The sequence below is a fragment of the Pyrgilauda ruficollis genome, unplaced genomic scaffold, assembly GCF_017590135.1.
Source record: "Pyrgilauda ruficollis isolate IOZ18807 unplaced genomic scaffold, ASM1759013v1 scaffold72, whole genome shotgun sequence".
Lineage (NCBI taxonomy): Eukaryota > Metazoa > Chordata > Aves > Passeriformes > Passeridae > Pyrgilauda > Pyrgilauda ruficollis.
In genome coordinates, this window is record NW_024529044.1 from 1,959,753 (window position 1) to 2,100,081 (window position 140,329).

At 46.0% G+C, this 140,329-nt stretch overlaps 3 protein-coding genes across 8 annotated transcripts; all 3 read left to right on the forward strand.

Moving 5' to 3' along the window:
* Positions 1-11,211: 11,211 nt before the first annotated feature.
* On the forward strand, positions 11,212-48,802 carry ABCA5 (ATP binding cassette subfamily A member 5). The gene is made up of 40 exons (XM_041485677.1): positions 11,212-11,324; positions 11,871-12,010; positions 13,151-13,263; positions 15,382-15,434; positions 17,235-17,392; positions 19,687-19,694; positions 19,844-20,073; positions 21,203-21,344; positions 22,130-22,318; positions 22,557-22,704; positions 24,175-24,343; positions 25,308-25,366; positions 25,822-25,932; positions 26,927-27,102; positions 27,476-27,595; positions 28,361-28,499; positions 28,616-28,706; positions 29,336-29,475; positions 30,961-31,080; positions 33,051-33,252; positions 33,491-33,660; positions 34,719-34,852; positions 35,745-35,882; positions 36,483-36,596; positions 36,830-37,000; positions 38,470-38,583; positions 38,839-38,976; positions 39,781-39,855; positions 40,361-40,452; positions 40,846-40,972; positions 41,047-41,164; positions 41,263-41,354; positions 41,535-41,710; positions 42,266-42,341; positions 42,420-42,514; positions 43,289-43,408; positions 43,579-43,728; positions 44,626-44,705; positions 44,915-44,970; positions 45,831-48,802. Exons 3-40 carry the CDS (start codon positions 13,159-13,161, stop codon positions 45,936-45,938), a joined length of 4,704 nt encoding a protein of 1,567 aa, XP_041341611.1. The 5' UTR covers positions 11,212-11,324; positions 11,871-12,010; positions 13,151-13,158; the 3' UTR covers positions 45,939-48,802.
* A 2,059-nt stretch (positions 48,803-50,861) lies between these two features.
* On the forward strand, positions 50,862-83,366 carry LOC121363451 (ATP-binding cassette sub-family A member 9-like). Its single transcript, XM_041485807.1, has 39 exons — positions 50,862-50,967; positions 53,961-54,073; positions 55,773-55,983; positions 56,202-56,360; positions 56,891-56,991; positions 57,554-57,777; positions 58,615-58,753; positions 59,190-59,375; positions 59,922-60,054; positions 60,449-60,614; positions 61,283-61,341; positions 62,291-62,401; positions 62,812-62,987; positions 63,300-63,419; positions 64,464-64,602; positions 65,167-65,257; positions 65,817-65,956; positions 66,413-66,532; positions 67,347-67,506; positions 67,751-67,917; positions 68,700-68,827; positions 69,440-69,577; positions 70,424-70,537; positions 71,054-71,224; positions 71,381-71,494; positions 71,688-71,795; positions 72,362-72,430; positions 72,980-73,071; positions 74,801-74,921; positions 76,276-76,390; positions 76,760-76,851; positions 77,759-77,922; positions 78,983-79,058; positions 79,552-79,646; positions 80,889-81,008; positions 82,416-82,556; positions 82,725-82,804; positions 82,897-82,952; positions 83,079-83,366. Exons 1-39 carry the CDS (start codon positions 50,949-50,951, stop codon positions 83,166-83,168), a joined length of 4,818 nt encoding a protein of 1,605 aa, XP_041341741.1. The 5' UTR covers positions 50,862-50,948; the 3' UTR covers positions 83,169-83,366.
* Positions 83,367-85,058: 1,692 nt separating this feature from the next.
* Positions 85,059-111,843, forward strand: LOC121363435 (ATP-binding cassette sub-family A member 9-like). 6 transcript variants are annotated; one of them, XM_041485766.1, is made up of 39 exons: positions 85,068-85,441; positions 87,479-87,588; positions 88,034-88,250; positions 88,673-88,831; positions 89,052-89,152; positions 89,377-89,603; positions 90,057-90,195; positions 90,558-90,743; positions 91,702-91,849; positions 92,314-92,485; positions 93,113-93,168; positions 93,558-93,668; positions 94,092-94,267; positions 94,555-94,674; positions 95,326-95,464; positions 95,574-95,664; positions 95,965-96,104; positions 96,663-96,782; positions 97,347-97,542; positions 99,358-99,524; positions 100,234-100,361; positions 100,716-100,853; positions 101,353-101,466; positions 101,808-101,969; positions 102,322-102,432; positions 103,066-103,200; positions 104,280-104,348; positions 104,724-104,815; positions 105,250-105,370; positions 105,688-105,805; positions 106,287-106,378; positions 107,357-107,529; positions 108,064-108,139; positions 108,393-108,487; positions 109,823-109,942; positions 110,105-110,245; positions 110,482-110,561; positions 110,641-110,696; positions 111,241-111,843. In XM_041485766.1, exons 2-39 carry the CDS (start codon positions 87,487-87,489, stop codon positions 111,337-111,339), a joined length of 4,887 nt encoding a protein of 1,628 aa, XP_041341700.1. In that variant the 5' UTR covers positions 85,068-85,441; positions 87,479-87,486; the 3' UTR covers positions 111,340-111,843. The 6 variants fall into 6 exon arrangements, 5 of the variants coding, with proteins under 5 accessions (XP_041341704.1, XP_041341702.1, XP_041341700.1 ...); XM_041485767.1 differs by lacking the exon at positions 88,034-88,250 and having other exon boundaries at positions 85,069-85,441; positions 111,241-111,840; XM_041485769.1 differs by lacking the exons at positions 85,068-85,441; positions 87,479-87,588; positions 88,034-88,250 and having other exon boundaries at positions 88,703-88,827; positions 111,241-111,834.
* Positions 111,844-140,329: the final 28,486 nt, after the last annotated feature.

The following is a 140,329-nucleotide window of genomic DNA, read 5'->3' on the forward strand; positions in this document are numbered from 1 at the left end:
TGTAACACTTTCTGGGTTTGCTTTGCTGCAGTAATGGACCCAAATGCATCCTTGGGGCAGCTGGGAGCACTTAGAGCAGCCCTCAGCCCCAGCCCTTTTGTGTCTGTGTGTTCTCAGGGTCACATCCCGAGCTCCAGGCTCTCTGTGCACTGCCCTGAGCCTGCTCAGCCCTGCAGGGACAGCTGAGTGCTCCATCTTTTGGGGTCAGATCCATCAGCCCCCGTGGCTTTAACATTTGCAGGTCACTCACCAGGCATTGTTTGAATGCCCAGTGACTCCATCCCAAAGCCAGGAGCAATAAAGGGAATCCAAACTCTGCCCAGTCACCCACGGCCCAGCCCTGGCACCAGGCTGAGTGCAGTTCCAGGGGGGTTTAAATGACCCCATCAAGGCTCCCCTGGAGTCAAGACGTCTTTAAATCCCACTCAGGAGCCCCCAGCCATCCTGCCCCTATTTGGGGAGGGATTTCCCTCCTTCCCATGCAGGAACGGTGAGGCAGGAGCCCAGGGAGCTGGAGCTGTGGCACTGCTGGGTGGCACTGCTGGGTGGCACTGTGTGGGTCAATGGTGGGTGGCGCTGCTGGCTGACACTGCTGGGTGACACTGCATGGGTCACTGCTGGGTGGCACTGCTGGGTGGCACTGCGTGGGTCACTGCTGGGTGACACTGCGTGGGTGGCACTGCTGGGGCAGGGATTTATTCAAAGGATCTCCTCCATGGATCCACCTTGGGCAGCACAAGAGCCCAGCCAGGGCTGCACCCAAGATGAACCAAAATGGTCCCAAAATGCACGAGCGCTCACGGGGTCTCTCCCTGGGATCAGCTCTGCTCCATTTGCAGATTGCAGTTCATTGTCCAATTCCAGCTTTAGCCCATCCAGTCCCATCCTGCTTGTTTTTCTCTCTTCAATTCACATTCTTTATGCTCTTGGGCCTGGAGTTTGTACCAGTTGTCCTCAAGCTGGAAATGTTTTGTCTGCCTACCTGTGAGGAGAACTTGCTAACACTTAATATGAAGCTCAGAGTTACACACTAAAGCAGCACAGAATCTGAAAAATATGAAAGCTAAAACTGAAGGCATCATTTCCCCCACTGCAAAGATGTTCTAAAACATGGTGGAATGAGGCTGAGCAGCTCCAGTGCTAAACAGGGACAGGTGGCACCTCTGTCTGAAGGGATCTTTATTGGGATGGCAGCAGGAAACCTCTCTTTCTTTAACTGACATGGATATCTGGAGTCTGCTGCAGTGCAGAGCCAGCCAGGAGCATTTTTAAAGCAGGAAATCATATTTAATAATCCAACCAGGAAAACCACTGAGAAGGAACAGCTGGAGGTAGGCAAGTGGCTGCAGGACCAGGGGATGGTGCCACACACAACAGTGGTGCTGACAAAAAATACTCATTTTCTGTCACATCCCCATCAGGGAGAGGTCGCATTTTCCCCCCTCAAACTCTGCTGATTTAAAATAGGCATTTGGCTTCTTTTTTCTGCAATCATGAGGTATTACTCATGGCCAGAGTGAATCTATGTTTGTACCCATCTGGGTGTAATTATGGCATTCTTATATGCATTGCACACAATGTATATATTGTGCACTGAACTGCTGCCACAGCTCTTGTTGAGACTCTTGATGCTTCACTTTAAAGCTTGTTTTGTTTTGGTTTTTTTTTTTTCCCAGAGGTTTTTAACTTCCCGTAAAAATCTATTCTGGGCTGGGACTCCTTGTGCCAAGTCTTAGGCCAAGACTGAAATCTCTTTTATGAAATTTTATTGTGAGCCAGCCTGGATGTTGTTCCAGAAGGGGGGTGAGGGCGTGGAGTAAAACCCATGTCCTGCATGGTGTGAGCAAACCTGACTCCTAAAGAACTGAATTTTGCATAATCACTTATAGGGGCGTAAAATGCTGCAATTCTCAGCTGGGTTTTAAGCCCTTTCCTTTAAATCCAGGGATAAATTGTACTTGTTAATCATGCCCTGAGTCTGAATATCAGGATATTTTTGGTGTCCAGGAGCTGGTGGCTTTGACAGTGGCCAAGGACCCTTTGCAGTTTGGTGCAGCTGCAGCCTTGGAGCAATAAACTGGAGGAATTTGGGTTTTATACAGTTTATTTCAGCCTCTTTCCAGCTCCCAGAAAAAGGGAGGCCTCTAAATGAGGTGCTCTGAATTCCTGCTGAAGGGGTTCCCTGGCAAAGAATCTGGGCTGTAGAGGATGCAAATGCATTGTCTTTGTGCTTACCCACAGGTTTATTGATGCAAACACATCGCTGCCAGTAAATGTGGAGAAGATCTCCTCAGCCAGTGCCTGAGCCAGCTGTGTGCACAAGAAAAAGAGATCTAAACAGTCACAAGATACAGGCAAGAACAGGGCTTGAGTTGGTTCATAAGTCCAAAGGAAAATGTAAAATAGTTTGGGTTTCTCTGCATTTGAATCCCAGCAATTTCTGTGATGGGCCTCTGGCTCCCAAAGGGCTCTGGAAAAGCTTTGCTAAAAAAAGAAGCTGTGAAAGAGCAGCTGCAGTTTACCTGCAGCTTCTGCACTACTGCACAAAACCATTCCAGCATTCCTGGGCTTCTGAAAGGGCTGGGAAGAGCAGTTGGAGCAGGCATGCTCTTCTCATACAGAGGGGATGGAAGGGCCACATCCACCAGTCTGAAATCCCAGGGTAATGTTCCATTTCTGGCCATTTATTTGTTGCCTCCATACTGAACTTGTTCTACCCTCTTGCACAGCACAAAACCTCCCAGATTTAACTTCAAGAACCAGAGCCTGCCCTGCTGGAGGCACCTCCCTCCTGCTCTGCTCCACATCCAGCACAGAAGGTTTTCCACAGCATGAGCAGGGGTGCACCAAAGATTTTGGGAATGGTCCTTTGTGATTTTAATGCCTTTAGGTTTTTTTCTTTTTCCTCTTTACTTTCAAAAGGCTGAGTCACAGAAAGGAAGGAGAGGAAGGAAAGAAAGGAAAGAAAGGAAAGGAAGGAAAGGAAGGAAAGGAAGGAAAGAAAGGAAATTCAGCCAGTCATGTTTCCTTTCTGGATGAATTAATGCATTCCCTCTGCAGTGCACTGAACTGTGCTTCCCTGATATCCTGTTTGCTGAGCTCCTGAGGTGAGCACCTGGGCACAACTTTCAATTTCAATGAAATACCCCTGGAAGGAGATCCTTTAAAGAGAAAGGGCCCAATTCTAGCCGTGCTGCTGTTGTAATGCACAGAGTCCATCAGCCCAGAGTGATGAGAACTGGAAACATTTCCCTCTGCTCCAGCATGACCAACCCCAACTGCCTCAGCCTTCTTGCACCTGGAGCCACTGGAAGTTGCCATCATTTGGTGCCACTGCCTTGTGGAATTGTTTAGATCCCTGTTCCACTTAAAGAGATTAAATTCTCCTCTTTGTCTTTAAATCCTTTTGCTTGGAAGTGTAACCTGGACAGGTTTGTGGTGCAAATACAACACCCACCTGCACCTCAGCACAGACTCCTTTTGGTCTGGAACAAATTCCACCACCTTTGGCTCTTTGTATCCACAAACAGAGACGATGTTTGAGGCAACTGAGCACACAGGGCTGCTGTAAAAATTAATTAGGTGCTGGTTTGAAGGTGCTTTGAAGATGAAAAGCAGCGCAGTGCTTTAGCTTTAATGGCTCTCTGGAGGTTCTCTCCCCCCGCTGCTGGCTGGGTTGGACTCTTCAGGTGCTGGTTCTGTTTGGTGTTTCCCTGGCTGTAGCAGCACGCAGTGCCAGGGGGGCCTCACCCACCTGCCAGGAACATTTTAGGGGATGTTTTCCTCCCAAATGGCACAGCCAGGTGTTTTGGAGCACCCACCTCCTGTGCTTTGTGCAGACCCCTCACATTTTTTTGCTATGAATTGTCCTGGGGGGTTGTAGCTGTGAACCTCTTCAGGAGGAGCTGTTGGGCTAAAATACCCTGAATTCTGAGGAGTTACAAACTTTACAAGCAGAGCATCAAATCACAGATTCATAGAGTGGTTTGGGTTCGATGTTGCCTTTCTCCAATCTGGAAATGAAACTTGATTAATAATTTTTGTAAGGAGGTAACAAAAGAGCAGATCTTTAATGACAGCCTTCAGGAGCAATTATGGAAAGCTGTCCACAAAGCCCACCCCTACAGGGATGAGTACACATATCTAGGTTTTAGGAAATTAGCATGATTGTTAAAAAGCACCAATGAGGAGAACAAGGGGTGATGCAATTCCCCCCACGTCAGGCCACTTCTCTAGAGCCTTCCCAGATCTTCTGGATCTCCAAGAGTTGTTCTCAGCCTTGGTTCCCAAGAACCAAGACAGCACTGGGGCCTTGTGCCCCCTGGAGCTTGGAGCTTTGGAATTTATTTTCTCTTTCTGCCTCAGGAAAGGCCATGGAAAAGTACTGAAAACAAGCCACTAATACAATAGGCTACAGAGCTACAAATATATGTGTGAAAAATACAGAGAATATAGAAAAAAAGAAAAAAAGGCAAAAGCCAAACCAACATCAGGAGGGAACACTGGAGACCCTCTCGTTCCAACTTCCACTAGTCCAGGAAGAAGTAGAACATGAATATGAGCAGTTAAACTTTTGAAGTATAAACAGAGACCACAACAAAGTGACCAGAAGAATTCAGCCCCAGACAGGCTTTTATTGTGTTTAATGCTTGGGGGATGAAGATAAAAAGTTTTGAGGGGTTTTTTTATTGAAGTTGTAGTTATGTTACTGTATTTACTCAGTATTCTGTTGGCAGTTATTTAATTAGAGTCCTTTGAGCTAATACTCTTGGTTAAGGTGGAAACTAAGAAAAAAAAAAGTTTATATGAGATTTGTACCTTGGGAAGGCTGGCCTAAAACAGAGGCTGGACAGAGCTACAGAATAAAGCAGGGATTTATTCAAAGGATCTCCTCAATGGATCCACCTTGGGCAGCACAAGAGCCCAGCCAGGGCTGCACCCAAGATGAACCCAAATGGTCCCAAAATGCACGAGCGCTCACGGGGTCTCTCCCTGGGATCAGCTCTGCTCCATGTGCACATTGCAGTTCATTGTCCAATTCCAGCTTTAGCCCATCCAGTCCCATCCTGCTTGTTTTTCTCTCTCCAGCCCACGTTGTTTGTGCTCTTGGGCTGAGATTTGGATCATTTGTCCTTGGTGCCCAGCTGGAGCAGGAATTGTTTTGTCTCCCTGCTCTGTGCACAGAGCTCACCATCCCCTGATGTGAACCCAGACCCACACACTAAAGCAGCACAGAATCTGAAAAATAGAAAACCTGAACCTGAGGCATCACAGTGGGGCTTGGGCCTAACGAGGGCCCTGGGACTAGGCTGGGGCTTCAGTCCTGAATATTCCCAGCCATTGCTGTGGGTGAAGGAGGGGATGCAAATGCTTCTGCATGGCTGAGACCTTCTCGTGCAAACAGTGCTTTTCACTTAATCCTGTGCTGTGAGATCCTTTTCTTCTTTCCAGATGAGGACACTGTGTCCTCATCTCCATTTTCCAAGATAAAAATGTGGAGTCCATGCTGTGCTTACAGAGCTGAAAAACAGAAAAGCTAAACCCGAGGCATCACAGTGGGGCTTGGGCCTTACGAGGGCCCTGGGACCAGGCTGGGGCTTCAGTCCTGAATATTCCCAGCCATTGCTGTGGGTGAAGGAGGGGATGCAAATGCTTCTGCATGGCTGAGACCTTCTCGTGCAAACAGTGCTTTTCACTTAATCCTGTGCTGTGAGATCCTTTTCTTCTTTCCAGATGAGGACACTGTGTCCTCATCTCCATTTTCCAAGATAAAAATGTGGAGTCCATGCTGTGCTTACAGAGCTTGGTCACTGCCGTGCTGATCCTCATGCACAAACCAACCCCAACAAGGAATTCCCAAGCCCTGCAGGGATCTGAGCAGTGAATCTGTGCTGGAGCAGGAGCTGCTGGGTGTTTTCCTGAGCATGGATAAGCAGGATTCAGGATTCCTGCTCAGCTCAGCCTCTCCTAGCAGCTCACAGGAGGCACTTAGAACATCAGAGCACGTGGGGTTGTGCTCAGACTGTGCTCCCAGTGATGGGAAGAGGATGATGAGCAAACAGCTCTGTGGGGTTGATCACATCCCAAAGGCAGCAAAAGGGACTCAGACCCATCCAGAAGTGACAGGGATTCCAGAGGGGGAATAACTCCGTGGGAAGCATCACAGGAACCAGCACCCTCTGTAAATGGCAGGAATTCAGTGTTGGTATTCAGGGCAGTATTTTCAATGCTTCAATTACATTTTGGGGAATGGAATAAAATCCTGCTGACCTTGTGGATGCAGGCAGGAGCTGGGAGCAGTGGATGGAGCGAGGCAGCTCCTGCCCAACCTGAAACCTCCCAGCACATATTTCCAGCCCCTTTCCTCTGCTCCCCACCAAGGCTGTGCTGGGAGGTGGAAGGGGGGTCTCCCTGGGGGCTGCAGAAAGGAGGGGGTGTCTCTGGAAGGGGGGTTCTTCTAGAAGATGTGGTCCTCAGGAGGAGAGAATCCTTGGAGAGAGGTCACTTGGAGGAGGGGGTTACCTGGAGGATGGGGGTCCCTGGGAGGGGGATCTCTCAGAGAATGGAATCCCCAGGAGAGGGGGCTCTTCAAGAGAGGCGGTCACACAGAAAATGGGATCCCCAGGAAGAGAGAATCCTTGGAACAGAGGTCACTTGGAGGAAGGGGTCACCCAAGGGATGGGGTAGGGGTCCTCAGGAGAGGTAATCACTGGAGAATGGGGTCCCCATGAGGAGAGAATCCTTGGAAGAGGGGATCCCTTGGAGGAGGGGTTACCTGCAGGATGAGGCCCTGGAGAAGTGTCCCTGCGAGGGAAGGGGTCCCGAGCCCTCGGGAGGGAAGGAAAGGGGATCTCTGGATCGGGGATGTCCCGGGAGGGGAGGAAGGTCAGCAGCAGGGAGGGGCCGGCACTGCGGACTGGCCCGGGGGCGGGCGGGCGGCGGTACCGGGTGGACTGAGGGGTACCGGGGATACTGGGGAATACCGGGGCTCTCCGGCACCGCTGCCGAGGGGCGGTCCCGGGCCGGGGGGCGGTGGCAGCAGCCGGGCCCGGCCCCTCCGGCTCGGGTGGGACGGGAAGGGGAAGGAGCGGAGAGGAAGAGGAGGAGTTGGGCTGCACCTGGTGCGCGTCATTACTCGCGGGTGCCGATGGCTGGGGCAGCCGAGCCGGCGGGGCTGCGCGCAGAACGGTGAGAAAACCGCATTTCCAGGGCTTTAGAGCGGGGGAAAAGGGAGATGTGGAAAGCAGGAGTGTCCTTCCTCTGAGACACGCGGGGTACCCGCGGCTGGGGCGCGGCGGGGATGCAGGAGAATGCTGGGGATGCTCAGGGATGCTCAGGGGTGCTGGAGATGCTCAGGAATGCTCAGGGGTGCTGGAGATGCTCAGGAATGCTCAGGGATGCAGGAGGATGCTCAGGGATGCGGGAGGATGCTCGGAGTGATGGAGATGCTCAGAGGATGCTCAGGGATGCTGGAGGATGCTCAGGGGTGCCGGGGATGCTCGGAGGATGCTCAGGGATGCAGGAGGATGCTCAGGGGTGCCGGGGATGCTCGGAGGATGCTCAGGGATGCAGGAGGATGCTCAGGGGTGCCGGGGATGCTCGGAAGTGATGGAGATGCTCAGAGGATGCTCAGGGATGCTGGAGGATGCTCAGGGGTGCCGGGGATGCTCGGAGGATGCTCAGGGATGCAGGAGGATGCTCAGGGGTGCCGGGGATGCTCGGAGGATGCTCAGGGATGCAGGGAGGATGCTCGGGGATGCTGAGGGGTGCTAGGGATGCTCAGAGGATGCTGCGGGATTCTCGGTGATGCTCAGGGATGCTCAGGGTTGCTGGGGGTGCTCAGAGTGCTCAGGGATGCAGGAGGATGCTGAGGATGCTGCGGGAGCCGTGCGAGGACAGCCCGACCCGGCTCTGCTCCGTGTCATTCCTTGTCCCCGCAGGGGAACAGGGATGAGTCTGGAAGGAAGGGATTTGCAGCCCTGAGCAGGGTAGGGGTTTCCCTTAGGGGCTGATACAGAAGAAAATTCAGATCAGGGAGAAAATTCAGAAAAGGGAGAAAATTCAGCCCATTTTTAAAATTGCCACATAAAGCATTTATGTTATTACACGTTGTTACAGTCACAATTTCAATAATGTAAAGAGCACAGCAGAGTTTTGCTGAAGGACCACCTCGGCTGCTGTTTTCTAGCAGCAAGATCAATAATCTCATTTTCTTGCCTTTCCACGGGATTGCTCACTGATGAGTTGGTTTTGCCTCGAGCCACAGCTCATTTAGCTGTGGCTGACACCCCTCTTATTTGGTTTTCTTTGGGTTTTTGGGTTTTTTGCGGTTTTTTTTGGCTTGAGAGACAAGGCAAACGTGCTGTGCAGCACTAAGTCACCATGTGACCTTTAAGTCGGTTGTCAGGTTGGTGCCTGGGGAAGGGAGGGGAGGCTTCCCGAGGATCAGCTGAGCATTATTTAAGAAGCACTGGCATCTCTGATGGGGAATTAAAGCCCAAACCCAGCCATTCCCTTGAGATGGCTTTGACTGAGATGGCCACAAGCGTTCTTGTGTCACCCGCTTCCCATAGCAGCACAAATCGCAAGGCAGTGCCTGAACTGAGCAGGATTCTCACAGGCTGACACTATCTTCATTTTGTCTGCTATTAATCAACTAAAATGCCTTGGCAGCTTTTTCTGCTCGGCCTCTGTGTTCCTTTCTTTCATCTGGAGTTTCAAAGAGGATTGTGGTTGGGTTTTTTTCTCCCCTAAATATAATTTTTCACCCTTCAGCAGGAGAATGCTGGGGATGCTCAGGGATGCTCAGGGGTGCTGGAGATGCTCAGGAATGCTCAGGGATGCAGGAGAATGCTCAGGGATGCAGGAGGATGCTCAGGGATGCGGGAGGATGCTCGGAGTGATGGAGATGCTCAGAGGATGCTCAGGGATGCTGGAGGATGCTCAGGGGTGCCGGGGATGCTCGGAGGATGCTCAGGGATGCAGGGAGGATGCTCGGGGATGCTGAGGGGTGCTAGGGATGCTCAGAGGATGCTGCGGGATTCTCGGTGATGCTCAGGGATGCTCAGGGTTGCTGGGGGTGCTCAGAGTGCTCAGGGATGCAGGAGGATGCTGAGGATGCTGCGGGAGCCGTGCGAGGACAGCCCGACCCGGCTCTGCTCCGTGTCATTCCTTGTCCCCGCAGGGGAACAGGGATGAGTCTGGAAGGAAGGGATTTGCAGCCCTGAGCAGGGTAGGGGTTTCCCTTAGGGGCTGATACAGAAGAAAATTCAGATCAGGGAGAAAATTCAGAAAAGGGAGAAAATTCAGCCCATTTTTAAAATTGCCACATAAAGCATTTATGTTATTACACGTTGTTACAGTCACAATTTCAATAATGTAAAGAGCACAGCAGAGTTTTGCTGAAGGACCACCTCGGCTGCTGTTTTCTAGCAGCAAGATCAATAATCTCATTTTCTTGCCTTTCCACGGGATTGCTCACTGATGAGTTGGTTTTGCCTCGAGCCACAGCTCATTTAGCTGTGGCTGACACCCCTCTTATTTGGTTTTCTTTGGGTTTTTGGGTTTTTTGCGGTTTTTTTTGGCTTGAGAGACAAGGCAAACGTGCTGTGCAGCACTAAGTCACCATGTGACCTTTAAGTCGGTTGTCAGGTTGGTGCCTGGGGAAGGGAGGGGAGGCTTCCCGAGGATCAGCTGAGCATTATTTAAGAAGCACTGGCATCTCTGATGGGGAATTAAAGCCCAAACCCAGCCATTCCCTTGAGATGGCTTTGACTGAGATGGCCACAAGCGTTCTTGTGTCACCCGCTTCCCATAGCAGCACAAATCGCAAGGCAGTGCCTGAACTGAGCAGGATTCTCACAGGCTGACACTATCTTCATTTTGTCTGCTATTAATCAACTAAAATGCCTTGGCAGCTTTTTCTGCTCGGCCTCTGTGTTCCTTTCTTTCATCTGGAGTTTCAAAGAGGATTGTGGTTGGGTTTTTTTCTCCCCTAAATATAATTTTTCACCCTTCACGTGATGTTTCTTCAGTGTCCTTCATCGCTCTGTAGCCTACATGGAGGTGGCAGGTGTAATATGAAAAATTAATTAACATTCTTCAAATGACCCTTCCTCCAACCTGGCTGACGTAAATGAAAGCATGGCAGAGTTCCAATGGAGATGTGGGAGTATTTTGGGTTTTAGAAGTGGATAGAAAATAATTAGAGAAAAACAGTAACTGGCACTGATGATTGAATCTTGTTAAGTCATCTTTGCCACTTTGAGGATTTAATTAAAATATTATTTATCATTATTATTATTAATAATATTATAATTAATATAATAATTATAATTTAATTAAAATATTGTGGCTGAGGGAAGGGGTTGCTGGGTTAGACCCTTGTGTTGAGGAGAGACCTTGATGGAGTTTTATTCCTGGGAGTGCTCTTGGAATGTGCAAACAGTGGCACTTGCAGGGCATGCTGTGAGCACAGGGAGAAGCACAATGATTTTCATGACCTGTAAGCAAGAACTGCTGCTTTTGATTATTTTTCAAATACTCTGCTGTCACTAGGAAAGGTTTTTTGCCTGAAAATATCCAGAGGAGTTGTGCTCATTTTTCCTGCAGGGCTTGGTTACTATCCTAGCTTGGTGTTGAAGCATTTTGTAGTTGGATTTTTTTTTTTTAAAGCAAAGTATTTTTATATTTTTAATTTTTGAAGTAGTCTCAGTGTGAGGGCAGCACTCCAGGCTGGAGGTGGGATTCCTTCCCAGAAATTCTCTTGTAATGATTGTATCCTACATCCCTTGTGGGGTCACTGCTCCGTGGAGGACCCAGAGCCAGCCTGGGAGTGGGAATTTGGTTCCTTTTAGCCCCTTTTCCCCTCCTCTCACTCCTCCCATGCTCAGACAGGCTCTGTGTATAAAATATTTGTGTATTTATAGTGATGTTGATATCTGAAGAACTTCCTGTGTCCCGTTCCTGAGGTGATGTCTGTGCTCCAAAAAAAGATTTCCCCGTTAAAATCCAGCCAGGGAAGGAAATTTGAGCCATGTGGTGTCTGACAGATAACTGGGAACCCAGAGCTCTGCACAGGCACCAGCAGCATCAGCCTCCTTCTGGAAGGAGTTCTGGGAGCTGGAAAGCTGGAATATGGATAAATTCCACATTCTCCACTGTGTTTTGGCTGAAGGGTTGAGGAATTACTCAGTTTCTTGTTGGAGTTCTGGATGCTGAGGATTTAAGACTTTGTGTGCTGCCAGGCACTGACTCCCAAGAGAACACTGCACTGACCTGAGGCCATGGAGAAGCTTCCAAAATGGAATGATGGAACGGATATTGTGGGTGTGGAGTTTGGATAGAAATGTGTGATATCACAGAGTGGAAAACTCAGAGTTTAAAGGTTTAGAATATAGTAATATATATAAAGCAAGTTGGAGGTTTTAGGGTGTAAGCTGGTCCTTTTTGTTGTCCTTCTTCTTCTCCTTCTTCTCCATGGGTTTGGATGGTTTTGTGTAATTGGATAAAAATCCACATTGCAGGGCATGGGGGGTTGGTTGGTGGGTTAAAAGTGAAAATAATTTAGATGTCATTTCTTAATTGGACAGTTTATCCTTAAAAGGCCCTGTAGAGAAAGATAGTTATAGCCATTTTGTGTCTTGTTAGTGAAATACTGCAGAACTCACCCCTTGTGAGACTGTAATATAGATAAGAAATAATAAACATCTGAGTCTGAACACAAAATACCATTTGAGAGCTTCAGTCCTGACCTTGACAGAGGCAGAAGAGAAGCCAGAACCCAGCAGTTTCTCACTGCTGTTGCTGGAGGTGGGCTTGGTGGCACCTGTCCCCTCTGAGCAGCTCCTGGTCTTGTCTCACCCTCCCAGGTGAAATGTCCCAACGTTCCCAGCTGAGGAAGAGGGAGATGGAGACTGAGCCCTGACTGCCAACCCCAGGCAGCAAAAAGGGTGGCAAAACCCAGGAGAGAGGAACCTTTGCAGCCCCCCAACCTTCCATCCCTCCTCAGGTACGTGCAGGCATTGCCTGGAAGAACATTTCCCATTTAATTCCATTTGTTATTTTCATTTCTTTTTCCTCTCCCAAGGCCACATGCAGCACTGCTGGCTGGGGTGATGAAAAGGTTAAAAAGGGCTGAAGGAGGAATGAGTGGTGCTGGCTGTGCTCCAGCAGGGAAGGGGGTTACTCACACCCAATTGCACAGCGCGCCCCGGGGCAGCTGGCTGCTCTCCCTGCTCTGCCTGCCTCTGCTCCTGCCAGCAGCCTGGAATTGTGCTCCACAGGGGTGGTTGGGACTGGGATCCACGAGGGGAAAAATGGAAATAGGCCTGGCTTAAGTTAGGGCTAGTGAGTTGGGCTAGAGCTGCTCTGGGGTGGAGGGTGGCTCCAAGGCATCCTGGGGCATCTTCAGCCCAAATTCCCAGATGGATTCCTAATTTCTCTCATTCCCAGTTGCTGTCATTCCCAATTTCTCTCATTCCTAATTCCCAGTTTCTCTCATTCCCAGTTGCTAGTGTCTCTCATTCCTAATTGCCAGTTTCTCTCATTCCCGATTTCTCTCATTCCCAATTCCCAGTTTCTCTCATTTCCAATTGTCAGTCTCTCTCATCCCTCATCTCTCTCATTCCCAATCTCTCCTATTCCCAGTTTCTCCCATTCCCAATTGCTCTCATTCCCAGTTTCTCTCATTCCCAATTGTCAGTCTCTCCCATTCCCAATTGTCAGTCTCATTGTCAGTCTCTCTCATCCCTCATCTCTCTCATTCCCAATCTCTCCTATTCCCAGTTTCTCCCATTCCCAATTGCTCTCATTCCCAGTTTCTCTCATTCCCAGTTTCTCTCTTTCCCAGTTTCTCCCATTCCCAGTTTCTCCCATTCCCAGTTCCCAGTTTCTCCCATTCCCAGTCTCTCCCGTTCCCAGTTTCTCTCATTCCCAGTTTCTCCCATTCCCAATTTCTCCCAGTCTCTCCCATTCCCAGTTTCTCTGTGACATGGATCAGAAAACACTAAAACACGAAGAACTGAAAGTGAAACCTTTCTGTGACAATCCCAAAACAAAACGCGCTGAACGCTGCAACTGCCCGGCCTCAGCTTGGCAAATTATTTTGTCATTTAATAAAAAATTTGTATTTTTTTTCTTCTTCAAGCAGCCCTGAAAATGGCCCCAGGTGCTCCGAGAGAGGCAGGGGTGTGGAGGCAAACCCGAGCTCTGCTCTTCAAGAATTGTCTGATCAAGTGCAGGACCAAGAAAAGCAGCGTCCAGGTGAGGGGCCTGGGCTTACAGAGCGCCCAAAGCTCAGCAAAGAGCTTTATTTAAAATGAAAAGAAATAAAGAAATGAAGCCCATGAGGCTTTATGGGCTGCTCTCAGTTTTGGGGTGAAGTAGGCTTTTATAGAAGGAGTTTTGTGATGCTTTGTTTAAAAAATATTCAAATGTGTAAGCCTTTAGATAAAACCCCTGAATATTAAATTATATCTCTTTATAAATATATATGTATTATATATTCACCACTTGGGACTTAAATAACTCCCAAATCACAGCAAAACTCAGTTTTATTTTAAACGTCATGAGGCTTTATGGTCTGCTCTGAATTTTGGGGTGAAGTAGGCTTTTATAGAAGGAGTTTTATGATGCTTTGTTTAAAAAATATTCTAATGTTTAAGGCTTTAGATAAAAACTCTGAATATTAAGTTATGTCTATTTATTGATATATATATATTATATATTCACCACTTGGGACTTAAATAACTCCAAAACCACAGAAAAACTCAGTTTTAAACTTCATGAGGCTTTATGGTCTGCTCTGAATTCTGGGGTGAAATAGGCTTTTTTAGGAGTTTTGTCAGCCTTTGTTAAAAAAATATTCTAATGTGTAAGGCTTTATCTAGATAAAAACCCTGAATATTAAATTATATATATAAAAATATAATATTTATAATTATGCATATTGTATGGCATAGTAATTGTATATAATAACACATTATAGTTATATATTATATTAATATATATGCATGTATTATATAATTATATTATTATTAATATGTAATATATAGTATTTAATAAATAAAATTATCTAATAAATATACCATTGCATTACAATTAAATGTACAATAAAATAAATAATTTGCTATTTCATAGATACAATTATTTAATAAATATGCAATTACATATTATAAATATAATATTTATAATTATATATATTTATAAATACATTATTATACTATATATTATGTAATAATATTGTATTATTGTATAATATTTGTATTATATTAATTATATAGAAATATATTTTTATATTTATAAATATATCTATTTAAGAGAGTATATTAATGAATATATTTGTAAATTATATCAGCTAGTATATACTATATATCAGTTAGTCATTAATATTCTAATTATGTTTAAATACTGTATCAATTAATGCATTAGTAAATTATATTAGTATAGTCTTTAATATTATATATATGCTGTAGTGCATATTATACATATTGATCATATCAAATATATATATTTAAATATATATTATATAATACATCTAAAATGTAATATATGGATTTTATATATTTAAAATGTATATATAATATGTTTTAAAATATATAAATATATATATTTATTATATATATATTTAAATATACTTGAATATTTCCAGCTCAGTGCCCTTTAAAAGCTTCCACAGCTGTTGCCACGCTGAGAAGTGAGCTCAGCCCTCCCCAAAAGATTTATTTCTCTTTTTTTAAAATATTTATTTCTCTCTTTTTAAAAGATTTCTTTCTCTTTTCTCCTGCCTGTGGAGGATTTGATGATTTCAGATGAATTTTGAGGAAGAGGAGACCTTGCAGAGCTTGGCTGGGCTCCTTCAGTGGCTCCCAGCTTTTCTTTTGAGCAGGAAATATTCGGAGGTTTTTTGAAATATTCCATTTTTTTGGCACAGAAGGTGCTTTTCTCACTATTTTTCCTGTTCTGCTGATCCCGATGAGTACATAATGAGTTTTTTGAACTTTTGAAGCATTGAATTTTGATATAATCCATATTTTTTTAGTGCAGAAGGTGTTTTCCCAAAGTTTCTCCTGTTCTGGCTGATCCTGATGAGAATATAATGATTTTTTTGACCCTTTGAGATACTTAATTTTAAAATATTCCATTTTTTTGGTGCAGAAGGTGCTTTTCCCTCTGTTTTTCCATTTCTGGCTGATCCTGATGAGTATATAATGAGGTTTTTTGACCCTTTCATATACTGAATTTTGAAATATTTAATTTTTTCCATCCAGGAGATGCTTTCCCTGTGGTTTCTCTTGTCCTGGCTGATCCTAATGAGTTTATAATTAATTTTTTTGACCCTTTGAGATATGGAATTATAAACTATTCCATTTTTTTGTACAGGAGTTGCTTTTCCCCCTGTTTTTCCTCTTCTGGCTGATCCTGATGAGCATGATGCACCCTCACAGGAAATATGATGACTTTTTTGAAATATTCCAATTTTTTGGTGCAGGAAGTGCTTTTCCCTCTGTTTTTCCATTCCTGGCTGATCCTCATGAGTACATAAAGAGCTTTTTTGACCCTTTCAGATATTTAATTTTGAAATAGTTCCATATTTTTTTTGTCCAAGAGCTGCCTTCCCTGTGGTTTCTCTTGTTCTGGCTGATCCTGATGAGCATGATGCACCCTCACAGGAAATATGAATAATCTTTTTGAAATATTCCAATTTTTGGTGCAAGAAATGCTTTTTCCTATGTTTTTCCATTCTGGCTGATGCTGATGAGTATATAATGGGTATTTCTGAACCTTTGAAACACTGAGTTTTGAAATATTCCATTTTTTTGATGCACAAGGTGCTTTTCCCACTGTTTTTCCCACTCTGGCTGATCCTAATGAGCATACAATGAATTTTTTTGACCCTTTGATATATGGAATTATAAAATATTCTTTTTTTTTTTGATGCAGGAGCTGCTTTTCCCTATGTTTTTCCTTTTCTGGCTGATCCTGATGAGTACATAATGAGCTTTTGTCAATATTTGAAATACCAAATTTTAAAATATTCCTTTTTTTTGATGCAGGAGCTGCTTTTCCCTATGTTTTTCCTTTTCTGGCTGATCCTGATGAGTACATAATGAGCTTTTGTCAATATTTGAAATACCAAATTTCAAAATATTCCATTTTTTTTTGGTACAGGAGGTGCTTTCCCCCGTTTTTCCATTTCTGGCTGATCCTGATGAGTACATAATGAGCTTTTGTCAATATTTGAAATACCAAATTTTAAAATATTCCTTTTTTTTTGCACAGGAGGTGCTTTTCCCCTGTTTTTCCATTTCTGGCTGATCCTGATGAGTATGTAATGAGGTTTTTTGACCCTTTGAGATACTGAATTATAAAATATTCCATTTTTTTTTGGTACAGGAGGTGCTTTCCCCCGTTTTTCCATTTCTGGCTGATCCTGATGAGCACATAATGAATTTTTTTGACCCTTTGAAATACCAAATTATAAAATATTCCATTTTTTTTTGGCACAGGAGGCGCTTTCCCCCGTTTTTCCATTTCTGGCTGATCCTGATGAGCACATAATGAATTTTTTTGACCCTTTGAAATACCAAATTATAAAATATTCCATTTTTTTTTGGCACAGGAGGCGCTTTCCCCCGTTTTTCCATTTCTGGCTGATCCTGATGAGTATATAATGAGGTTTTTTGACCCTTTCATATACTGAATTTTGAAATATTTAATTTTTTTTCCATCCAGGAGGTGCTTTCCCTGTGGTTTCCCCTATTCTGGCTGATCCTGATGAGCACATAATGAATTTTTTTGACCCTTTGAAATACCAAATTTTAAAATATTCCATTTTTTTTTGGTACAGGAGGTGCTTTCCCCCGTTTTTCCATTTCTGGCTGATCCTGATGAGTATGTAATGAGGTTTTTTGACCCTTTTAGATACTGAGTTATAAAATATTCCATTTTTTTTCATCCAGGAGGTGTTTTTCCCACTACTTCTCCTGTTCTCTTGATCCTGATAATTATGTGATTAATTTTTTTGACCCTTTGAAATACCAGATTTTAAAATATTCCTTTCTTTTGCACAGGAGGTGCTTTTCCCCCTGTTTTTCCATTTCTGGCTGATCCTGATGAGTATATAATGAGGTTTTTTGACCCTTTCATATACTGAATTTTGAAATATTTAATTTTTTTTCCATCCAGGAGGTGCTTTCCCTGTGGTTTCCCCTATTCTGGCTGATCCTGATGAGCATGATGCACCCTCACAGGAAATATGACGAGGTGCCCAACATGGACCTGGGCCCCCTGGACCCCTCGGTGCTGCTGAATTTTGTCATCGGCTACACCCCCCCCACGGCCCTGGCTCGGGAAATCATGAAGAAAGTGGCTTTTGACAACTTTGAGGATGGTATTGAGACCTTAAATCTTCCATTTCCCCCCTCTTATCTCCTGCTGGAGCTTGATTTTGAAGGGGGAGGTCGCTGGTGCTGTTAATAGGAAAAATCCTTTATATTTCAGAGGAGGGACTGTGGAGCTGTTGTGGATTTTTGTTGATTTTAAGGGTTTTTATCGTTGGTTTTGGTTTATTTTTCTGGTTTGATGCGGGTTTTTGGATGGGTTTAGGGTTTTTTTCTTGGTAACAGGGTTTTTTGGTTGGGGTGGGTTTTGCTGGTTTTTGTGTTGGTTTTTTTGGTTGGGTTTTTTTTTCTGTTTTAGGGGTGTTTTTGGTTGTTTTAGGGGTTTTTTGCTGGTACTGGCGGTTATTTTGCTGGTCATAGGTTTTTTTTGCTGGATTGGTGACTTTTTGCTGATTTGGGGGGTGGTGGTTTTTGTCTGTTTTAAGATTTTTTTTGCTGGTCTTAGAGTTTTTTTGCTGGTTTTGGGCCCCCCAGAGCCCTGGCTTGGGAAATCATGAAGAAAGTGGCTTTTGACAACTTTGAGGATGGTATTCTGACCTGAAATCTTTGGTTTTCCCCTCCTGTCTCATGCTGTGACTTGTGTTTGAAGGGGAGCTCAGTGGTGCTGTTAATAGGAAAAATCTGAATTTTTCAGAGGAGGGAATGTGAAGGAGTTTGGGTTTTTTTGCTGGTTTACGTTTTTTTGTTGGTTTTAGGTTTTATTGTTGGTTTTGGGGTTTTCATGTTGGTTTGAGCATAGTTTGTTGGTCTTAGAATTTTTTTTGCTGGGTTTAGGGATTTTTTTCTTGCTGGTTTTAGGGACTCTTGCTGGTTTTAAGGGTTTTTTTTGTTGGTTTTGGTGGGTTTTTTGTTGGTTTTGGGTCTTTTTGCTGACTTTGGGGTTTTTCTTTTGCTTGTTTAGGGGGCTTTACGTTGGCTTTATGGAGTTTTTTTTTTTTTGTTGGTTTTGGTGGGTTTTTTGTTGGTTTTGGGTCTTTTTGCTGGCTTTGGGGTTTTCTTTTGCTTGTTTATGGGGCTTTACATTGGCTTTATGGAGTTTTTTTTTTTTGTTGGTTTTGGGCATTTTTTCTTGGTTTTAGGGTTTTTTAATTAGTTTTTGGGGGTTTTTTTTGGGCTGGTTTTTTGGTTCTTTTGTTGGTTTTGTGAGTTTTTTTGTTCAATTTGGGGGTTATTTTGTTGGGTTTGGGGATTTTTTTTCTGGTTTTGGGGTTTTTTCCTGGCAAAAAATATTCTGGCACTGCCATTTCAAAGTGATTCCCGTTCCTGAGGCAGCCACAATAAAAAAAAATCAGCTCTGGGGCTGATTGGTGCCTCCCCTGTGAGATCCTGGGGTAACCTCAGGGGAAATTTTGGTTATTTTCCATTCTGGTGTCACGATCAAAACAATATTTTTAATTTATTTCAATCCCTGATTCTCCTTAACACTTTTTCTTTTGAAAAACTAAAACTCAACTTTTTATTTTGAAAGCAATATTCCTTTTTTTTATTCTGTGAAAATCCCACAAAATCCCATCCTCACCCCAAGGAAGGGCTGCTTAATCTGCCTGTCAGTCTTGGGAGATGCTGTGCCAAATCCCAGCTGGGATCTGATGAGAGGGCAGAAGTTTTGGGGTGAGTTTGGCCATACTTTGTCCAGACTGTTTTGTTCAGGTACCACTGGGAAAATCCCATAAAATCCCATCCTCACCCCAAAAATTACACATCCAGGGGCTGCCTGGGCTCCTTAATCTGCCTGTCAGTCCTGGGAGATGCTGTGTCTCAAATCTCAGCTGGGATCTGATGAGAAGGCAGAAGTTTCCCTGTGGATTTGGCCATGTTTTGTCCAGGTGCCACTGGGAAAATCCCATGAAATCCCACAAAATCTCATCCTCACTCCAAGAAAGGGCACATCCAGGGTTTGCCTGCTAATCCTTAATCAATCTGTTTATCCTGGGAGATGCTGTGTCTCAAATCTCAGCTGGGATCTGATGAGAAGGCAGAAGTTTTGGGGGGGGTTTGACAATGTTTTGTCCAGGATTTCCCCAATCCTGTTGGGTTGGATTATGAGGATTTTTGTCTCCATTTGCATCCCAGAGGTGCTGAACATCCAGCACAACCCTCCTCAGAACACAAATGCTCACCCCAAAATGCCATTCCAAGCAGGGGCTGCAGAATTTGCCTTATTTTGCTGCCACTATTGCTCTGCAATTTTTCCCAATTTCCCTCCCCTCACCCTGCTCATGGTGGCAGCAAATTCCATCTTTTTAAGTGACAGAAATTCCACATTTTCTCATTTTATCCCCAGGCATTCAGGTGTTTTCCAGTCTTGCTTTTGGCCTGGAATTTGGGGTCAGGAAGGTTTTGGGCTCTCCACATCTCCCCCTGCCAACACGGGTGGAGTGGTTGGGATGGGGCTGAAAAATCAGCAAAAATGTCAAAATAACTTCTCCTCTTCCTTGCAGCTGAAGACAAATCATTCTGTTTGGGAACAGCTGGATCTGACCAGAGCCATGGTTATGGGAGAGGCTGCAGTGGTGGAAATTGATAATTTCCCTCGTGCAATCATTTTAATTTACCTGGTGATTGCATTCTCCCCCTTTGGGTATTATTTGGCAATTCACATCGTGGCAGAAAAGGAGAGGAAGCTGAAGGAGTTCTTGAAAATTTTGGGACTTCATGACACTGCCTTCTGGTATGTGAGTGTTTGGTATAACCTGCTCCTTATAAAAGAAAAAAAAAAAAAAAAGAAAATATATGTAAAGAAATATTTTAAAATATATTTCTAGTTAATCTCTTCCATCCCACCCTCCAGTTCTTAATTTTTTTTCAGTCTTTAAGTGAAAACAATCAAAAATTAAAATATTCTCTACAATCAGAGACACACTTGCAGTACCATGAAAATATGAATATTTTAATAAGTAATCCTGCTGCATTTATTCATGTAAAGCTACACCATATTAGAGGGATTAAACCTCATTAAGTGTGAGGTTTTATGGAGGTTTTTAAGCATTTTTGGCTCGCTACCTCCTTTCCTAGAAGCTCAACAGGTAACCTGCAGCCTGGCACATAATTAAATTAATCCAGCTCTATAATTTGAACGTGGCAGAGCAGTCTCAGCAACAGGTTTTCAGTTGTTTCCTCACCCTGATGAAAATTGGCCTGGGCAATAGAATATTTCATATTTCTCTGAAATGATGTGTTAATTTGAAATCATTGGTAGCTGAGGGGATAAAAACAGGTTTTGCTTTGCCCTTTCTGGCAGGGTTTTCACATCTGCACTGAAACAGCCACCTGGAGTGGTTGGAATGGTTTTTTTCTAGTTGTTTCAGAGGAAATGTGTCATTTTTTGCTACCTGGACACAATCCACCCCTGTTTGCTGAGGTCAGAGTTGTTCCCAGACTCACAGCTCTGTTTTTCAACAGAGCAGGATTTTATTACCCTGCCCAGCAGCCTGTATTAAATTTTAAACAGAAGTCCTTGAATTATTGAAACCTACGACTCTGTTACCCTCTTTTGCCTATACCAGGAAATTAATGATGCAAAAAATAAATGAATCACCTGACTGTGCATCTTTAGCTGCCCTGGGTCTCGCTGTGTGCTGAGAACAACCCCAGGATGTTCACAACAGCTCTTTTATTCATGTTCTGTGTACAAACAGCTCTTTTATTCAGGTTTTATTGCACACTTGGCCTTTGGTGCAGTGAGACATAGAGTTAGAAATTAACTTGAGGTAGAAGTCTGTGTGGACTATTAAAGAGTGCTGGGTTTTGCTGTTTGTGTGGCTGGGAATTAATTCATTTTTCTGTTTTTTTCTCCCTAGGCTGTCCTGGGTGCTGCTCTACGTGAGCCTGATTTTTGTCATGTCCATCCTGATGGCTGTGATTGCCACAGCCTCGTCCCTGTTCCCCCAGAGCAGTGCCTTTGTCATATTCCTCCTTTTCTTCCTCTATGGAGTCTCCTCTGTGAGTATTCCTGGTCCTGAGCAACTCGGCCACCCCATCCCTGGTGCTTGGATTCTTTTATTCCCTTCCCACCTGATTTGTTCCCTCTGCCAAAATATTTGTTGTTTCTGTAGGGTTGAGCAGTGCTGGGAATCTGAGCTGTCCCAGCCCTTCCCGGGGTTTTCTCCTGGTTTTAAGATGTTGTACAGGTGTCACCCATCACCATGAAAAATGCTTTTCCCTCCTGAAATAATCTGAGTTTATAATCATCAGGTTTTGAGTTTTAAACCCTCCACAGAACCATTCTGCAGTTCAGATCCTCTTCAAAACATTTCCTGTTAATACAGAGCTTAATGCTAAGAACTTAATAAACTGACAGAGAATGATAAAAAATACATGATGAATATATTTATGTATCCAGTTGCTTGTCTGAGTTGATAAGAGGAATGGTTGGAGTCGATCTTGAAATACTTTTCCAGCTGAAAATTATTCCATGAATCTGTGCTGCAGTGACTATACCAGGAAAATTCTGTTATAAATTATATGATTGTCAGAGGCAGCTATGGTATTTTCCCTTAGTTTTTCTATACAATTATTATTATTATTATTATTATTATTATTATTATTATTATTACTATTATTATTATTATTATTACTATTACTACTATTACTATGGTATTTTCCCTTAGTTTTGCCCCACAATTTCTATATTATTCCTATTATTACTATTATTATTACTACTATTATTATTACTGCCATTATTATTACTACAGTGCTTTCCTCTCTGTTTTTCCCTCTGCCCCCAGGTTTTCTTTGCCCTGATGCTGACCCCTCTGTTTAAGAAGTCCAAGCACGTGGGGATAGTGGAGTTCCTGGCAACTCTGGTTTTTGGCTTTGTGGGCCTCAACATCGTCCTGCTGGAGGATTTCCCCAAATCCTTCGTGTGGATCCTCAGCCCTTTGTGTCAGTGCAGCTTCTTGATTGGTGTTGCCCAGGTAAGTCCCCACCTGCCCTTGATGGGGGTTTAAAATAGATATTTTATTTTTAATTTTAAAAAAATGCTTTTATTTTCATAGCAGTTTAATATCCAGCACCATAAAGGAGCTGTTATTCTTTGTGTCCATTGTGATCTCAGTCACTTTATCATTATTTTTGGTTTTTTGCCAAGTTTTGGGGGTTTTTTTTTGCACTGTGCTGTTTTGCCTTTTTGGTATGTGACATCTTTCCCTGCAGGTCATGCACCTGGAGGATTATGAGGATGGGGCAACGTTTGCAAACATCAATGCTGGTCCTTACCCTCTCTGTATCTCTCTGATTCTCTTGGTGCTGGACAGCATCTTTTACCTGCTTGTAGCTGTCTACCTTGACCAGGTGATCCCAGGTAAATTCCTGACAGACACTGGGCACTGGGAGGATCATCCTGAAATCCTGAGCCCCCCAGGCTGCTGGCATCTCCTCCTAACCCTAACCTTAACCCTAACCCTAACCTCAACCCTAAATTCTCTGGAGAAAGGAGGTGCTGCTGTTTCCACATTGAATTTTGCATTTCTGGCTGAAATAATTTATATTCTGTTAAAACTGTGAGGTATGGGGAGGGGTTTTGGCCTGGCCTTAAAAAGCTCAATTTTCCCCTCTTTCTAGAGGAAAAACTTCCTTGCTGAGTTAACTGCAACCTCAGCCTTTCCAATTTCCTCGTGGAGGGCTGGAAATCAAAGACTGCTCTTCATCTTTTAGATCTCTCCCTGTGGCAGAAGAAGTTGAGACTAAAACACAGAATAAAGTTGTTAATCTTGGGATTAAGAGCTGGTTAAGCCCCTCAGCTCTGTTCACCTCCAGCCCCTCTCTTTTCTCCCTGCCACTTTTAAGTCACTGCTCATTCAGCACTGGGGATTTCTCTGGACTAGAAGGAAATTTGCACATTTATTTAAATACTCAGCAAAAGTGAAACCTGCCAGCCGTGGGGATGGGGAATCATGGCTTAAAGGGAAATTTGGCTGATGGAATTCCTCAGGAGCAGGTGGAGGCTGGCTATGGCAGGAGCTGAAAGCCCAGAGCTGAGGTTTATATCATATTATAATATAATATATAATATTTGTGGTTGCTGCTGAAAGCCCAAAGCTGGGGAGTATAATTAATATAATATAATACAATATAATTATAATATAATATATATAATAAATATAATATTATATAAATATATAATAAATATAAAAAATTAATAACATAACACTATGCAATATATCTATACAATATAGCTATGTAATATAGCTATATAATATTACTATATGATTATATGATATTGTATTGTATTATATATGATATTATATAGTATAATCTAATACAATATGATATAGTATAATTAATAATATAATGTAATAATATATAATATTTATACATACATATTTATATAAAAATATATATAATTTAATTACAATTTATAAATATTTATATAATATATAATGTATATTACATTTATAATATATTTGTAATATATAATTACATAATATATTCTAATATATGATATTATATATATTATATATAATATATATTCTATATAATATATAGTATATATGTAGTATAATAAAAATAAATATATATACATTGAAATACATATACTTTAATTATGGTTTATAAATATTTATATACAATATTTATAATATTTTATAATATATTCCTAATAGATAATTACATAATATAATTATACGATACTATATAATGTATTATAATATATTACGTGATGTGTATAATATAATATAATATAATATAATATAATATAATATATAATATAATATAATATAATATAATATAATAGTGGTTGCTGCTCAGGAGTTGCCTTCTGTCCTGTCCCCAGGGGAGTTTGGCCTGCGCCGCACGCCCTTTTTCTTCATGAAGCCCTCCTTCTGGTCAAAGCACAGCAAGAACTACAAGGAGCTGTACGAGAGCAGCATCAACGGCAGCTTGAGCTTCAGTGAGATTGTGGAGCCTGTGCCTTCAGAATTCCAGGGCAAGGAAGCCATCAGGTACAGCCCCTGCCCTGCCTGCGGGATTTTAGTGCTTCACTCCTGGCTCTGCACTGCTCACACAGCACGTGGATTGCAGCAAAACCAGCAAACCCCCATCCTCAGGGCTGTGGAGCCAAGGATGAATCACTTAAGGAGAGGGGTTTGTTGTTGTAATCTTAGACATGGATGAGATACACGCTGATTTTTTAAGTAGTGAAAGGTATTTTTGTTATCTACAGGGTCAGGAGTCCAGTTTTAATGCTGATGTTCCCCTGAGAACATGAAGGCTGTTGTTGCATTATTCACCCACCCAGGACTCTTCCCACATCATCCCTCCACCAGCTCCAGCATTTTCACTTGCCATCTTTCCATGTGCAAATTTTATTTGCTTTTATTCTCATTTTTTTCCCAATACTCACCCTCCATAATCCACTCACCATCCTCATTTTCAGGGTGATGAGGCCTCCAAAATCATTCCTTGATTTGGTGCCTCTAGATAAACTGTCTGTTCTTTTCATTTGGAAAAACAGCTGGGCTGGAAAGAAGGTTTTTACCTCTCCTGAAAAGAGAAATATCTGTTTTCTTTTACCTGATTTTGACCAAGAGCTGTCAGGAATCACATCTTTGGAGTCCATTCTGCTGTCACCTCTTTTCCATGCCGTGTTTGTGGAGTCTCCTGTTGCATTGTACAACTGCTGGGGAGTAGCTGTTCCCTTTCCTAGCTTGGGAAGCCTCTAGAGCACTGCTCCACCATGTGAAAGAGACTCAGATTTGAAATAATGCAGTTTATCATCACAGGAGATACCTTAGAAGGTGACCAAGAAAAGTCTCTCCTGTCTCTTGACTTGCCTCAATGGGTTTTTAACACATCTGGTGCCACTTGGGTCTGGTTGGCTTGTTGTGATTGTTGCTGAGTGTTGGTGACTGAAAGTGCCATGTAAAGGTGCTGAAATAGTTCGTGCCATGATGTGTCTTCTTTCAGAATCAGCTGTGTTCAGAAAACATTCATGAAAAAGGGGGAAACCGTGGAGGCACTCAGAAGTAAGAACATTTCAGCTTTTTAGCTGCTGTTGGGATGCAGAGGAGCAGGAGCTGAGTTGCTGAGTGATTTTTGGGTTTCAGTTCAGGCTGGTTTTGGTTTCTTTTGGAGGGGTGGGGCCCTGGAGCACCAATGCCAGCCGTGCTTGTGTGTGTCCTCTCTCACACAGTGGTGTCTAAACCAAAAATGAGCCCTTCATCCCTAAGGAAAGCCTGCTGGCATCACCCCAATTCCCACTGCCCATGTAGTGATGTCATCTCCCCTCCCTGATGTTGTCACCTCCTTTCCCTGGGTGGTTTGAGATGTGGCCACCCCACGGTGGCTGTGGGAGCGTGCCAGGCCAGTCCTGTGCCCAGACAGGGTGTGAATGTGAGCACTGGGATTGAGCCTGGGGCAGGAGCTGGCTCAGGGGCCAGGAGCCCACCCTGACCCCTCCTCTCGCTGTGCCCTGGAGCAGATTTGTCCTTTGACATCTACGAGGGGCAGATCACGGCGCTGCTGGGCCACAGCGGCACCGGGAAGACGACGCTGATGAACATCCTCTGCGGGCTGTGCCCTCCCACTGATGGTGAGTGCCACCCTGGGGCTGCTCTGCTTCACAACCAGGCCTCAACCTGGGTGGTTGTTCTGGTTATGCACCAGAATTTCTTTGGATAAAGTCTGAAAGAGCAATTCCTGTCCAGGCAGGGCTGTAAAACCCTCTCTGCTGATTGCTGCTTCCAGTGGAGAGTTTCCAGCTGTGTAGTTGGAAAAGCCAGGTGTCTGCTAAGGAAGGCAAGAGCTTTCCTTGAAATGGAAAATGTAAACCCCCTCCCTCGAAATTTTAATTTTGAAATTAGGGGGCTCTCAGGCAAAGATATGGGAGTAGGAATAACAGTTATTTATTAGGAAAATTAAAAATACAAATGCAATAGTACAAAAAAAAGAAAACAAACCACTGACAGATCAGAATAGGAGCTGACCCCCTGTGTGTCAGGGTGGTGGCACAGTCCCATCCCACGGTGGCTCAGCCCTCCTGCAGTGCCAGCTGTGCTTCTGCTGGAGCAGGGATCCTGCACAAGGCTGGAGTTTTCCTCTGGAGCTCCAGGGCTGCTGGAGATGGGCCTGCTCTCCCTCTGGGAATGCAGGGCAGGAGAAAGCTGCTCCTCTGGGAATGCAGTGGGCAAAGGCTGCTGTGCTGTTCCAGGCTCAGATTGTATCCAGGTAGGAATGCTTGGCTCCTCCCCTGGGCGGAGCATCTCCCAGTGGGATGATGGAATTTGATCAGCCATGCAGGGACACTCATGAAGAGAAAAGAAGATATGAACAACAGATAATTAATAGTTACTGGCCCATGAACAGCAGAGATCTCCTGGAGGGAGGATGGGTTGTGAAGAGATAAAGGAACCTGCCCAGTGAACAGCAGAGAACTGTCCCAGCTCTGACAGATGGGGATGGAACACACACCCCAGCTACACCTTTCAACCTGAAATACCAGCCCATGGCAGGGGGTTGGAATGAGATGAGCTTTAAGGTCCACTCCAGCTCAAACCCTTGCATGATTTTGTGTTCATTTCTTTTAGGGTTCGTGTCAGTCTACGGGCACAGGGTGTCTGAGATCGACGAGATGCTGGAGGTGCGGCAGATCGCGGGGGTGTGCCCCCAGGCCGACATCCACTTTGACATCTTAACTGTGGAGGAGAACCTCTCCATCTTTGCTGCCATCAAGGGCATCCCTCAGAACAATTTGATACAAGAGGTAACTCACCTGGCCAGAGGTGTTGTCTTACATGTATGTTTTTAACCTGTAGGTCAAAATATCCTTGCAGGGTTTTCCTTTTGGAGGGAAATATTCCTGTGTGGTTCAGTGGACAAAGAGGTACAGGCAGATATTTAGACAAGGATAAACCTTCAATTTTTTTCTAAGATTAAAATGCCCATGAAATGTTTTAAATCTGGCATTTAGGTCCAGTTATAGACACCATTAAACTTTGTGTGCAGGTTGTGCAGTTCAGATACAGAACACACTGGGAACCAGCAGCAGTTAATGTGAATGTTAATTGTTAACAATCTGGTTTAAAAAAATTATAGGTGTTTTTTTAAAACAAAAATGTATTTCTTGTGTTTTCAAGGTGCAGAAGGTGTTGCTGGATTTGGAGATGCAGCCCATCAGGGACAATCAAGCCAAAAAATTAAGTGGGGGGCAGAAGAGGAGGCTGTCAGTGGGAGTTGCTGTTCTTGGGAACCCCAAGGTGAGAGGGATGGAATTATTCTGAGCTCAGTGTTGCTGATCCATGGAAGGCTTGGTCTCTCTTGTCAAAAGCAACTAATGTGCAAAATGCAGAAATTTTTCCTTTGAGCACCTTTTTTTCTTCGTTTATAGTTTAATTACAATCATTTCAATCTCTCAGCCTTTGTGCTTGAGGCTCAGGTAATTGCAGCAGCCTTGGGTTTGATCTCTTTGGCAAATAAATAGTGTGGCAAGTTTTGTGTGTAATTTCTGGCAGGTAGCATTTATCCCCCAGCAGTGAAATTGTTGGATGCTTTCGTTCCAAAGCCATCCAGGAGCGGGAGCAGGAGCAGGAGCAGAGCCAGAGATCTTTTGTGTTGCAGCTCTGTAATTTGTGGCCTGTGAGGACGGGGACTGCTTTGAGATCTGTGGTTAAAAATGGTGTGTGTGACACTTCCTGGGGGTTTCAAAGCAGGTGTGTGCATTTAACCACCCCTCAGCAGAAAGAGTGAACCCATGGCTAAGTTGTGATTCTACTACATAATTCTATTGGAAGCAGAATACAGCAGGCTGTGGCATTAATTTGTCACAGGATTTTTCCATTTGTCACAAGGGAGATGGATGTATTCAAAGCACAGTGACAAAAGCTGCCTTGTTAGTCTGGGATGTTTCCTATTTTACAGGAATTAACTGGCTGGTTTCAAACAAACCCCTCTGGGTGTGCTGGGGAGGGGTTACTGAGCTCGGGGGCCGTGGCTTTGAGCAGCCCTGGTGGTTTTACCCCCAGGTTTTGCTGCTGGACGAGCCCACAGCGGGGATGGATCCCTGCTCCCGCCACATCGTCTGGAACCTGCTGAGGAGCAGGAAAGCCAACCGTGTGACTGTGTTCAGCACCCACTTCATGGACGAGGCTGACATCCTGGCTGGTGAGCCCTGCCCCAGCCCAGCTTCAACCCCAGCCCTGGGATACCATTGGTGTGCAACCCAGAGCGAGGTTTGGGAGGAAATTGTCCATTTTGAGCTTCCTGACTTTCCGTTCCAGATCGTAAAGCTGTGATTTCCCAAGGGATGCTGAAATGCCTTGGCTCTTCTCTCTTCCTCAAGAGCAAGTGGGGCATTGGCTACCGCCTGAGGTAATTCTGTGTCCAGTTTTGTGCCTCTTAGGGCCATCATGCATCTCTTTTACTATTTTCTGTTGGAATCTCTGAGAAAGCATCCCTCAGAAAGATCCTTTTGTCCTTGAATTGATGCCTTGAGAAGGCTGAACTGGAGCAGAGGCTGGACAGAGCTACAGAATAAAGCAGGGATTGATTCAAAGGATCTCCTCCATGGATCCACCTTGGGCAGCACAAGAGCCCAGCCAGGGCTGCACCCAAGATGAACCAAAATGGTCCCAAAATGCACGAGCGCTCACGGGGTCTCTCCCTGGGATCAGCTCTGCTCCATGTGCACATTGCAGTTCATTGTCCAGTTCCAGCTTTAGCCCACCCAGTCCCATCCTGCTTGTTCTTTTCTCTCCAGCCCACGTTGTTTGTGCTCGTGGGCTGAGATTTGGATCATTTGTCCTTGGTGCCCAGCTGGAGCAGGAATTGTTTTGTCTCCCTGCTCTGTGCAGAGAGCTCACTATCCTCTGATACAAAGCTCAGAACTGCACACTAAAGCAGCACAGAATCTGAAACATAGAAAAGCTAAATCAGAATGGTACAACTGAAGTGTCAGGAGCAGCCCAAGCTCTAAACCCCAGTTCCTGCTGTTTTTTCAGCATGCACATCGATGCCTATTGCAACACAGAGGCCACCACGTCTCTGATCAGGCAGCACATCCCTGCAGCCAGCCTGATCCAGCAGAACCACGAGCAGCTCGTGTACACCCTCCCTCTCAAGGACGTGGACAAGTTTGCAGGTATTTGTGGGGTTCTGAGTTGCAGGGATCAGTGATTGCAGCTGGGGGTGTTTATTAAGCATGGCTTTAGGCTGATGTTCTTGATAAAGTGTCAATTCTGCCTTGATGTTTTTATATTTACTATTATTTGGTGGGGAGTCAGGGAGGGTTTTCTCAGGTGAGTGAAGGTTTTGTCACCTCTTCCAGTGAGGTGTGAGGGTTGTGGGTGCCCAACAGCAAGGGCTGGGGAGATGCCTCTGTGGTGAGGAGTCCCTTCCACCTGAGCATCCCCTGGTCCTGCAGAATCACCATCCTCTTGCAGAGGGTCCAAAGAGCAGGGCTGACCTGTAGCAGGATGCAGGAAATCCCCAAATACTTCAAAAATCCTACAAAAGTCCTACAAAAACCTACAAACTCTTCTGAATTGCAAAGAGCATCATGTGACTGCCTTGAAGTTCCATGGAGAGAGGGAGCAGGGAGCAGAGGGGAGGATTTCACTAGATGGCAGCAATTATCTGAGCAGTCCTGGGCAGGGCTCCTTGCTCTCCTCCCAGAAATAAATGGAATAAATTCTGTGTGGGAAGCCAAGGGAGCATCAATCTTGATGGGAACATGTAGCCGATATTCCATAAAGGTTTTTTTTCCCTTTTGCATTGGGGTTAATGATTTATGAGCTTTGCAAAAAGGCTGAGATTGAATCAATTCCCCCAGACTATTTTAGGGAGAAGCCGAGGTTGGGAACATACCTTATCAGCTGGGGCAGGAAACCAGGAGGGGTGAGGAGTATTGTCAAATATCCAAGTGCTCCTCCCATTTTATACATTTAAATTTCCCTTCAGCTTCACCTTGGCTCTGAATCTCCTTTTTTTTTAAGTCCTGATTTCATAGGATTGACAAAAACCCAGTAACATCTTTCACCTCAGGGTGCTGTGAAGTTCTCCCACTCTGAATCTCATGTTGGTCTTCAAGCTCTGTGCCCTGTCCAGCATCTCCTGCCTGGTTAACCTGCCCTTAAACACCTGGGAATTCTTTTATATTTGTGTATATATATATACACACACATTTTTATATATTTATTGATATGAAATGACTGTTTATTACTTATTTTTATAGATACAAAACGACTCAGTGGTTTCATTTGTAAGATCCTTTGTGCCTGGGCAGGGATTTAGGTAGGATGAGCTGTAGTGGATATGATTTTTCCAGGAGAGCTCACCTTGAACCTGCCCTGAGGAAACTTTGAGCCCAGCAGCTTCAGGATGCTGAGACAGTTTTTAGAAGCAGCACAACTTCAGCAAAACCACATTTCCTGACCACAGAGGCTGAAATTTCATGCTAAAAGGAGCCTGTTCCACCTTGATTCTCAAACCATGACCTTCTGGTTTATTTGCCATTCCCACATTCCTGATTTTCCCACCAAGCAGGAGGTTTAGGGTGGTATGTGATGTGCCTGAAGTGCTCTTGGCAGGTGCTGGAGCAGAGTTTCAGAGCTGCCTCTGTCCCTAGGTTTGTTCTCTGACCTGGACACCCATTCCCACCTGGGGGTCATCACCTATGGCGTGTCCATGACCACGCTGGAGGACGTTTACCTGAAGCTGGAGGTGGAGGCAGAGATTGATCAAGCAGGTGGGAAGGAGCAGGGCTGTCCCCTTGGCTCCCCTCAGTTCCTGTGGGATTGTCACTGCCAGAAGGAGGGAAAAAGAAAAAACATCCCTCACAGGGTGCTCCTCCAGCATCTGGGCATCCTTTGGTTCTCACAATGTTCCAGGCTGTTGAAACATTCAAATACAATACTCAATATTCAATATTGTACATTCAATATTCAGTTCAAAACACTGCTTAAACTCATAAAGGAGAAAGTAAAGAAGCAGGTAACTTCTGCTTTAAAACTTTTATTTTGTTTTATATATATTACTATATTTTAATATATATATATTACTGTATATATATTTTTATATATATACTATATATATATTACATATATATTACTATATTTTAAAAACCCACACTCTAAGGTTTTTACTCTGTGATATCACAGACTTCTAATTAAACTACGCACTCATAATCTCAGTGCTATTAATTAATTTTAGAAGCCTTCTCCATGGCCTCAGCTCAAATGCAGTGCTCTCCTGGGGGTCAGAGTCTCTCAGCACAGAAAGTTTAAAATTCTCAGTAACCAGGGTTCCAGCACAGGAAAAGGCAGAGAATTGGCTGGGGAGTGATTCTGGGAGCATCCAGGGAAAAACTTTTTACTGATTAATTTTTCATCTAGCCAGCTCACATCTGACTGCTTGGCTTTACAGTTTACTTGCTTTTTAAAATGCCCTTTATTTTCCTAATAGAGTTTGCTTTCAAGAAATTATAAATGTGTAGGGTAAAATTAATTTTCAACCTTTTGTGTGAACAGTAGCTGCACTTAGGGCTGAAACAGCTCAGCTTGTCTCACTTTAAATTAACTTTCAGTCCAAATGAAAAGTTGGGACTGCTTAATATTACTCCAGAATGAGTCAGTTGTTTTTTTAATGTCAGTTTTGAATGGTTTGAGCTGTTCTAATTGTTCTGGAGCTTTCTGTGTGATCCAGAATTATTAGTATGAGTAAATATATGTACTCTGTAACTGGAATGGAAATTGCTCCCTAATTATACTGACTGCACAGAGTTTCTGTGTAAGTTTAAGAGGATTTAACAGCTGGATCTGCAGGTGCACACACAGGCCAAGGGATGGAACTGGGGCAAATCTGCACCTTTTGGTGGCAAAATTATGAATCATCAAATCCCAAGGGGATTTTTTGACTGGGGCTGCATGGGGCTGCCCAGGGAGGTGCTGGAGCCTCTGCAGTCTCTGTCCCTGGAGGTGTTGGTGGGGTGGATGTGGCCCCTGGTGCCAGGGTCTGCTTGGTCACAGGCTGGACCCAAGGATCTCAAAGGTCTTTCCCAGCCTTGTTGGTTCTGGGGTTTAAACCACCAGGGTTTTCCAAGGAAATGCTCCTTTATTTCTGCTGTGTCAGCTTGAAGTGTCTGCCATGGGTGTGGTTGGGCTGGAGCAGGGTCACTGACCTTGGGGTTAAATTCAGGGATTGGGATGGGATTGGGTTGGGATGGCTTGGAATGGGGATGGGATTGGGGTTCAGTGGGATGGGGAGGGATGGGATTGGGATGGCTGGAATGGAATGGGGATGGGATAGGATTAGGATTGGGATTGGGATGGGGATGGAGATGGGATTGGGATGGCTGGAATGGAATGGGGATGGGATTGGGATGGCTGGAATAGAATGGGGATGGGATAGGATTGGGATTGGGATGGCTGGAATGGGATGGGATGGGGATGGGATAGGATTGGGATGGAATGGGATTGGGATTGGGATAGGGATAGGATTGGGATGGGGATGGGGAGGGATGGGATGGGAGGGATGGGATTGAGATTGGGATAGGATTGGGATGGAATGGGATGGAAATTGGGTTGGGATGGGGTTGGGCGAGGTGACTTCTACAACAGGAAGAGCACGGAGTCTCTGGCCCCTGGCTCCCCCTCCTGTCCCATTTCCACCCCAGCAGTCAGGGCATCACCTCCCTGGGTTTTCCCTGCCCTGTTTCAGATTACAGCGTGTTCCACTCACAGCAAGCACAGGAGGAGATGGACACCAAGTCCCTGGATGACATGGAGCAGAGCCTGCTGATGCTCTCTGAGGCCAAGGCACCAGCCATGAGCAACTCAGCCCTGTGGAAGAAGCAGGTTTCCACCATAGCCAAAGTGCACTTCCTCAGCCTGAAACGGGAGAACAAATGTGTCAGAGTTATGTGAGTATTGGGGTCCTCCTTTGTGTGGGAGTCCCAAAACCTGGCTGAATGGCACCAGGGAAAGCACATCCTGTCCTTCATTTTTCCTCATTTAAAAAACAGCAAGTGTGAAGCTGTAATTTCTGTCAATAAATGGTTTTTTGGGGGGTGAGGGAGATGGTTTTTTTAATAGCTTGCACATAAAACTGGGTTGACTTTAACTGAATTGTAACAAACCCCAAACTTTTATTTCTTTCAGGTTGTTGCTTTTCCTCATTTTCCTTGTAGTTCAGATTTTGTTGTTTTTCATACACCACATCATCAAAAATGCTGTAGCTGCTATCAAACTCTCCCCAGATTTGTACTTGCTGAAGCCTGGAGAGAACTATCACAAGTACAGGAGTCGGCTCCTGCTGCAGAACTCCACAGGTGGGGCAGCAGATCCTGTCTCCACCTCTCCTTCTCCCAGGTTTTGGGGTTGAGAATGACCTTTTTTCTTGGTATTAACCCAGATGAAGAGTTTCCAAGTGCCCAGGGGTGGTAAATTGTCAGTTTGTGCCATGGGGTTTGATTTGGAGATCCTCCTCCCAGCTCTATGACCTTGTTCTTGCTGTGTCAGAAGATGATTCAAGTGAAAGAAGTGGCCAGAAACACTGAGATAAATCAACATGGAAATCCTGCTGGAAAACATCAGGGGAAATCCATTTTTGTTTCGACTGAGGATGTTTTAAAAGTGCCCAGCAGGAACCCAGGCAGTAGAAACCAGCACTTGCTTGAGCTGTGCATTGATAATTCTGTGTAAAATACTCCAGGCTGCTGAAGAGGAGGGATTTAAAAGTCAGGGAGATGTGGTACTCAGGGATATGGCTTAGGGGTGGGAAGTGGCTCGATTTCAGAATTCACAGAATCACCAGGTTGGAAAAGACCTCAAAGACCATGGAGTCCAACCCAGCCCCAACCCCTCAGCTGAACCCTGGCCCCCAGTGCCACATCCAGGCTTTGTTAAACACACCAGGGATGGGGACTGCACCACCTCCCCGGGCAGCCATTCCAGAACTTTATCCCCCTTTCTGTGAAACACTTTTTCCTGATATCCAGCCTGTATTTCCCTTGGTGCAGCTGGAGGCTGTGTGCTCTGGTTGTGTCAGTGCTGCTGGAGAAAGAGCCCAGCCCAGCTGAGCACAGGCACCTTTCAGGAGCTGTGCAGGGTGATGAGGGCACCCCTGAGTCTCCTTTTCTCCAGGGGAGCACCCCCAGCTCCCTCAGTGGCTCCCCACAGGGTTTGTGTTCCCAGCCCCTCTCCAGCCTCCTTGCCCTTGTCTGGACCTGCTCCAGCCCCTCCATGTCCCTCCTAAACTGGGGGGCCCAGAACTGGACACAGCACTCGAGGTGTGCCCTCACCAGTGCTGAGCACAGGGGAAAATTGATTTGATGATCCTGAAGGTCTCTTCCAGTTTAAATGATTCCGTGTTGTTTTCTGTCCCCAGAGTCGGATATCAGTGATATTGTGCACTCCCTGGGGAGCATGAACATCCTCTGGGAGATGTTCAATGACAGTGATTATGTCTCAGTGGCCCCTCACAGTGCAGCTCTGAACGTGTTTGCCCTCCAGTCCAGGCAGGTAAGGCACACACTGGCTGGGCTGTGCCCAAAGAGCAGCTGCTGGGGCTGCTTTGGGAAATTCTCACCTGAAAAGCAGCTCTGGAGTCATGGAATCAAATAAAAGCCTATAATATTGCTTATACAAGAGGCTGCAAAGAGGAGAGAATGGAAATATTAGCAAAATACATGTTCTTCCGTAATTATAATTAAATCATTATAATGATATAATTATATAATTACAATAAGCCAATCAAACTTTGATCCCCTTTTCTTCCCCACAAGGACACAGAAAGTCAGGAGAAATATTCTACTTCACAAGACATCTGGCAGAGGAATGTTTTATGATTTTTTTTAAATTTATACTGACTGAATTACAATTTGACAGAAATATAATTCCATGGTGCTCTCATGTGTAAAGAAAAATCAGTTTCTTGGGCTGTACGTGTTCACAGTAACAGGAATATCTGAACTTTGGGATCATATTTAATCCCCAGCAAGGGAACTGCTTCACAGTGTGCCAGCTCTGGCTCTTGTCCCCATTTTTACTCCCTGACACTGCTGCCAGCAGAGTGACAGTGCAGCTCCTGCACATCTTTGCCTGTCTGGTTTTAAACCCATGAGCAGGATCATCCCAGAGCAGCTCCTCGTGTGTTTTGTTTCCCAGACTGTAATTGTCTGGAGTGCCATTTGTCACTGCTCTGTGAAACATGCTGGGAATTTATTCCCAGGAGTTCCTTCTCTGAGGCAGGACTGATTTCCTGAATGAGACAGTGTGTGAGAAGCACCCTGAGCAGCCCAGAGCTTCCTGCAAAGCACTTGATTATGCAAAGATTTATCCCAATGCTCAGGTTTAATTAAGGAGAGCCCTCTCAGAGCAGAGGGATTAATGCAGCACGTATTTTTCTTCCTAGAATTATGTTTTCAACATCATATTCAACAGCACCATGGTGCATTCCCTGCCAGTTCTGATGAACATTGTCAGCAACCTCCTCCTGCGCAGTTTGAATGTGACTGAGAGCATCCAGATCTGGAGCAACCCCTTGATTCAGGTGAGCAGCTCCCAAAAAATCACCCTGGAACCCTGGAGAGAGGGCAAAGCATCCCTGGGGAGAAGGGGGAGTGCAGGAGCACCGCACAAACCAAGAGAAAAGCTGGCTGGGGCTGCCTGCAGGGTTTAGGGGGTGTGGAAGGTGCTGGCACTTTGCTCTGCAGGGGCTTGGAAAGAGGATGATGTGAAGGAATTAAAGGTTCAGTGAGGCTTGGAGCACCCCAGTCTGGTAGAAGGAGCTGGGATGGGATGACCCCTGTGGTTCTTTCCAACCCAAACCATTCCATGGTCCTGTGAATTAATTCATTATGAGTTTTTTGGAGGTTGCCTGCAGTTCTTGGTCTGTGCAGAGCTGGAGAGGCCTTTGGGAGAGGAGAGAACCTTCTGCAGGAGATAAATGCTCTGAAAAGTTCTTTAGTTATTATTTATTCCTCATCTAAATACTCCCAAAACTTCCACAAGTGTTTTTCCTCCTGCTGCAGCTCAGGTGATCTTGACATCTACAGACTTTCCATTTTAGCATTCACAGCCGTGTTCCAACTCCTAATGTAGCATTTTTTGGTCACATTCTGGCATTGAATAAATCTGATCTCTACCCCAGGATCTTCCAGACACAATTTTCAGGCTGGAGATCTATTTTGAAGCCGTGTTACTGGGGATCATCATCACTGGGATGCCACCCTACTTCGCCATGGACAACGCAGAAAACCACAAGGTAACACCCAGGTGTCCGTGCAGAGAGGCACAGGGACTTAAAAATCCTGGGATTTCCTCTTTGGAAAGAGCCAAAGAGGGGTTTAAAACGATGCCAAAGCTGGAGCAGATTTGGGAGAAGCTTTTCTGTGCCAAGCCAAGCTTGGCAATAATGGCAGAACACAGGAGGGGATTCACAAAACATTAATTGTAATTAACACCTGATTAACTCTGTGTTCTCTTCCCCTGCTGCAGATCAAGGCTTACACCCAGCTGAAGATTGCAGGGCTCTATCCCTCAGCTTACTGGACTGGCCAGGCTGTGGTGGACCTGCCTCTGTTCTTCTTCATACTCATCCTGATGATTGGCAGCCTCTTTGCCTTCCACTACGGCGTTTATTTCTACGTGGGCAAGTTCCTGGCTGTGGTGAGTCTGGGCCGGGCTGACAGCAGGGCTGCCTTCTTTTCTACAAGGCTTTTATTTCCCTTACCTGATCCAGTTGAATTTCCCCCATGGATGCACAGGAAAGCGCTGCTGGAGCAAAGACAGAAAGTTTTTCGTGGGGAAAATGGCTCCAAGTTGGAAGTTTCATTCATAAATAAAATAAAATAAAATCAAGCAGGTTTGGGTTGGACACAGGAAGAACTGCTTCACAGAAAGGGTGGTTGGGACTGGAAGGGGATTTTAACCACCGGGGTTTCCAAGGAAATGCTCATTTATTTCTGCTGTGTCAGCTTTAAATATCTGCCATGGGTGTGGTTGGGCTGGATCAGGGTCACTGACCTTGGGGTTAAATTGAGGGATGGGATTGAGAAGGGGCTGCCTGTGGATGTGACAGCCTGGTCAGAGAGAAAGAAAGCTAAATGAGTTTTCCCAGAATCGACCTGAGAAGCTTTAGAGAGCTAAAAATAAACAATGATAACCAAATATTAAAAAAAGCCTACAAGTAGTGTTTTTGTAATAATCTGTTTTTCTCATAAGATTGTTTACAAATGGGTGCCTTGTTAATTAAGCTATCAAGTGAAATGTATTAATTAAATGACCAGTCAAGTCCACCTGTAGCAAACTAAGCTATAAAAGAAGAGAGGATGAAATAAACAGAATTTTTACCCCTTTGCCTTCTGATCCACCTCTGTGTCACCTCTGACCCAGCAGTAACAGCTGCCCAGGGAGTGCTGGAGTCTCTGTCCCTGGAGGGCTCTGCTTGGTCACAGGCTGGACTCACATCTCAAAGCTCTTTTCCAGCCTTGTTGATCCTTAAACCTGCAGGATTTCCCCAGGAAATGCTCCTTTCTTCCTGCTGCCTCAGCCTGTTTGTGCTCTGTGCTGTGATGGCAGCTGCTGCTGATGGCAAGGGCACAGTGACTTTGGGCAGAGCCCATCTCTGCAGAGAGCTGCAGATGGGATTAAGTGCAGGACACCACCAGGCTTCATGTCTTTGATATTCAGAGCAGGCCTCCCTGTGATCCTGGCTGGAATTGAGAGGAATCAGCTTTTCCCAGCTGCTTTTCCAGAGTTAATCAGGTTTGGGATGTGACTGCAGGGCTGCTTTTCTACCCTTGTTTGAATTGCTACAAAAATGCCATGGTGGAGTTCTTACTATTTGGCAGAATCTTGAGGTCAGCATTTATGGGAGCCTGTGTTACAAAAAAAAAACCAATAAAAATGGGAAAGAGTTTAAAGGAAGCTGAAGTGGAGGGGAGTTTTTGCCTCTCCACACATTCTTTAATTTATGTCTTTAATACAATATCTATGCACCAAGGCAGCAAAATACATCAGATAAAGTGACAAAGATAAATCCAGAGTTCTGTATCACACTGAGGTAATTCCAGTTGATCCTTATGCATAAAAATTCCTGCTGCACATTCCCTGAGGAGCCTTTCCTGTCTCTGCAGATTTTTTGCCTGATTGGTTACGTCCCCTCAGTCGTGCTCTTCACCTACGTGGTCTCCTTCACCTTCAAAAAAGTCCAGAACACGAAGGAATTTTGGTCATTTATATTTTCAGTGGTGAGTGACTTGGCCTGGAGCTGGGATAAGTGGGAAGATTGGTGATTTCCAAAGCCACAGCAAAAAATCCCAGTTATTTTGTGGAGCTGTGTGTCCCTATTGCACAGAAAATGGGAATTTTTTACCAATGTCTCACTCACTGCCATATCCTGAGTGATAAAAGCTTTAAGAAAAAATACCTTAAATTAATTAACTTATGCTTAGAGAGTCTGAAGTGGATGAAAATGGACATTTTCCCCCTTTTCTTTGGTACAGACAGCCCTGCTCTGCACAGTTGTCACTGAAGTGTCCTTTTTCCTGGACCATTACCTGGTAACCACCATCCTGCATTATGTCTTCTCCATCTTCATTCCTATTTATCCCCTTATTGGCTGCCTGATTTGTTTTATAAAGGTAAGGGGACTGCAGGGCTCCTTTCCAGAGCCCTTGGAGGTGGCTGGGGTTGTGTTGGTGTCTTTGGGTTGTCCTCTGTAGCCACTTAACACGTGAAGATGGAGAAAAATCACCTTTTTCCTATTAAGTGAAATGGTTTGGTTTTGAAATGGGGAAAGCAGCAAGTTTTCCATGAAATTTCCTTTCTCTGAGTGGAGGGAGCCTACAAGAAAGATGGAGAGGCACTTTAAACAAGGGGTGGAGTGACAGGACAAGGGGGAATGGCTCCAAGCTGACAGAGAGCAGAGTTAGATGGGATTTTGGAAAGAAATTCCTCCCTGTGAGGGTGCCCAGAGCAGCTGTGGCTGCCCCTGGATCCCTGGCAGTGCCCAAGGCCAGGCTGGACAGGGCTGGGAGCAGCAGGGGATGGAATGAGAGGGGCTTTGAGGTCCCAAATCATTCCATGGTTCTGTGATATTCCAAGGAAAATCAGGTGAGCAAACCCAGGGATGGGATGAGGGTTAATTGGGAGGGGTTTTGAGGTCTCAAACCATTCCATGGTTCTGTGATATTCCAAGGAAAATCAGATGTTCCTCAGTGAGCAAAGCCAGGGATGGGATGAGGGTTGATTGGGAGTGGGTGCTTGAAAGCAGGAGCAGCCCCAGGCTTTGGATGGAGCTGTTGGGTTGTTTTCTTTTGGAGAGTCTCTGCAGAGCTCAGGAAGTGCTTGAGCACCAGAGCCTGGATGAGATGAAAGCAGAGTGCAGGAAATGGAGTCTCTGTAGATGGTTCTTTACCTGACCATGCCTTTCCCTGAATTCCCAGGTCTCATGGAAAGGCCAGAGTGACAGTGGGGGATTCCACGACCCCTGGGACCGGCTGCTGGTGGCAGTTCTGGCTGTGAGCATGGCTTTGCACTCTCTGTTTTTATAGAGGGAAAATTCCCAATCTGCTGCAGGGAATTGTGGTTCCTGCTGGGATCCCCTTCTGTCCATCATCTTTATCAGTAAAGATTTGCTCTGATGCTGAGCCTGCAGCACAAGCAGAGCCAGGAAAGCTGCTGTGCCCACCAGCTCAACATCTGCTGTCCCCATAGCCTGATTAACACTGCCAGTGTTAATTCTGATTGTTATGGGAATCCCTGCTGATGGAGCAAGAGCTCCAGAGCAAGGACAGCCCCTTCTCTGCACAAAAACCCCAAATAATTGCTTTTAAATCCAAACCCCTTTGGTTGTGCCTCCTCAGACCCGCTGAGCAGCATGCAATGATATATTTAATATTCTTGGCAACACCAACACTTGTGTGGTGGGGCAGGGCTGGAGCTTCTTGTCCCTCATCACTCTGGTGGGGTCACCCCAGGGTGCCCAGCCTGCCTGGTGACCAGGGTGGTTTCTGTCTGCCTCAGCCCTACCTGCAGTGTGTGGTGTGGCTGTTGCTGCTGCGCTGCTTCGAGCTGAAGAACGGGGGCAGGACGGTGAGAGAAGATCCCTTCTTCAGGTGAGACTCCTGGATGGTTTTTATCCCAGACACTGTCCAAAGAAACTGGTTTTGAAGGTGTTGGTGCTGGTTAAACTGGGGTGTGCAGTGGGAGGAATAAAATCTCTTTCATTACATCCCATCAGAAATTGTCACTGAAGTGCAGAAATGGGGGGTTTATTTCCTCTCAAGTTACATCACTGCAAAATCAGGAATTTTGTAAGGATTCCCTATGTAAAAACAAGGGAATTACCATTCCCAGTGCACAGCCAGGGAGGCTGTACCCCCACAGAGAGCTCAGCAGGGAGGTGACACAGTGGCAGTCCCTGAGCTCCTCCTGCTCTGGGAAATGCCTTTGAGCCAGCCTCAGCTGAGAGCTGAGCAGGGGCCTGGTGCTGCTTTCCTCCCTTTTAGGAAATGTTTTACCAAAGCCAAGCCCTGGAAGTTCCCAGATGTGCCTCACGAGGAGAACGAGGACGAGGATGTGAAGGCAGAGAGGCTGAGAGTCAAAGAGATCCTGAGCAGCCCCAGGAGCGAGGAGGTAAAACCCAGACCCCCCATTTGGGGCTCCCCAGAGCTGCTGGGATCTGCAGCCACCTCCCTCTTCCCTGCCAGATGCCAGCAATCCTGGTCAGCAGCCTGCACAAAGAGTTTGATGAAAGGAAGGAATTTCTTCTGGGGAGAAAAATAAAGAAAGTGGCAACCAAACATGTTTCCCTCTGTGTGAAGAAAGGTTGGAGTTCAGTTGCTTGCTGTTGTTTCATTTATAAAAACAACTCTTGGAACCATTTATCTGATCTCGTGGGCAATGTTTGTGTTGTCCCTTTTTAGGAGAAATCCTGGGTTTGTTGGGACCCAATGGAGCTGGGAAAAGCACATTAATTAATATGCTTGTTGGAGAGATTGAGCCAACCAGTGGGCAGGTATGTTCCATGCTACAGTTACACAAAAAATCAAACCACATTTCAATTTTATTGTTATTATTGCAAGCACTTCTGAGGGCATTTTGCTAAAACCATGCAAATGTTTTCTGCTAAAACCATGCAGAAAGAGTTTGGAAATTTGTAATATTCTGAATTAAGGTCTGGGCATTTTCCTCACAGGTTCTGATGGGAGATGATTCCTTGGGGCTGAGCAGTGAGGATGACTCTGTGAAATTCGTGGGCTACTGTCCCCAAACAAATCCTCTGTGGCCAGATATCACATTGCAGGAGCACTTTGAGATTTATGGTGCTATCAAAGGCATGAGCCAGCCTGATGTTAAAGAGGTCATCAAGCGGTGAGTAGTTCATTACAGAAATCTTTGTGCTTGAACTGAAGTTGCTTTAGCTCTTTTTATCTCCAGCCTTATTGCTTGGAAGGATTTTGGCTTTTTTTTGTTGGGTTTTTTTTTCCCCTTCTCACCTTTCCTACTGCAGTTTTTGTTGCCATTTAAGTTTGGTTTTAAGCTTGGTTGAAATTCTGCAACTGTGAATTTGTAGATGAGGAGATGAAGGTTTATCCACACAAAATTCAGTTGGGATTTTTAATTTTCATATATGTTTTTTTTTAAGTTATTTTTCTAAGGTTATAAAGTACTTACAGTGACCTTTGTGGAGGGTGCAAGGATGGGGAGTCCTGAGCTTGGAGCTGTTTCTGTTGTCACCAAGGCTCCTCCAGGACAGGTGGCTTAGTACGGAAGCTCCAATTCTGCTGTTGCTCTGCTTTTTTTTAAACTTGATACACAAATATTTGTAACTGAGCTCTTCAAAAGGAGCTGTTTTGCATTCTCTGGTGAGGGGGAAGCCAAACCATCCCCCTCCCAACCTCTCCCACCCGGTCCTTCCCTCCCCAGCATCGCCAGTGTTCTGGATTTAAAGGACCACCTGCAGAAGACGACGAAGAAGTTGGGCATGGGGCTGAAACGCAAGGTAAGGGGGGCTCTGGGGTCACCCTGGGGGTCCCCAGCACCCTCCCTGTCCTCACCCTGCCCCTCTGCCTTCCCCCAGCTCTGCTTTGCCCTCAGCATGCTGGGCAACCCGCGGGTCACGCTGCTGGACGAGCCCTCCACCGGGATGGACCCCAAAGCCAAGCAGCACATGTGGTGAGTGCTGGCCGTGGCTGCAGGGACCAGCCTGCTCTGGGGCAGCTGTCCCTGCTGAGCTATCCCTCCGTGAGCCACAGACAGGGGATAACTCAGTGGGCTGGGTTGGAAGGGACCATGAAGATGATCCAGTTCCACCCCCCTCCGTGGGCAGGGATATCTTCCAGAAAAGCAGAATAATTTCTGCTTAATATCCCATCTAACCCTGCCCTTTGGCAGGGGGAAACCATTCCCTGTGTCCTGTCCCTCCATCCCTTGTCCCCAGTCCCTCTCCAGCTCTCCTGGAGCCCCTTTAGGCCCTGGAAGGGGCTCCGAGGTCTCCCTGGAGCTTCTGTTTGGATGAACACCCCCAACACTCAGCCTGTGTCCATAGCAGAAGTGCTCCAGCTCTTGGAGCATCTCCGTGGTCTCCTCTTGACTCACTCCAGCAGCTCCTCCTGTGCTGGGAGCCCCAGGGCTGGACACAGGACTGCAGGTGGGGGTCTCACAAGAAGGTGAGCATCAGCCCAATCTGTGTGCCAGGTGCAGCACAGCTGTGTTCTCTCCCAGAACAACTTGGGAACCACAGGCTTGAAGGTTGAAAGAAATCCTTAAAATAATATAGAATACAGATTAGAGCTGTGTTTAGGAAACTCAGGTGTTAATTGTTGCAGTGGGAGTGGCATTAATCCATAAACAGAGGGTCTATCCCAGCCCCCCTTTCCTACTGAGGCAGGATTTGCTGTTCCCTGCCAGATGGATTTGTCCAGGGGTGGTTTGGGTTGTGTTTTGCAGGCGGGCAATCCGAGCAGCCTTTAAGAACAAGGAGAGAGCAGCAATCCTGACCACGCACTACATGGAGGAGGCAGATGCTGTCTGTGACCGTGTGGCCATCCTGGTGTCAGGGCAGCTCAGGTACCCCCAGATCCCCCCTGGGGCAGGGGGCACAGGCAGCTGTGCTGATACACTCCTCTGAAAATAAAGATAAATTTGGTACCTTAAATGAATCCTTCCCAGCGAAAAGGTTCTGTTTGAGGTTAGGCTGTTCTTGAGTAAAACTTGTGTTTTCTGTCTGTAATTTATAGGTGTATAGGTACTGTCCAACACCTGAAGAGCAAATTTGGCAGAGGATACTTCTTGGAAATGAAGCTAAGGGAAACAGCAGATGTGCAGCAGGTGGAATATCTGCAGAGCCAGATTTTGCACATCTTCCCCAACGCCAACCGCCAGGAAAGGTGAGGTTTGACAGATACCCAGAAAATATTGATATTAATCTGATTTCACAGCAGCTCCTTGGCACCAGGAAGGAATGTAAATATTTACTCACAGCTTTAAAAAGAAGAGGAATAAAAAAAGGAAGGGATCTGGAAGGCAGCAGAGCCCGGGCTGGCAGGGCGGGGCCGGGAGCTCACGCAGATGTTTGGCGCGGAGGAAGCAAAACTGGATTTCTGCATAGCTGTTGCCTGACAGCTTCCTCCCGGGTCAGGGCCCCCGGGAAAGGGCTGAAACCCGCGTTTCTGACTCTCTGCCCTTACCTGGAAATGCCTGAGGTCTCTGGGGGTCTCAGCTGCAGGGTGGGCTGGCTGCTGTTCCAGCAGCAGCTCTGAGTCTGTGCCGGAGGGTTTGGCTCGGTAACTGGAGACTCCACAAAGGGCACTGCAGGCATCCAGAGCAGGATCCTTGAGGGATCGTGATTGAGATCCTTCCTCAAATGTGGGAGATGGAAGAGAGGGAGGGGAGAGCTCCCTGTGCAGGGCAGAGCTGCTCCCTGGGCTGCTCCCTGGGTTGCAGGAAAGTTGTGTGATGCAAACTTCCAGGACGTGCTGGAACCTCCCAGCTCGGCTGAAATCCAAACCCTCCGGACTCTGGGAACTCCAGGAAGCAAACCTGCCATGAGTAAGCAGAATAGAAAATATTGAATCTGAGTGGAAGAGCATGAACTTAGAACAGACTCAGGTGGTCTCAGCTGATGCCCCTGGAGCTGCATCCCTGCCCTTCCTGTGTGATTGTGACAGTCAGAATGCCTGCAGAAACCTTCAGGAAAGGAGTTCAAACCCATTCCATGGGGTGTTAATATTTGTACTTGGAGTGATTTTGCTTGAAGCTAAATTTGTTTTGCTTCTTTGTTCCAGTTTTGCTTCCATCTTGGCATATAAAATTCCTAAAGAAGATGTACAGTCACTTTCACATTCTTTTTCCAAGCTGGAGGAAGGTAATGAAGCACTTGCCATAAGTCACACACACAAATCCTTTTGTGTCCCCTAACTGACACTTCTGCCATGTGCTGTCACTCCTCCATTTCTGTTCCAAATTTCTTTAATTTAATTTTCTTTTATTGATGTTTGTCCCCAACTCTGTTTCTTGGGAAGTCAAGAGTAAGTGAAGTGTCCCTAAATCTGTTCTTATTGCTTCTTTCACCAGTAAAACACGCCTTCAACATCGAGGACTACAGCTTTTCTCAGGCAACGCTGGAACAGGTGTGTTAAATTCTGGTTTGTGAGCTTAAACCCGTTTTTTTGAGTGTAAACCCTGCCAGGTGAAGGTGTCAGAGGGCAAGGGTAGATGGGATGTTTGGAAGGAATTCCTCCCCGTGAGGGTGGGGAGGGGCTGGGATGGAATTCCCAGAGCAGCTGTGGCTGCCCCTGGATCCTTGGAAGTGCCCAAGGCCAGGCTGGACAGGGCTTGGAGCAGCCTGGGACAGTGGGAGGTGTCCCTGCCCAGGGCAGGGGTGGGATGGGATCAGCTTTAAGGTCCCTTCCAACCCACAGCATTCCATGATCCCATAATGATGGACCCTGTGCAGGCAGCTCATCCCCCAAGCTCTGCTCTCAGACCACTGGGGCTGCTTTGCTGATGCCTGTTAGGGCATTTTTGGGAAACTAAATTCCCTTTTTGCAAAGTGAATCACATCTGCCAGCTCTCCAGCTCCTCTTTATTCCTGTTTTTCCCTCTAAAAATAAGATGCCAACTGCAGTGACTGGAAGAAGGCAAATGTGTGATATTAGTGGAAAAGCTGCTCTGATTTATTCCAAGAACAGACATTTGCTGTTCGTAGCTGGAAGGAGGATGAAACTGAGACTTTTAATTGCTTATTGTGGATTAATTATTGCTGACAATTAATGTCCTTCAGTGTTGAACTTCCCTTTCATTGTGCTCTTGAAGAAAAGAGGTGGGGAGGGTAGGAGTAAGGAGAAAAACCTCAAAATACTAAAAATGAGAAATGTCTTGCTCAGAGATGAAGCAATACATTGAATACTCATGAGGATTTTAGCATGAGTTGTATTTGTGACCAAGGAGGTTCCTACAAGGAGCATGGGGTGTTCTCCCTGTTTTCCAGGTGTTTGTGGAGCTGGCTAAAGAGCAGGAGGAGGAGGACAGCAGCTTTGGCACCCTGAACAGCAGCCTGTGGTGGGAGAGGACGCAGGAGGACAGAGTCATTTTCTGAGCTCCTCATGCTCCTGTTGGTGCCAGCACCAATCCTCCCTCTGCTCCTGGAGCTGGGCTGGGCAAGGACAGCTGGGTTTGGGAGCCCTGAGCCTGTCCCACCATCCTGGCCTTGGGAATAATGCCACAGGAGCCGTGAGCATCCCGCTGCTCCTCTGGCTGACCCCAAATCCTCCTCCCCTCGCTGCTGCCGGGCTGTGCTGGGCAGGAGGGCACTGCCACGGCATCTCCTGGAGTTGGTGGCTGGTGCAGGAGCTCCCAGCTGCCTTCCCCTGGCTCTGCTGGGCAGGAGGTTGGGCTGTCCTTCAGGAAAAGCCTGTCTGAGCAGAGCCAGTCTCTGCTGGAGCGTCCTGCCCCGGGCTTTGCAGGGTCTGGCCGTGCCCGTGGCTGGGCACTCTGCCCGTCCTGCACGCCCATCCCTGCTCCTCCACCAGCCCAGCCACCCCTGCTGCTGCTTTGAAGATGCACCTGCTTAGAAGAGAGGGGGAAAAGCACTGCAGACTCCCTGGCCCTCTGCAAGGAGGGTCCTGAACTGCACGGCCAGCTCGGCTTGGCATCCCACCAGCCCGAAAATGTTCATCTGCAGATCACAGCTGGCACCTGCTGGCACTGCCAGTCCTCTCCCCTGCAGGCTGGCGGCTGTGTGCTGCCAGGTGGGTGCCACTGGGGTTTCTCCTGCATGCTGGGGGGCACGGGGGGTGGACAGAGTGGAGGTGGCTCTGCCCTGTCTCCATTCAGAGCTGTCTGATTCTTGCCCTGCTGTGACAAGGTGTGTCCTGCCAGCTGCTCTCACACACAGTGCTTTGGACATGGTTGCATTTTCCTTGCCAGTGCGTTCATGAGCTCCAGTGTTTCCCAATCCCTCGTTGTTGTGGTTGCAGTCAGTAACACAGGGCCCATTCTGTCACCCCCTTTGTAAAACCCCAAATAAAAGGGTCCCAATTCACAGCCTCACCCATAAGAAAGGTGCCTTTGGTTTGCATAGAAGCACTAAGAAGAGTAGACTGTGTGGTCCTTTAGCCTGAGATATGACAGATGTATGTTGAAAAATTTTTGTTTGTTTGTTTTTTTCTATACAAAGCTATCATCGCATTTTTTTTAGTTTTATAAGGGGAGATTAAAGATTGTTCCCAGTTCATTTTGCTCTTTAATGAACAGACAGAGATGTGTTTCTATTGAGACCTTGGCTTCATAAGTCATATCATTTATGTATCTTCACTTTAAAGTTAGAAAATACCTTGGTTTTTCTTGAGAATACTCAAAATGGGTAAAGTTGGAGTTGTGTGTCCAAGCTGTTTGTAATTACCAGGCAATAATGTGTGTGATATGTCTGATAATAGTTTATCAGTGTGTTCAGCCACAATCTGTTTCCATCAGTTTCTTATATAGGGAAATGTGAACTCCTTATGCAGAATTTGACTTCCTCTTTTGTACCCATAGGTTGCACAGAAATGCACAACTTTGGGTTTGTAGTTAAAATTTGAGCCCAAGCCCTGCAGAAAGCCCTGAACATCCCAGGGAAGCACAGACCTGGAGGTGAGGGATGAAAAGGACAGGATTAAAGCAAACTGCAGCTCCAGCACTGCCTGACAGGGGTGAAACTTGTCAGAAAAGAAACAAAAACCCCCAAATTCAGGTGTTGTATTTATTTAACCCCAGCCCTGCTGCTGGCTGGGAGCTCTGAGCTTTTGCCTTTATTTGGAGCAATTTGGGACTCAGAATTCTCTTGGCACTTCCCCATGCAGGTGTGTACAAGTTGAGCGCATTTTTCCCAAATCCCACATTTCTTTGGTGTCTTTTTGACAGTGGTGTTTCAGCCAAGTGTCACCTGCCCATCAATCCAGCACATTCTTGTCACCTGGATTTAGGAATTAGTGTGGCCTGTGAGCAGCCTTGGTGTCTGCCTTGAATTTATTCTTTCACTTGGAGTTAATTGTCTGTAAAATAGTTCTGTGCTGTCTGTTTCAGATGTTTCCGTATTTCCTCACATTTCAGATGGGAAAACTTTGGATTAGAAGCCAGATGAGCTCAGTTTGGTGCTGTTGTTTATCTTGGAGGAGCCCAGTGGATGGTGGCACTGGTTTTTGTGCAGCTACAGAAAGGACAGAGAATTGGCTCTTTAAATTAATTCCCTGTTTGGGTGGGATCTGTTTGACCTGGTGACATCATGGGTTAAAGTGGGGCGAAATTCCACTCCAAAACATCACTGTCCTCATGTCAGAAGTGTTTCAAAGTGTCCTAAAATGTCTGGAATTGTCAGAATAGGGGAAAAAACCAGGCAAAATTAACCAGGGAATGCCCTGGGAACAGCAGAGCTTGATTCCTGGCATTTGAAGCTCTTTGTTCAGCTGTTATCAGTGCCATTCCAAATCCCATCCACCCAACACACACCCAGCCTGTGCTCCCAGAGATAAACTGGATTTGGGGGGATTTGGGGTAAATCCAGCCAGTTTGGGTCACCATTCCCAGGTGAGCTGGTTGGAGCTGCCTTGCAGGGTTCTTGTGGTGGATCCAAAGCTTGGAGATCACCTTCACTTCGTGCTCTTGTGACAAGGTTGTATTTTTCTATGGAGAGTTTCACGTGTCTGGTTTTGTTTAGGTTCCCAAGAAATGTCCTTATTTAAGAGTATCTCTGTTCAGCAAGTGAGATTTTTTGCACAGCCAACACGCAGAGCTCTGGCAGCAGAAGCAGAGGGTGTCAGCCTGAAGGTGACACACTTGGGACACTCCTCCTGCTGCTGGACCATGTGCAGCTCCTTTTACACACTTACCTTTCTTCCAGCACTTGGCTGTACTTGTAAAGGTGAGAGTTTTCCTTTCCCAGCTGGAAGTACTTCCAAAATAAAGATGGATTGGGTTGTTAAACTCTTGGCCTTCTGGTTGTTTTGGAAATGGGGATGGTTCTCAAAGCCTGGGCTGATTTTGGGGTGCACCAGAGTTTCAGGCAGAGTGTTGGGGGCCCTGGCTGTGGGCATGGCCAGGGCTCTGGGGCTGCAGTATTTACTGATTTTGAGCTGAATTTGGGGGAATTTTGCAGTGTTGCAACACTGGGATCCGACAGCTTTGGGCGAGCAGTGACCCCACGGCAGCTGCGTGCTCCTGGCATGGCACATTGTCCATCTGCAGGGGTGAATTACCTCCAGCCACTGGGAAATTACCCCTGTTTTAAAAAAACAATTCATTTTTGTGCTTGGAGCTGTGCCCAAGGTGAATTCTCTGGGTGGGTGCTGGCTCTGGGGCGAGGGGCAGTGGAATGGGGGAGGTTTGGCTGAAGGTGGGATGTGGAAAGTGCTCTGCAGGGATGGAGGGCATGTCTGCTCCTGGCCTGTGCTCTGGGACTGCCAGCTCCCTGGACAGACCCTGCTGAGGAGGTGCAGGAGGTGATCACCTCCAGCCTGCAGCAAAGTAAAAGGGGTTTGTGCTCCCTGAGCTCCTCAGTGGAGAGGAAATAACCCCAAAGAAGTTTAATCTGAGCTTGGGGACAGTTCCCAGCAGTTCATACTCCCTTGTTTCTGATGGTGTGGAAGGGCAGTGTGCCATGCATTTTTTTTTAAGCTGTAAAATTAGTTTGCTCTCTTATAATGCTTCTTTTAAGAGATGTCCAGAAAGTCCCTGATTTAACATGCTGAATTTCCCTTTGATAAGGGCTTCCTGGAGCTCTTGCTGTTCCTTTCTCCTTTGCTTGCCATGTGTCCCTGGAAGAGTCTGGCTCCCTTCCCAGCCTCTCTCTTCCTCCTGGCAGATACAAGGGCTGGTCCTGAGTCCCCTTCTCAGAAATCCTCTGGAGCATCTGCTTGGGGGATTTGATGAATCAGAAAAAACATCAGCAGATATTAAAATATCAGCAGATACAATAATGTTATATCAGCAGATATGATAATATTAATATCGGTGAAGCCCTGAGGGGCTGGGGTCCCACTTCAGCAGCAGGGCCAGGAGCAGGATGGGGAACCCCAAGGGGTGCTTGGAGCAGGTGTCATTTTTCTGTGAAAAAGTCTTTTCTGCAGCTAATGTGCAGTCAGGCATGGCTGGGTCACACACTGAGGCACAGGTTTTGGTCAGAAAAGTGCTGGTTTTTGGTGGTGCACTCAGATGGGCTCTCTGCAGTCACGAGGAGCCTTGCCCGTTGCTCCCCCATTGCCCAACACGAAGGGATGCCGGAAAACACTTCTGCTCCTCTCCTAAATGAGCTCATGCCTTGAAAATGAGAAAATCAGCAGCTGCAGCAGAGCCCCAGCCTTTTGTTAAGCAACAACCCTGTGGTTTGAGGCAGCTCTGCAAATCAGATGCACAATCCTCGAGCTGTGGAAGTTCCGGGACAGTCAAATTCATTTAACTTGTTGAATTATCCCGTGGCCATGCACCCTCCCAGCTCCTTTGCATTCCCTGGCTTCTCTGATTTCCTCACCCCCCTGTTCTGAACGCAGATCCACTGGAAAGATGTTTTGTTTTTAAACGCCCAACACGCTCCATCCTGCTTCCAGCTGTGCAGCAGCTGCTGGAAAAGCAATTAAAAGGAGTGGAAATTGGGAAAAAACCTCTCAAAACAACGGGGAGAGGAGAAAGAAGAACTAAAATCCCTTTGGTGCTGGGGTGCAGGATTTGTCTGAGCAGAGGAAGGAGCATTTGCTGAGTCAGGCTCTGGGCACGATGGGGACAAGGCAGCAGAGCTGTCCCTCTGGAGAAGCTGGGCCAGGGACAAAGTGGCTTTGCCACCTCTCAGGAGTGAAGGTTCACCCCATCCAACTCTGCTGCCTGCTGGGAACATCTGCAAGAGTTGAGTGCAACCCTCCAGAGCGTGCTGTAAACATCCCCAGGCTCGGGGCCAGCTGGTTGTAGGTGCTGTTCCAAGGTTGGGTCATCGCTCCAGAAGTTTTGGGAGGGTTTGCCCGGGTGACGTCAGCCCGGAGAGGGGCATGGCCACCGGGCTGGGCCACCGAGCTCAGCCTCCCTGGGGCTGAAAAGGGACCAGCAGCCCGGACACCTCAGAGCTGCAGGAGACCTGGGCCCCATGGAAAACACACCAGCAGGTAAGGAGCCACAGATCTCTCCTTTTTTCAAGGGGAAGATTAATTTAGATGTAGGGATGGATGAATTCTACAAGCAGGGTTTGAGTTTTCACGAGGGGATGATGAGTTTTTCCGAATTAGTGCTTTATGATGCTGAATGCATCAAAGTTGCACCTTCCAGCTCTGTTTTCTGGTGGACTATAAGTTCACAACAAAATATTTTACAGGAAAAGGAGAAAAATATTCAGCTTTTCTGTGTGTGTGTGCATATTTTGGTTCTCCCCACGGCTGCAGGTGAAGAGCTGCAGGTTGAGCACTGGGTGATGATCCCTCCCTTTGCTCTCCTCCTCCTGCCCTGCTGCCACTAAAGGCATTTAAAAATACAAACCCCCCAAATTTCACTTCTCTGTATGAGCTGAGTGTTGAGCTTTGATTAAGGACAGGCTTAGAGTTGTTATTTTCAAGTTGAGAGTAGGAAAAAACAACCTGTTCCAGTCTGAGTTGGAGTGGAGTCAGTGCAAATCTGTGTCGGATTTATCCGATGCAAACACAAAAAACTGCAAGAACTGGCAAAGAGGAGGGGATGGAAAGAGCAGCTTTGCACTCTCCACGTGCAGGGATCCATCCTTGGCTCTGGGAAAGGAAATTTCCTCTGGGAAGTGGGAGATGCACCATGGATTTCTCCCTTTGAGCACTGAGAGGCTCCTGCCAGAGCTCCTGAAGAGCAGCTTGATTTTAGGAACTAAAATCATAAACTCCAATCCAGGAATGCTTCAGGTTGGAAGTCTAAAAGTCTCCCAGTCCAACCCACCTACAATGAGCAGGACACCTTCAAACAGCCCTCAAAAAGTTAAATTTATAGAGGAAAACTGTGTGAAGCGGTGCCAAAGAGGAATTCCCTGAGATAGTAAATAAAGGGATTATATGGGATGTGCCTTCCTGAGACAGCTTCTGGTAGAGCAGAGCTGCACGCAGGATCCAGGAAAAGTTATTGCAACACCTTGGCAGGGAGTTCCTGGAGAGCAGGAAGTTTGGATGCACTTAATGAGCCCCTGGAGACATCCAGCTTTACAAGTGATGCTCTTAACTGGATTAAAGTTTCCCAAACATCACTGCCTCCAGTTCTGATGTGTTTATTTTGCCTTCTGCATCTGAAGTTTTGAGCCTCAGGCCACACAGAGGATTCTCCCTTGGCTGCATTTTTTACCTTTTTGCTATAATTATCTAATAGATTAATTAGATATCTAATTTAAAGTTAATAATAGCTAATATTGATGAGGTATCTGACTGAAAGTTAAATTCCACAGCCTTCATAGGCAGCATCACTTGTTTGAATTCCTGGCTTCATATTTGGCTCCCAGTGGTATTTGCTCCTTGCTCCACAGGCAAAAAGTAAATTAAAACTGGTAGAAACTTGGTTACAATTTTCTAAAAAGTTTGAGATTTGCTCCATCATTTTAAAATTGTTTGTTGTGACTGTAGAGATTCTGTGCATCTTTTAGAGACCATCATGTTTTCCTTGTTATCCAAATACCACCACGCTTTGTTTACTACCCAAACATCCTGGGCTGAGCTGCTGCTTTCAGTTCATGACTGAAATCCAGACCTGAGGAAAAAAAAAAAGAAAAAAAGTGACACTTCCTAGAAATCTCTTCCTATTTACCTTTAATCTTCAGTGCAGGCAGCAGGGAGGAAGTGTGGGAGGAAGCTTGGGCAGGGAAAGAGAGATAAGGTAAGGTAAGCCCTGTGACAACACAGGAGGTAAACTGGGACCCTGGATCCCTTGCCCCTGCAGTACACAAATATTTAATTATTCCAAAAAACAGGCAGTGAAGGGAGCAAAGCAGTGGAACCCTTTATTAACTCCAGCTGCCCAATCCATGAAATCAGGAAGGCTGTCCAAGGGGAACGGAGCACTCTGCCTTTGAGGTTGCTTTGATTTTGGGTTTTTATGATTTTGGGTTTCAGCCATTTGAAAGGATTAAACCACAAAAACATGCTGGGAGGTTCCCTGCCCTGCTCCCCTGGGAAGGGGGTGAAACCCATCACTCTGAACGTGCTCCTGTTCCTGCTGCTTGGCCACAGGATTAAATCTGGCGCTGAAAGAAATATCCCAAAGAAATAATCCCTGCTCAGCATTCAGGAGGATGCTAAGGAGCACATGGGTGTTCTAATCCTGCCCTGCCCTAACTGCATTAAAGTTCCCTAATATTTGGGTGAAAACAGAACAAACTGGTCTCTTCCCAGCCTGGTGAAGGCAGGCAGTGGCAGCCTCTATTTTAGGTTATTTTTAGCATCTGCCCAGTGTTTGTAACGTGATTCAGGGTCTGGTTCAGAACCCAGAGCACGTGAGCAGTGCTTTGCCAACAAACCACGTGTCTGAGGCCAGACACCAATTCACTTCCTGCAGTGAAACGTGGAAAGTGAGCAGTTGTCTGTTCCACAAAGCCTCTTTGGGATGGGGAAGGATGAGGAAGGATGAGTCTGGGTGAGGAAGGATGAGTCTGGATGAGGAAGGATGAATTTGGGTGAGGAAGGATGAACCCGAATGAGGAAGGATGAAGCTGGGTGAGGAAGGATGAATTTGGGTGAGGAAGGATGAGCTTGGGATGAGGAAGGATGAGCTTGGGATGAGGAAGGATGAACCTGGGTGAGGAAGGATGAGTCTGGATGAGGACTGATGAACCTGGGTGAGGAGTGATGAACCTGGGTGAGGAAGGATGAATTTCAGTGAGGAAGGATGAATTTCAGTGAGGAAGGATGAACTTGGGATGAGGAAGGATGAACCTGGGTGAGGAAGGATGAACCTGTGCACGTGGAAGAGGCAGCTCAGAGTCCAGCCCAGCTCTCTGCTCCCTTGCATGATCTTGACCTATTTCCTTTCAGTTTTAGTTGTCCAAAGTTAAGGAGACAAGTTCTCCCCCTTTGGCATGTTATTGGCTTCCTCTGAAGTGCTATTTAACACCCAGTGACCTGTTTCATTCTAAATTATGTCATTTTCTTTCCCATCTTAGCTGGAAAAATGCAGGGGGCATCCAAGAAAGCCTCACAGATATTTCAGCAAACCTGTGCTCTCCTGTGGAAAAATATTCTTCTGGTGTGGAGGATGAAGTCAAAAAGTTTCCAGGCAAGTGTCAGTTCTTCCAAAGGGAAATCAGGATTTCTACTACAAAGTATTTTCACGTTGCATTGTTTTTGTGTGAGGGGATGTGAGAAGGCTCAGCTGTGGTTCCCTGGGAAATGTCAGCAGTTCCTTCTTCCTGTGACACTACAGATCTGCCTCGTGACAAAGCTGGCTGCTGCCTTTTGCTTGTTGATCCTGCCCTGTGCAGAGGAACACAATGTCCAATTCATGGTTCCAGTGTCAAATTATCCACAGACCTTGCTGGCTCTGGGACTAAGCAAACATGTTTTCCATCTGAAACCTTGCTGGGATTTGAAAAGCATCACACCTGCGGAACAGCTCTGCCTCGTGCACAGGGGCAAGGCTGCAGGAGCTGGGCTGGGCAGTGGGGTCAGAGCTGGGTTGGAAGGGTCCTGCAGGAGCCTCCCCGATGCCTTGGAGTGGCTGCCTAAAAGAGAGGCAGGACTAAGAGGATAAAAGTGGGTATTTATTGCAGGCCTTCAATAAATTCTGACTGACCTTGGGCAGTCAGAAGCCTCTGAGGGGTACACCCATGATGGACAATGTCATGAGTTTTCCAGGCAATTATAAATCTGGTCCATTTACATATCAGGGGTTAATCCTCCAATTACAGCTCAGGTAATGAAGTCATTACTCCAAGTTTTCCCCCCCCCACAGTTCACTTTTGTATCCATCTCTCAGGCCTGAGGCAGTGAGGTGTCCTTGATTGCCAGGCCTGGAGAGGAATTTTCTATCTGAATAAAACGGGAGAACAGCAGCTGTGGAGTTTTAGAGTTACACCCTAAAGCAGTGGATCTGAAAAATAGAAAAGCTAAATCCTGAGGCACCAGCACTTCCCTGGGCTGCCCTCACCTCTGCATTTCCTCTCTTCCCTCCTTCCTTCCCTCCAGGAACGGGTGAAAAATGCGTATTTTATAATTGGCTTTTTGCAGATATTAGGATGAACGTTATATGTGTTATGTTAGAAAGTTATGCTGTATTAATTTTCTCAAGCAGTGTGTTAAATATAGTTTTAGGATATAACATAAAGTTAAAATAAGAACTATGTATGTGGGATTGTTTTCAAAGAAAGGAATGAGGTACTCCACCAGATAGCAGGCACAGGACACCTAAATCTTTCAAAGAAAAAGAATTTCTTGCTCTTTTATCAGAAGAAAATGACTTCTTCCCACCTTGCTCAGCCCTGATAGACACCATTAGGATTAAGAGGAAGAAGTTGATGCTGACCAGACAGAATCTTTTGTTTGGATGGAATTTATGCATCATGGATGAGGTGTATGAATATGCAACAAGCTTTTGCTTTTAAGGGTTAATCCTCTGTTAACAGGGGTCCTTTTTCGGGACCTTATTTTTCCTTATTTTGCCCAGAAAGAAGTACCCGGACATCTGTAACTCTTTGTTTCTTGTCTCATTTTGTCCTAATCCCAATTGTTCAAATTTTTATTACTCTGATTATATTACTATTTTTATAACCATTTCATTACTATTAAACTTTTAAAATCTTAAAAACAAGTAATTGATGTTTTTCACAGCAACCTCGCTGGTTTTCCTGTACATCCTGCAGGACTCAGCTGGCCTGGTCGTGTACTGCCCCTCACCTCTGCACTTCCTTCCTTCCTTCCTTCCCTCCCTCCTGCAGGGCCGATCCTGTACTGCCCCTCACCTGTGCATTTCCCTGCAGGAATGGGTGACCTCCCTGGTTTTCCTGTACATCCTGCGGGACTCCGCGGGGCTGATCATGTACTACCCCACCCAGGAGTTCCCCTACAAGGTCCTGGGCCGCCTGGACGACCCTGCCTTCAACGCCTCGGGGGTGACGCTCATGTTCACCCCTGCCACCAACAGCACCCGGAGAATCATGGCAAAAGTGGCTTCCAGTCCATCACTGAGGGGTAAAAGCTCTTAAATCCATGTTCCTGCAGTGTCTAAAGTGGACCTGACCCACCCTCTTGGCAGGGAGGGACAAAAGCATTTGTCCCACTTGGTTTTTGAAGGGGAAAAATTGTGGTGATGCCCATTTTCATTGTTGTCTGAATAATCAGACAACAGCTGTGCTGGTTTTATCTTTTTTTTTTCTTTTTTCAATATTAATTATTTATTCTAATTGCAGGTATAATAATAGAAGAGGTGGAAAACGAGGAAAAAATGGAAGAAAAAGGACTTTTGGAGGAGGAAACTATTGGTGTTGTTTTTAAGGATGACTTCTCCTACACGCTCAGATTTCAAGTGGGCAGAGCGGCGTTTCCAAATGAAGGCTTTGAGCACATAGGTAACAAAATAAATGAAACCCCAGGCTTTGATTTTGCATTAAAAACTGTTCAGCTGGATATCTGTGCTGCTGTGCCACCCCAAAGGGATGGAGGCTGCATGTGCCAAATGGCTCAAGAAAGACATGAGTTAAAATTTGAGGGTTTGTGCCTGTAAAAGGAAAAAAATATCAGAGAAAAAAGCTGTAAGAACATAAATGTCAGCCACAGTCAGAGAATCAGAGAATCCCAGAATGGTCTGGGGTGGAAGGGAGCTCAGAGATCATCCAGTGCCTTCTTGTCCCTCTCCCTTTTGTCCCTTAACACATCAAATCATGCCTGGAAAATGAGAGTTGTGTGTGCATTAATGTCCCTGGCCAGAGATTTAACACAATAAAAGACAAAAGGCTTGACTGAGTAAACCCCAATGTTGATTTCCTCACACTTCGGTAAAACTCATTTTCAACCCCACGTGTCATGCACAAGTATGTATATGGAAATATATTGATTAGTATTGATTAATTCTTTTTTTAAAAATTTGTTTCCGCAACAGAAACCTGCTGGGATTTTTCAGCAAAGCACTGCAAAGTTCCTCTGTACTGGTATGGGGGCTTCCTCTCAGTGCAGTCCAGCATTGATGCAGCAGTCATAGAAGTAAGTGTGCTCCTGGTGGAATTTGCTGGTTTTCCCCCAGTTCTGTGTAAACTTAAAACCCAAAGTGATTAAACCAAAAATAGAGGGGGGGAAAAAACCCCTAAACACCAAGAAAACCACCAAGCCAGTTCATTTTTCCAGCCCTAGAAGTGTCCAAGGCCAAGTTGAACAGGGCTTGGAGCACCCTCGGATAGTGGGAGGGGTCCCTGCCCATGGCAGGGGGTGGAAAAAGGGGATCTTTGGTTTGGGTTGGAAGGGACCCCATTCTGGGATTCTGTGATGCTCTGATTTTCTGTGGCCATCAACTTCTTAAATAATTAGTGTAATTCAAAATTTAAAAGAATGACAGATCATTCTCATGGCTCGAGGCAGGGAATGGAACAAAGATTTAACAGTTTTTTTGCAAGTCAGCACAAAATATACTAATTACTGGTTATTTACTTATAAACATAACCCTATTATTGACAAACAAATAATTTTAATGCTTGTAACCCCCTGTTTGTTCTCATGCTGGCTATTTCATTGCAAAAATGATATGAATTTAATTTCTGATTTCCTTTAGATGAAAACCAACCACTCTGTATGGAAAGAAATGAAGTCAATTACTGGAGTTCACCTGAAAACTGTGATGAAACCTCTGTTTAAACTGGATTACATTTGGTTCATTATCTGTGCCATACTGAGCTACTGCCCATACATGCACTTTTTATCAGTGAAAGTTCTCAAGGAGAAGAAGAAGCTGAAGATATTGATGAGAGCAATGGGTCTGCAGGACATTTCCTTCTGGTAAATCTCAGAAATCAATGTGTAATTACAGGGATTATTTCATCAAGTCTAGGGAGCCTGGTCTGGTGGGAGGTGGCCCTGCCCATGGCAGGGGTGGAATTAGGGGATTTTTTTGAGGTGTCTAAACCATTCTAGGGTTCTCTTTGCTGGGGAACCTCTGTTTCCAAGCCTGTTGCTCTGAGGCAGGTTTTTAGCAGTTGTTTTGTTGCTCCTGTTCTCCCCAAAAAGAGGAGGAGCCCTCCTGGTGGAGCAGGTGTGTGTGCAGCAGGGTTCTGGGTGTGGAGGGGTTGTTTGGGTGGAACAGGCAGAAACAGCAAAGAATCAACAAATGCTGGAGAACCCCTAAATGCTGAAGCACAGGAGGACACTGGGTCTATCCAACCTGGTGTATCTAACCCATCTGGGCATGGATATTTCACATCACTGGAAAAGCACATGGGGGAAAGGTGCTGGCTGCAGAGTCTCTGTGTCCCCCTGCTGCCATCACTGCAGCTGCAGAGATCTGGGCACGTGCCAGGCCTGAATTTGTGGAAGAACTTTTTTCCTGAGCAGTAACTGAGCACTGAACAGGCTGCTTCTTCACTGGAGATACTCCAGGCCCACCTGGACACGTTTCTGTGACTTGTGCTCTGGGATGTCCCTTTTTGAGCAGAGACATCAACCCTCGGTGTCCCTTCCACCCTGACCCTTCCTGTGCCTCTCTGGTATTTGCACCTGCCCACTCTGGAAACTGGAAATGGTTGAAAATACAAACTATTTGAATTCATACCACTTTGGCTATGCCATGGCAGGTGTTGTCATGCTCATGGGCAGAAATAACTGTGCCTTCCTTTGTAGGTTGTCCTGGAGTTTGCTCTACACTGTGTACGTCTCCATCACAGCCAGCCTGCTGACCTGGGTCACCCTGAGTGAAGTTTTTAATCACAACAGCTTCTTGGAAGTGTATTTTTTTTATTTCTTTTATGGCATGGCATCTGTAAGTTTGCATTTGTACTCTTATATAATGCACCTTTTTTTTCCCCCCCTAATTATCTGAAAGACTGCAGAGTTTTTTAGGGCTGGTATTATATGAGAAAGTAACAAAAATTCTCTGCTGTGATTTATTGTTATTTTTAGAGGCTAGGTTTTAGGTTATTTTTTGTATATTTTTTATACCACTACCATTATATTTTGGGAGATTCTGACTCGAAATCAGAGTAAAAGAGAGGTGCTAAAATGAGGCTGGGAGTGATTTGTCTGTCCCTATAAACCTGCCCTAAATCTCAGAGCTGTCTGCTAGACAAAGCCTTGTCCATCTGGAGGGAACAACTGAAACCCAGCTGGATCTCTAATTTTGCTCCTATTTTGATGTTGTTTTATTTTTAATTGCAGCAGAAATGCATCCTGCTAACTACTGGTTTTCTCTGCTGCAGATTCACTTCACTTTCCTGCTCAGCTCGTTGCTAAAGCAGCCAAACATTTCCAGTTTTGTGGGATTTCTCCTTCACATCCTCTTTGGGGCACTGGGCTTTGTGACGTTGTTTGAAAAACTGCCACGAGCTTTGGAATGGATTTTAAACCTCTTCAGTCCTTTTGCCTTCACAGCTGGCCTTGCAACGGTATGTCCATAATAACACCAGTGCATCACAAGAGCTCAGCCCCCAAAATTCTGCCAGAGAGCAGCAAAATCCACAATTTGCATCGACAGAACAACTCAGTCAACCCCCTCTGCTTTTAAAAAGAAAACTTGGCTCCAAAAAATCTAAAACAAAATCTAAAAAAATCTGTGCTAAATCGTGGCAGAGATGGTTGGGCACTCAACTGCATCATGAATTTTACTGCAACAGATTTAAATCTATAAAATGAGCAGTGGGATGTGGCTGGTGGGTACCAAGGGCTGCAGGAACTGAAGGCTGGAAGTGCTGCCTTTGCAAACAGCACTCTGCAACTTCTGCATGGTTTGAAATTCAGCTTACTGAGGCATTTCTGGTGCTTGTGGTCAGAATAAACCCTTTGCCTCCGTAGAAACAGAGTCGTGGTCACGAGTGAATTGGTTTTGAGTGAAAATGGCTGTGATGACACAGCAGTAGCTCACACAAAGTATTTCTGTCTGAAGGAAATGTTGCATCTGAATTTTGCTTTTTTTGCTTTTTTTCCTCCCCTAGATGGTAAAGCTAGAAAAATATGGGCCAGCATTTACCCCAGAGCTGTACCCTTTTTATAACCTGTACCTCATCCTGAGCCTTGACAGTGTCTTGTATTTCCTGCTGGCCATCTACTTTGATAAGGTTTTGCCTGGTGAGTGAAAATGGAAGGGGAAAAATGCAAACTTCATTGCTTTTTCTTCTATAATTCCCTGCTTTGTAGAGAGAAAGTTACCAAAGGGGTGGTGGGAGGAGAGAAAACTGCAGCCCTGCAGTGAGCTCCTGCTCCTACAGCCCTGACCACTAGGGTTGGAAGGGTGTTGTAGGACTTGTTCTGATTTTTTTGAACCAAAGGGGTTGTAAATGGCTGTGTTTAACCCCATTTACAGATATGGACAGTTTAAATTGCAGAGTTTATAAATTCTTTTACTCTGCTGGAAGTTCACGTTCTGCACTACCGAGGGAGCAGTGGTTGGGTGGGGCATTTATCAGAGTTGACATATGGAGGTTTTGGGGTTGATATTTCACCTTCTGTGCCTCTGATTCAGGCAAGTACGGGGTCCCACATCCTCCTGCCTTCTTCCTGAGACCCTCCTACTGGCTCAGGAGCAGCAGTGGGTACGTGGGGGTGAGAGCTGGCAGCAGCCACGACCCCGTTCTGGGCGGTGACACCGAGCCGATGCCGCCGGGCTTCGATGGCAAGGAAGCCATCAGGTAAGGAGCTCCTTCTGGCAGGGAAAATACAGCTCTGCATGGATTGTTTGGCTCTAGAGAGCACAGCCACGCTGCACTGGTGACTGTGAGGCTGGCAGCTGGCATTGTGGATGAGATTAATGGAAATGTGTGAAAGGCAAGGGTTGTTCGGTGTTTTGTCCCACTCCGGAGCTGGATTTGAACATTTATTGGATGTGGGGCATCCTCCAACTCCCTGCCCTGCACTTCCCTCTCAGCAGCGAGTCTGTTCCCCTTCCCCAGCATCTTCAAGCACAGAGTGTGCTGCAGAAAATGCTGCCCTGTCCATCCTTGCAGGGCTGGGTGGACTCGTGGCTGGCGCTGCCTTCTGGTTGTTACCCCAAAGCAATCAGAAATCTGCCATAATAACAGCTAGGTCATCACTCCTAGTTAAATACCCACATTTATATCCTCCTCCTTCTAAGTGTTCCTCGAGTTTGGCTTTGAAACCTTTTAAACAGCTTTTAGAAAAGCACAGGGCCTAATCCTGCTTTAAAGGTACCAGAAATGAATTACGTCAAGAGATTCCTTCTGCAGTTGGAGGAGATTGGGAAATGTTCCCCCAAAAGTTTTCAAAGTTTAATTTGAGGCAAAGGAAACAGCCCCCAAATTGTGATTCAATAAGTAATGGCTTACTTACTTTTCTTTAGACTAAACAATATTAAAAAAATATACAAGAAGAACAACAAGAGCACTGAAGCTTTAAAGGGTAAGGCTTTGTAATTCTTTTGTTCGTTTTTCACTAGATAAGAACCCAAAGTGTTTGGAAATGTACTGGCTGTACTGAATTCTGCCTCTGGGCCTGTTAAATTATATTATGCAATGGTTATTTCTGCTGGGGTAAATTACTGGCAAATTTCTACCAGGTCGTTATCTCCCTGTTCCCTTCAGGAAAATCACTGTTTGTTATTTTTTGCAACAGCAGAAATCTCCTTAAAAGCTGTGTTTTTGCAGTGATGAACCACTCTAGAAATCCCCTCTCAAACCTCCCTTTCAAAATGTAAACTATTTTGGGCAAACTTGGGATTTTATGTCCAAATCTGCTGTCCCTGCCTGAGCTGTGTTCTCCAAGCACTTGCCAATGCAAATATTTGACACAGCCATAGTAAAATCATCTGTTGAATGCCTTTGTTTAACAAGAACTCCAAGGGAAAATATAAAAAATGAAAAATACAAAAATATTAAAAATATCAATATGGCCTGAAAGGTCTATGTTGAGTGGAAAAAACCAAACAAACACAACCTGAACAACCCACAGAAAGACAAAGTTGGTGTTTTTTAAAAAAGAAAATGAGGGAGCAAAGTCTGGCTGCTTGGAAATATGTCTTGAAATCTCACATCTTGGAAAAGCTCTGGGTTCTCTTCTTCCTGAGGATTCTTTGAGCCACACTAAAATAAAATGTTATGAACTTCGTAGAAAACTGAAGTCAAATTTCTTTAAATAATGAAGATAATTCATTTATTCCCTCAATTCAGTCAAGACATAATTCCTTACTAAGCTTAGGCCTAACTCCTGAAGAACCAACCTGTTCTTTTGGATCTGGTTTTGCCTCTCAGTTTCTGAAGAAATGTCACTTCTGTCACCTGTGGCAACAGCTACAGGTCCAAGTCCACTTCTCACACACTTCCATCCTACTGTTCTCCTGTTTTTATTCCAGGTTTGTCCTTAAATATATATGAAGGGCAGATCACTGCCCTGCTGGGTCACAGTGGATCTGGGAAAACTGCTCTGTTAAATGTGCTCAGTGGATTTTCCAAGCCTTCAGCAGGTGAGATGATGGGCCTGGATGCTGAGCTGTTGGTTTTTTCAAGTGTAAGGGGAAAATAAACAAAAAACCTCCCAAGTTTTCCCTCAGTCATTCGTGCTGGGTTGTTGTCAGTGCAGATTTCTCCTTCAGCACAAGCTCCAGGGATAATGGATCCCTCATGTGTGCACCATGGTCATTTCTCCATCTGGATGACCTGGTGCTTTCCATGAGCTGCACACCTATAGGAAATACGTTTTTATTTGTAAGGGAGGGGTTTTGGTGCTCTGAAATATTTTTGAAAGGTATTACATCTTTGGGCTCTCTGGTTATTTTGCTTTTTTGTTTTTTGAATTTTTAATTTAACACTTGGGCAACATCCATGGTGCTGGAATTAATGTCAAATATTTCATTCACCCCCCCACCCTGTGCAGGTTCTGCAATGATCTACAACTACAATGCTTCTGAAATGTGGAATATGGAAGGAATGCAGGAAAGGGTTGGGATTTGCCCCCAGATTAATTTGCATTTTGAAGCCTTAACAGTGAAGGAAAACCTGAGAATTTTTGCTCACATCAAGGGGATTCAGTGGAAGGAAGTAGATGAAGAGGTTGGTATGTGCTTCTCAGTCACTGACTTCTCTTTTATGGCATCTTGGGCACTTCGTGCTTTATTGATAAAAAATGATCACCTGCATCTTGTTCTGTGGAAATGAGAACAAACTCGATTTAGTAGCAAAGTAGTTTTCCAGTACCCTCTTATCCTCATGTCATGAGTTAAAACTCAGATTTGTCTTAATTATCTCCAAGCAAAGCCATTATGTGTAGGTAAGTTTGAAATCTTGTAATGTTTGTAGCCATTTAGGAATTCAAACCAGTGCTTTGGAAATGTGACTCTTGTCTTGTCTTTGTGTGTTCCCAAGGTGCAGAAAGTTCTCGTCATGATGGACCTCACTGATGTTCAGGACGTTTGTGCTGAAGCCCTGAGTGGGGGACAGAAACGAAAACTGTCTCTTGGAATTGCAATTTTAGGGAATCCCCAGGTAGGGACTGGTTGTTTTTATGCACACACAACATATGTTGTTTTGGGACCTAGCTTTGCATTTTGACTTGTCACAGAGGCTGTCGTGTTTTCCCCCTGCCACTCCAGCCTACTAATTCACTTACTGGAAGGATTGGGGAATCTGGTTCAATCAGAACCATACTTTTAATTAGAAGGGTGGTAATATTGCAGCAGGAGAAGGAACAATAAAAATGAGCCATACTTGAGGGTGCATTCTCTTCTCTGAGCAAGACCATCAAAATCATGAAACCAGATGATGCAAGTGTGGAACTGAGCCCTGTGAACACAGCTGGTGTTGTAGTTGAGATGGTCACAACACAAAACAACACACTCCATTTTCAGAAGGCTTCATACCTGTTTTTATTCTAGCATTCATGCTTTTTATACATTCTCACAAAACTCATAAGTTTACACTTTACTCATTGGTCACCAGAGACAAAGTGCTCATTGGAACAGGCAGTTGCAGGTTTCTCTTATTTCTCCTCCTTTCTTTCTTGGTTTCTGTGTCAACGACCTTGGTAGGAAATTCTTCCAGGGGTAAACATGGATCCTCTTATCAAACTCCTCTCTGGCTCACAGAAGTCACTGTAAAACTGTCGTAGCATGGCATCCCCAAAGGGGTAATAATTAGCATTGACTCCATGGTCCTCAGAAGGCTGATCAAACACTTTATTATACTATTCTATTCTTCTCTTCTTAGTAAAAATCCCATTGGTTTTATAGACAGTTACGATACAGGTTGACCTAATTGGTCCTTTACTAAAAACACCATCATTATTGGCCAATTAAGAAACCACCCTTCGGTAAACAAATCTCCGCAACACATTCCACGTGTTCACAACAAAAGCTGCAGCAAATGAAGATAAGAATTGTTCATCATTCTTTTCTCTGATCTTCTCACAGCCTTCCCCAGGACGATGCCTGGGAAAGTTGTGCTTCTCTCTGTGGCCAGAGAGCTGCTGGCACATAAAACCTCTTCCACAGGCTGGGGCGTGGGGAGCTCTGAGCTCGTTGTCCCTTGCAGGTGCTGCTCCTGGACGAGCCCACGGCGGGGCTGGATCCCTGCTCCAGGCACCACGTCTGGAGCCTGCTGCGGGAGCGCCGCGCCGGGCGCGTGACGCTCGTCGCCACCCAGTCCATGGAGGAGGCAGACACTCAGGCTGGTGAGCCCAGACTGGCACCCCGGGGTGCACACCAGGGGTTTCCAGGGCACAGCCCACGTGTGGGTCCCGCTGTGGCACAGCTGGACGTGTTTTGTCTGACAGTGACCACCCAAGCCGGGCTGGGCAAAGGTTAAAACTGGGCTGATGTGTCCCTCCAAGGCTTTGCTCATGCTCCTCTCCAGGATAAAGCAGTCTTCTTCAGGATAAAGCACTTCCACTATATCTGGAATTGTCTCTATGTCAGTAAAATTCAGTTTATTTTCCTTTATTTTCCTTTATTTTTATTTTACTTGCCGCTATTCCCATTTCTGTATTATTCCTGTGCTGCGTGGGAAATTCTCCACAAGCCCGTAAGAATGCAGAACTAAAAGAATTAACCATGATGTTGAGAAGAAAGGCATTGGTTTAAAAATATTTTTTAAAAAAAGACCTTCAGGGCTGGCCTGGATTTACTCCTCTCAATTTATTATTAAAATGTCTGCGGAGTTCAGAAGGAGCAGAGTGAGGTCAGTCTGCTGCACTCTTGTAAATCCCCCTAAATCCTTTGCATTCCCTCCTCCTCAGATCGGAAAGCTTTCCTCTCCTGTGGGAGATTACAGAGTGTTGGCTCATCTCTCTACTTGAAGAGAAAGTGGGGAATTGGCTACCACTTAAGGTAAAACCTTTTGTTTTGGTCATCACTCTTTTTGTGAAAAGCTTTTTATTCTCATATTTTCTTGTAGAATCTGTGTTTTTGTAGAGTTTATCTAGACAGTAATAGAAATCCTGACAATTCATTTTAGAAGAGCTTTAAGGCTGCCAAAATTTCCCTGCTTTGGACAACAAGCTGCCTTTCTTTGGAACCCAACCCTGAAAGCTCTGAGCACGCAGGTAAAATGACTTTGCAGCTGAAAGGGGATCAGAGTGAGGTGATCCATGGTGCCAGAGTGATGCTCAATGGCTTTGATGCAAAGTTGTTTTTTCTTAGGAGTTTGATTCCTAGTTCTTGGTTTAGCAGCGTTGTCCAGGATCATAATTCTTACCCTTAACCATTTTGTGTGCATGCATGGCAAAAACAGGGGCACTGCAGATGGCTGTAAAAATTCCCACTGAAGTTCTACCCAGTTTTGGAGGTTTCCCTATGGAAGAATCACCACTGGCTCGGTACTCCAATCAGATGATGCACACATTTTTTATTTCTTATTTAACATTACAACAATGGGCTTTTTTAACAGGATGCACATAAATGACCTGTGTGACCCAGAGCTTGTGTCATCCGTGGTCAGACAGTACATCCCTGATGCTGTGCTCAAGGGGCAGAAGAGGGATGAGCTGTGTTTTAGGCTGCCTCTGGAAAACACTGACAGCTTCCCAGGTAAGAAACCTGCCCCTGTTCCAGGATTTTAAAGGAAAACCCACTGGTGCGAAAAACAGAAATCAAAGTCACTATGATGGGAATAATTATATTCCTTAGTCCATAATGTGTGGTATTAGGAAGCTGCATAAATATCAGTTTTACAGAAAGCCTTCAGTGCACATGCTAACATTAATAGTGAAGATGAAAACCAGAAAATCCACCAGCTGACCTACAAACTAAAATCCACTGACCCTCTTCTGTTTTCAGGCTGGTCCATGTAAACCAAAACCACTGAATTTTCCACTAGTTACCTCTAAGGCACACAATAAATTAGTGATGACTTGTAGGTCATGGGGATTAATGACGTGAATGCTGGAACATCCAATGCTAATTGGCTGAGTTTGTTAATTAACATCAGCTGAGTCTGTGCTCAGCACTCAGCCTGGGCTGAGCCTGGTGGTTTCTCCCGTGCAGATCTGTTCAGCCACCTGGAGAGCAGCTTCTTGCAGGGGGTGGTTAATTATGAGGTGACCAGGACCACCCTGGAAGATGTTTTCCTGAAGCTGCAGGGTGAGGAAGCCGTCGATCCCGAAGGTAAAGCGTTGACCCCCTATGGAATATCTCTTGTCCTCTTCGTTTACTTAATGGCCTTCAAATTTCACATGGGGCGAAGCAATCGTTACATTTGGTCTTTAATTTTGGTAAGTGAGGAGCACCTTCACTCTGAAATGTTTGATTTACACACCTTGCTGCTTGGGGCGTTATTTCAAATTTACATTAATAAATTTCAGTTTATGTCAATATTCAGCAGAATAGCCTGAATCACTGACAAATAACCTGTTTTTTTAGCAACAATACGTTAAGCAAGCATGGCATCCCTAAAGTTCCATCTAAACGTGTGTTTTAATTGAATATCTAATCAATTTTGCTAAATGTCAATATTGAGAGGCCTAGAGTGGCTTAGTTGTGTCCCACTTGCCTTCATTGAGGAACATCATCTTGGAGAAGCCCAAATTATTCTGTCTTGGCTTCCCAAAGGGTTTCAGGCATGAGGATTAAGGCTCATGTTGGAAGGGTATTTATTTACCTTTGAAGGGCTGTACAGCCCAGACCAGGAGGTGGGAAGGGATAAAGTTTGCAGAATGCACTTCCTAAGGCCAGTGAAGATCTTGGATGTGTTGCCACACCAGCCAGTCTAAATTCACCAATATAAATTCTATTCTGGATGAATTATGGCCCCTTTTCTCTGCACTTCTAACTCCTCTCTCTCTAAAAAATATTTAAAAAAGAAAAATCCAATCAAAGCATCCCTCAGTTCAGAGCAGACGATCCCTGATGATTGTTTGGGATTGAAAGGTGTCCTTGGAAGGCTCTTTGTGGATAATGGCATTTCTTGGTGAACACACAGGAGCGGGAGACCTCGAGGAGAGGGACCAGAACCTCCCGTGGTTCTCCAAGCAGGGGATCCTGGCCATGAGTGGGATGATGCTCTGGAGGCAGCAGGTGTGTGCTGTGCTGAGAATCCACCTGCTCAGGCTGAAGCACGAAGGAAAGTTTCTCAGGGGCATGTAAGTACAGAAGCTCCCACCTGCCCTGCAGCCCCGGAGCAGCCCAGGAGGGGTTTAAATACTGCTGGAGATGTCTGGGAGCAGAGAATTAGGTGGGAAATGTTTTAAAGCTGCAAAAATAGGGACAGTGTGGACTTAGTAGGAGAACTCTGGCTTGCTTAAGTTTTAAATTTCCCCATAAATCACACAAATACTTATTGGTGGATTTCCCCTGGCCTCACTTATGGTCTGAATTTCCATCTAGATTGCTGTTATTTGGAATATTTATCCTTCCACCACTGATGGTTTTAATGCTGTTTCATCTGTGGCACAACTCCAGCAGCTGGGAAATCACATCTAGCCCGTATTTTCTTCCCACAAAAGAGAAAATTCAAAATAGATCTACAAACCTCCTCATCTTCAATGACACAGGTGAGGAACAACATGTGAGGCTGACTCACTTTCTGCATCAATGTGAATTTTATTATAATTGACAGAGCAACCTTGCAAATGCCATAAGTATATAAAGGAATGTGCATTGAGAGGTGTTTTCTTTTGAGCAAAAGCAAATGCAGTTCTAGTGATTATATAGATGGTATGTAAGAGTAATGAACCAGGAAATCTTAAAAAAAAAACAATAAATAAACTAAGTTTGAAACATATATTTTGTTTAACCAGTTTAAATAAATAGAAATATGGGAATATATAGGAAGATATATATATATATATAGATATAGATATATAGATATAGATATATATATATGAATATGTGGAAATATATAGAAATATATATAGGTATATATATAGGATATATGGGAATATATACCATATGTATAGGAATATGTTTAACCAGTTTAAATAAATAGAAATATGGGAATATATAGGAAGATATATATATATATATAGATATAGATATATAGATATAGATATATATATATGAATATGTGGAAATATATAGAAATATATATAGGTGTATATATATATAGGATATATGGGAATATATACTATAGATATAGGAATATGTGTTTAGGACACATATTCCTATATATGTGTCCTAAATATATAGGAAATATGTGTTTGCTTAGAATCTCAGTATTTGGCGTTTTTAACATAACTCTGCTTTGCAAGTAAGAACTTTTTTATATGAAACTGTTTTATTTAAAGAAAAACAGTCCCTCTAATGACTCTAATTTCTGTCCTTGACTTGATTTCAGGATCAGAAATTGAGGATTTCATTGCTGCTTTGAAGATTCAAAACATAACCCCAGAAGTAACTCCAGAGAAAAACATCACAAGCCTTCCAGATTATAATGGAGCTATAAAAATATCCCTGGAAGGCAAGGTGAGGCATATTTTTGTCCCCTTCTTTCATCCTGTACATCAACAGCATTTCCTAAGAAGTATTTAAATGAGAGTAATAAACACACCTGTGGCCATCGTATTTCCTGGAAAAATCCCCTTGCCCAGGATTCTTCTCCTGGGAAGCTGAGAAGCCTCAGTGAAAAAGGAGAACAATAATTATCTTATTTGCTTCTCCTGTGTTCTGCTGCTTTGGAATGTGGTTGGAGATTGTTCACCCACAGGTGATTGTTCCATTGGACTCTGCTGTGAGTTGTTTTCATTCTTTGGCCAGTCAGGGCCAAGCTGTGTCAGACTCTGGAGAGAGTCATGAGTTTTCGTTATTATCTTTTAGCTTTCTCTAAGTATCCTTTCTGTATTCTTTAGTATAGTTTAGTATAATATTATATAATATAATATAATATCATAAAATAATAAATTAGCCTTCTGAGACCGTGGAGTCAGATTCATCATTCCTCCCTTCGTCTGGGGAACCCTGCAAATACAAGACACACCAGAAAAGGGAGAATATTTTTTTGGTGTAAAAAGGAGTTTCAGTAGTGCTGCTCACACCTCTCAGGGACATAAAGGCCTTTTTTTATTTTGACATCTCCAGAGCCACCGATTCACAGTCATGTGCAGCCCGGAGCCCATCAACTGCTTCCCTGTGCTGGTGAACATCCTCAGCAACACCTTCCTGAGGCTCTTCAACTCCACCGCGCGCCTCCGCGTCTGGAGCGAGCTCTTCTACACGGTGAGGGTCCTGCCCTGCTGGCCACCACCGGCTGGGACAGCTGGAGGGATGGGGACTGCACAGCCTGGGGGCTGGGGGAGCAGATTCCCTCAGGGCAGTGGTCCCACTGCTGGTGGTTCCTGGGGGTATTTAATGGTGATTTTTCCAAGGGTTCTGTGGGGTTTCGGTACCGTAAGGAATTTGTGCTGTTTGGAGAGGATTGGGGATTGTTCTTGGAGAAGTTTCAGGGTGATCTAGTTGTGGACTTCCGGTCCCTGATGGAAAGATGGAGAGAGGCTGTTTATGAGGGCCTGGAGTGACAGGCCAAAGGGGAATGAATGGCTTCCCACTGAGCCAGATTGGTTCAGATTGGGTATTTGGAGGAGATTGTTCCCTGTGAGGGTGGGCAGGCCCTGGCACAGGGTGTCCAGAGCAGCTGTGGCTGTCCCTGGATCCCTGGCAGTGCCCAAGACCATGCTGGATGGGGCTTGGAGCCACTTGGAATAGTGGAAGGTGTCCCTGCCCACAGCAGGGGTGGAATGAGATGATCTTTAAGGTCCTTTCCAGCCAGGCCATGCTGATGAGCATGGTGGGAATACAACAGTGATTTTTGCAAACCCACCTTTCCTCAGCAATAAAAAGTTAGTCTCCATCCTCAACAATTTACAGTAACCCAAATTCTTTCTGCAAATTCTAGGATGCTAAATGTCATTATTTTGTTCTTTTTCTTGTTTTCTGTTCTTAAACACCACTGACTTACCATTAGTGCTCTTGCTCACTGGTGTGTCCAACCATCTCACGAACATTGTGCCAGCCAGATTTTCCCTGGGCAGCATCAATCATGGATGACTGAATTTCTCCCCACAGGGAGAAAACCCAGAGCTGAAGAACTACATTTTTTTTGGCTTATTCACCTACCTGCTGGTTTTGGCTGCTGGTTTGCCTCCTCTCTTTGCGATGAGCAGCGTGGAGGATTACAAGGTAAAGGGCACAAGGAGTGAATGCAATGCAAAATGTGTGGAGAGCACCAGTGGTGAGGCCCTGGCACAGGATGCCCAGAGCAGATCTGGCTGCTCCTCGATCCCTGGCAGTGCCCAAGGCCAGGCTGGAAAGGGCTGGGAGCAGCCTGGGACAGTGGAAGGTGTCCCTGCCATGGCAGGGATGATCTTTAAGGTCCCTTCCAACCCAAACCATTCCGTGATTCTGTGGTTTCTAGGTAGGATGATAGAAGAAAATCAGTCAGATTAGTACCAAAGTGCACTTCTCTGCATCCCAGGGGACCAGCTGGGGCTCACAGTAATGTGGATGTTAACAAAGCTTTTGAGATTTGAATGATTTAATTTTTTTTTCCTTTTAGGAATGATGTGGTTTTACACAATGGTTGAGCTAAGAATTGGAAGTGCTCAGAAAGGAGAGGGAGGGAGGAGCAAGGGAATAGAGAAGGAGCAGGAATGATGTTTTAGACTCTCCCTTTTCTCATTTTTGTCATTTTTGCAGCTCCAGGCTCGCTCCCAGCTGCGGCTGGCGGGGCTCTTCCCCTCGGCCTACTGGTGTGGGCAGGCTCTGGTGGACATCCCGTTCTTCTGGAGCCTGATGTGCCTCATGTTTGGGCTCCTGCTGCTCTTCACCCGCATCTGCCCCTTGGAGACCCGTGCTGTGCTGACCCTGGTGAGCTCTGGGCAAAATGGGTGAATGGGAACAGCTCCCTTCCCTCGTGGCACAGCAGGATTTGGCTTTAGAGAGTTTATTTGCAATGGGCTTCTCTGGGCAGGTTTTCATATATCCACAGGCACCTTCTGGTCACTGATGTCTCTCTCTCTCCAGCTCATTTGCATCTTTGGTTATGGAATATCTCTTGTCCTCTTCGTTTATTTAATGGCCTTCAAATTTCACATGGGGCGAAGCAATCGTTACATTTGGTCTTTAACCTTCATTTTGGTAAGTGAGGAGTACCTTCACTCTGAAATGTTTGATTTGCACACCTTGCCACTTGGGGCTTTATTTCAAATTTACATCAATACATTTCAGTTGATATCAATATTCAGCAGAATAACTTGAATCACTGACAAATAACCTGTTTTTTTAGCAACAATACATCAATATTGGAAATAGTTTTTCTGCTTTATTCCAGGTGAATTACGTTGCTTTTATGCACAGTGACCATCATGAAGTACTTTTCTACACCTGTATGCTGATTCCTATGTTTCCCCCTGTGGGCTGGATCATGTTCTCTGGACTAGTAAGCAAAACACATTCTACTAAATCCAATAATTATCCTAATGGTGCAAACTGGCAAAGCAAGAGGCACTTCCCAAATTCCAAGTCGAAAAGCAAGAAAGAGGGAAAAGGAAACAGGAGAAGTTCCAGGCTGTTGAGTGAGAGAAGAGGCCAAGATTTGACCTGTTAATCCTTAGTTTGATTGGGATGTTTTTGCTTTGTTTAGCTACTAAGAGCTGTTACAGTGGCTGTATTTTGGCAGCAAGGGTGGGATGGGAGGGGAAAGTGGTGGAGTGGGAAAACCAGGAAGGAGGAAGTGAGCTGGGAGAAAGCCAAAGACCTGGGAAGAGAGAAGCAGTGATGGAAAAGGTCAACTTAACCTGACTGATTTGAGGCCTCTGAATTTCTGTAGCCAAGGAAGCCACAACCCATTGAGGCAGTGAGAACCAGAGAAAAAATGCAGATCAAAGCTCCTTTATCCCATCCTGAAGAAAAGCTAAACATCCCCCCCTGCCACACTTGCTCTGACCCTGCTGTGAGAAACTGTGCCGAGGAGTTTTCTAATTGACTGATCTCCTTTTCTTCCAGAATTTCCTCGTGTACAACAATTACAGCATTTTTGAGACGTGGAATTACATCTACATGCCTGTCTTTGCAGTAAGGAGGGACTTGGAGATGGTTGCTTGGGCAGGGATGGCTGTCACTGATGCAGTGGGCTTGCACTGGGCTTGTAAACTCTCCCCATAAAGAAAGGATGGGTTTTGTAGTCAAAATTTCCCATTAAGTGTTGGCAGGGGAGGCAAATTCCAAGAAATCCTGGGCTTGTGCCTGATGTGGCCTTTGGATGCTGCAAAAATGGGGTAGAGACTCAAGTGGAGCTCACGCAGAAGGCAGAGATATTATTAATGAAGTCGTGCCAATGCTGCTTCTACAAAAGGATGAGAGGATCTCCCATCCCATGGGATATCTGTTGGGGTGCAGGTGGATTATCTGGGCTAGAGCTGCTGTAAGAAATCAAGGCTTTTGCAAATAATCTGCATATCAGAGAGGAATGTCTGCAAAGCATCAGTTTAGCTCCTTGCCCCTGCAGACCTTTTCAACAGCTGAAATTAATGAGATGTGTCACGGCATCCCTTTATAATTAAAATTAATGGAGTGTGTTGTTACCTTGTCTCCACACAAACCTGATGAGTGTCTGCTTTTCAGCCATACATCCACGCTGTGATTTTTGCTTTCCTTCTGCGCTGTTTGGAGATGAGATATGGAGAAGCAGTCCCAGGATTTGATCCCATCTTCAGGTTGGTCCCAGGGATTCCTTGTGAGCCACAGCTATCCCAGTCTGCAGGGTGGGCTTGGAGCTGCACAGCCTCCTGACAGCAGGAGGAAAAATGTGTTATCTGAAAAATGTTTGTCAGTATGTGGATAAAGTTAGTATTTTTAATTTTTTCCATGTCCTTGAGAGGATAAAAATTGTGATTTCAGCTTTTTTTTTAAAGGTTCATAGCTGAGATTTCAGGACATTTCCCTAGAGGGGGTAAATTTTTTATTATAGTTCCAAATTGAAACAGAATAATTTTAACTCCTTTTCAAAGATGTCAGTATTGCTCCAAATATGATGAAGAATTTCCCTAAATCTTCATCAGGTCAAGGTTGTCCAAGTGCCCTGTGCTTAACTGTCACCAACAACAAGTGACCAACCACCTGAGTCACATGGGAGAAGATTTATAAAATGTATTAATTACCAAACACTACCAACTATGGGAGTCAAATGCCCAAATTGGTTTGCAAACCTGCCATGTGTATTTTAATTCTCCTTGACCAGATGACTGGCATGTCTGGAGCAGGGAATCATCAATAATTAAAGATGAAGAAAAGCTAAAGCTGGCCTTTATTTTCTCAGCCATGCCAGTGAAGTTTAGCTTTTCCTGCTGAGGAATAAATACTTGAGCAAACACCATCTGGGGAACAGCTCAGTGATCCTTGTGTGTCCCTTCCAACTTGAGCCTCTGAGCTCCCCGAGGGCAAATAAATTTTGGGTTGCGTTGGTGCTGCCAACAAAACAAATTTAAGGGACCACACTTTAAGTGTGAGCCCTGCAATAAATTTAAAACGTGGCAGCACTAAAAGTGGGATCCTCAGTAAACAGATTTCACTGCCCCAGAGATTTGGGGCTTACCAAAAACACTTATCTGGCAAAATCTGGGCCCAGAAGGGGCCATTTCACAGGTTCCTTTCTAATGTTTGTGTCACCAGCTTCAACCTCAGCTGGCAAAAAAGTATTAAATTAAAAAAAAATAGGGAATTTGATGCTTTGAGGCAATTTTATTTATTTCTTTGCTGCTACTGTGGTAGGTAGTTCAAGCCCCAGTCTGTGCACTGGGAGATAAATTTGAAAACTATTATGCTTATTTCTAGATATAAGTATGCATTTATGTCGTCTCTAATTATACTGGGAAAAAACTTATAAACACAAACCTTTTTGGAAGTGATTTCCACTGAAAGCATCTCTCCTCCTCTGTGGAAAAGGATTTGTAGAAAATTTTTTAAATTTGACAGAAGGCTCACATAGTGTGTATCTGTGTGTAAATTTTGAGATACGAAATATTGACTTAGAAATGTTATAGAATAGATGTTGTTCAGAGAGAAATTGAACTAGACATAAGTTTTAAAAGATGGTTTTGCAAATAAGACTAGATACTTTAGAGAAATAGAATTATGAAAGATGCATTGTAGTAGGATTAGGATTGTAGTAGGGGTAATTGTAGGTGATTGGACATTTAGATGATTAGACATGATGGTAAGACATTTATAATACAGTGTGGTCAAAGTTGATAGGTTAAGAAATGCTTATAGTATACTGTAATTAGGAGATAATTGGCTTCTGATTGTGATGGCATGAATTATAACATGTGTATTGTCTCACCCTTCTCATGAGACTGAAAATGGAATAAAAGTTTTTAAAACACCTCTCGGTTACCCCATCTGTGGCTCAGAAAAGGGCTCAGTCTGCCATCCCTGCACTCGTAGGATCCAGCAGAGACGAGAGGTGCCCCAGCAGAACAAGGAGCAGGCTGGAGAGGAGCCCCCCGAGGTGCAGGCGGAGCACGACAGGGTGCGGGGCGCGCTGGCCGCGCTGCAGCAGGAGGAGGTGACTCCAAACCCAGCCCTCTGCACTGCTCTGCCTTCCATTCTCCATCATGTTCCTTCCCTCATCTGCCTCTCCTTTCTCAGCTCATGCACTCAGATCTTCTGGTGTGATTTGGGGCTTACCAAAAACACTTATCTGGCAAAATCTGGGCCCAGAAGGGGCCATTTCACAGGTTCCTTTCTAATGTTTGTGTCACCAGCTTCAACCTCAGCTGGCAAAAAAGTATTAAATTAAAAAAAAATAGGGAATTTGATGCTTTGAGGCAATTTTATTTATTTCTTTGCTGCTACTGTGGTAGGTAGTTCAAGCCCCAGTCTGTGCACTGGGAGATAAATTTGAAAACTATTATGCTTATTTCTAGATATAAGTATGCATTTATGTCGTCTCTAATTATACTGGGAAAAAACTTATAAACACAAACCTTTTTGGAAGTGATTTCCACTGAAAGCATCTCTCCTCCTCTGTGGAAAAGGATTTGTAGAAAATTTTTTAAATTTGACAGAAGGCTCACATAGTGTGTATCTGTGTGTAAATTTTGAGATACGAAATATTGACTTAGAAATGTTATAGAATAGATGTTGTTCAGAGAGAAATTGAACTAGACATAAGTTTTAAAAGATGGTTTTGCAAATAAGACTAGATACTTTAGAGAAATAGAATTATGAAAGATGCATTGTAGTAGGATTAGGATTGTAGTAGGGGTAATTGTAGGTGATTGGACATTTAGATGATTAGACATGATGGTAAGACATTTATAATACAGTGTGGTCAAAGTTGATAGGTTAAGAAATGCTTATAGTATACTGTAATTAGGAGATAATTGGCTTCTGAATTAAAACACCTCTCGGTTACCCCATCTGTGGCTCAGAAAAGGGCTCAGTCTGCCATCCCTGCACTCCTGCAGGATCCAGCAGAGACGAGAGGTGCCCCAGCAGAACAAGGAGCAGGCTGGAGAGGAGCCCCCCGAGGTGCAGGCGGAGCACGACAGGGTGCGGGGCGCGCTGGCCGCGCTGCAGCAGGAGGAGGTGACTCCAAACCCAGCCCTCTGCACTGCTCTGCCTTCCATTCTCCATCATGTTCCTTCCCTCATCTGCCTCTGCTTTCTCAGCTCATGCACTCAGATCTTCTGGTGTGATCTCACGGTCACCCTGGCACCACAAGGACTTTAGCTGCCCCCGTTATTTTTATTCCCATCCTGCGTATTTTCCTGTTTGGGTTTTTTTTTCCCCTCTCTTTCATGGTTTTTTAATTTAGAAATTTTCTCTTTTTCAAAGTCCTGCTTAATGGTAAGAACAGATCAGCTGTCTCATGGTGTGGGAGGAGAATTTTTATTTTCCTCTCTGTCTCTTCATAGGACTTGGTTGTTGTCAACAGTTTGCGCAAGGAATACGAAGTCAGGACAGCCACTTCCATCTTCAAGAAAAAGAAGAAACTTGCTGTCAAAAACCTCTCTTTTGGTGTTAAAAAAGGTTCAAGTACTTTGCTGCACTCCCTGTTATATAACTGACTAAAATCTAAAAGGAAGTCCTTATTTGGAGGCAATATTTTTGTTAGAATTTTCTTGTGGGCATTGAGACCTGACACTCTGGGCTCCTGCATTCAAAGTTCCCTGTTATATAACTGACTAAAATCTAAAAGGAAGTCCTAATTTGGAGGCAATATTTTTGTTAGAATTTTCTTGTGGGCATCTAGCACTCTGGGCTCCTGCATTCAAAGATTTAATTTATGGGGATGAAACAACCCTTTCTCCTACTGTACTTTTAAATACTACAGAAAATACAGGGGAGAAGTCATATTACCAAGAAATATTATTAACAGTTGTTGCATATTTTTTCCAGGAGAAGTCTTAGGTCTGTTAGGACCCAACGGAGCTGGGAAAAGCACAACTCTGAACATGATTTCTGGAGGTGTAGCAGTGACTGCTGGGGAGGTAGGTGGCTCCTTGGAGCAGCTGCAGAGATGACCTTGATACTGCTAAAAATAAAGGATGTGGTAAGGCAAGCCAGCAAAATCGTCCTACAATCAGGGGATGTATGGATTTTTATGTACAATCTATATTCCTGGATATTTACAGAGCTGAGAAAAAGTGTTGATTTATGCCAAGCATAAATTCTAGTGTTCATCAAAGTCAGTGTTACAGATTTAAGAGTTTGAGCAACAGGAAATCTTCAGCTGGCATTGGAAACCCATTGTGAAATGTCTCAAGCCCTGTAAGAATTGTTGACATCTAAAAAAAACCCCAAAAATAACATTCTCCATAAACAGCCTTGCAAAACCAGGAAATTGAAAACGAATGTGAGCAGCGTTGGGCCAGTAACAATCCATCATTAATTACGTGCAGAATGATTAATGGCATGTGCTGGGGGAGGGGAAATGCCATTGCTCTTACAGACTTGGGACTGAAGGTTGGAAATAGAAAAGTGTTACTAGCAAAAGACAGGCTGGTGTTGGTAATATTACCCAAAGTGAAAAAGCAGATGGAGCAGGATCACCCTGCTCATGGAGCCCCACAGTGACCACTCCCAAGTGGCTGCTGACCACACAACTGCTTGCCTTGGCCAGTTGGATGGGGCTTGGGGCAACCTGGGCTGGTGGAAGACGTCCCTGCCCATTGTAGGGGTGGGGTGGGATGAGCTCCAAGCCAAAGCACCCTGTGACTGTGTGACCCCAGAACTGCAGAGCTCAGGGTCTGGGATGAAGCCCCCACTGTGCCCAGGGGCCCTGGGCTGGTGGAAGATGTCCCTGCCCATTGTAGGGGTGGGGTGGGATGAGCTCTGAGCTACCTCCCAGCCAAAGCAACCTGTGACTGACACAGCTAGAGCCGTGTGTCTGTGCAGGTGCTGCTCGGGGGCCAGGATGGAGCCCCCCCGTGCCCAGGGGCCCTGGGCTGGTGCCCACAGCAGGACCCACTCTGGCCACACCTGACAGTGCTGCAGCACCTGGAGGCCTTCACTGCCATCAGGGGAATGAGGGAAGAAGATGCTGCTCTTGCCATCAGCTGGTAGGAAGCCAAATGATCTCATCTGTTGGTTCTCCCTCCCTCCTGAGGCAGGGAGCCTTCCAGCCTGTCTGTCGCTGCTAGAAGTGAAGGGATGGGACTGTTTTCAGGCTAAGAACAATTTATTGCTCAGATAAACATCAATCTCAGAGGCCATGAGATTTTAGAGGAGCAAGCATTTGGCCATAGCTCAAGAGTAGTCACAAGTTTCTTCATTACAAGGCAATGTAGAATTTTCTAAACCAATGGACAGTTGCCACAGGGTTTATTTTGCTTTTCTAACCTATCACCTTTACCTACTTCTGCTGCACTGCAAATACTTTTGTCTTATGGCTTCTGTCTCACTTGCACACAAATACTTCTATTATAACTTCTAAACTCTTAGATTACTCCATACAACCCCACCCTTACTCTATAAACCCTTCATATCTTATCAAAACAGTTTCTCACTTACTTAAGGCATATTCTCACCTACAGCTATAGAAATACAAGTTTGTGAATTTTCTGCTTAATATTTGTGTATTGTATTTTTGCATCAATGTAAGCATCTTCCAAGGCTGTAGATTAAATCCTTCAGTGTCTGTGGAAGTTTCTGTTTTTCTAATTCCTACACCAGCCCAATGACTCTGTGATTTTATAGGGTGGGGAAGGGTTTCTCTGTTAACAAAACTGGCTCATGTGGTTAAGAGCCAACATCTTCAATAACTCTCACCTTAGAGAGGTGACTTCTCCTGATGAGGTCTGCTGTTTTATACTGTTCCCAGTCTTGGCCTATGAATATTGTAGCCCAAGTTTACCTGGGAAAATTCAGAAAAAAAAAATCAAACTTGTCTCAGTTCATGGCTAGTTGCATGAGTAACTCACTTCTCTCATTACCTGCACTTCCTGCCTTGAATTTCTGCAAAAATTCCTCAATTTAGCATCCAAGTTAGGAGCAGAATCCCCAAGTAATCCAAGGTGATGGATATTAACCAAAACATGTCAGTGTTCCTCAGCACCCCTGACCACTGAGGTTGCACACCAAGATGGTCATTTGGGGCTTTTCCCTTTCCATTCCCCACAGCATAGGAAGGGCCTTGGATCTCCTGAAGCATTTCAAGACCCCAGCAAGGAGTTTATCTGCTGGAGAAGCCAGAAAGGTACGTGTTGGATTTGTCTTTGCTACTTCTCCAAACCCTGCTCGCTCTTTCTTGGACGTGGTGCAGAGGAAACCTTCAGCTGAGTGGGTTCCTGGCATCATTCATTTAGATTAATACCTTTTGAATCCATCCTGGCAGGATTCCCTCCCTCCTCCTCACCCCCTTTTCCCATTCTTCTACACTATGTGCTTAATAAGTGCCAACCAGATATTAGATTTACAAGCACCTCTTCATGCCCCACCACCTACATCTTCCAGTAAATGGGATGGAAAACCACTTTCACATCTTTGGCAGGCTCAGGAGTTCTGGGGAGATCTGATTTTGGGAGATTAAAACATTATCTGAGAACACCTGAAGTGGGATTTTTTTAAATCCCTGTTCCTTTTGTACTTTGGAATCAAGAGCTTCAGCTTTGAAATATTCACAGGGATTAAGGTGCACCAGTTTTGCAGGTAAATAAAGGAGCCCTGACCTGATGTTGTTCCCATTCCAGCTGTCATTTGCTCTGAGCATCCTGGGAGGCCCAGCAGTGATGCTTTGGGACGAGCCCTCCGTGAGCATGGACCCCAAAGGGCAGTGCTGCATGTGGTGAGCAGCCCTGGCCTGGCAGAAACGGGAATCTGGGACAGTTTAACAGGATGGGCTCACCCTCCCCATTGCAGGAGCTCTTGGGCAGGCAGAGCTGACAGTGTGGAGCTGTCTTTTCCCTTTTTCCCAATGCCCAGGGGATGGGGAGAGCTTGCTGAGCTCCTCACCCAGCTGGCAGCAAGCCCTGTAACATAATGGTCATTAATACACCCCAAAAAATGACCCCATAATGGTCATCAATACACCCCAAAAATGACCCCATAATGGTCATCAATACACCCCAAAAATGACCCCACAATGGTTATTAATACACCCCAAAAAATCTCAGTAGGCACCAGCTGAACCCATGCATTTGGTACAAAAGACAGAATTTTCTGTTTTCTTCAGAGCAAGAGAAGAAATTGTAGGAAGTTTTCCCTTGAGTCACTCAGTGCTGGTGTTTGCTTTAGCTTTTCATCACCAGTTTACACCATCAGTGCAAAATTTGGAGGGATGCTGACATGACAAATTACAACACAGCAGTGGCATCCAGGTCATCTTTAAACAAGAAAACTGAAGTCTTAAAATAGTTCTCTTCTTTTTAATAACTTTTAAAAGTTGTTTTTAGGGAGGGAGACATAGACCAGTGTTGGAGTCCTGGATGCTGAGAATTTTAAGCTTTCTGTGCTGAAGGGCATAGACTCACAAGAAAATACTATATTTGACCTGAGGCCGTGGAGAAGACTTCCAAAATTGATTGATAGCACTGGGATTGTGGGTGTGGAGTTTGAATAGAAGTGTGAGATATCACAGGGTGGAAAACTTAGTGTTTGAGTTTTAGACTATAGCAATAGATATGGGGCAAGATGGAGGTTTTAGGGTGGAGGCTGGTCCTTCTTCTTCATCTTCTCCATGGGTTTGGGTGGTTTTGTGTAATTGGACAGAAAAGTCCTCAATGCAGACTTTGAGTGATCAGTTGGGTCAAAACTGAAAATAATTTAGGTGTGATTCCTTAATTGGATAGTTTGACCTTAAAAGACCTTGTAGAGAAAGCTAGTTAGCCATTGTGTAACCTGTTAGTAGAATGCTGTAGAACTCATGACTTGTAATATAGATAAGAAATAATAAAGCCTGAACACGAAATACCATCTCTAGCACTTCAACCCCTATGTTGACAGAGGTAGAAAAAGAAGCCAGGAACTGGCAGACCGGGAGATTTTCTGTGGCTGTGCCAGGAGGTGACTGTGATCCCTCTCTTCCCAGGAGGATGATGGAGGCCTCCATGAGGAGCAGGGAGAGGGCAGCCATCCTCTGCACGCAGTCCCTGCGGGAGGCGGCGGCGATGTGCGACCGCGTGGCCATCCTGGTGTCGGGCCAGCTCCGGTGGGCACGGCAGCTGGGGGCTTAGGCTGGGCCTCGGGGCTAGTCTGGGTTAGTTTGGGCTAGTTTGGGAGTTGTTTGGGGTTGGGGTTAGTTTGGGTTAGTTTGGGTTAGTTTGGGGTTAGTTGGGGGTTAGTTGGGGGTTAGTTGGGAGTTAGTTTGGGTTAGTTTGGGTTAGTTTTGGGGGTTGGGGTTATGTTTGGGTTAGTTAGGGGTTAGTTTGGAGTTAGTTTGGTATTAGTTGGGGTTAGTTTGGGGTTTGTTTGGGTTAGTTTGGGTTAGTTTGGGGGGTTGGGGTTATGTTTGAGTTAGTTAGGGGCTAGTTAGGGGTTAGTTTGGGTTAGTTTCGATTTAGTTTGGGGGTCGTTTGGGGTTGGGGTTAGTTTGGAGTTAGTTTGGTATTAGTTTGGGTTGGTGGGCACGGCAGCTGGGGGCTTAGGCTGGGCCTCGGGGCTAGTCTGGGTTAGTTTGGGCTAGTTTGGGAGTTGTTTGGGGTTGGGGTTAGTTTGGGTTAGTTTGGGTTAGTTTGGGGTTAGTTGGGGGTTAGTTGGGGGTTAGTTGGGAGTTAGTTTGGGTTAGTTTGGGTTAGTTTTGGGGGTTGGGGTTATGTTTGGGTTAGTTAGGGGTTAGTTTGGAGTTAGTTTGGTATTAGTTGGGGTTAGTTTGGGGTTTGTTTGGGTTAGTTTGGGTTAGTTTGGGGGGTTGGGGTTATGTTTGAGTTAGTTAGGGGCTAGTTAGGGGTTAGTTTGGGTTAGTTTCGATTTAGTTTGGGGGTCGTTTGGGGTTGGGGTTAGTTTGGAGTTAGTTTGGTATTAGTTTGGGTTAGTTTGGGGTTAGTTTGGGGTTTGTTGAGGTTAGTTTGGGTTAGCTTGGGGGTTGGGGTTACATTTGGGTTAGTTAGGGGTTAGTTAGCGGTTAGTTTGGGTTAGTTTGGATTTAGTTTGGGGTTAGTTGGCTTAGTTTGGGGTTTAGTCTGGGGGTTGGGGTTATTTTGGGGTTAGTCTGGGTTAGTTTGGGGTTAGTTTGGGGTTTGTTGGGGGTTAATTTAGGAGTAGTTTGGGGTTAGTTTGGGGGTTGAGGTTAGTTTGGGGGCAGTTTAGGGGCAGTTTGGGGCTTGGGGTCAGTTTGGGGTTTGGGGGTTGGGGTTATTTTGGGGTTTTTGGGGGTTAGTTTGGGGTTAGTTTGGGTTATTTTGGGATTAGTTTGGGTTACTTTGGTTTTTTCAATTCCTAATCTAATGGAAAAATAGTGGTTTGGATGCTCCCATGTGTGTAACAATCAGTTTTTTGAAGTAGCACGGATTGAAGAGCTGATGAATAAGAGAATGTACAGCCACTCCTCAGCTCCCTCAAGCCATGGATTTATTTGCTGGTTTTGATGGTTTGAGCAATGTTTTCCCCCCCTCTGCAGGTACATCGGTTCCCTTGAGGATCTCAAAAGGAAGTTTGGCACAAGTTACCACCTAGAACTCAAAATGACAGACGTGGGGCACAGCGATGCTCTGCACACCGAAATCCTGAACCTCTTCCCCAGCGCAGCTCGGCAGGAAAGGTCAGTGCCCATGGGCTGCCCACAGCCTGGATTTGGGTTGGGATGCTCTCTTCCTCCTACTGACCTTGCTCAGTGATTTACCTGGAGCACAGTTATCCTACAAACCCCACCCCAAACTGCACTGCTGAGTCACAAGATGAAGAATTCATTTTTTTATTACTTTTTCAGGACTTCTTCCATGCTCACCTACAAGATTCCAGTGGCAGATGCACTACCTCTGTCCAGGTCTTTCTCCCAGCTAGAAGCAGGTAAAAGGAAATAATCAGTTAAATAAGGAAATCACTTCCAAATGGTTTCTGTGGATTTGGTTTTTAAGGATGCGTTCTCCATCCCTCCGCAGCTAAACGGAATTTCAAGCTTGAGGAGTACAGCTTGTCACTGAACACTTTGCACCAGGTAGGCTGATGCAGGAGCTCCAGGCTGGGGAACTGCCTGTGGGAAAGGAAGAAATAACCTGTGACCAGCACAAATACAGCCAGTCCATGGCAGTGATGGGGTGCTTTCCACTGTGTCCCGTTGCAGGTGTTTGTGGACCTCACCAGGGATGCAGAGGAGCACGACGTGGAGGTGGCATCCAACGGGGCTGTGGAGCAGAGACCCCTTCACCCCTGATTCCTGGAGCCTCAGTGGGAAATATTCCCTGTATTTCATCAGTGTTACTGAATTTCATCAGTGTCTCTGGTAGCTGGGATCAGCTGCAGCCCCAGCACTCGGTGACCCACATCGCAGCACACACAGCCCTGCAGGCGTTCTGCCTCACAGAGAAAAAAGAGTTATTATTTTAATAAATAAAGCCTTTATCCTTTGACACATTGATGCCTGACTCTCATCTGTGCCCCTGCCCAGGGTGGCTCATGGAGATTGAATTCCTGACCCCGAGGCTGTGAGGGACACTGGGCTGGGAAAGGAGCTCAGTCCCTGGGGAGAACCAGGAGCAAAGCCCAGGGAGGCTCTGACACCTCGCTCATCCATGGCAGGAGGACACCAGGTCTCTGCCTTGTCAGCCCTGAGAATCACCCTCTGGCTGGTGGGACGTGGCCAGCAGAGCTGCTGGTTCCTGGGAGAGAGGGGCACAGGGCTGTATTTTACCCAAAAAGCTGCTCTTGCTGTGAGTTCCAGCTCAGGCCAACTTGGCCCATCTCATCCCCACCCCTGGGGCCAGGGACAGAGGAAAGGACTCAGCAGTGGCTGGATAAATGTAGTGAAAACTGGCTGCTCTTATATCATCATCTATAAAATACAGTTATTAATTAGAGTCAAAATAAGGTGTGCTTTGACCCAAAATAGTGCTAAAGAAGGACAGCAGGCTGAGCCTTGCTTTGGTCACTGGGAAGAGAGGGGGGCTCCTCACCAGCACCCACCCCTCTGTGGGTGCCTGGGAGGGATGGGGCAACTGATGGGGAGCTGGGGGCAAGCTCCATCACCCTGACCCTGTCTGAGCAAATCAGCGTCTCTTCTTGGATTATCTGCCTGCCAGGGCTAGAATTAAAAAGTAAATTAAAAAAAAATAAAAAATAAAAACCCCCCGCATTCAGGTGTTTCCCCCTGTGCCCTGTTGCCCTGTACCCCAGCATCCTCTGGCAAAGGCTGGGGACCCACTGGAGGCCAGGGGCAGTGCCATGCCATGGGATGGACACAGCAGCACGACCCTCACCGTGCCCTGAGCTGCTCTGGTTGGTGTGGGTGATGCTGGGGGCGCAGGCAGGGGTGGTGCTGGGCTGGGACACAGCAGGGAGAATTCTGCAGGTGCTTTGGGCAGGCAGGGATGTGGGCAAGCAGGTACCAGCAGGTGGCTGCCGTGGCTCACGGATGGGCTGCTCCTGCCAGGAGAAGTCCCAGAGCAGCCACCCACACCCCGGAGTTCTGCTTTCCATGTGGATCTCCCGACATCAGGGCTCTGCCAAGGACGTGGGCAGGGAGGAGACTGAGTTTCACTGCCTAGGACCTGGCATCTCCCCCTCTTCACGTTAGAGTTGTTGTTTTTCCTTTTGCACGGAGGGGAGGAGAAGGTTTGGACACCCAGGAGATGTTCTGGGGACAGGTTTAACTCCATCCTGTGCCCTGACTTACTGCTCCTCTGCTGTCTGCCTCGCTCTGACACATCTGAATGGGATTTAAATCTTAGGGGTGCTTTTTTCCTGCTAGGCAGAGCAGAAGGAAGCAAAGCCAGCTGCTCCACTTTTCCAAGCCCTGCCTCTGTCCCAGCTGCTCAGGCTCCTTCCCACCCCGGGTCCCTCAGCCCTGATGAGCCTGGGGATGCTGCTTTGGGCAGGCACGCTCCAGAGCCTGGGCTGAAACCAAACCCATCCCCTTTAGAAGTGCAGGCTTAGTCAGGAGACGTTTATTTCAACCTTTCCAAGATGTTTTTTAGCTGGAAGAGCTGTTGCTTTCCAGGAGGCAGCACTTCTCTGCTGCTCTGCTCTGCCACGGGAAGAGTTTGCCATCTTGCCATCTTTTGTCCTCCCCTGCCGGTACTGTGACTTCAGCCCCTCTTGCTACACTGAGAAACACAGCAGAGTTTGCCAGAGAAAGGATTTTTGTGTGCTTTGTTGTGGGGCTTGTTTTTCTTCTCTTGGCCACCAGTCAAGAATGTCCTGAGTTAATTTTTCGGACAAGGCGCTCCAGCGCCTCAACAGCGATGTGCTCTGTGTGCTTCTTCTGAGACAAATAAAGCTGGAGCTCTGCCAGGGAGGAAGGAGAAGGAAGCCAGGGAATAAAAGAACCCATGGTGTGAGGAATGTCTTTTGCAGAAGTGCCTGAGGGGGAAAAAACGACAAAGGAGAGCTGGGAGTCTCCGGGACAGTCGGCCAGTCCAGCCCAGGGAGGCTCAGCACCTCTGCTCCTCCAGGACAGGCTCTGGATTCTTCTCAAACCTTCCTGCTGAGGTAAGGCTGAAGCATTCTTCCTAAGCCTAAATAGCAAATGTTATTTTGAAGGTATGAAAGCCCCAGTAAATGATAATGCTGCTAATAACAGCAGGTGAGGGCAGGTACACGGCGTGGGGCACGGGGCATCTTTCTAATAGGCTGAGTCAAGCTTAGGGGTGTTTAAAGGCAACAGAGTCTTTTAAACCTTACTCTGAGATGAAATAACACACAAATGGAGCTCAGCTTATGGCAGAGGTTTATTTCTAGAGTTTTTCAGCACCACAAGGAAGCAGCAGCTTCAGTTCAGTATTTTAAAAGATCCAGGACATACGAGGAGCAGATTTCTTTCCCTACCTTCAATGTAAGCTAAAGTTCGAATTTAAAAGTTCTGTCTATTTGTGCTCTAAAAAATTCATCCTGAAATAGCACAGGAGCAAAGAAATCAGTTGTGCCACATTTCCCCCAGCTGCCCAAACCCTGCAGCAGCACAGGCAGGGGGCACTGAGGGATGACCACATGAGGGACACATGGCATGTCCAGGATGAGCTCCTGGTGTGCCACTCTCCACCCCAGGATCTCCTGGGCATATCAGCCTGCTGAGGTTATTCCATGGGACTCTTAGAACCTCCTGGCAAGGGGCTTTAGCTGTGACACAAACCCCGTGGCAGAGGTGGAGATGTGCACACAACATCCTAATCCTCACTTCTGTGGGGTGAAAAAGCAACCATATAATAGCAAGTTTAAACCCATAGTTTATTCAAGGAAGTCTAGAGGTTATTACACAGGCTAAATTGACATTTTTATACACCTGAGTTTAGGGAGACCATCAGTGAGGAAAAACTCTGTTTAGAGATGGTGGCAAAAGCCAGGGCAAGTGTTTGCAGCCCATTTGTTGCAGCTGCTTTTCCAGCATTCCAGTGCCTGCTGTCTCATCACACCCAGAGATTCAGCCCCTGAGGGCTGAATAGAAATATCTGGAAGAAGATAAACTCTGTCTTGCCTGTCAGCACCAGGAGGCATTGTCCCCCAGGGGAACAGGACAATGTAAATCTTCCTTCCTTACGACAGGAAGGCTTGAAGGGATTAGGTCTGTAACAGCTCTGATTTTTCTACCTGAGAATCACTTAGGGAAGATCAGGATTTTGTTGAAAAGCAGATTTTAGCTCTAGATGTGACAGCAGAGCAGTTTGGCCATGTGAGAAGAGCTCTTTTACACGGAGCTACTGAATCCTTTTGCTCATTACAGGTCCTCATGGATATTTTATGGATGGTTAAAAGCACACATCTCATCTGCAAAAATTTGACAGGGAGCTTTATGCTTTACTTTCAGTTCCCACCACCAGCATTAACCAGGCAAAATAATCCTTGTTTTGCTTGGACCATGTCATTTTGAGGATTCTGCCCTGTCTGTTGGAGTAACACATCAGTGCATGCTCGTGGCCACTCAGTTTTATCTCATTTTTCATTAATAACCTGCCAGCGACATCTCTCCCACGCACTGCCAAGAACTTGCTCTCTCATGGCTCTGAGTTCCCTTCAGCAGATGCTGTTTTCCACAAGAGCTCAGCTCACACCACCGCCAGCAGTTGCTCAACACTTCTTGGTGTTGAGCCTATAACACATTAAAATTGCAAGCAAAAAGATTTTAGGGATTTTAATTGACTATATTGCTGTTGTTTGTTGGATATTGAGCCCACCCAAGCCAATTAGGTCATGTAATGTGATAGTCCCTTTTTTATTTCATCAATAAATTATGAACTCCTCCCAAATTCTCCATGCTGAAGCATGGAAGCCTGAAATTCTGATTTTTATCAGCATTTGCTGCTGAGCTGTGGGGTTGGTGTGTGTTGAAGGTGATGAGGTCTCTTGGACCCTGTGCTGCGGGGGTAGTTGTGCTCAGCACACAACATCTGAGTTTCTTCAGCTCCTTCTTGCTGTAAAAAGGGAGAAAAAGTTTCACTGCACATCTGCAAGGACTGTGCAAATAAAACCAGTTGCTGGTGGTTTGGCTTTTGTTGTATTTGAAAGCAATTTTCAAAATGAAATTGTCTCCAGGTTCAAAGATGAAGACAGTCCAGAGGAATATAAGTGTTTTTCAGCAAATTAAAATTCTCTTATGGAAAAATGTCCTGATCAAGTGGAGGATGAAGATGCAGAGCTTTCAGGTAAGAAAAAATTAAAAATAAAACCAAAATAGTAGCTGACTACTGAGAGTGGCCAATCCCTGCATGCCCCTAGACACCAACTTATTTGGGTAAAATTAGAACTTAAAATACTTTTGAGATGCCTGACTGGCAATGAAGACTTGGAGACTTGATTTTTTTTTTTTTTTTTTTTTTTTTTTTTTTTTGGGGATTTTTTTTTTTTTTTTTTTATGGTGATATTTGTGTCTCGTTTGTGACAAATGAGGGCACAGATGGGCTCTTGGAGAAGATGATGGGCACAATGCAGAATCTCTTCATCCCCACCTAAGAAATGGGCATGAGCGAGTCCCTCTTATTTACATTTTAATCCCAAAAAGACTGAATTCCTCTTGTTCACATTTTAATCCCACAACGAACCTGCTTTCTTACTGCCATGAAATTCTCCTGCCTGCTCTCCCTGGTGTAGGAGTGGCTTCTGTCCCTGCTCTTCCTGCCCCTGGTGTTCATCGTGTCCTCGTCCATATTCATGATGCAAACCCGGTACCCCGAGGTGCCCGCCGAGCACCTGGGCTACCTGGATGACCCTGCCTTCAATGCCACCGGGGCCACCGTCACTTTCACCCCTGCCACTGCCACCACGAGGCACATCATGAGCAAAGTGGCCTCCAGCTCTGTCATGTCGGGTGGGTTTTGCTTTTTAAATACTGGATTTTGTCATTATTGCACCCGTTGTGCATGTGCTGTGTTGTAGGAGTTCTCCAGTGTCTTTGATCAGGAGATGGCTTAAAATTCATCCTAAATCCTCCATTTTCACAAGTATTTCTTCTCTAGGATTTAAACTACATGTGAGGTCAGTGTGCCCTTCTGAACTGGAAAGCTCTGCCTTACCTAATGTTCCCTAATACTTTTAAAACACATTAAAAACCATTCTTTTGAGGTGCATTTCTTCTCAGCTGGTAAAGTCTGAAGTATTTAGAGCTGCCTCCCTGGCCAGAGAGAAAAGGAGGAGTTGCAGTGCTGGGAAAGCAGAACATTCCCTCAATGCCTCTGGACGCATTTCCAGACTCACAAAATCTCACGGCAATATTTTTCTGACACTCCACAGGTATAAAACTAAAGGAAGTGGATAATGAGAGAGCCATGGAGAAAGCCTGGATTTCAAATAGGGAAACCATAGGAGTTGTATTTAAGGACAACTTCTCCTACCACCTCAGGTTTCCTACCACACATGTGATTATTCCCAATGAAGTCATTGGATACGTAGGTAATACAGAATGAGAATTTCAGGGTGGTTGCCTGGTGTGGACAGGGTGGGAATAATCCACATTTGTTAAGTGCTGGAATGAATTGTGGGTGTGGGTGGTTTGGGGTTTTTTTCTTGTCATTGTCCATTTGAAGAGATTCCCACAGTGCCAGTGTATTCTTGTCATTACAATAATGAAAATTAATTCCTTTTCATTAGTGTGATGCCCTTTGCCTTGCAGACAGCTGCCATGACTTCTCCTGGAAGAGCTGTGAGAGCCCAAGGTACTGGTACAAAGGCTTCCTGTCCCTGCAGTCCAGCATTGATGCTGCCATTATAGAGGTAAATCAAATTTAGGAACTGATGGAGACATCCTTTTTTATATTTTAAATATAATATAAGAAAGGCAAACTCTGCTGTGGTAATAGCAAGGGATGGCTTTGTCAGAAAATAAAGCTGCTTTTAAAACTTAATCCAGGGAGGATGAAGCAGAATATTCCCTGTATAAATGCATCTCACGCAGAAAATAAGCAAAACACTGATCTGTTGACCTTCCATTCCTTTAGATGGTGACAAATCATTCTGTTTGGGAAGAAATGGAGTCCATTGCTGGTGCTAGAATGAAGTCCCAGAGCATCTTCTTCTCCATCAGCCTGGAGTACAGCTTCTTCATGGTCGTTATCGTGATGTGCTTTTTCCCCTTCATGTATTTCTTATCAAGGAATGTCACACGAGAAAAGAAGCAGCTCAAAGAATTGATGAAGACCATGGGCCTGCAGGAGATTGCATTTTGGTGAGCTCTTTTTTAACTGGAATACGTTTGCCAAAAATCAGTCTGTTCCTGGGCACTTGAGAAGCCAGTTAATGAGTTAAAGGGGTTTTTAACTTTTCTCCAGCACTCTGTGGGATTGATTCCTGGTAGAGACAAGGAAACACCGTTGTGCAAATATTTCAGTCAGTCAGTGAAAAAACATACTTGCATTGCTTAAAAATTCATGTCAAATATTAATTGATCACTGCTTTTGTTCAGTTTCTCATCCAGAGGGTTGAGCACGGCAGGGGTGTCCTCTGCTCCCTGGGGCATTTCCTCCTAAGCTGGATCACCTCTCTGTTCTGAGGATGTGAAAGAGAAATGATTGCCACGGGAAATAATTAATATTTCCATTTAAGCGCTTGTGACGTGCAGATGAAGTTGTAAGCAGAGCTGGTCATTACCCACAGGGCTAAGGCACCTTTCCCTCCCCAGGCTGTCCTGGAGTTTGCTGTACTCCCTCTATGTGCTGATCTTGTCCTGCCTGCTGACGGCCCTGGTGCTGCGCGAGCGCTTCTACGCCAGCAGCTTCCCTGCAGTCTCACTCCTGTTCTTCCTCTATGGCCTGGCGTGTGTAAGTCAGGCTTTAAAGCCGGATTTCCTCCCCACATGATTTATTACCCTGTTGATGAACCTAAGCGAGCCTTTGTGCTCAGGAGCTTTGTGGGCCACGCTGGCTGAAACGTCTGAGTGGCTTTTCTAGGTCAGCAGCAGAGATTTGATTTGCAGCCTGAAGGGCTGACAGGCTCTTGCTTGGCTACAAAAGGCCCAGTTTGAAACTCGGGTTAACCCACTAAGAAGGGCTTTAGTAGATTTTATTATCCAGACTCAGCTTAGCAGAAATCTGACCTGAAATCTGGTTCCTGGCAGATGGAAGTGCTGCTGTTAAGAATAATTATTTCTTTCAGTGGTTGAAGAAAAGTTCTGTCCTTACAGATCCACCTGGTTTTCATGCTCTGCTCGCTCTTAAGGACCTCCAAGCTTGTGAGCTCCATTGGCTTCCTCATCATCTTTATCTTCGGGTTCCTGAGCCTGGCAGTGCTGATAGAAGAAGTCCCCAAGCCACTGAAGTGGTTCCTTGGTCTCATGTGTCCTTTTGCTTTCAACACTGGCATTGCCAAGGTACGGGGGCACCACCCTGCAGCTGAACCTTCCTTCCCCTGCTGGTGGAGGAATTCCTGCCCTTAGCTCAAAAATCCAGCTGGAAAGCGCCCAGGCATTTTCCCTTCCTCTGCACAGCCTGTTTGAAACCCCCAGGTGAGCTGAGCTGTGCTGGGCAGCACAGAGGGGCTCCAACACCCCCATCCCATTCCCCTGCTTCAAAAGCAGCTGAATACAGACACAAGCAGGGCCCTTGGCACAAAAATCTGCTGCTGTGCACGTCTGCAGCTTCCACATGGCCCCATCCTGCACACAACAGCCCCATTATCCTTGGGGACATCAGGGACAGCATCCTTGGCTGCCCAGCCACTCCCCTGCTCCTGGCAGCAGGGACTGTGCAAATGCAGCTCTGGATTCCTGCTGCTGCTGCCCTTCCTCCATCCCCATCCTTCCTCCATCCCTGCCCTTCCTCCATCCCCACCCTGCAGAAATCTGTGCCAGTGCCCAGTTTTCCATTAGTCATATCTGCACAGCTCTTGCTAGCTCTGGTAATCTAATATTTCTTGACATATATTTTTTAAAAAAAAATCTGCCTGAGAGAGGACATTTCTGCAGCAGCAGCAAAAGGGACTGACTTTGTTAATTTGCCATATGGTTAAATCAATCATTATGTAAATTATAACATTTTTGTCATGACTGTCACATAAAGGGTGCCCATATCAGGTTTTTTTTAACTGATCTCCTCTAAAAATCTGATCTTTTCTTCTGTTTCTGGATTGTTCTGGAAAATTCTGAATTAAAGCATGAAGATCTCTGCATGGTGTAAATTCATTCCCTTTCCTCTTTAGAAAGAAAATAAGAACAGTTGGTCAGTACTGCAGATGATTTCTGGGCTAAGAAACAGAGTTGCATCCATGGTTTGGTGGCATCTGCATATTTTTCCAGCCTGAAATTTGTTCTTCTTCCTCTTTTATTTCAGATTTTTGATTTAGAGAAATATGGAATAGGTTTCTCCTTTTCCAACCTTATGGAGGAAGCATACTTTTTATTTTCAACCTACATACTGCTGGTGTTTGACTCAGTCTTGTACATGCTGCTGGCTCTGTATTTCGACAAAATTATGCCAGGTAGGAATGATTTATTTTTATTTACATGGATTGCATGCGCTATATCAAGGAAATGATGGGCTGCTCCTTTCTTGGACTCAAACAAAATAAGGTTTGGACTAAAAGAAATTTATGATGTCATGGAGTGACTTTTCTGTTTCTGGCACCCATCAGATTCAGTGAGTCAATGACAACAAAGTATTTAACTTTTTTATTTCATATTTTTTCTTTCTAATTATGAGATTGTAGTGTAATAACATATAGGACAATACTTTAATTCATTACAAAAAGCACTGAATTCATGATGTAATTCCCTGGAGCCACCCTTCTTGTCTCCTCTGCTTCTGCTCCAAACCTGGCAGGGGGTTGACTGGAAAAAATCACCAATTTTTGCACTTATTTGAAACTCCTAAAAGTTTAGTCTAGGACGGTGTCTTGGCTGTGCCTTTGGTTGATGTCAGGCCATCTTTTTGCTTTCCTGGCAGGCAAATATGGGATCCCAGCCCCTCCTTTGTTCTTCCTGAAGGCCTCGTACTGGATGAGGAGCAGGAGAGGCTCCACCAGGGACGTGCCCAGAGCCACAGCAACCCCTGAGGAGCTCCTTGGGGACCATGTGGAGCCTGTGCCCCCCGAATTCCTGGGGAAGGAGGCCATCAGGTTCAGAGAGAAGGGATTGCTTGTGTCTGGTTTAGGGCTCCCCACTCCTTCCATCAGCTTGGGTTGGACTTTTCTAGGCTGTTTTCACGTTTGTGAGGCTCTTGCAAAACATTTTGTTTCACAGAGAAAAATTAGAGATAAAAAGATAATTCAGACTGGTCACTAAAGGTGGGATTTAGGTAAATTTAGATTTTAAAATAACTGGGTTGGGGGTTTTTTTCTGTTGTTTTTTGGTTGTTTTGGTTTTTTGGGTTTTATTTTTCTGTTTTGTTTTGTTGTGAGGTTTGTTTGTTTGTTTGTTTGTGGTTTTTTGGTTTTTTTTTTCTGGTTTGTTTGTCCTTTAGGGACAAAAGGGAGAATGAAGAGGGTAACCCATTGTGAAAGTGTTGCAATGGGCTTGGCCTCGTCTTTGCCAGTCTTGGTGCCCCATTTTTGGTGCCAGGTTGGGATGTTCATACCTAGGCACAGAGCCTGTCAAACCTGTAAATCTCAGCTTTATTTCCCAGCACCTTTTATTTTCTTCATGCCATTTCTGTCATTGTAATTTAAGGTCCATAGAAATGTAAAAGGGCAGCAGGGAAAAGCATTTATAGAAATCCCCAAATAACCTCCTTAACTTCCTTTTAGGCTCCACAATATTAAAAAAGCCTACAAGAAGGACAAGAAGACAGAAGCTCTAAGAGGTATGAAAGCTGGAGATTGATTCCTGCTAAATACAATGTAAACAGGCAGTCAATGAAAAAAATCCACTTGCATTGCTTGAAAATTTATGTCAAATGTTAATTGATGCAACTGATCACTATTTTGCTCAGTTTTTACTGATTTGCTGTTTTTAATAAGACAAAAGAAAGATTTTAATTTTTAAAAATTGTTTTATTTCTATATTTTCTTCTAAATACAGACCAACTCCTTATGCCTTTAAATGTTTGCAGATCTTTACCCCACTCAGCGCTCTTGTGGCTAATTATTATCACTTAATTCTTGTACTTTTTGACTTCTCCTGCCTTCGGCAGTGAGGAAGAGCAATTCAAACCTCATTTCTCCCCAGACATGATTGTTATTTTTGTTCTAGGTCTGTCTTTAAACATTTATGAGGGTCAGATCACTGCCTTGCTGGGCCACAGCGGGGCTGGAAAGACAACGCTGCTGAACGTACTCAGCGGGCTCAGCTTCCCTTCGGAAGGTAGGAGCAGGCTGGGGTGGGGTGGCCTTGACCCAAAAGCTCTAAAGCTCACTTCATTCCCCCTCATCCCATTGTCTTGGTTTGAAAACCCAGGTGTCTACTAAGGAAGGCAGGAGCCTCCCTTGAAACAGAAAATGTAAACCCCCTCCCTCTGAATTATTATAATTTTGAAATTAAGGGGCTCTCAGGCAAACATATAGGAGCAGGAATAACAGTCCTTTACTAGAACAGAAGATAATTAATAATTACTGGCCCATGAACAGCAGAGATCTCCTGGAGGGAGGATGGGTTGTGAAGAGATAAAGGAACCTGCCCAATGAACAGCAGAGAACTGTCCCACCTCTGACAGATGGCAATAGAATACACACCCCCAGCCACATTTTGCATTTCCAGCCTAAGACACCCATTTATCCCCGTGAACAGGCTCTGCCACCATATACAACTACAAACTGTCTGAAATGGGAGACAGGGAGGAGATCAGGAGGATGATCGGGATTTGCCCGCAGTTCAACACGCAGTTTGAGGTCCTGACAGTGAAAGAAAACCTGAAAACCTTTGCGGAAATCAAGGGCATCAAGTCCAAAGAGGTGGAGCAAGAGGTGAGAGTCTGTTCCCCACCATTCCACAGAGGCTCCTTTTGCACTGGGAAGCTCAGAGAATCCACCTGGATCTTCTGAAAATTGAAGCTCCAAGCCCCACCCAACCTGGCCTTGGACACTTCCAGGGATCCAGGGGCAGCCACAACTTCTCTGGCAGCCTGTGCCAGGGCCTGCCCACCCTCAAAAGGAATAATTTCCTTCTGATGGCTAATTTAAATCTAAATCTACCCTAATAAAGGATGGAAGGACAATAGCTGCTGAGAATGGACATCCTTGTGCTGTTCTAGGTGCAAAAGATTCTGGAACTGTTGGATATCAGCAACATTCAAGACACTCAAGCTGAAAAACTGAGTGGTGGTCAGAAAAGGAAGTTATCCATTGGAATAGCCATGCTTGGAAACCCCCAGGTAAAGCAGCAGGCATGGCTCTGTGATGTAGGAAACACTTGAGTCCAGCATAATTGAAACCTTGGGCATGTATTTGGCTCCAGGATTTCAGACATTTTTAAAGTGCTTATAATTAGAATGAGTAAATTTCTTAATTTCTTTTGTTTTTTTAAATTCATAACCCACCTTGCCAGCCGAGTTTTGAAGCAGACAGAGTTACCTGACCTCTCAGAGTCCCCAGAACAGCTGCCCTTGTCTGAAAGATGCCCAGGGTCTCTTGCCTTCAGAACCCCAAACCCCAAAGCCGTGCCCCCGCTCCGGCAATGGGCGTGGATGCTGTGGGACAGAGAGAGAAACGGCAAGTGCTTCTCACAGCAGCTTGTGAGAATTTTCAGGGAGTCCTAAGGATGTGGTAACTCGTTAAGTGTAAACAATCTGCAGGTGGTGTTTTTCTACTTCATCTTTCTGTTCTTCTCAAGGACGGTGTGTGAGGAAGGTGTTTTTGTTAGTTAGCCAATCAAACAGAATCCATCGCATCACTCTATTTAAACCGCGCGGGTCTCTTGAATAAAACCTTCTTTGCTTTTTCTACAGAACTGCCTCTCACTGTCCCTGTGTCATTCTTGGCTCAAGAGTGACCATGGGGAATGTCTGATCCCCTCGTCCCTGCAGGTTCTGCTCCTGGACGAGCCCACGGCGGGGCTGGATCCTCTCTCCAGGCACCGGGTGTGGAGCCTCCTGCAGGAGCAGCGGGCGGGGCGGGTGATCCTGTTCAGCACCCAGTTCATGGACGAGGCTGACATCCTGGCGGGTGAGCTCTGCCTGGGGCATCCCTGTGGGATAACCCCGCGGCACAAAGCCCCGGAAGATGGCAGTGGCTGCTCTGCACTAGAAATTCCTTTGGCTTTTCCTTTCTCCAGACCGCAAGGCTTTTATCTCACACGGGAGGCTGAAGTGTGTTGGCTCTTCTCTGTTCCTGAAGAAAAAATGGGGGATTTGCTATCATTTAAGGTATCTCCTTAAGCCCCAGCAATACCTGGCAATGTGCAAGTACAAGGGGACAGCAGAATTAATGAAACCCTAGAGCATATGTCATCAAAACAAACAAATTAGCTGCATTAAAATCCAGCTCCTTTAACTGAAACAGCAGTAAGATTTAGGGCTGGGATTAGTTAATCCAGAGCAGGGAATGAATGAAAAATATTGGAGTTTTCTTTTTACGCATCCATAAAATGGTGGGTAAAGTTTGTCTGGGTGGATTTGGTTTTTTTTATTCCAAACCTAAGCGTCTGTGGTTTTTTCCACAAACAGGATCCATGTCAGTGAGTCTTGTGACCTGGAGAATGTGACATCCCTGGTGAAACGGTACATCCCCAATGCCACGTTCTCAGGACACACCCAGTATGAACTGAGATACAAACTGCCTTTAGAAAACGTTAATAAATTCCCAGGTAATGTATATGAAAATAATTGAAGATTATTCATAGAGAAAAAAAAAAAAGACAAATGTGTGGAAGGAGAAATGCAAAGGGAGATATTTAACAGGAGTCACATCAGGACTTCAAAACCATCGCAGTTTGGGTTTTCCCCACAATTTTATCATACATTTAAGATCAAATTGTGCAAAAAATGCTTTTCTACTGTTTGCAGTGACAAACCCTGCAGGCTAAACTTGGCCACGTGTGTTACTGAGAGTTCAGTTCTCTTTCTGCTAAATGAAAAGACAGAGATCAGAGACAACCCCACACAACCTGCTCTGCTCCGTGCCCATTTCTCACCCACTGTGCCCATCACTTCAGCCTGCCCATCCCACAGAGGGTGAAAATAGTCTGAAATGTTGGTGCTAAGCAGAAGAACACCTTCTATGAGGGATGGCTCTGGCAGTTTTTTGTTTCACCACACCTTTGTCCTGGCAGTTCTCTGGTAGATGCTTCAGTCAGGCTGGCTCAGCTGAGCCAGAGTGATCTGGGTATCTGTGCTTATGCCTTTGTTTTATCTCTGTCCTCCAGATCTGTTCAGTGGCCTCGACAGCTGCTCTGAGCAGGGAATTATCAACTATGGAGTCAGCATGACAACCCTGGAGGACGTGTTCCTGAGGCTGGAGGGAGAAGCTACAGACAATCAAAAAGGTACAATTTACCACCCACAGCCAAAGAGATCAGCTCCTCTGCAGTAACCTCCAAAGGTGCCACTTAAACTTTCATGAATCCCCACCTAGAAGCTGGTCTTACGCAGCCACAGCTCTCTTCATAGAGAGCAGGCAGGCACAACTTCCCAAGGACATTTCCTGGGAATTGCAGCAAGGAACCTCAGAGAAAGAGAAAACAATTCTTATCTCTATTCTCTGCTCCTGTTGTTTTTTGCACATGTGGAATGTGTTATGGAGATTGTTTACCTGAAGGGATTTGTCAGTTGGATTTTGATGAGGATTGTTTTGTTTCCTTGGCCAGTCACTCAAAGCTGTGTCCTGGCTGTCTCAGACAGTCACGGGTTCTTCTTTAGTATTCTTCAGTATTTTTGTAGTGTAGTATCTCTTTAATACAGTATAGTATTCATGTAATATAGTATAGTTTAATAAAGCAATTGTTCAGCATTCTGAATCAATGGAGTCAGGTGCCAATCACTCCCTACATCGGGGGCACCCTGCATTCTATAATCTTAGACATAAATGTGCACGTGGAAACTCTCTGCAGATGAGCACGTCCCTGGGGAGGAGTGGGGAGAAGCAGGACCAGGATGCCCTGAGGAGGCCAGGTCAGGCTCCCTGCTGCTCTCGGACACTGGGATGGCATCAGTGCAGGGCCTGGCCCTCTGGAGGCAGCAGGTCTCTGCCATGGCACGGGTGCACTTCTTGAAGCTCAAGAGCTCGGTGAAGAACCTGCGGTCCATGTAAGTCCCAAGGGGGTTCTGCAGGAGAGCAGGACTCCTGCACAGCTAACCAGTGTGATTAACCAGAAGCCACTTTATTGTTTACATTGTGCTCTGTTTATACATTCTAACCCTACTGCACACTAATCACACATTTCTTGATTGGTGCCTCTACCTTGTCCATGCACTCTGCACTTTTCAGGATATGTGGTTGGTTACAGTCCAGTGCTTCACAGACTTTCACTTTTTTCACAGCCTTTATCTAGTTCTTGTGGTCTTGGCATTTTGTTTCTCTGCCTCTTCTTTCTTAACTTAGCACAATTTATGTCCCAGTAACCTTGATGAATTCCAGAGGGCTCTGACAAGAGCAACCAAAAGTGGTTTGGCTGGAGCACACCACAGCCCAAGCTGTTCAAATCCATTGCTACAGGGTTATCTCCTGGAGGTCTGGAAGTGGACACGGTCACACCAGGAGGGACAACTTCCACACCCCTGTTTCCATGAGTTTGGATTAATTGATATGAGGTCTTGGCTAGGAATGATCTTGGTCATCTGCACTCAGAGGAGGGGAAAGTTTTTTTCTTTCCAGTGCCAGTAACACAAAATCTCCCTTTTGTGCATTTTCATTTCTATGATGAATAATTTATGCAAGAGAAACCCATTTTCTTTCCAAAGAAAAGAATCATTTAGAAATTCTTTTATGTCAAATGGAGGAAGTTTTAAAATAAGTCAGTGTGTACAGAGAGTGCTTTCAGGCTTCCTCTGCTTTTTCTTTTTTTTTTTTTTTTTTTTTTTTTTTTTTTTTTAATTCTCTCATGTTGCCAGTGTTTGAACTCATTTGGCCCTGCTGGTGTTCAAGCTGGAGTTCCTGGTAGGGCACAAAGAGAGACGCTGATTTATGAGAAACTTGTATCTAAAGGAAGTCTGAAAGGCATTTCATGGCCCAAAAAAGTTGAGCAGTCTGGATTTGAGGTTCTCTCCCTGCTACATTTTGAATCATTTGGTGAATGATCAAAGTTTGAGAATTCTGGAAATAAAATTCTCTCTGGTCATTGGTGACAAGGCCTGAGGGAATGGCTGGAGCTGTGCCAGAGGAGGGTTAGGCTGGATTTTGGGAAAGGTTGTTCCCCCAGAAGCCAGTGTTTGAACTCATTTGGCCCTGCTGGTGTTCAAGCTGGAGTTCCTGGTAGGGCACAAAGAGAGACGCTGATTTATGAGAAACTTGTATCTAAAGGAAGTCTGAAAGGCATTTCATGGCCCTAAAATGCTTAGAAGGTGCTGAATTATGAAAACCTTGTACCTAATGGAAGTCTAAAAGGCATTTCATGGCCCAAAAAAGTTGAGCAGTCTGGATTTGAGGTTCTTTCCCTGCTACATTTTGAATCATTTGGTGAATGATCAAAGTTTGAGAATTCTGGAAATAAAATTCTCTCTGGTCATTGGTGACAAGGCCTGAGGGAATGGCTGGAGCTGTGCCAGAGGAGGGTTAGGCTGGATTTTGGGAAAGGTTGTTCCCCCAGAAGGTACTGGGCACTGCCCAGGCTCCCCAGGGAACGGGCACAGCCCCGAGGGTGCCAGAGCTCCAGGAGAGTTTGGACAGCACTCCCAGGGATGCCCAGGGTGGGATTGTTGGGATGTCAGGGCCATGAGCTGGATCTCTGTGGGTCCCTTCTAAGTCAGGATATTCTGTGATTCTATGAAAATTGCCAAAAGTCTTTCACAGAGCATTGGGTAATCTGAATATCATCCACCATTTCCAGCACACAAATGCATTCTGCAGGCACTTCTGCTGAATATCTCTTTTCAGAGTGTTTATTCATCTCTTTCTTAACGCAGTTTGCTGCTCTATGTGGTTTTTCTGCTTCCTCTGGTGTTGCAACTGTGCGTGGTGGCTGGTTGGCAGAGTGTGAGTGCCTGGCAGCTCTCTCCTGCACGCTACTTCCTGCCCCTGGGGAGGAAATCCTACCTGGAGACCACCACTCTCCTGGTCTACAACCACACAGGTGAGGGGAAGAAGCTTCTCCCCATCCTTCCCAGTTCTGGGTTCTTGGTGCTCCAAAGGAAAACGCAGGACAGAGCAGATGGGTGAAGATGTGGAGGATCCAAGGGGAGATGAAGGCTTTAACCAGGGAGGAGGGATTGTCTTTAGAGGACTGTGGGGGAAACCTACTGTGGCTTCAGCCACAGTGAGACCCTGGTGAGAGATGTGCAGAAGGGTATCAGAGCAGGTGAGATAAGGTGGGGACAGGGTTCTGTCCCTGCCACAAATCCAGGTCTCTGTCCAAGCAATTTCAGAGTGTGGGGTTTTCAAAGCAGGCACCACACTCCAGGCTCACTCATACTGAGTCAAATTAATGGGCTGCTTCCAGAGTTTCACCTTCAACATTCCCTTGAGTGGATGTTATTTCATGTTATTCAGCCAGAGAATGACACTGGTATCTTCATCAGACGGGCCCAAATGAAAATTCATTTTGTAGCACTTCAGGAGAGGCTAGGGTTAAAAAAGGACAATGCAAAAATTCAATCTGAAATCCATTAACTTCCGAAAAACTAATGTGCAATGATCCAGCACACATGTGCTGGCTGATCCCCACAGTTATTAGATTTCTTCTGGTTTTTTTTGGTGGTAATGGATTTAAAAATAAAAATAAAATTGTCAAAGACTCTTTTGTTTTCCAGTTATAATTCCTCTGTTTTTGGTCCTCACACCAGGCACAGACATTGACGACTTAATCCATCTGCTCCAGAGCCAGGATATTACAGTGGAAATAGCAAAGGAGGAAAATATCACAGAGGAGCTAGAACACAACGGCGCTCTACGAGTATTCCGCCAAGGTCAGGTGAGGATTCTTCTCCTCTCCTTCCAGTCTCCTCACAACAATTGAATAATTAAGCAAGGTACCTCCCTCAGCTCTCCCTGTGGAATGGCCCTGTTGACTTTTTGTAAGGTATGAAAATTAGGAAGTGTTTTGAGCAGTAAAGTCCATGCTAGGGGAGACCTTATCTCCCTGACCTTCCACCTCAAAATGTACATTTTTAGCACACTTCCAATACCTCATAATTTGGTTTTTTAGCAAACAAGGCATAAGCAAAGCTATTTCAGGGCTGGATTTTCCTGGTGTGCTCCTTTTCTACTGCTTCCCTGCAGATGAGAAAAGCCAGGAGTTCTCACCTTGTTTCCCTGCTCTTTGAAGAGCTACAGGTTCACCGTGCTGTGCCACTTGGAAGCTGTCAACTGCTTCCCAGTGCTGGTGAATGTCATCAGCAACGCCCTGCTGAGATCCCTCAACTCCACCAGGCACATCCAGGTCTGGAGCCACCCCTTCTTCTCTGTAAGTGAAGCCAGAAGCTGTCAGAAAACCATTTAAGGTCTCACTAATTCATCAGATTTTAATGGGAAGCCTTGTAGGGCTGTCTGAACATGTAAATCCATCTTTCTTCACCGTGCCTCTGGAACCACCACGTTCGACTTCAGGAAAACCAGGTTTTTCCCACATGGGTCTCAAGGGCTGCTGGGTGGAGAGGGTGGCTGGGAGGATTTCTCCAGGAGGTTCCTTATTCTCTCCAGCATGTTATTCAAGCTTTGGCCCATCAGCTGATGGAAGAGAGAGCTCCCCACAAGTCTGGGATGGAGGAGTGGGACTTGCACCACCCATCTCTCCTCACCAGCAAGCACTTTGCATGGCTCTGCTTTCAGAAAACCTTCCCAAATTTGGTTTCAAATCCCTCTTTTTGTTCATACTGCCCTATAATCCATGAGGAATGCAGTAAAATGAATGGTAAAATGAATTGTAGACATTTTCCACAATTGCTTTGTTTTTCTGTTTTCAGCTGATCAATGCAGAATACTGGGATTTTATTATGACCATGTACCTCATTTATATGCTGCTGTTATTCCCTGGTTTTCCTCCTCACTTTGCCATGGGCTACACACAGGACTGCAAGGTAAATTCCTTGGAATGGAGCAGGTTTGGGGTGGGCAGAAGGGATCACAACTGCACTGCCAGAAGGATGTTTGAGTACAGAACCATGGAATCATTTAGGCTGGAAAAAACCTCTGAGGTAACTGAGCCCAGCCCTGATTGGCAGCTTGGGGTGTTTTGATCCATGAGAAGTTTTTGCAGCCAGCACAAAATATAGAAAGACAAAAGGAGGTTGAATTTTACCCCAGAATCACAACGGTGACAGTTTTGATTCCCTTTTCATTTCCTGGGGCCATTCCCATGGGTGCAGTTGGCCAACCAGGCACAGGCAATAAACTACCCTTTAAAACTGTGCTTTCCCAGGCAGGAGCTCGTGCCCAGCTGAGGATCTCGGGGCTCTTTCCCTCGGCCTACTGGTGTGGCCAGGCACTGGTGGACATCCCACTCTGCTGGATCCTGCTCTTCTCCATGTTTGGGCTCCAGTTTGCCCTGAGAAACAAGATTTCTGGCATCACCTTCTTGCTGGTACATCCCATTCTGGTCCTTGCTGGTTTGCTTGGAAGGGATTGAGGGAGAATATTTTGTGTGTGAGCAGCTGAGACACTGTGGGTGCAGATGGTGCTGGAACACTCTTGGTCCTCTTCGTGACCTTCTTGTTTCACCTCCTCTCCCTTGGGTTTCTCCAGCTGGACGTAAAAGGCAATAAATCTTGCCTTAATGTATTCCTTTACACCTCAGAGTAAAATTGTGGTAATTTCTAAATGCCCTGATCTTACTGTGTGATCATTTCCACTGCTCCCCTTTGCTATAGATGGGTTTCTGGTGGTTTACCTCACTCCATTTTCTCCAACAAAATTTTCTCCTTTTTTCCCTGCAGGTCACAGGGATGTTGGGTTATGGAATTTCCCTCGTTCTCTTAATCTACCTGATCTCCTTCAACTCTCGCAAAGGATGGAGCTGTGGCCTTTGGTCTTTCATCCTGATAGTGGTGAGCACATGGTTGGATAATGCACTGCAGGGGTTGCAGACATTCTGAGATCTTGAGGATGAGCTAGATGCCAAAACAACAAGCAGAGATGTGGAGCATAAATCTGGGTGTGATTCATAGCAGCCAATTCTGTATTAAATTTGTGTCATCGTGTTCTGTTGCCACAATCCTGCTGTGACATGGGGGAATACCTGGATCCAACCTGAACTGGTGCAGGAATGGAGACAAAAAATGAATTTATCATTCTACTTGACACCCCACATCCAAGAGATGTAAAGTGTTGGGACAGGACCCATCAGGCTAGACACTGATCATCCAAGCCTGACCTGGAAGGAAGTGGATTATTGCCATGAATTGGGATGGGAATGAAGAGGATGTGATCCCATGTTTGACTTTTCTGCCTGAAGCAGCCCTGTCCCTGGGAGGAAGTCTCCCCAGCTGGTCCAAAGCAGCAGCCAACCCTCAGACAGAGACAGCTGAGCATCTCCTGAGCCCTCTCTGTCTCTCATCTTCTCAATATTTTGTCAATTTTTATAAATGCAACAGGAAATTGCAGAGCTAGACCCACACAGTTTTAAGGAGTAGTGAGTAACCCTTCCCATCAGCTGAGTCACCCTCTTGTTTTGTTTTCAGGTGTGCTTTATTTCTGCTTTCATTGGGACAATCATCGACCACCTGGGCCAGCCCATCTCCCTCTGCGTTCTGTCCCTCCTGGTTCCTGTGTACCCCCTGATGGGGCTGGCGATTGATTTTGGGATTGACTCCCACGTGAGTGGTGCTTCTGGGCAAGGAGAGGCCTGAAACACAACCCTGGGTCCTCATGACCAAAGTCTGGGGGTAACTGCACAAAAATCTGGGGGTAACTGCACCAAAGTCTTGGCGTAACTGCCCCAAAGTCTGGTGGTAACTGCACCCAAATCTGGTGGTAACTGCCCCAAATCTGGGGGTAACTGCACCCAAATCTGGGGGTAACTGCCCCAAAGTCTGGTAGTAACTGCACACTGCAGTCTGGGAAGGCTGATCCTGGGTGGGATTTTCCAGAGTGTGTCGTTAAGCGACTCTTTCAGATCAGATCTCATTTCCCAGCTGCTCCTTAGGGCTGGGGGTGACTTTTTGTGCAGCTGTGACTGCAGATTAGGTAAAAACTCTTAATTCCTTCCATGCAGAGTCATAGAATGAAATCCTGGAATGGTTTGGTTTGGAAGGCACCTTAAAGCTCATCTCGTTCTACCCCCTGCCATGTCAAGGAACACCCAGTTGCTCCAAGCCACATCCAAGCTGGCCTTGGACAATGCCAAGGATGGAGCAACCACAAAGTCAATCAACTTGGCTTGACCAATCCTAAGAGAAAATCTGAAGCCATGGATCTGTCTTGGAAAAAAACCTGGGTTAAAATTTAGAATGCTCACAAGGGGCTTTACTCCATGTCAGCTGACAGGGGTGGTGGAAAGTCAGCTGAGAATTCAACAAAACCCCCCAGCTATGTGCAGCACTCTTGATAAATGATAAATTACTGAGGGGTGAAGTCTCCTCTGTCCTGTCCCACTCACCCCTTCTCCACTGGGACCCAAAGCAGAGATGTTGTCCTGGGACAGGACATCTGGAAGGAGAGTCTGGTCTGTGTACTGAGAGCTGTGACATGTTCTGGTGTAGGACCAGGGCTCCCAAAGCCAAACATCTGTATCTGCTCATCTGTTCATCTGGGGCAAATCAGAAGTTTTGCAGATTTTCAAAGCATTTCTGAATGTTACTGCATTAACCAGATTTGATAGAATGATAGAATGATACTAAAGAATTACACTTCTTCATTAAGGTTTGGTTTTTTGTTTTTTTTTTTATTCTTACAGATTTTCATGGGGGATGCTGAGCGATTTAGTTCGGCTCCACGCAGTCATGCACTGATTGCTGTCTTTGCAGTAAGAAAACATTTAGCATTGCTTTTATTTAGGAATGTGGGTCTCCTAAAGCCCGTCCTCAGGTATGAGGATGCAGGAGGATCTGGGTGGGTCTGGATACATGTTACCCTATGTGCTAGAATAATTTCACACCTTTGAAATGGGGAAAGCAAAATGAAATAAGCCCAGATCACCTCATGCTGTCCTGTTATTTTATGAATTGGGGTTTTTCTGCCCTTAGGGTTTTCTGCAGTGTTGATTACCCTGAGTTTCAGTGTTGGGCCATTTTCACATATTCTGTTTCCCCCAGATATTTAATAGCACTGCCACCACCTCAGTGCCAGCTGTGGTGGGAGGCGAGGCAAGGTTGTTAATGTGGCAACCTCTGTTTTCCAGCCTTTCATCCATTCCGTGTTGTTCATTCTTCTTCTTCGCTTTTTGGAGTTAAAATATGGAAAAGCAGTGCTGAGACGGGACCCCATATTTAGGTTTGTATAAACACACATGCACATATGAGATCTAAACTCCTACCCCACTGCTTCTCTTGAAAACACTGCATTTGTGTCCCTATTTTTAAATATTTTTTTTAATACTGGTGATCTTTTCATGACTTCAATAGCCCCTTAAATACTGCAGTGGTGTGATATATAAAACAGCTTTTAAGTTATGTAGTGCCTCCACAGGATGTTGCCTGTGCTGTGTGATGGACCAGCTTCTTTTTTTGGTAAAAACCAGAGTATAAACATCATCATTATCATCATCATCCCCAACAATAACAATAACGATGATGGTTTTAATAGTAATCATTACAATATTGTATAAATTCAATCCCAGAGAAATTCCCTCTTGGTTTATCCAAAATGCACTGGTAGAGAACAGAGGTAAAGAACAAAATCCTAAGCTAAACCTGGTGGGTTTTCAGGATTTCCCCAAGGAAAGAAAGCAGCCAGCAGCACCCCAGGGAGCTCGAGGAGGAAGATGAAGATGTCAGAGCTGAAAGGGAAGCAGTGAGAAATGCTGTGGTGGCTCCCAGTCAGGAGGAGGTACCCCTGAGTGTTGTCCTTCTTGCTTTGTTTGATTTTCTACCTGGTAAAACACAAACCAGTGCAGCTCAGGGCTCTGGCTGTGTTGTTCTCACTGGGAAAATCAAAATTCCAAAAGTGTGTGTTCCCTCAGGAGAAGAAAGCTCTTTAAAGGAACCCAGGCAATAAAGTGTCCTGTTGCACCTCATATTTGTGGTAAACTATAAAACAAAGATCTTCAGAAGGTTTTCTGCCTTTTTTAATGGAAAAAAAATTACTGAAGGATTGATGCTAGCCAAGATAATAAATTAATCTTGCTCTTTCCTCCTCACTTTCAGAAATCAGTCATTATAGTCAGCAATCTGTGCAAGGAATATAAAATAAAGCAAGCTGGCTCACTTTTTAAGAAGAAGAAGAAAACAGCCACCAAAAACCTTTCCTTCTGTGTTAAAAAAGGTGAGAACTGGGACTGTCCTGTCAGACCTGTGTTGGGCCCAGTTAATTCTCAGTTACCTGAGCAAGGACAGAGAGATCAAATCTGTTTGTTCCGTTGTGAAAACACCTTCAGTCTGGGCTTGATGTGTTATTTGTGCATCCTATTAATGGCCTGTGACTGTCCATTATTGAAAATAAAGATAAAATAAAAATCCTGGGGAGAGGGGACCACTTTAGCAGTGGCTCCTGGGAGCAATTCACAGCATCAGTTTTAAGTTGTAATCTTATGGGCTCTTTGATTGTGTATTTTATACAATAAAACAATTTATTTTATATGATCTTTGATATTAGTATGCTGCCTTTTCTATTTTTTCTTTTATGGGACTGTATATATTGACATATTTCTTGTATAGTTATGATATATTTATGATTATTCTTGTATATTTATTATATATTTCTTGAATTGGAAATAGTCTTAAGAAATTCTATGTATTGATTGCAGGAGAAGTGTTAGGACTTCTGGGGCCCAATGGAGCTGGGAAAAGCACAACTATCAAAATGATCACTGGAGAGACAACCCTGACTGCTGGGCAGGTAGGAGACACCTGGGGCAAGGGATGGGTCCATGACAAAAATCCAAACCTTGCACCTAGGCTAACCTGTCGTTTTTATCAAGGCTGCAGTTTTTGTCAGAGCATTATTAGTGATCAGGGTTCATCATGCTATTAAATTAAATAATGTATTAATGTATTAATAAGGTTATGTTGAGCTACTTCTAATTTTGATAAGCTGGTGCATCGAGTTCATCATGCTATTAAATTAAATAATGTATTAATAAGGTGATGGTGAGCTACTTCTAATTTTGATAAGCTGCTGCATCTGCCCTGATTGCCATCTTTTCCTCACCTAAACCCCATAATCTCCCCTGAACCACCCCTTGGGTGGGAAAAATAGTAAAAGTAAGAAGACTTTCAGAAGGCTGTGACAGCAGACCTCAGAAACAGAAAGAGTAGAGAACTCAGACTCTGCTGCAGCTGCAGAGTCTGCAAGCAGAAAAGTTACAACAGTACAGCAAGCAAGGACATGAAGCAATAGCTTGAGTTTTAGGCTTGGCCAAGATAGACCTTCAGACTGCAGAAAAATATGCCTAACATATGAATTGGGGCTTTTAGAGTATAAAGGTAGAAGGTTTTAAGGTTTATAGTTGAAGGTTTTAAGCTTAATACTGGAGTATTGTGTATTGTTAATAGAGAGCAGACAAGCCAGCACTGTGTGAAGCAGGTGTACGTGTGCTTTTAGTGATTGCCCAGAACAATTGCCTGTAAGCTTTAGCAATATGCTGTTGGCTAGAAAGTTTTTAATATGCTCTGTAACAAAGAAATCTTTGGCTGCTGCTGGCTGTACATGAGCTGTTGCCATCTTCCAACTGCCTCAGCCATGTACTGAGGCTGATGCTGCCATAAAAGCTCAAGGAACACATCCCAGTATTCCCATCCTGCTCCCGAAAAACCCCAGCCCAGCCTTGTACTGGGCAAGGCTGTGTGAGAGGACAATGCCCACCTGGTTGTGCAGGTGCTGATGAAGAGGGGAGCTGGAGGCGGCTCCCTGGAGCAGGCTCCTGCATTCCTGGGGTACTGCCCCCAGGAGAACCCCCTGTGGCTGGAGCTCACCCCGCAGCAGCACCTGAGGGTCTACGCGGCCGTGAAGGGGCTGCACCCGGAGGACACGGCTGCTGCTGTGCACAGGTACACAGGGAGGGTGGGCATGCTCCAAGTTCCACCCCTCAGCCTCGGGGAGGGGACCAGAGAGGCGAAATTCACAGAGGAAACCTGGAAATAAACGCAGGGGACTCAGCTGCAAAAGTGCTGTTGTGCTGTGATTTAGTGAAAAGAAAACCTCCAGTTTCCCTAAGTGTGTTTGGTGGGGATAAATTCACCACTAATGCCCTTTTAAGAATGTTATCTTTAGGCAGCTTTTCGGAAATCTCTGAGGTTAGGGTTTGGCATCACAAGAAAGGGTGCTGAGCTGACACTGGCAAGGGGAATGGATTTGTAATGCTGTTGACACTGGTGATGGGTTTAGAAAAGAGCTTGTGGCTTATTCAGTGCACTCTGTTTCAAATAGTCACTGCATTTTAGTAACACAATAAATGTTTAATGAAAACAAGCAGGAGTCAAGAGCAAGGGGGGAAAAATTCCTTTTTCTTGTCATTTTGGGAACACCTGATGAGAGTATTGATTTGGAACAATAAAAATGTTCTTTTTTCATTTTCCCTGCAGAATTGTGAATGCTCTGCAGCTTCAAGACTACTTAAACAAAAAAGTCAGAAAATTACCTCCTGGGATAACCAGAAAGGTGTGTTTTGGGTCACCTATAATAAGCACTGCAATGCTCAAACACTAATTGAAACTCCTCTTTCTGAGTGGAGGGACCAAACTGTGTCCTGAGCTACCCTGGAGAGCCTCATGCAGGGTGGGGTGATGGAAATGAGCCTTTCCCAAACCCGCATTTCATAAATCAGAATTCCCATAAATGAGGAGGTGCTGTCCACAGCTGTGTGTGGGCACAGTGCCCGGAGGTTTGGCTGAGTCCCTTCTCTGTGTCACAGCTGTGTGTGGCACTGTCCTTGCTGGGCAACCCCTCCGTGCTGCTCCTGGATGAGCCCTCCACTGGCATGGATCCCAACGGGCAGCGCTGTGTCTGGTGAGCAGGAAAAACTATAGAGAGAAGTGTTCTGAAAGTTTTATTCTGATTCTTTTTACTCTTTCTTTTAGTTACTGTTCACACATTTTTCTTTGTACCCTTTTAAAGTTTTGAGGCTGCTTTGCCTTTCTCCTAATCCCACCTCACTGCAGGAAGTGAGTGCATTAGTAATTAGCCCGCACTGAACCCACCACACTCATTAGTACATTAGCCAGAAAATCTCAACACTGGAGAAATCTCAAATTAGCAAACCAAAACCACTACACTGAAATGGTGTTCCCACAGTGGGCACAGGGCCACCAGCATGGGAAAGGGATGGGAAGCCAAAAGGAGATATTTAAAAGTTACACGGAAAGGGTTTTACCCCATCCACAAATGGTGCTGTCCCTCACGTTGCAATGGTTCTGTTGGAAAATACATTTCTTGTCTCTCTCTAACTCAGGAATGAGCAAGGAGAGAGGAAAACTATTTTACCTTCATCCTTTTTGCAAGATTTAGGGCAGTCCTAAATGGGATTTGGGAGAATTCATAAAGAGACTCAAGTCAAAAGCATTTTTTGTCATTATTTCAAAGCATTACCATGTGGTCATTAATCCAAAGTTGCTCCACGTGAAAATTTTATTCTCATTTTAGGGGAAAGGCATTTGGATGGACAGAGAACAATGATATTTCTAGGGAGCGTTAGACTTTGTTTTATATTTTTGTCCTGGTCCAGGGCAGATTTGGGAGAGAACCCCCAAAGGGGCTCCTCTAGAAAAGCAGATTCAATTGGGCCCTCCCCCCAGCCGGTTCAGGAGAAAACACTTCCTTGGAGAAAAGCGAGAAAAAACCTGTTCATTAAACAATAGAACCCAAACAATATTAAATAAAACCTCTTGCTACTCCAAAAGAGATGACAAACTCAGACAGGTCCCCTCTGTGGGCTGTAGCTCGGCTCACTCAGTCTCTGATCAGTCCCTGGAAACGCCGCGGCCCAGGCCCGGCCCGGCGGCCACAGCTGTGAGCTGCTGGTGCTCTGCTGGTGTTCAGGCCAGGGCAGGTTTAAACAGGTGCAAGAAAAGGAAAAAAAACCCGACAGTCCAGGGAACTTCTGTGGCTCAGCTAGCTAAAACTAACTAAAAGCCAAGGAGAACTCTGTCCCGCACAGTCCAGGAGCAGGAATGTGGAGGAGCGAGTGCAGGGTCTGAAAACAAACTGCGCTTCTTCCTCCCCTGCACTCTCTGGAACAAGCGTTAAAGGTGCAAAGCTTACTATTCAGCATAAACAGAACAATGATTGGGGATAAAAGCATCATATAGTCAACCCAGGACAATTTTCTTTTCACTCTGACCTCAGGAGAACAATCCGGGATGCCCTGCAAAGCAAGGAGTCAGGAGCCATCCTGAGCACGCACCACATGGAGGAGGCAGAGGCCGTGTGTGACCGTGTGGCCATCCTGGTGTCCGGGCAGCTCCGGTGGGTGACAGTGCCTGGCGGAGCTGCAGCTCACCCAGGCCGCTCCTCCAGCCTCCCCTGCCACGGGTGCCATGAAATGTGCCGTGGTTTCCTTCTCAGGAAGGAGCAGGGGCCGAGGTGACAATGATTTCACTGTCATCTCCGTGCCTCCCTGCCCTGCAGGTGCATTGGCTCCATCCAGTACCTGAAGAACAAGTTTGGCAAAGGATATCTCCTGGAAATCAAGGTCAAGGATGCAGAGAGCTCTGATGCTGTGCACGCTGAGGTTCTGAAGATTTTCCCGGGTGCAGCCCGCCAGGAGAGGTAACTGCAAAATGTGGGATGAGGAGCGGTTTCGACACTGCCTCACCCCTGAAAACATCCCTGGTGGGCTGGCCAGACACAGGTGGAGTGGGATGAACAGCTCTCTGTAGAGGGATCTGATTTATAATGTCACCACAGCCAGCCCTCCTGTGATCCCAGCAGCAGGACACCCATAAAGGTTTGACCCCAGAACTTCCATACAGAGCAAGAATCACCTTTTCTTCTGTTTCCTCGAGGTTCCCCTCTTTGCTTGTCTACAAGGTCCCAATGAGAGATGCCCTGCCCCTGTCCCAGTCCTTCTCCAAGCTGGAGGAAGGTAAGAGAAAATCAGGGGACTTTTGAAAAAGGCAGAACAGCAACTGCTCATTTTCAACCCTCTTCTCATTTCTCCACAGCCAAACGAAGCTGCAGCCTCGAGGAGTACAGCTTCTCTTTGAATACTCTGTCTCAGGCAGGTGAATTTTATTTGTGCTGTAAAGGCAGGAGCAGGGACAAAAGCTGCAGCCAAACCCAGGCTGGTGCATGGCAAAAGGCAGCTCCACCAAAAAACTGCCTGAGGCTGGTGGGTGAGGGTTCTCTACTGGCAAAGTGGTGGAAAATGGTTTGCCTTTTTTACTGCTGGGATTTTTCCTGGTTTTTTTCCTGATTTTTCCAAGTCTGGCTGAAGTCTCAGACCCCATTTGGTCAGGGAAGGCACACAACCAAGGAGGGAGCTGCCCATGCTCAGCCCCTCTGGGTGCCCTGGAAACAGCAGATTATTTATTGTACAAAGCTGGGGGCAAAGATGAGTAATGTTTAATCAATCCACTGGTGGGGAAAACCTGTATGGAAATACCTGCAGCAGGGGATGCCTGTCTGGTTTCTCCATGGAGCACAGGAGGCTCAGCTCCTGCTCCCAAAAAGCCTCTCCACATCTCTCCCAGGGCTGCAGGGCTGTGCCTCCTGCAAAGGAGCATCACAGAGAAATAACCCAAGCATTACCTTGCCCATTTCAGGTGTTTCTGGAGCTCTCCCGAGAGCAGGAAAAGGATAATTTTGATCTGACTTTGGATGGGACTTTTGACTGGAAACAGCTGCAGCAGGAGGACTGTTAAATGCTCATTTATGCACTGCTCTGTATTAACCAAACTGCACATATTTACTGCCTCTCTCAGTGTACCACAGAGAGGGGAGCAGGCTCCTCTCTGACACAGAAGGTGTTTTACCTGCACTCTGCAGGGCTCTCAGCCCTGCTCCAAGCTGCACTTCCAAAGCTGATCCAATAGTGCCTGCCCTGGTGAGAGTTCCTGACAAGCCAGGCAGGGTGAAGCAGGAGGACTGAAGGCTTTGCAGAAAGAAGGGTCCTAATCCATCCCTGGGGATGAAATCTCTCTGGATCTGGGTGCATCAGGGAGTCTGGACACGCTCTGCCCTCCTGGGTTCCTCTCCCACCCATGTCTGGGACTCTGCCTACAACGTGTTCTGACTGGAATTTGCACTCCATTTTCATACCCTTCCAATAAATGTCTATGTAGAACAATCTGCAGTTCCATCCTCATCTGTCATCATTGCTGGGGACCCTGAGGAACAGCTCCAGCTGCCTCCCTGGGGATGGGGATGCTGCAGAGAGCAGGGAGATGTTTATCTGGCTCAGCAAATGCTCAGCCCTGCCCTCCCTCCACTCTGGGGCCAGTAGTTGTTGGTTCTTCCCCTGGAAACCACCCAGGTGGGGCAGAGAAGGCTCCAGGGATTCCTTCCAGTAGCTAAAGAGAGCTGGAGAGGGGCTTTTTACAGGGGCATGGAGTGGTGGGACAAGGGGGAATGGTTTCAAGCAGACAGAGAGCAGGTTTAGATTGAATATTGGGAAAAAATCTTCCCTGAGAGGAAGGTGAGACCCTGCACAGGGTGCCCAGAGGAGCTGTTGCCCTCCCTCCACTCTGGGGCCAGTAGTTGTTGGTTCTTCCCCTGGAAACCACCCAGGTGGGGCAGAGAAGGCTCCAGGGATTCCTTCCAGTAGCTAAAGAGAGCTGGAGAGGGGCTTTTTACAGGGGCATGGAGTGGTGGGACAAGGGGGAATGGTTTCAAGCAGACAGAGAGCAGGTTTAGATTGAATATTGGGAAAAACTCTTCCCTGAGAGGAAGGTGAGACCCTGCACAGGGTGCCCAGAGGAGCTGTGGCTGCCCCATCCCTGGAAACATTCAAAGCCACGTTGGATTTGGTTTGGAATAACCTGGTCTAGTTAAAAGTGACCATGCTCACTGCAGAGGGGTTGGATTGGGTGACCTTTAATGGTCACTCCCAACCCAAATTATTCAATGACTTCTGCCCTTTTATCCCTGTGCCCAGCTCATTTGCAAAGGTTAAAACTGTCCCAGAAAATATTCAGTTCTCTCCAGGCAGTTCCAGTGGTGGCTGTGTTGCAATCACTGCTTGTGCACGTCCCACACTCAGCTCCAAAACACATTTTGGCAGTGGGAGGACACATCTTCAGAGACACCCTGCTTGTTTCCTCTTTTTTTTTTTTTTTTTATAATTAAAGAGAAACTTTTGTAATTGTGTTGTTTATTAACTGCTTTGTGTTTTATAGATTTTTATAATATAGTTGTTTATTACTTGTTTAAAGATGTTGCTTGCACAACAGCTCCCTTCCTACTCTGCACCCCTGAGAAATGGTAAATGAAGTAACCAAACATTTGTGTCACCTGTTCACACACTCAGCCCCAGGAAATGGGGATTCTCTGAAAGGGAAGAGTTTTATTTGCTGCTCTGGGGGTATCAGTAGCATTGGAGAACTCAAGCCATGAGCCTCCAGAGATAAATACCATTTGTATGATCTGTTGCTGTTGGATTTTTTTATTTTCCTCAGCATTTTGTGGTTTGTGCCTCTGCAGCTGCTGCTTTGAGTGGGTTTGGAAATCCACTCTGCTCTGCCTCTGTGTCCTGCTGTGACACAGAAATCTGGGAAACCTTCCCTTGACCACCCAGCATGATGGACCTGCTCCCTTTGCAGGCCTTCCCATGATGTAAAGACTCAGACAGCACCAAAAGCCCCAGCAAACAAGTCCTGTCCCAGAGAGAACATCTCTGGAGCTGGAGAGGGAAGGAGGAATTCCTTCTGACACTGCTTGTGCTGCTGCTTCTTCCAAGGAGCCACCAGCCTTTCCTCCCACAGCTCTGACTGATTATTCCCCCTGATATTTGACATTTTCCATTGCAGAGGAAGGTGAAGAGGCAGAGCTCACTCCATCACCTCACGCACAAGCAGGAGAAGGGAAAGACCCCAGAGAGTCCCCAAAGAGGAGCTGTTGGAGCTGGGGCTTTGCCTCAACCTGGAGGGAAGGGGGACAGGGCTGGTGGCAGTGCCAGCACACAGGGGACAGCTCCAGGTCCTGGCCCATGGCCAGCACTGGGAGAAAGGAGTTCTGTCACCAGCACAAAGCAGAGCTTAGCTGGCAAGAGGGAACAAACAAAAGTTCTCCAAAAGTTCATGAGGACTTAACTTTTCCATTGGAAGAAAAAAAAAAAAAAAAAAAGAAGAACAAGAGAAGGATTTCCTGGAAATGAACTGACTCCTTAAATATTCCCATTGGAGTTTGCCTCTCTCCCTGAGCTGAAGGGAGGAGAGCCCCCAGGAGCTCCAGCTGTGAGAGGAGGGGCTGGCAGATCCCACTGGGGTGTTCCCTGCTCCAGCCCAAAACCAGCCCCAGAACTGCCATAATTCTGACTATTCTCCCTATTTCCCAGCCCAGCACAAGGCTCCTCTGCTGCTAAAGCTGGAGCAGAGCCTGCTGGCCGTGCCTGGGGGTGAATCCATCCTCCCAGTCTGGGCTGAATCCATCCTCACTGTTGTATTTGCAGGGACCCTCATGGCAGGGAGGAATGATGAATCTGACTCCATGTTCTCAGAAGGCTGATTTATTATTTTATGATACTATATTATATTAAAGAATACTAAAGAATACAGAAAGGATACAGACAGAGTGCTAAAAAGATAATAATGGAAACTGGTGACTCTCTCCAGAGTCTGACACAGCTCAGCACTGACTGGCCAAAGAGTGAAAACAACTCACAGCAGAGTCCAATGGAACAATCACCTGTGGGTGAACAATCTCCAAACACATTCCAAAGGAGCAAAACACAGGAGAAGCAAATGAGATAAGAGTTGTTTCCCTTTTCTTAGAGGCTTCTCAGCTTCCCAGGAGAAAAATCCTGGGCAAAGGGATTTTCTATAAAAAATGAATCCGTCCTCCCAGCCTGGGGTGAGTCCATCCTCCCAGCACAGCATCTCCCGCTGCTCCCTGCAGGAACCCAGCAAGAACTTGGCCTGACCAACAGGGAAAGTCTCATTTCTCATTCAATAATGCCCTCTTTATCCAGCAAAAGGACAAAGCACACAAAGGGCCATTCAGCAGCTCCCTCCAGCACCAATCCCCAGGCACCATGTCCCAAATTGTCCTCCTGGAGTGACAGCGAGGAGCAGTCCAAGCCTTCCAGGCTAGGTGAGAAAAACTCACCTTGTTGGTGGGTTTTTGAGGGTTGAGGACCAAGAGAGACAGGCATGTGTGTGCTCAAGGTTTGGGAGCTTGGGGACAGTGTTTGACCCTGTGGGATTTGGGGAGCAAAGGGGTGTTTGGACAGGAATATTGGGGTTATCCAGGTCTCCTCAAAGCTGTGAAGGAAATCAGCATTGAATGCTAATTAAGCAACACCCCTGAAGTGCAAGGAAGCAAACTCAACAAACAGTGGTATTTCTGAGAAGTCCAAGGAGCTTCCCAAACAGCAGTGATGCAAGCTCCAAAGCATCCAGAGGCATGGGAGGAGGCGGAGGTTTGGGAAGCCAAGCCCAGGGCTGGTGTCCTGCAGAGGAATCTTGTGGTGGGGCTGTGACTTTGTGTCCTGTGCAGGTGCCTGTCACATCCCCCAGCCCTGTGCAGCCCCTCACAGTCCCCTCTGTGTCTCACTGCAGGCACCTCCAGATCCTGGAGCTCAGCTGGACAAAAACCACCCTTTGTTCCAAACAACCCAGAGGAAAAATAAACCCAAAATGACAGGAGACAGGAGTGACACCAAGGAGAAAGCTCCCTGTGTATGTCCTGGGAGGAAAGGCACTGTGAGCAGGGGGTGTCACCTGCTCTGGGCACCTCCAGCCCCTTCAGCAATTGAGCTCCTGTCCCTGCAGCACCTCTGCTCTGTCCCAGAGCACAGCCAGATGTTTTCTGTGCACAGAACTCACCATCCCCTAATGTGAAGCCTAGACTTACACACCAAAGCAGAACAAGATCTGAAAAATAGAAAAGCTAAACCTGAGGCATCACTCCAAGCAGCAGAAATGAGGCAAGGCAGATGCTGGCAACCTCCACGGCTCAGAGGCCAGTTCTCTTTTTCCATCCACTTGAGACAAAAGAGGAAATAGGGTTTGGATTCCGTGTCCACATGTGGAGGGGAGCAGGGTGGATCAGCTCCTCAGCCTTGGAGTGCCAGGCTGTTAAAAAAGCATCTTTCAGCTTTTAATTTTTAAAGCATCTCAGCTCGAATTACTCTGCAGGTGAAGCTGAGAAGGATTTTCCTCCTGTTCTGCTGCTTCCTGATTCATCTCAGCACCTCAAACCGCTTTGGAGACTTCCAAATTTTCTCTTTAGCAGCAGATGGCTCAAGTATCAGGCAGAAGAGGACGTGTGGCTGTGGCAGCAGCCAAACCAAACAAAATATTTGCTTCAAAGCAGGAGGAAGGACAGCGTGTCCAGCTGGGAAAAGCAGGAAATGGTTTCTGAAAGAGTGAAAGAAGGGATGGAGAAGGGGATTATTGTGTAAGACATGATGTTTCTATTAGAACAGTCCTGAATGATAGCAGTTCATGAACTCATGTTCTAGGCAGAGTGGAGATGTTGGATTTGTTCCTGTGCATCTCCATCCTGGCACAGACATCAGACGGTTTTATGGACAGCTGAGGGAGAACTTGGGCTGTGCATCAACTGAGCCAGGAACACCCCTGGATGTCTGTGATCCTGGTGGATAACACTGGCAGGAGCATGGGATCAACCCCTCATGCTGTGATTTGTGCTTTTCAGAATGAGTTTTGGCTATTTGAAAATACCATTTTTTGGAATTTGAGAAGCCATCTGGACCAGTGTAGCAGCAGCTCTGTGGCCACAGAGAGAAACACAACTTTGCCAGGCATCGTCCTGGGGAAGGCTGTGAGAAGATCAGAGAAAAGAATGATGAACAATTCTTATCTTAATTTGCTGCAGCTGGTAACGTGAGCATGTAGAATGTGCTACAGAGATTTGTTTACTAAAGGGTGGTTTCTTAATTAGCCAGTGCTGATGGTGTTTTAATTGGAGGACCAATTAGGTCCAGCTGTATCATAACTGTCTATAAAATCAGTGGGGTTCTTAATAAAGATTATTATTGTTCAGCCCTCTGTAATACATGGAATCAGTGCTAATTATTACCTGGCTGGGGCTGCCTTACCATGACAGGCCAGCGATTTCTCTCCGGATTGGAGAGGTGGTGGATGGATGTCAGCAGGACCCTGGGCGCCAAAGGCAAACCATTCCTGTGGGTTTGGGGCTTGCTGGAAGAGGTTCCCCTGGGTTACTGTGCCTGTGAAACATCACAGGTTTGCTGCAAGAGTTGTCACTGCTGTCACATCCCTGTCTCTGCCAGGTAAATGGATGCAGCTTTAGGAAATTAAAATGCCTGTAAATAATCTGCTCTTGTAGGTGGCTAGAGAAGCTTGGCCTTTACTGTGAAACTCACTCTTTTCTTTCTTTTCTTTCTTTTCTTTTCCTTCCTTTCCTTTCCCTTTCATCCCTGTAACCAGCTGAGGACTTCTCCTTGCTGCCACAGCTTCCTCCATGCACAGACCTTGCTTTTCTTTGGCCTCATTGTGAGAAATTCATTTCATCTTCCAAATGCAAATCCTCTCAAGGGCTCTCAGGATGCTAAGGAGGAATTCAGAAAAAAAAATAACAAAAAGAAGCAAATGAGGGGGGTTTCGTTTAATTATTTTTTGTTTTAATTTGAGAAATAACTGGCTTTGAATCTGCCATGTGTTTCCTTCTCAGGAGAAGACAGAAGCCTCCTGCCAACATCATGTCAAGTGCTCCACCACATTTCACACAAGGATTTGTGGTTGCGTCTCACAAAGGACTGAGGAGTGAGAAATGAGCTCTAGTGAGGAAATGATTGCACAACCTCTCCTCCATCTGATTCCTTGTGTTTGCAGAACATCCCTCCCCTGCCCTGGGGCTTTCCTGGAAGCTGAGGGACAGCAGTTACAGGGCAAACAGATGGGAATGAACAGATTTTGGTTAACTTTGGATATGGAAACCCAATAAGGGAAAACTGGGAGTGGAGGAACTCTTTTTGGGAGGAAGAAATCACCTTTATTTTATTAAAAACTGGGCATGGGCACAAAGTAGCAACTGTGTGATGGCCAAGTGACCAAGGCCAGGCTGGATGTGGCTCTGAGCACCCTGGGATAATGGGAGGTGTCCCTGCCCATGGCAGGGGTGGGCTGAGATGAATTTTAAGGTCCTTTCCAACCCAAACCATTCTGGGATTCTATACTTCAAAATCATCCCTTCAAGTGAAACTCAGACAATCATTTTCTTGAGCTGCAGCCTTTCCAGCAGCAGGCCTGCAGGTCAGTGCTGCCTCCCAAGCAAACATTCTGCTCTGTCATCATAGGGTTGGAAAAAGCCTCTAAGACCAAGCCCAGCCCTTACTGGCTGATCTCTTCCTTTTGCAGTCTCTCTGCTTTGTTGGAAAGGGGAAATTGCCATTTTTGAGAGAAAAAAAGGTCTTGATTTGCCATTTTCAGCTGTCTCACCTCAGCCACAGCTGCCTGGGGAGCACTCCCACAGGGGCAGGTGGGCTGAGCGTGTCCTGTGGGGGAAATGCACCTGATCCCACCTGGGAGAGATGGAGACTGCAGGTGGGATGCTCAGGGCCACCTTGTCCTTGCTGTGCCACGGATCCCTCCTGCTTTTTGTGCTGCTGCTGGATCTGCTCCTGCAGGGAAACCTCTGCGAGCCGCTGGAGCCGTGGATTCAGCTTCCATAGGGAAAATCCCGACAGCTGGGATGTGGGAGCAGGGAATGGGGGCAGCGGGGAGGGAACAGGAGCCAGCAGAGGCTCTGGCTCTGGGGGGACACGGACAGAGGGTGCCCCGACAGCTGCGGGTTCCTCTTTCCCTTCTCTTCAAACGAAACGGAGTTTGTGCCTTTTTTTGTTCCTTTGTTTTCCACGCGAAAGTAATTCCGCACAAAGGCTTTCCCAGAAAAACGATGCGAGACTTTTCCTTGGCTTTCCTGGAAGTGATGAATCACCTCGTTCCTTTTTGGGGGGTCCCGGCAGCCGGGGGGGCGCGACCCGGAGCGACATCCGCGCTCGGGCTGTGCCACCTCCTGGTGGCAGCGGGCGGTGCATCCCTGCATCCCTGCATCCCTGCAACCCTGAATCCTGGCATCCCCGCATCCCTGTGCCCCTGCATCTCTGCAACCCTGAATCCCCGATCCCTGCATCCTTGTGTCTCTGAATCCCTGCATTCCTGCATCCCTGAGTCCCTTCAACTCTGCATCCCTGCCTTCCTGCACCCCTGCATGTGTGCATCCCTGCATCCCTTCATCCCTGCATCCCTCCATCCCTGCAGCCCTTCATCCCTGTGTCCCTGCATCTCTGTGTCCCCATATCCCTGCAACCCTGCATCCCTGAATCCCTTCAGCCCTGCATCCCTGCCTTCCTGCATCCCTGCATCTGCACATCCCTCTATCCCTGCATCCCCACATCCCCATGTCCCTGCATCCCTGCATCCCTGCATCCTTTCATGCCTGCATCCCTCCATCCCTCCATCCTGCATCCCTGCCCAAATCCCAGCCCCGCGCAGGTCTGCATCACCAGGCTTTTCTGGTTTTGTTATTCTTTTGTTATTTTGTTGGCCCAGCTGAGCCAGCCCAACTTTTATTCCCCGGCGTTTTCTGCAGCTCGGTGATGCCGCTGGGGGGCTTTGGGTCCGGGCCGAGGGAAGAGGAGGTGGACAAGCTGCCCCACGGGTGCTGGGGATGTGGCTGGTGGCCACAGGAGTGCAGCAGCCACCAGCAGCAGCAGGGATGTTCCCTTCTTCAACCTGTCCGTGGTGGAGCTCCGACCTCATTGGTGGCATCAGAGTTTTGGGATCCTGGGATTCCCTTTGCCCAAAGGGAAATCAATATCAAATACATCCACTTGATACTGAAGGGAAAGAGAGGAAAATAAAGGGGTGTTTTCCTAATATCCCTGTCTCTCCTCCAGTGCCAGCTTCCCTGAAACGCTGCTATGCCCATGGCCAGGGGGGGTGGAATTAGGTGATTTTTATCCAAACCCAAGCCATTCTTTGATTCTGTATCATGGGAAGGTATCCCAGCCCTTCCTGCTGCAATTTGGGGTTATGGCTATCTGCAGCCTTTAATCCCTGCTCAGCTGAGGAGAGAGGTTCTGCTCAGTTGTGCCTCCATGCTGCCAAATCAGACTCTCATTTTCTGCAGTCATAACTCTCCTCCCAGCCCCACACCAAGCTCCATAAATCTGTGTCTCCTTTCCCCCTGGAGGATGCTCCCAGTTCAGGGCAAGAAGGAGCAGTTAATTGGTACGGAAAGAATAACAAAGTGTGGGCACAGATCCGAAACCAGGATTTATTTAGGAAGATTTTCTGGTTATTATCTACTTAGGAATGGAGGATTTGTCAGAACAGATCAGAGCATTTTCATCAAATCTGGCATCCTGCATGGAGTGGTGATAGTGAGAGGATGTTCCTGGGGGAAAACTCTGCATTCTCTCAGAAGTGCAGGTGCTTGATGCTGTTGGAAAGGGAGGCAGAGGCAACGCTGAGGTAAAACCAGAACCAGCAGCAAAGTGCAGTCCCTGTCACAGTGGAACCAGCTCCAGCCTGAGCTGACCCAGCAGAAGTGGAGGGGATGCTCCCCTGCTGCAGGATGGTGAGAGCTGGCCTTGGGTTATTTTGTTATTGTGTTAAAATAAACACAAATCCTCCCCCAGCTCAGCCCCAAGTCCAGCCACATCCCCCTGGCTCAGCCACAAGGACCCACCACTCCTCTGTGTCACATCTGGGGACACAGAGCACAAACCCCCCAAGCTCCACCAAGAAACACATTTTGGATACTCAGCACTGGCATTCCAGCAACAACAACGTCATCCTGAGCCGTGGAGTGCTTGGGCAATGTTTGGTTTATGAGGCAGGGCTGGAACTGCTGCAAAAACAATCCCTGTTCTTAAAAAGAAAACATTCTCTTGTAAACAAGTGGAAAAAACCCCATGTGTGTGTATGCAAAGGAAAGAGGATTGGGAAATGCCATTTCCAGTGCAGAGTGAGGCTCTGGAAGGGCAGTGGAGATGGAGAGTTCTGTGGCAGAGGGGGAGAGCCTGGGCTGGGCTGGGTGGGCTGGGCTGGGCTGGCAGCACCAGGGCCGTGGTGGCCTCAGCTCCTCGGTGCTGTTTATAAATAGAAATATAATAGTGAGTTATAATTAGAGTTCATCGAGTGGGGCTGGGGGAACAGCAGGGAACCTCTCCAGAAGAGCTGTCTGCAGTTCAAGCACAGCTCCTGGGCTCGTGTCTGGAGGAGAACATCCCGAGAAGCACCTCAGCTCATGGAGACAGCTCTGGGAATGAGGGGTTCACCTCTGCACCAGCTCCATGGGTGGGGCACCCCAAGGACGCTCTGTTCTCACCCCACTGTGCTTCCTGAGCAGCTGGCCTTGGGGGTTTTATCCCCAGGACTCAGAGGGCACAGCCAGCTCTGTCACCCTGCACACGAGGAAGCAGCTTCCCACACCACGGAGATTTTCCATCTCCTCTTCAAGCTGCCCTGACACCTCTGGCAGGGCACAGAAAGAGGAGGGTGCTCTGGAACCCTCCCTGGCCTGAACCCCACCATGGAAAGTCAAAATGTGGGTCAGGTTTCCTGGCTCCAGCAGAAGGAGCACACCAGGTGTGTCAGGGTGGCTTTGTCTGTCTGTGTGTCCCTGCCACCCTCCAAGGCTCTCCCACCCTCCAAGGCTCTCGCAGAGAGCAGCACTCAGGCTATGCCATTTCTCCTAAAGTCATGGATTTGGGGCCATTTCTCCTAAAATCATGGAGGAGAAGCCCTTCCAATGGCATTAACTCCTGCAAGATGCACCTGAGCACATCAAGGGTTACCTTACCCTGCCTAAGCTCCTCTGTACTCCCTGATTTTCCAGCTCCTGCTTTTAAATCTTACTTTTCTTGCCTTTCTATTGGAAGCCGCTTTTTAAAATCATCTATATATTACACCTTCTAAAATGCATCTCTTAATCCCCAAAACTGCACCCTGCAATGCCCAGGGATCCACGACTGGAAGCATTTCCCTGGGAATGTCCTTTACAGAGCCAGCAGGGTCAGGGGGAAAGGAAAAACAACACACACACATGATCAATATTTTTTAAAATAGGATTTGAAAGCAAAGCATGAGAAGCCTCTGTCTGGTTTTAATTTCAAATGAAAAAAAAAATATGGCTATAAATACATGGTAACGTTACTCCACTGGAAGAACAAAGCATAGATAAAACCTGCAGGCTTAATAAGGCTCAGGAAAAATCAAATTGAAAGAAAATCTTTGAAAATCTCTAGGTAATCTGTGTTCCATTTATCATGCTTTGGCAATCAGAAAGTAAAACCAGGCTTAACATAATGAGGAAAATCAAACAGGCTTTTTCCGCCTCCCCCTGCTGCTCTAAAATCCCAGAATATCATCATCACAGAAAAGGGGGAAAAAAGGAGGAACCTCTGCCCTCCTGCTGGAACACAGGGAATTTAATTGCAAAGGTTTCTTCCTGTGTGTCTGAGAAGATGATGCAAGGCTGGAATTTTTTGATGACAATATTTAAGCTCTCCTTGGCAACACGGAGCTGAAGCAGCGCTCCTGTCCTGAGCTGGCAGATGGAAGGCAACAACAGTTTGTAACAAGCTGAAAATGGGAAAAAGCCAAAAAAACCACCTGACTTCTCTTGACATCTCCACCTGGCCAGGTCAGCAGCACAGAATTGGCCCCAGCCAGGCTGGGGAGATGCTGAGGGCACTGGTGGGAAGGACAGAGCTGAGGAAAAAGCTGTGGGTTTGGTGATTCCAGAGCCCTGAATCATCCAGCCGCTGGAAGGGGATTGTGGCAGGCACCCCTGGGAGAGCCTGGCACTGCCCCCCTGCCCAGACACTTTTGGGGCACACAGGGGTGGAGGCCAGGGCACCAGAGCCAGGCTAATCCCAGCACTGGCCATGGCTGGGTGTCCTGGCTGTGAGCACAGAGGGAAAGCTGATATTTGGGAATCAAGCCTCCAAAAGGCCCAGATGGAACCACTGCACTCTGAGGTGGATTCTCCCTGTCCTGACACTGCTGCTCCTCAGATCCAGACAAGATGCCTTTTACCCCAGGCACCCCTTTTCCCTCACAGATTTTCCCACTGGAGCTCTGCTGGAACCCTGGCTGCTGAGAATTGGAGACTTTGTGTGCTGCCAGGCACTGACCCCCAAGAGAACACTGCACTGACCTGAGGCCATGGAGAAGCTTCCAAAATGGAATGATGGAACTGGGATTGTGGGTGTGGAGTTTGAATAGAAGTGTGTGATATCACAGGGTGGAAAACTTGGAATTTGGGGTTTTAGAATATAGTAATAGATATAAAGCAAGATGGAGGTTTTAGGGTAGAGGCTGCTCCTTCTTCTTCACCTTCCTCTCCATGGGTTTGGGTGGTTTTGTGTAATTGGATAAAACCAACATGGGTAGTTGGTCATTGGGTCAAAAGTAAAAATAATTTAGGTGTCATTTCTTAACTGGACAGTTTGTCCTTAAAAGGCCTTGTAGAGAGAGATGGGGCTCCATTTTTAGTTTGTTAGAGTGAAGTGCTGCAGAACTCGGGATTTGTGAGACTGTGACAAAGAACTGTGAGTAAGAACTGATAAACATCTGAGTCCCAGCAAGAAATACCCTCTAGCACATTTAATCCCAACCTTGGCAAAAAGAATCAAAGAATCCATCAGACCTTGAGGAGCTGAACAGCTGTGGATGCTGAACAGACCCATAGCAACATCTTCTCCATCTGCATCCACTTCCCACTGCTTTGTCCCATCTTTGGATCCCCACAGGATGCAGAAGGTCCTGCAGGCACCATGAAACCCTTGGGTCTGGGGACACCAACACATCTGTCACAGCTCCTCCTTGCACTCTGAGGGTGGGGTATTGAAGCAGGATGTGATGCCATCCCTGGCTTTTCCATGGTCACAATGCCATGGGTCAGGCAGGGCCTTGTAAAGCTGGAAACAAACCACTGGGTGACCTCACCAGCTGCTGCTCCAGCCTTTTCCTCCCCTGTTCTTTCCCTGCTGCTTTCCTGGGAGAATCCTCATTATTTATCCCACTCAGGTCCTACCCACTTGTCTTGGTTTGAAAAGCCAGGTGTCTGATTAAGGCAGGGAGGAGCCTCCCTTGGAATGGAAAATGCAACCCCCCCCCTCCTAATTGAACACACACCCCCATTTCCAGCCTAAAACACCAACCCACCCAACAGCCCAGGCAGGCTGAACCTGCAGCTCTCTGATCTCTGCAAGCACCACCTGATTAAAACACATAAAAAAATAAAGCAAGGATATAAAACTGCCAGTTTCCCACATAATCAAATTGAATTAGTTCAGCTCAGCCTCCCCCTTTTTCCTTGGTAATAAAACCACTCTGCAAATATGGGATTTTATGTGGGAAAGCAAGTCCTGGAGCTCACATGGGGCAGTGGGAGAGCTCACCCCAGTGCGGGATGTCCTGGGCTCTCTCTTTTCACTAACTGCTGTTTATATGACCCAAAAATAAAACAGCAGCTCCTCACAGAGGGACAGGCAACAGGTGTGGATCACAACCATTCCTGGAGCTGTGGTGGCCTCACACAACAGCCAAAATATTCTCCTTCCCATCCAGAGGGAGGTCCCTCCTCTGCCCGTGCACATCATCCTCATCCTCCTCCCCTTGCACCTTGCAGGGCTGGGGAGGGTCCAGAGCAGCTGCCAGGGGTTAATGAGCAAAACATCCTGAGTGAACCTGGTTAATGAGCATCTCTCCTGCAGGTGAGGAGCTGAGATGAGAATATTCCCTGCTCCAGCGGTGCTGGGATGTGACAGCCCACCAAGGAGGGAGCTGGGAGGTGGGGAGAGACAATCACCTCTCCTCAGCTGGATCACAGTCCCAGCCAAGCTCATCTGCATTAATCTTGCACTCATTAAAATCAGTTGTTCTGTTTCTAATTCAACCAGCGCTGCCAAGATCAAGAATTAAAAATTGATGAGACAGTGTCCCTGGAAAAAAAAGTTCATCATCCAGAGCAGCACAAATTTTAAAATAATAATGAAAAATGTCTGGCTGCTCCTTTGGGCTTGACACTTCCATGAGGGGTGGGAAAATGTACAAAAAACTGAGAATGTTACGCAATCATGGGAGTCCTGAGGCTGGAGCTTCCTGGGAGCAGCCCCAAAAATGGCCTCACTTATGATGAAACCCCAAATTCTGAACCCCAAAAATGGCCTTACTTATGGGAAAACCCAAATTCTGAACGCCAAAAATGGCCTCACTTATGGGAAAACCCAAATTCTGAACCCCAAAAATGGCCTCACTTATGGGGAAAACCCAAATTCTGAGCCACAGGGGAGGGACGAGCTCGTTTGGCTCCTCTGATGCTGCCTCAGGACAAGTGTCACTGCTGAGGTGACAGGAGCCAGGTGCTCCATGGGGACAGAGCAGTACCCAGGAGGAACCTGTGAATTAACAGTAGAAGTAAATAATGATTTTTTAAATTCTACACGAGTGACAAACTCAACATTATTTTTAATATGACCTAATTAAGGTCACCGATGACAATGGCTGGAGACAAGATGATAAACACAATTTATTTGAAGCAGATGAGAATTTGGAAAAGGCTCTCCAAGAGCCAAAACTAAATATTTCAGAGAGAGCCAGAGTCCTCCCAGCCCATAAAAACACCCACAAACTGCAGTGGCTTTTGCTGACCCAGGCTGGAGTGATCCTGCTGAGCTGTCTGGGTCTCTCTCCACAAATCTGCTCTTTTCCCTCATTAAAAGGCACCATGTTTGCACAGTAAAGCTCAAGCAGTACAACATGGAGCCAGGCCAATCCCAAACTAAGCCTGGGAGAAGTTTGGGATTAACTCCTTTAGAGCCAAGCAGAGGTGGCTTCCTGAAGGAGAGTCAGTAAAGATGGGCTGTCAGTGATGGGAGGATTTATTTATAGCAGGCATTCATTGCCTTCAGGATCTGGATAAACACCCATTAGCTTTCAAGGTGATGAATCAAGTATTAATTAACCTGCTGGGGGGAAAAAAATAATAGGGATATTAATGTTTTAAAGGGAAGCTTCCAGCTGCGGGAAACAAAGGGAGTGAGCAAAGCTGAACTTTCCAAATAAAACCTTTTAGTGCTGGAAAGGAGCAATGGGCACAGAATAAATGACGTGGATACTCTGGCTGGTAACTGGGAAAATATAAAACAACAACAACAAAAAAGCTTTCTTGGCATGTCTCCAGAGTTTCAGGGTGGAGAAGGGCTTGGAATGAAAATTTAATGGTCACTGGTGCCCGAGCCAACCCCTGCCAGCACAGAGCCACTCACACCCTGCAGAGTGGGAAGTGGCATTTATCACCTCCAGACAAGGATGCAACAACTGGTTTTTTGCTCTAATTTCCCTGCACGGGTCCCTTCTGGACCCTCTTGCAGTGCAAGCAATGAAAATCCAGAGCAGGAAAGCAGCAGAGTGGGCAGGACGTGCTCTGGCTGTGGCACACAGAGATGGGAGCAGCTCGTGGCCCTCAGGTCCCACTTTCCCTCTGTCCCACTCAGGGACAGAATTTCCCTTTTTTAGGAGTTCCTGCAAAGCAGCCACATCCCAAGGAGGCCAGCAGGGCTCAGCTCAGCACATGCACAAGCACCACAGAGAAAAGAGAAATATTTCTGGAGGATCAGACTGTTTTTACAGAGCAAAAACGCCCAAACGAGATGTGACACCAAAAACTGGACAGCAAAAAGGAACCAATTTCCTGCAGGTCCACCACAGCATCCAGCTCCCTGGGATGCCTTGGCTGCATCCCCTCTCCTCTCTGCAGCTTCCAAGGGACGTAAATCAGAAGTTTGGAGAGGTTATTCTGCAAACTGAGACACAGCTCTGCTGCATCGAGGAGGGAGGCAAAAAAAAATCCTGTATTATTCATGGTTTCAGGATCAGCTTCATCTGCCTGTGCTCCACCCCTACAAACCCAAATCTTTAGCAACTTCAAGCTTTTAAAATTTTTATATATATATAAGGAAAAAAAAAGCATATGCAGTCCTCCTTTTCCTGCCCATTTTTAGCTTTTTTTTTTTTTTTTCCCTCTGCATATTTCCAGTTCTCTACCCACACATAGCCACACTGCAGACAAACTATCCTAAAACAAATTGAAAGACATCTAAAAAAAACAACAGTAATCCAGGGGATCATGAATTTCCAGAAATGCAAACTGACTTAGGAAACCACAAGCTCTTTCTGTTGTTGTTATTTTTTATATGGGATTTTTTACAATCTTGTTTTAAAGACTGGCAAGGGAGGAATTCTCTCTTTCCTCAGCCTGCTCTGCTCCCCTGCTGTATGCAGACATTTCTCACCAGCCTTGCTCATCTCACATTTCAGGGCAGAGCAAATGTTTGTGCATGGAGGGGGGCAGGGATGATGAGTCAATTAGACACCTCATAAAAATCTGATTTAGAAAATTCCCTCCCTGGCTGCGAGAGCAGCCACCACAGACCAGCTCAGCCCAGGGCCCCCTGGCAGACAGAGGCTGTTCCCTGCCCTGAAACCTCTCTCACCCTGCTCAAATGTCACATACCATGCGGCATCTGCCACTGGAAGTGAGGGACACCCTCACAGCTCCATCAATCACACTGCCAGGAGGATTTCTGTGCTGTCCCCTGTCCCAGACTGAAGGCAGGATGTATTCCATTTGCCATCTGTGTGGCAGTTGTCTCCTGTTCAGTGGGCAGTTTTCCTTATCTCTTCCACACCCACTCCTCCCTCAGGGGAGACATGTGCTGATAACAGGCCATGGAATGTCCCTGCATGGCTGATGAGAACTGCAGCATCCATGGGAGATGTGAGCCCAGGGGAGGAGCCAAGCATTCCTACCTGGATAGAATCTGAGATTCAAACATTCCTACCCGGATATAATCTTGAGATTCTGGAACACCAGCAGGGCTTCTCCACTGGATTTCCCAGAGGAACAGCAGCTGCCTCTTCCACTGGACCTTCAGAGGAAGACTACACCCTTCTACAGGATCCCTGCTCCAGCAGAACCACCCCTGACACTGCAGGAGGGCTGCAGCCACAATTCCAATTGGATTGCTACCAGCACCCTGACCCACAGGGTGTCAGGTTGTGTCTGACTCTGTCAGTGTTTTTTTGGTTTACCGCATTGTTTATTTTATCTTTTTATTTTCTTCCCTAGTAAAGAACTGTTATTCCTGCTTCCATATTTTTTGCCTGAGAGCCCCTTAATTTAAAATTGATAGCAATTCAGAAGGAGGGGGTTTACATTTTCCATTTCAGGGGAGGCTCCTGCCTTCCTTAGCAGGCACCTGTCTTTCCAAACCAAGACACTCCACTGCTCTTTCAGCTCCATGGCCTCGCTGTGCACCTGCTCATTCCCAAGCCCTGTGTCCAGCTGGTTCACTCAGCCCTGGAGCCAGCTCAGCCCTCTGAACCCTCTGCTCCTGCTGCTGTTCCCATCACTCCAGCCACAAGGAAATCCCAAGGGATGAGCCATTTGTCATCCTGATCCTGTTTTATACCCAGGCACCTTCCAGTTCCAGAAGCTGGAGGGTGGATTGAGGGATGGCACCTCCTCCTCCCACTGCAGATAGCCAGAGCCACCTGCTTCCTTCACACTTGTCTGGGACCTGACCCAAACCATCCACCAGTGGGGTCGAGCTGGGCTGCACAGCCTCCCACAGTGCCAAACCTTCCTCGTGCAGAACCTTCTCCATGCAGCAAAACCTTCTCCACACTGAGCAAAACCTTCTCCACACAGAGTAAAACCTTCTCCACACTGAGCAAAACCTTCTCCACACAGAGTAAAACCTTCTCCACATTGAGCAAAACCTTCTCCACACAGAGTAAAATCTTCTCCATGGAGCAAAACCTTCTCCACACTGAGCAAAACCTTCCCCACACAAAGCAGAACCTTCTCCACAAAGAGCAAAACCTTCTCCATGGAGCAAAACCTTCTGCACACTGAGCAAAACCTTTCCCCTATAGTGCAAAACCTTCTCCACAAAGAGCAAAACCTTCTTCACAGAGCAAAACCTTCTCTCCTCATGCAGAACCTTCTCTCCCAGTGCAGCCATCCTGGCAGCATCATCTAAATGTCTCCATTCCCCATGCATGCAGTGTAATCTGAGAAATTGCTGTATTTTAGGGCAGGTTTTGATTTGATGGGACGGGCCAGGTTCAGACAGGAAAATGAACAAGCAGTGCTGAGCTCTGGCGTGTTGGAGCAGCATCATTTCAAGCAGAACACAGCACTGCAATATTCATACCAGGAGACACCAATTCTGTATTAAAAAGAGCTGAATTTTTTAACTGCCCTGTAGTTTCATAACCAAGAACCCTGCAGGGTGCAGCCAAGCTGCAGAAAGCAGCACAAAGGCATTTCTGGGACTGTATAAACTGAAGCCATGAGGCACAGCAGCCACAGCCACTGGGGCCAGTGGCCAGCTGGACTGGGATGAGGACTGCTCTGGCTGTGCTGATCACAGCCTGGAGTGACCAAAATCACAGAGCACTGCAAGGCCACAGGACCATGGCATGATCGTTTCCATCAACAGCTTTACACCCCTCCCACAAGGAGCTGGTGGTTTCCTTTGTAGGACAGATGAGCCTGTTGCACCTCTGTTTCATTTCCTGCTGGGTGAATATGACCTGTTTTGTGGCTGGGCAAAGTAAATAAACTCATTATTCAATCCAACTTGCCTGGATTTTTATTTTCCCTTTCTCCAGTGAGCCCTGGGGACACTGGGAGGAGTCCAGGCAGGAGAGGGCCAGTGGGCTGCAGACTCCAGGCAGGATGATGTCCATGGGGGGACTGTTGTTGTGTTTGAGGGGTCCCCAGGACGAGGGAAGAGATGAGAATCTTGACTCCATGTTTCAGAAGGCTGATATATTATATTACATTATATTACATTACATTACATTATATTATATTGTATTATATTATATTATATTGCTATACTAAAACTATACTAAAAAGAATAGAGAGAAAGGATCCATCAGAAAGCTAGAAAGGAATGGAATGAATAATAAAAACCTGTGACTCTCAGATAGTCCAACACAGCCGGACCGTGGTTGGTCATTAAGTAGAAACAACTCACATGGACCAATCAAAGATGCACCTGTTGCATTCCACAGCAGCAGATAATTATTGTTTTTCTTTTCCTCTGAGGCTTCTCAGCTTCTCAGGAGAAAAAAATCCTGGCAAATGGATTTTCATAAAATATCATGGTGACAGGAGACAGTGCCAAAGCCCACAAAACAGAACAGGGAGAGCATCAGCCAGGTGAGGATTTATCAGCTTTCCAAGGCTAATGCAGGTATTTTCCACTGGACAAGTCTCTCCATGCGTCCCCAGAGAGTCCCACAAGTCCTGGTCCTGGTATAAACCCTGGGTTTCTGGCTGCTTTCTGGAGATAGCACATCCCAGAGTAACCAAATGCAGGGCAAGCAAGGATATTGCCCTTGGATCTCTCCTTTTCAGAGAACAAAACAAGTTCATGGTGATGTAACCAGAGCGTGGCCGTTATTTGCCATTGAGCTTCATAAAAATGTGAGGAAAGATTCCTGCATTTCAATTAAGTCCTGGGAGCAGAAAAAAGTGTACCTGGCTAGACTGCAGAGAGATTAACTCATTACTTGATCCACGTCTCAGGCTTCTGCCTGTTTCCCTCTGCAACAGAACCATCAGCTTGGGCTGCAGACAAGGGCTTTAAAAAGGAAATAATCCTTCCCAGAGGGCCAGGCCAGCACAATTCCCACATGGCTGGACTGGGAGCCCTGAAGCAGCCACGTTTCTAGGGAGACTGATGGGCAAACACTCCCAAATCCAAAAGGGCAGAGCTCCCCAGCCCGGGGTGTCAGGAGGGAGCTCACTCCAGGCTCTTCCAGACAGCTCCAGCAGCTGCCAGACTTTTCCATGGATTGTCCAGGTCAGATTTTCTGCTGAGAGACATCCCCAGCCTGAGCTGCCCTTTTCATCCCAGGAATGCACAGCTGGGAGAGTGAGGCCGAGCTTCCTCTTGCAGGACGTGGCTCCAGAAGTGGGGATTTGTGCCCAGGCCATGGAGGCCAGGCTGGGATCACATTTTGGGGTCATTTTGGGGTCACATTTTGGGATCACATTTTGGGATCACACTTTGGGGTCACATTTTGAGATCACATTTTTGGGATCACTATAGTGGATATTTTTGCCCCCAACAAAGGAGAGGACTGATGAGGACTCCATTTTATCAGAAGGCTAATTAATTACTTTATTATACTATATTATTCTGTACTATATTACATTATATTACATTACATCTAAACTGAATCTGCCAAGCACTTTATTGTATTTTTTTTGTACTGAATTTTGTGACTGTCTGCTGACAGTCCCAACATACACACATGGATTTAATTGGTTAGTGAATCAAAACACTCACACTAGAACTTAATTATTAATTTTTTTAGGTAAACATTCTTCTACAATGTATTTTACTTTACTTTACTGTGTGAACAAACACAGGTACAGTAAATGAGATAAGAATTGTTTTTCTTTTCTCTGCAGTTCAGAGAATGTGAAACCCAGAAATATTCTTGGGAAGAATTGCGCCTTGCTTTTCTCTGTGAAGAGAAATGTGGCTACAGATCACATTTTGGGGTCACATTTTGGGGTCACACTTTGGTAGATTTTAGGACATAAAAAACAGAAGGAGCAGTCACCATCAGCCTCCTCTCCCCCAGGGCCAGCTGAGCAACTTTCCACAGTGGGAAATGTTCTCAAACCCTCATTCTGTGAGCATCAAACATCAGTGTCCCTCTCACAGTCAGATTCTGTGACTCTGGGCTTGACAAAGACTCAAAAATCCGTGTGCTGCCATTGCTCCCCGTATGATGGGGCTGCAGCAGATCTCATGCCTTCAGGTGCCAGCTGATAATCCCAGGTGCTGGGAGGAAATTCCACGTGCTTCCTGCTGGCATCACACAGGCAAATCCACCAAGACCCCTCCCCAGCCAAATGGGTTTAATCCCCAGTGAAAGATATCTAAAGCCTTAAAGTTAAGCATTTTCTCATTGTTTTTTTCCTCAGCATTTTTAACTTAATAACTAATTACTTGAAGTTTGCAATGTGGCCTTTTTTGTCTAATTACAAAATATTACTTAAACTTATGAAAAAGAAGAAAGAAGGATTAGTTTTTGTTTTAACAGTTTTGTTTTATATACATTATTACATTTTAAAACTAAACCCTAAGTTGTCTACTTTGTGATATTATACACTTCTAATTAACTACACGCTTGTAATTTTAGTGCTATTAATCAATTTTGAAAGTTTATTTATGGTTTTAGGTTAAATGGGAGTCTGTCAGCACAGAAAGTTTAAAATTCTCAGCATTTAGAACTCTAACTTTTTGTCAGAATTTCGTAGAGTGAGGCTCAAAGGTGGCCTAGGATGGCCCAGCATGGGGCAAAACACAAGGAGCTGACAAATCTGGGCAGTGACATAGTTCTTGCAGGGAAAACTCCCTGGAAGCTGGATAGTCACGAGCACAGCTCTGGGAGCCACAGAGGCTCAGCCTCACCCAGCGCTACCAGGGCTCCCTGCCTTCCCCATCCTGCTGGGGAGAGCCTGGCTCCAGCCCCGTGGGCTGGCCACAAACCCTGTCTGCAGGAATCACAGGGTTTGTGTTCCCAGCCCCTCTCCAGCCTCCTTGCCTCCTCTGTTCAAACCCTCATTCACACTGCAGCTACAGCACACAGATCAGGCTTTTTGTCAAACAAATCCCATTCCAAGTGGCTGGCAGCACAGGGAAATCTGCCATGGTGCTGCTTTGAAGGGTTTACAGTTCACTGCAGCACTTTATAGCTGCTGTTGTTTCCATGAGCGAGGCCAGGAGAGGCTGTGAACAGGAAGGAATTAGGCACTCATGCAAAGACCATTAAAGTCAAGGGGAATCTTTCCATTGACTCGAGAGGGTTTGGCTGCCAGCCCTGGATACCAGGGTCTGTTGTGGGGGATTTGGAGCAGGAAATGGGAGCAGGACTTTCCAGGTTTTCTCAGCATTTCTTATGGAGTTTAGCACAGAAGGTCTCTGTGCCCATTTTCCTGCATGTAAATTAAGAAGTGACTGTTCCTCCAAGGTGCAAGACCCTCACTGACCATCCTGGGCACCTTCTCTGCCATTCCTCGGGTGGCAGACCTAATACCAGATGGATGGGAGGAGCACATTCCTATGGGAAATCAGATTTCTTTATGGGTCCTGACACATCAGCCCCTGATACACAACCCACATTTGGTTTGTCAGTCCAAGAGGCAAAAATACCATGAACCCAAAGCTTCAGCAGATCTGAAAATCTTGTTAATCCCAAACTCAAATTCCCACTGGGGATGAAGCCCCCACTGGCATCCAGAGTCACTGACTCCATCCCTGCCTGCTCACCAACAGCCAAAGCTCTGCACAGGTGGGTTCTGTCTTTGGATGGAGGCCAGGAAAGGCACCAAAAGGACAGAAGATCTGAGCTGCCTCCACTGCTATGGGTATGATTGCCTCAGATTTAGCTATTCTGTAGCTCTGTCCAGCCTCTGCTCCAGCTCAGCCTTCTCAAGGCTTCAGGCAGAGAAACAGGGATCTGACCTGCACCTCTGGCAAAGGATGCTTTCCAAGGAATGTCTTCCCAGGCACTCAAAACTGCCAGCACAGGAACCACAGCACACTCCAGGAAACTTCAGACTCTTACAAAATACACGTGGGACCCGAATTTCCTGCTCAGAGGAGCAGTGGTGCTGCTGTGGGCTGGCAGGAGGAGAAGTGGTCAGGTGAGCTCAGTGCTGTGCCAGGTGCAAGTGTCTGCAAGCCAGGGCAGGGGGGAATTGGCACTTGTGAAGTGCTGGGTCATTTTCTGCCTCAGCCACTCCCTCATTCCAGTGCTGGTAAAAGCAGGGAGAACATTTCTCCACCCCTCATGCCATGGGAAAGGTCAGAGCACAGCTCCAGGAAGAGCAAAACAAGGAGGGTTTGAAGCTGGCCAGCCCTGCTTTCCCATCAGCCTGGGCTGTGGTGCACAGGAGAAAACATCCAGGGGCTGGAATTGTGCTTCCCACTCCTCCTGGCCTGGGAGTGTGCCTGGGAGCAGAGCAAGGCTGCAGAGGAGGAGTTATTCCAGCCACAGGCTTAGGAAAACCTCTGCTCCTGGCAGCTGCTCCTTACCTGGGCTGGGTTTAGGGAAACAGGGGTGAGCAAGCCCTGCTGCAGCCTTCAGTGGGAAAGGGAGGGACAAGGGAGTGCTTGGCTGCAAGAAATTCCATCACACAGTGGGGAGAAGGGAGGGTGGAGGAGGAAATTCATCCTAAACCCAAACCAACTTGGTGACCCAAACCAGCTCTGCAGAGCCGAGCTCTGGCAGCAGACTCCTGGAGCCAGAGAGGACAGGAACAACCAAAAAACTGATTTTGGTGCCTGAAAACTGATTATGAGAAAAGCCACAGCTTTTCTCCTTCCTGGAGCCAGAGCTTTTCTCCCTCTTGGAGCCAGAGAGAGCAGGAACATCCAAAAAACGATGGTTTTGGTGCTGTCAGTGTCACATCCAGTGGGCTGTGGGCAGGGAGTGTCACCTTTCTGAGATGACACCCAGGAGTTCCCCCCAGCCTGGAGGGAGAGGCCAGGAGGGGCCTTTTGCTTCCAGAGGGATGTGGGTTTAGGAAATGAGCTTTTCTCCCACCTGGAGCCAGAGAGGACAAGAACATCCAAAAAATTTGTTTTGGTGGCTGAAAACTGATTTTGGTGGCTGAAAATTGATTTTGGTGCTGTCAGTGCCACATCCAATGGGCTGTGGGCAGGGAGTGTCACCTTTCTGAGGTGACAGTGATTGACTCAAGAGCCATGTGCTGACCCAAATGCCCTCTCTGGAGTGGAGTGCTCCCTTGGGAACATCCATCCCCACCCCAGGAGTCCTCACCAGCCTGCAGGGAGAGGCCATGGGAGGCCAGGAGGGGCTTCCAGAGGGATGTGGGTTTGGGAAATGACCTTTTGTCCCACCTGCTGGGAGTTCACCAGTTGAGAGGGCTGAGCTGCCCAGTCTGGCAGGAACTGGGGGCTCATTACGCAGCTGAGGTTTGGCACCAGGAGGTTTCTCCAGCTCCATGTGCAGGACACTGAGAGGCCGTGGCAGCAGTTCAAGGAGGGCGGTTTTGCACACTGCATTACCAAGTCTAGACAGTGCTGGAGCCCTGGAGAATCCCTCTTCCCTGCTCTTCAGCAGCCAGCAGCATTCCTGAAGCTGGGGAGTGTTTCATTCCCTCATTCAGACAGACCCTTTTGCACCATGGTGTCCCTCCAAAAGCTCCAAAGCTGTGCCTGGAAAGCAGAACTGCCAGTCCTGCTGACCACGTGCCAGCATCACCTCCTCTTGCACCAAACCCTGCCAGGCTGCTTGGAGGACGGAAATAGGGAAGAAAAAAGTTTTCTAACTGCCTAAATCCTATATTTTCATTCCTACCTGGAATGAAAGCAGCAGCTTTGGAGGAATTCTTGAAATATTTGCTTTTAGCTGGTTTTATTCCTCTTTTTCTCACTGGAAACCCAGCAGGCAGGACTCCCTTCTGCATTAACTGAAGCCCAAGAGCTGCTCATCAATATCTGCCACCAGCCCAAAGGGAGCAGGAGACCTTCTGAACCTAACCAAACATTAGAAGTGATTTTAATCTATTCAAAGATTTCTTTTGAATAGAAAGAAAGAGAAATTCAGGGCTGTGAATTCAATTTGCAGAGAGCACCTGTGAGAGAGGGGGGATGGTTTTGTTTTGGTTTTTTTTCCCCAGGAATTGATATTGCTTGTTTGAAACATCTTTAACTGTGAAATGCACTTCCATGAGTTGAGGGACAGTTTGTGCTGGGATAACATTCCAGCAGCTCCCAAAACACAGAACTGGGATAGTGGTTTTTTGGAAATGGGGGTGAAATCTGGGCAATGATTCAATTGAGCAGCCTGCAGGAGGTGCAATGGTGAGGCCTCAGTCATTCAGCAGCAACTCAAAAGAAGAAAAATAGGAATATAAGAATTATAATTATAAAATGAGAAAATTATAAGAATTATAAGAATTTATAAGAATTACAATATATAATAGGAAAATTATAAGAATTATAAGAAATTATAATAATTATAATTATGTAATAGGAAAAATATAATAATTGCAAAAATTATAATTATAAGGATTATAAGAAATTATAGTAATTATAATTATATAATAGGAAAATAAGAATTCCCAGGCTGCCTGTGGCAGCACAGGGAGCAGGCTGTGCTCTCCCTAAGTGGAGTGATAAGTGCCCAGGATCAGTGTGAACACATGCCAGCTGCTGGGGAATCATCTCCCACTTACAGCAATTACCAGGGTGTCCCAGAATCCAATAACGCAGCTGAGAAGAGGAGCATCCGGTGGTGCTTGTCAGGCACAGGGAGATGAATCTGGGTCATAAAGAAGGCTGATTTTTATCCCTTGAGTCATCATACACCGTTTGGCACTGGGTGTGTGTGATTCCTCCTGCCTTGGTGGTTTTCCTGGGAGGAGATGAGCTCAGCATCCTTCCCCAGCAGCAGGGATGAGGAGCTGCTCCATTCCATGAGCTCAGCATCCTTCCCCAGCAGGAGGAGGAGCTGCTCCCTTCCCCTGCCCTTTCTCTGCTGATGCAGATCCCAGGTGCTGGTGCCCCAATGCACCCCCAGACACAAATCAACACTTCACAGCCCCCAGCAGCTCCTCCAGCCTGAGAAATCACCAGGTGAGCCCTTCCCCCAGCACTGAGCTCATCCCCTCCATGCTGCCAGCCCTGGGAAAAGCTCCACAGCTCCAGGTAAGAGAATCAAAAAGTCCTGGAAGGGTTTGGGTTGGAAGAGACCTCAAAGATCACCTCAAAGATCACCCCTGCCATGGCAGGGACACCTTTCATTGTCCCAGGCTGCTCCAAGTCCTTCCAACCTGGCCTTGGGCATTCCAGGGATCCAGGGGCAGCCACAGCTGCCTGAGAATTCAATCCCAGCCCCTCACCACTCTCAAGGGAGAATTTATTCTTAATATCCCATCTAGACCTGATGTCTTTCAGTGTGAGCCCATTCCCCCTTGTCCTGTCCCTGCAATTCCTGAAGAAGGGTCCCTGCAGTCTCCTCTCCAAAAATCCACCCCAATTTCAGATTTAAAAGACAAGCAAGGTGGTGAAGCAGGGAAGGTTCCTTCCCACTTAAAGCAGCCAAAAAATAATCCCAGTGCAGAGGGAACACTGGATTACACAGCACTGATCCCATCTAGCACAAACACACGGCTGAACAGCTCCTTAGAAACACTCCATGGATGATTCCTGGAAGTAATCGCCAGCAAATTTTATTCATGGGAAAGCACAGCAGAGCTGAGCTATATTTAATAGTGGAAAGAAGATAAAAGTAATCTCCAAAGGTCTGAAAATGCAGACTCTGTGCTTGGATAAACTTCAGTGCATCCTCATGCAGTAAATGCCAGCACAGCTCAGGGATGTTTTCCTTGTGTGGGCAGCAATTCAGGGAATATTTGGTTTTCAGATCAGAAGCAGCCATTAAAGCATCTTTCCTGAGCTTCTTTTCACCACAAGCTGAAATATTTCATCCCATAACTGGAGGGGGCTGGAGGTTTGACAATTCAGAGCTGTGCAAGGGGTGGCAGTCCCCAGGCCAGGGCCCTTCCCCACAGAGGCTGCTCTTCATTCACAAACGAGTTCTGCTCGCCTTTTCCTTCTCAGGGGTTTCTCAGACAGCGCTGGAACATGAGCTGAGGGAGAGCAGCATGAAGAAAAGTCAGTGAGCAAACACTGGGGACCCTCAGTGCCACCAGATGTCACTCACTGGGACCACGTGCACAGGGAGCATCCCAAACCTCCCACCCTCCTCAAATCCCCTGCCAGGAAAACTTCCAGAACTCTCCTTGGAGAATCTGCTCCTTCTTTCCGTTCCATTTGCCTTTGGGGTTTTTCCTAAAGCAGAGCTTTTTCTCCCCAAGTAACTTTTCCTACAAAGCTCTGAAAAGAACCAGGGCCAGCATCTCTTGTGGCAGCAGCACCCACCTAGAAAGCCCTGAGTGGCCCCACAGTCACCCCAAACACTCAGAGTGTCACAGTGTTAGCCCTGAATCATTTCACACGTCCATTTTTATGTAAATTGGTGCTCGCTGTTTACTTCTGGTAAGATTAAAATGCTTGGCATCAGCTCTGGGTTTTCAGGGCTGGGAATTCAATTTGCAGAGGGCACCTGTGAGAGAGAGGGGGTGGTTTGGGTTTTTTTCTCCAGGAATTAATATTGCTTGTTTGGAATATCTTAGAGGCTATGAAGCAATCATTCTGGATCATAGCTTATTGAAAGACAAAGGGTTTTTTTTTTTTAAAAATATATTTAAATATATTTAGAGTCAAACTCACCTTATGCCTTTCAAGAAACTGCTGCTTTTCTTCTTAAACTTTTAACTTTGACCCTTTCTGTGTTTAAAATCTGCCTGTTTGTGTCCCCAGCTCCTGAGTCCTCCTTCTAGTGCTTGTAGCACTGAGCTACAGTTCTATCAACTCCACAAAATGTTCTTTTAATGTCCCGATGGGGACACATTAAAAATGGGCTTTAAAGTATGAATTTAATGACTTGGGATAAAATTGAGTTTGTGTGCAATATCTGACTCTGAAAGTCTGTAAATATTTAATTAATTCATGCAGGGAAAGAGGGAGGAGAGATTGGGGGAAGGGAAGGGAAGGGGCACTGAGTGCCACGTCCAGGCCTTCCTTGGGCACCCCCAGAGACTGGACTCCACCTCCTCCCGGGACAGCCCCTTCCAATGCCTGACCCCCCATTCCTTGGAGAAATTCCTCCTGATGTCCAACCCAGACCTCCCCTGGGGCTGCTCAAGGCCATTCCTAAAATAAATGGGCAGGAGATCTTTCTCCTTTTTAATGCCTTTATTAAAGAGATTCAGCTCAGGTGGGGAGAAATCGACGGGTCGCGCCCACGCCGCCGCTGTCCCCAAGAGTGGCACGGAGGAGGAGGGTGATGCAGCTCTGTCCGCTGGTCTGCAGGCAGAGCTGGGGACTGCGTCCTCACGGGAGATTCGCAGATTCCTAATTTTTGGTCCAACACTTCGGGTCCCCTCCTTAGTGAACATCCTTTCAGGTCAGGGTGAGAAGCAAAAAGGATCCAAGCAGGTACTGGACTGCGCGCCCGTCCTTAGACATCACCTAGGGTCCCCTAATTCTATATTGGCTCGTTCTTTTTAGGGGTTTTTCTGGGAAACTTTTGGAGCAGTGCATTTCTCATCTGCATACGTGGTCTCAGGCCACTCCTATTCTCCTGGGCTGCCTGTCCAGGTGTAGCTCCAGGGCAAGCCCTGGGAGGACAAGGGCTAAATCACCAACCATTGATGGGCAATTAAATAAGAACTCTTAACAATGAAGCTAATTTGACAGCAATTGGTCCAACCGGTTTTAGCTCTGTAACCTTAAACAAAAATAGATAACTTTTTTATTCATAACAATTCCCTCTTGTCCTGTCTTTCTGATGTCCCTTTCTGTCACTGTTAACACGAGAAGCTGCTGATGTGAGATCCCGCCAAGAGCAGAGAGGAAGGAATTCCCAGCCTCCCACCCTGGCCATGTCCAGCCCTTCCTCTCCACCATCACCACATCCCAGCAGGCTCCTGAACACCACAGGGCTGTGGCCAAGCCCAGAGCTATTTTTGCACTGCTGAAGCCCCTTGGAGCCTGTGCCAGCTCCCACAAGAACATCCAGGATATAATGGGACAAGCTCAGGCCAGGCAAAGAAAAGCTCAGTTGTCACCTTGTTTTCAAGGACATTTTGCAGCTTTCTCCTACCTAACTGTGTCTCCAGCTAAAGCCAAATGTTGCCACATGAGCAGAAAATTCCAGCCCTCAGGAGATGTGGATCCTCAGGGACCCAGCAGAATGACAGCAACCTCAGCTGTAATTATTGCCCTGCAATCTGCATGTCATGAATAAATTGGGAATTCAGCAATAGCTGCAATCACTACTCACAGTTTGAGGGGGAAGATGGGCAGCAATTGAGTGTGCTGGGTAAATATTCATTTTTGATCTTTCCCTGAAAACAGACCCTTCACATTTGTCCTGTGGAGGCCCCACACAATAAAAAGAGGGATGGAGTGCAGGGCCTGTCCTCTGCATCCCCCAAAATTTCTGCACCCATCAGCTGGGCTGGGCAGAAAGGTGGGTAATTTAGAAAATGAGAAAAAACTTTAACCACAACTAAAACTGAGGCTTTTCTCCTCCTGTTCTTTGAGCCATTTGGTTCACAGATGTTTTTAAGAGCTTTCAGAGAGTGGCAGTCAGAGCCAACAGGACAGCCACACCATGGCCAAGGGGAAAACTTGCTGTTCTGAGCTCATTTTGGGTGCATGGACTGAATTTTGTGCAGTGAAAAATACCAAAAATGGTGATTTGGAAACTGCAAGAGGCCCCATCCAACCCACACAGCGCAGTGCCAGGCTGGAGGAGGAGAACAAACACCTCTGGTACCCCCAGATCTGATGGAGAAGGTGATCACTTCCAGCTATCCAAGAGATTTCTTCTCATCAGCTACTTCCCTCTCTAATTTATTTTTGATTCTGGAAGTGCTTGAGCCAGCTGGTGCCTTCCCTGAGCTTGATGCCTTGGGAAGGCTGAACAGCACAGAACCTCAAACATAGAAAATCTAAACCTGAGGCAGCTCAAATCCCATGAGGGAGGTGCAGACCAA

What these genes read in the sequence shown, in the direction of transcription:
- ABCA5 (XM_041485677.1), top strand. Translation starts at nt 13,159, where the DNA reads ATGGCCCCAGGTGCTCCGAGAGAGGCAGGGGTGTGGAGGCAAACCCGA. An exon ending in CCTTGACCAGGTGATCCCAG is followed by an intron (nt 22,705 to 24,174) that starts GTAAATTCCTGA and finishes TCCTGTCCCCAG; the next exon opens with GGGAGTTTGGCCTGCGCCGC. An exon ending in TGGGCAAGTTCCTGGCTGTG is followed by an intron (nt 37,001 to 38,469) that starts GTGAGTCTGGGC and finishes CTGTCTCTGCAG; the next exon opens with ATTTTTTGCCTGATTGGTTA.
- LOC121363451 (XM_041485807.1), top strand. An exon ending in CAATTTTAGGGAATCCCCAG is followed by an intron (nt 63,420 to 64,463) that starts GTAGGGACTGGT and finishes TGTCCCTTGCAG; the next exon opens with GTGCTGCTCCTGGACGAGCC. An exon ending in CTCTTTTGGTGTTAAAAAAG is followed by an intron (nt 76,391 to 76,759) that starts GTTCAAGTACTT and finishes TATTTTTTCCAG; the next exon opens with GAGAAGTCTTAGGTCTGTTA.
- LOC121363435 (XM_041485766.1), top strand. Translation starts at nt 87,487, where the DNA reads ATGAAGACAGTCCAGAGGAATATAAGTGTTTTTCAGCAAATTAAAATT. An exon ending in CCAAAGAGGTGGAGCAAGAG is followed by an intron (nt 94,268 to 94,554) that starts GTGAGAGTCTGT and finishes GTGCTGTTCTAG; the next exon opens with GTGCAAAAGATTCTGGAACT. An exon ending in GTGAAGAACCTGCGGTCCAT is followed by an intron (nt 97,543 to 99,357) that starts GTAAGTCCCAAG and finishes TTCTTAACGCAG; the next exon opens with TTTGCTGCTCTATGTGGTTT.